Here is a 144,179-nt window from a genome sequence, read left to right as displayed (position 1 = left end):
CATAAACCATACTGCACAATAGTTTAGGCACAATGAGCCACTCTTACCGTATAGGGGTTGGTAGGAAACTTCATGAACTCCAAGTTTCCATATGCCAGCCAAAGGCTAATCTTACAAGGATACCTTTCCAAGAATAGCAGTCTCAGGCCTGTTGTGTCAACTTTTTCTTCACAGGTACATTCGCTGCAACTGGTTAGTATCTCTTAAATCTCTTTTAATCTATGGGATTCTTCTCCATCGCTTTTTTCCTCCTTGTAATTACTTGTTTCTTATAGACTGGATTTTGCTTACGCACTTTTGTAGAGTCATTTAAAATATTCCTCTGTTCTCTATCTTTCCCGTGAACTGGTAGTTGTATCTACTGATATAATCCAATGTGGGTTCTCTGTTTTTCCTTTTTGGGGGGTAATAAGACAACTTCATAAGTGGTGTTGTGTACTTCGAGAGGTCTATTGCGTCAGGCGGCCTCTCTGCTGTGATGCCACTGGCTCAGACCTTTGTCCATTAATTGAAGAGGGTCCAGAGCAGTGATATTCTGTCATTCCTTCTTCATTAGCTGGAATATTTCTATAAAGAGAAACTCACCACATCATACTTGATGACTCAGTGCTATAGTTTGTATAGAAATGCTTGATTCACCCTCTTATTTTCCAGTTTTAAAACTAATGATGTCCTCTAGATCCCTCCAAAGATGACATATTTTTGAATATCATTATAAAATAAAGACTTACACATATTTGATGGGCACCGGACGCAGTGGCTTACGCCTGTAATCCCACCACTTTGAGATGTCCATGCCAGCAGATCTCTTTTTTTTGTTTGTTTCTTTTTTGTTTTTTTGGTTTTGTTTTTGTTTTTTTTTTTTTGAGACGGAGTCTCGCTCTGTCGCCCAGGCTGGAGTGCAGTGGCCGGATCTCAGCTCACTACAAGCTCCGCCTCCCGGGTTCACGCCATTCTCCTGCTTCAGCCTCCCGAGTAGCTGGGACTACAGGCGCCCGCCACCTCGCCCGGCTAGTTTTTTGTATTTTATAGTAGAGACGGGGTTTCACCGTGTTAGCCAGGATGGTCTCGATCTCCTGACCTCGTGATCCACCCGTCTCGGCCTCCCAAAGTGCTGGGATTACAGGCTTGAGCCACCGCGCCCGGCCTAGCCAGCAGATCTCTTGAGCTCAGGAGTTCAAGACCAACCTAGGCAACATGGTGAAACCTCGTCTCTACAAAAAATACAAAAATTAGCCAAGCATGGTAGCGTGCGCCTTTAGTCCCATTTACTCAGGAGGCTGCGGCACGAGTATCGCTTGAACTGAACCCAGGAGGTGGAGGCTGCAGTGAACCAAGATCGCCCCATTGCACTCCAGCCTGGGCGACAGAGTGAGACTCTGTCTCAAAACAAACAAACAAACAAACAAAAGATTAAAAACTAAACATAGTTGATGGTTTTCAATCTGTCAATGTCCATATTATGCCCATGATGAGCCTCTACAGTTTGAAACCTGAAACCTTTACACATGATTCTACTGGTCTTTGAGAACTTTCTTCCTTTCTTAGGAGATAAGTTATTCCCGAATCATCTTGTGTATTTCCCGTCCAAATCTGGAATGAGCAGTTTTTCCAAGAATTCACGGTTCTTTTAAGTGAAAACTGGTATTTAGTGTTTACAATCTGGGTGCTAGGATGCCTAAATATTCTCACATTTAAAAAAAAAGAAAAGGTGCAAAATAGAACATGGTATGTTAATATTTGTGCAAAAAGGTGGAAAAAATTAAAAATGTTTTCATTAGCTGGACTTGTATAAAGAAGTTCTGGGGACCGGGCGTGGTGGCTGATGCCTATAATCCAAGAACTTTGGGAGGCTGAGGCAGGTGGATGACTTAAGGTCACGAGTTCAAGACCAGCTGGGCCAACATGGTGACATCCTGTCTCTACTGAAAATATAAAAATTAGCTGGTTGTGGTGGTGCACACTTGTAATCCCAGCTACTCAAGAGGCTGAAACAGGAGAATCACTGGAACCTGGGAGGTGGAGGTTGCAGTGAGCCAAGACCAAGTCACTGCCCTCCAGCCTGGGCAACAGAGAGTGAGATGCCGTCTCCCGCCCTCTGCCAAAAAAACAAGACTCTAATAAAAGTAGTATCTATATGGAGGCAGGAGGAAGGAGCAATAAATGGATTAAAAAATCACCTTTGAAAAATCCCTCAAATACCACAAAAACAGTATAGAGAAATATAAGCTCTTAATAAGTCAGACATGGTCAGTGTTGGAACAGATCGCTTTTTCCTCGGATGAACACCAGATGAAGTTATCAGCTTAAGTTTGGGGGTCATTTTGAGTGACAAATATGTATCTTTAAACACTAGAATCACACTCGGCACGGTATGAAATCACACTAGGAACAGTGAGTTAGAAACCAAGACCAGCTGCAGAGATTCCCAACTCTAGCTGCATCTCAGAATTACCTGGGAAGCTTTTACAATCCTGGTGCTCAGGCCATACCTCTAACTAATTTATTATATCAGAATTTCTGGCAGTGGGTTCTAGGCATCTGCATTTTTTTTTAAGCCCACCTTGTCATCCCAGTGCAGTCAAGGCTGAATCCCACCACACTAAAGGTAAAATTGATGTTAATTCTTCCTTCTCAGGCTCATCAGGGGCAACCCTGAGTAGAATGTTGAGCAGAATAACCTGTATATTAATAAAGATATAGAAACCTGCATTATTTACATACTTATTTCTTTTTAAAAAATCTATTTTATTTACTTACTTTTTTTTTTTTTGAGAGGGAGTCTTGCTCTGTCACCCAGACTGGAGTGCAGTGGCACAATCTCAGCTCAGTGCAACCTCCGCCTCCCAGGTTCAAATGATTCTCCTGCCTCACCCTCCCAAGTAGCTGGGATCACAAGTGTGTGCCTCCACTCCCAGCTTTTTTTTTTTTTTTTTTTTTTTTTTTTAGTAGAGATGGGGTTTAACCATGTTGGCCAGGCTGGTCTCACACTCCTGATCTCAGGTGATCCACCTACCTCGGCCTCCCAGAGTGCTGGGATTACAGGCATGAGCCACTATGCCTGGCTTATTTACTGACTTTTTGAGACAGAGTCTCACTCTGTCACTCAGGCTGGAGTGCAGTAGTGCAATCTCAGCTCATTGCCACCTCCACTTCCTGGGCCCAAGTGCTCCTCCCACCTCAGCCTCCTGAGCAGCTGGAACTACAGGTACACACCACTATGCCCAGCTAATTTTTTGTATTATTCGTAGAGATGGAGTTTTGCCATTTTGCCCAGGCTGGTCTTGAACTCCTGGACTCAAGTGATCGACCCGCCTAAGCCTCCCAAGGTGCTGGGATTACAGGCATGAGCCACTTGCCCATTAAACGGTTATTTCTCTTAGATCTCATTTCTCCACTCCCACTTTTACTTTTCCCCTCCTCCGCCCCTCCTCTCTGCCAGACATTTCTGGTTGAATTTGTATAAGTTCAGCACTTGTGTGATGCTCTGTCCCCGCTCTATCCATCTGTCTTCTGAAGCAGAGATTCATGCCTTCATAGCCTTCCTGCCTCCTAGTCTCGAGGTCTAGTTCCAGTCCTGATCCCTGCCAACCCTCTTTACATTTCATTTCAGAGAAATAAACCTCTCACCTAAGTAGACCTGCCTGAAGACCTGCCTTGACCTACAGCATTCCTGAGATGACTGTGCCAATCAAGTCCCTTTGGAGCCCTGGTTTTCTCCTATTCATGGTGTTGGGTTTTCAGGGCTTATCAAGGCATGTAAGTTTTTTTTTTTTTTTTTTTTTTGAGACGGAGTCTCGCTGTGTCTCCCAGGCTGGAGCGCAGTGGCCAGATCTCGGCTCACTGCAAGCTCCGCCCCCCGGGTTCACGCCATTCTCCCGCCTCAGCCTCCCGAGTAGCTGGGACTACAGGCGCCCGCTACCGCGCCCGGCTAGTTTTTTGTATTTTTAGTAGAGACGGGGTTTCACCATGTTAGCCAGGGATAGTCTCGATCTCCTGACCTTGTGATCCACCCGCCTCGGCCTCCCAAAGTGCTGGGATTACAGGCTTGAGCCACCGCGCCCGGCCAAGGCATGTAAGTTAACTGAAGAGAAGAAGCTTTCTTTGTGTTCTCTGATAATAGGTCTTACAGGCTTGGTTGTTGATCAAGTTGGGTGTCAAAGTCAGAAAACTTAGAGGAGATGAAAAGATCAAAGCTCCTGCCCGAGGCCCCTTTTGCACCCTTAGGGACCCAATTTTGAAAGACGTAGCCCCTGCCCTAAGGAAATCATAGCCTAAGAAGAAGGCAGGTATTTAAGCAGGTGAATAAAATACCTTATGGTAAGTGCTCTGCTAGTGGTGAGCATGCATTTGACAGAAACTAAGAGAAGAGAACAAAGCTACCATGGAAAGGTGGAGAAAGGGTCAAGGAAGACTTCTTGTAGGAGGTGCCACAGATACTGTGTTTTTATTTTTTTACTTATTTGAGAGGTAGTCTCGCTCTGTCACCCAGGCTGGAGTGCAATAGCGCAATCTCGGCTCACTGCAACCTCCTCCTCCCAGGTACAAGCGATTCTTGTGTCTCAGCCTCCCAAGTAGCTGGGGCTACAGGCATGTGCTGCCACGCCTGGCTAATTTTTGTATTTTTAGTAGAGATGGGGTTTCACCATGTTGGTTAGGCTGGTCTCGAACTCCTGACCTCAAATGATCCTCCCACCTCGACCTCCCAAAATGCTGGGATTACAGGCATGAGCTACCTCGCCCAGCCCATTTTTAACTTCAAAATACACAGGTAATGTATGTTCATTGTAGAAAATTAGAGTGAATTGAAAAGAGACACTGAAAATGAACATAAACACATTTTTTAAATGTTCTAAAGGCCAGGCATGGTGGCTCACATCTGTAATCCCAGCACTTTGGGAAGTGGAGGCAGGTGGATCACTTGAGCCCAGGAGTCTGAGACCAGCCTGGGCAACACGGTAAGACCCATCTCTATTTTTTTTAATGTTCTGACTTGTGCTAAGTTGGAGGGAGTTATGAGACTAAACATGTAATCACTCCCTTGTACACGATCCTCTTCTGGAACATCACGCTTGGTAATGAGTGCCTGAAGATGCTGCCAGAGCAGTGTGCTGTATTAATCATTCCCCAAACTTGGAAGAGACCAAGATGTACTTTAGTAGGTGAATAGATAAACTATGATATATCTGAATAATGGAATATTACCCAGCATTAAGAGGAAGTGAGCCAGGCGCAGTGGATCACTGGGAGGCTGAGGCAGGAACATCGTTTGAGCCCAGGAGTTTGAGACAAGCCTGAGCAACATGGCAAAAACCCATCTCTAATAAAAATACAAAAAATTAGCCAGGAATGGTGGCACGTGCCTGTAGTCCCAGCTACTCAGGAGGCTGAGATGGGAGAATAACCTGAGCCCAGGAAGTCAAGGCTTCACTGGACTATGATTGCACCACCGTGCTCTAGCCTGGGCAGCAGGAGTGAGATCCTGTCTGGAAAAAAAAAAAAGGAAATTAGCTCTCAAGCCATGAAGAGACATGGAGCAAACTTTAACGTATACTATTAAGTGAAATAACCCAGTCTGAAAAGGCAGCATAGTATATTATTCCAACTGTAGAACATGTTGAGAAAGACAAAACCATGGTGATACTAAAAAAATCAGTGGATCCCAGGGATTAGGGGAAAGGGAGGGATGAATAGGAGAGTGAAACTATTCTGTATGATAGATACTATAATGGTGAATACATGTCATTATACATTTGTCCAGACCCACAGAATGTATAACACCAAGAGTGAACTCTTGTAAACTATGGGCTTTGGATAATAATGATGTGTCAGTGTGGGTTCCACAATTGTAACAAATATACCACTCTGGTGTGGGATGTTAATAGTGGAGGTGGCTGGGGAAAAGAAGTATGTGGAAAATCTTTGCACTTTCAACTCGATTTTACCATAAACCTAAAACTGCTCTAAAAATAAATTCTATTTAAAAAATTCTGAAGAGTCATTTAAAACATCAACTTTGGGCCAGGTGCAGCGGCTCTTGCCTGTATTCCCAGCACTTTGGGAGGCCGAGGTGGGAAAATCAGCTTGAGTCCAGGAGTTGGAGACCAGCCTGGACAACATAGCAAGACCTCATCTCTACTAAAGATAAAAAAAATTAGCTGAGCATGGTGGTGCACATCTGTAGTCCCAGCTACTCAAGAGGCCAAGGCGGGAGGATGGCTTGAGCCCAGGAGTTCAGGGCTACAGAGAGCTATGATTGAGCCACTGCACTGCAGCCTAGGAGGAGACTCTGTTACCAAAACAAAACAAAACAAAACAAAAAAACTTTGACAGATATTATTATGATTGTATCAGCTTTCTTTCTTTTCTTGTTTTTTATTTATTTATTTATTTATTTTTGAGACAGGGTCTTGCTCTGTCGCCCAGGCTGGAGTGCAGTGATGCTATCTCGGCTCACTGCAACCTCCGCCTCCCGGATTCAAGCCATTCTCCTGCCTCACCTCCCGAGTAGCTGGGATTACAGGTGTGTGCCACCATGCTCAGGTAATTTTTGTATTTTTGGTAAAGATGGGGTTTTACCATGTTGGCCAGGCTGGTCTTGAACTCCTGACCTCAGGTGATCCAACCACCTCAGCTTCCCAAAATGCTGGGATTACAGGCATGAGCCACCATGTCCGGCTTACTTCAGTTTTCTTTTTGCTATTGTCTACATGTACATCTTTTTGCAAATACACCTTACCATTAAGATATGTCTTGTCTTTCATCCAGTCTGACAAGTTTTGACTTTAAGAGGAGTACTTACTCCATATACGTTTAATGTAATCATTGATATGTTAGGGTTTTAAATCTACATATGGCTGGGTGCGTTGGCTCAGACCTGTAATCCCAAAACTTTGGGAGGTCATGGCAGGTGGATTGCTTGAGCCCAGGAGTTTGAGAACAGCCTGGGCAGCATGGTGAAACCACATCTCTACTAAAAATACAAAAATTAGCTGGACATGTTGATGCATGCCTGTAGTTGCAGCTACTTGGGAGGTGCTGGGGCAGGAGGATCACCTGAGGATTGGGAGGTTGAGGCTACAGTGAACCGTGATCATGCCACTGCACTCCAGCCTGGATAACACAGTGAGACCGTACCTCAAACAACAACAAAAACAACAAAACTACAGTTTACTATTCTTTTTGTCTTATCCCACCTGCTCTTTTGTCTTTTTTTCTCCTTTCTTGCCTGCTTTGGTAACATTACTTTTTTTTTTATTATTATTCCATTTTTCCACTCTACTAGCTTGATGGTTATACAATCTTTATAATTTTTTTCTTTAATTTTATCTATTAAAAATATAGAGACAGGGGTCTCACTGTGTGGTTCAGGCTGGTCTTCAGCTTGGGGACTCAAGTGATCCTTCTGGCTCCACCTCCCAAAGTGCTGGGATTACAGGAGCGAGTCACCGTATCCAGTCCATCTTTACAATTCTTTAAGTGATTACCCTAGGATTATAACGTTCCTATTCCTGACTGGTTACAGTATAATATAAATTAGTACTTTACTTTGCCAGACAACACAAAGATCTTTGCTACTTTACTGCCACCTTTTGTGTTGTAATTTTATATATATATAATTACATATATAATATTTCTTTTTTTTTTTTTTTTTTTGAGACACAGTCTTGCTCTGTCCCCCAGGCTGAAGTGCAATGGCAAGATCTCAGCTCACTGCAACCTCCACTTCCCAAGTTCAAGCAATCCTCTCACCTCAGTCTCCAAAGTAGCTAGGACGACAAGCACATGCCACCATGCCCAGCTAATTTTTGTATTTTTAGTAGAGATGGGGTTTTGCCATGTTGGCCAAACTGGTCTCGATCTCCAGTGATCGAGTGAAACACCCACTCTGGCGTCCCAAAGTGCTGGGATTACAGGCATGTAGTTATATATTTTCATATTATATACATTCAATATTATGCATATTTAAAATTCCCAAAGACATTAGTACAATAAATTTTCCTTATATTTACTCCTAAATTTTTTTAAATTTAACTTTTATTTTAGGTTCAAGGGTACATGTGCAGGTTTGTTCTATAGCTAAACCTGTGTCATGGGGATTTATTGTACAGATTATTTCGTGACTCAAGTATTAAGCCTAATACCCATTCGTTATTTTTCCTGATCCTCTCCCTCCTCCCACCCTCCACCCTCTGATAGGTCCCAGTGTGTGTTGTTCTCCTCTATGTGTTCATGTATTCTCATCATTTAGCTCCCACTTATAAGTAAGAACATGCGGAATTTGATTTTCTGTTCCTGTGTTAGTTCACTAAAAGTGATGGACTCCAGTTCCATCCATGTTCCTGCAAAGGACGTGATCTAGTTTTTTATGGCTGCAAGTATTCCATAATGTATATGTACCACATTTTCTTTATCCAGTCTACCATTGATGGACAGTTAGGTTGATTCCATGTCTTTGCTATTGTGAATAGTAAACATATGTGTACATGTGTCTTAAAATAAAATGATTGATATTTTGGGGGTATATAACCAGTAATTGCTGGTATTTCTGATATTTCTGATTTAGTATTTCTGATTTTAGGTCTTTGAGGAACCACCACACTGTCTTCCACATGGTTGAACTAATTTACACTCCCACCAACAGTATATAAGCATTCCTTTTCTCCCCAACCTTGCCAGCATCTGTTATTTTTTGATTTTTTAATAGTAGCCAAGCTGACCGGTGTGAGATAGTATCTCACTGTGGCTTTGATTTGCATTTATCTAATGATCAGTGATGTTGAGCTTTTTTTCATATGCTTGTTAGCCTCATGTATGTCCTTTCTAAAAAAGTGGCTGTTTATGTCTTTTGCCCACTTTTTAATGGGGTTGTTTGTATTTTTCTTGTACATTTGCTTAAGTCCCTTATAGATGCTGGATGTTAGACCTTTGTCAGATGCACAGTTCGCAAAAGTTTTCTCTCATTCTGTAGGTTGTCTGTTTACTCTGTTGACAGTTTCCTTTGCTGTGCAGAAGCTCTTTAGTTTAATTAGATCCAATTTGTCTGTTTCTGCTTTTGTTGCAATTGCTGTTGGTGTCTTCCTCATGAAATCTTTGCCTGTTCCTACGTACGGAATGGGATTTCTCTTTATTTCTGGGTTCTCTATTCTGTTCCATTTGTCTCTGTTTTTGTACCAGTACCATGCTGTTTTGGTTACTGTAGTATAGTTTGAAGTCACGTATTGTGATGCCTCCAGCTTCGTTCCTTTTGCTTAGGATTGCTTTGATTATGTGGGCTATTTTTTGGTTCAACATGATTTTTTAAATAGTTTTTTCTCGTTCTGTGAAAAATTTCACTGGTAGTTTGATAGGAACAGCATTGAATCTATATACTGTTTTGAGCAGTGTGGCCATTTTAACAATATTGGTTTTTCCTGTTCATGGGCATGGAATGTTTTTCCAATTGTTTGTGTCATCTCTGATTTCTTTGAGCAAGATTTTGTAACTCTCCTTGTAGAGCTCTTTCACCTTCCTGGTTAGCTGTGTTCTTACATATTTTATTTTTTAGGTGGGAATTGTGAATGGGATTGCATTCCTGATTTGACTCTCGGCTTGACTGTTGTTGGTGTACAGAAAGGCTAGTGATTTTCGTACACTGATTTTGTATTCTGAGACGTTGCTAAAGTTGTTCATCAGCTTAAGAAGGTTTTGGGTCTGGCACGGTGGCTCATGCCTGTAATCCCAGCACTTTGGGAGGCTGAGGCGGATGGATCACGAGGTCAGGAGATCGAGACCATCCTTGCTAACATGATGAAACCCCATTTCTACTAAAAATACAAAAAAATTAGCTAGGCGTGTTGGTGGGCACCTGTAGTCCCAGCTACTCGGGAGGCTGGGGCAGGAGAATGGCCTGAACCCAGGAGGCGGAGGTTGCAGCAAGCTGAGATCGCGCCACTGCACTCCAGCCTAGGCGACAGAGCGGGACTCCGTTTAAAAAAAAAAAAAAAAAAAAGAAGAAGAAGAGGGTTTTGAGCTGAGACTATATGGTTTTCTAGATGTAGAATCATGTCTCTGCAAACAGGGATAGGTTGACTTCCTCTTTTCCTATTGGATGCCCTTTATTTCTTTCTCTTGCCTGATTGTCCTGGCCAGAACTTCCAATACTATGTTGAATAGGAGTGGTGGAAGAGGAGAGGGCATCCTTGTCTTGTGCCAGTTTTCAAGGGGAATGCTTCCAGCTTTTGCCCATTCAGTATCATGTCGTCTGTGGGTTTGTCATAGATGGCTCTTATTATTTTGAAGTACGTTCCCTCAATACCTAGTTTACTCAGATTTTTTAGTATGAAGGAGGATTGAATTTTATCAAAAGCCTTTACAGCATCTGTTGAGATAATCATGTGTTTTTTGTCTTTAGTTCTGTTTATGTGATAAATCACATTTACTGATTTGCGCATATTGAACCAACCTTGCATCCCAGGAATAAAGTCTACTTGATCATGGTGGATAAGCTTTTTGATGTGATGCTGGATTCAGTTTGCCAGTATTTTGTTGAGAATTTTTGCATTGATGTTCATCAAGCATATTGACCTGAAGTTTTCTTTTTTTGTTGTGTCTCTGCCAGATTTTGGTATTAGGATGATCTAAGCCTCATAGAATGAGTTAGGGAGGAGTTCCTCCTCCTCCTCAATTTCTTGGAATAGTGTAAGCAGGGATGGTACCAGTTCCTTTTGTACATCTGGTAGAATTCAGCTGTGAATCTATCATGTCCTTGGCTTTTTTTTTTTTTTTTTTTTTTTGGTTGTTAGGCTATTTATTCCTGACTCAATTTCAGAGCTTGTTATTGGTCTGTTCGGGGATTCAATTTCTTCCTGGTTCAGTCTGGGGAGGGTGTGTGTTCAGAGGAATTTATTCTTCTTTGTTTTTCTAGTTTATGTGCATACAGGTGTTCATAATACTCTCTGATGGTTGTTTGTATTTCTGTGGGGTCAGTGGTAATATCCCCCTTGTTGATTCTGATTCTGTTTATTTGAATCTTCTCTCTTTTCTTCTTCATTAGTCTAGCTAGTGGTCTATCTATGCTATAAATCTTTTTAAAAATCCAGCTCCTGGATTCACTGATCTTTCTAATGGTTTTTTGTGTCTCAATTTCCTTTAGTTCAGCTATGGTTTTGGTTATTTCCTGTCTTCTGCTAGCTTTGGAATTTGTTTGTTCTTGGTTCTCTAGTTCTTTTAGTTGTGATGTGAGGTTGTTGACTTGAGAGCTTTCTAACTTTTTGATGTGGACATTTAGTGCTGTAAATTTTCTTTTAACCCTAACTCAGCTGTGTCCCAGAGATTCTGGTATGTTGTATCTTTGTTCTCATTCGTTTCAAAGAACTTCCGATTTTTGCCTTAATTTCATTATTTACCCAAATGTCATTCAGGAGCAGGGTATTCAATTTCCATGTAATTGTATAGTTTTGAGTAAACTTCTTAATCTTGATTTCTAGTTTGATTGCACTGTGGTCTGAGAGATTGTTATGATTTCAGTTATTTTGCATTTGCTGAGGAGTGTTTTACTTCTGATTATGTGATCAATTTTAGAAGATGTGCCATGTGGCAAAGAGAAGATTGTATATTCTGTTGTTTCTCAGAGAAGAGTCCTGCAGATATTTATCAGGTCCATTTGATCCCATGCTTAGTTCACATCCTGAATATCTTTATTAATTTTTTGTCTTGATCTGCCTAATATTATCAGTGGGGTGTTAAAGTCTCACACTACTATTGTATGGGAGTCTAAGTCTCTTTGAAGATCTCTAAGAACTTGCTTTATGAATCTGGGTGCTCCAGTGTTGGGTGCATATATATTTAGGATAGTTAGATCTTCTTGTTGAATTGAACCCTTTACCACTATATAATGCCCTTCTTTGTCTTTTTTAGTCTTTATTGGTTTAAAGTCTGTTTTGTCTGAAACTAGGGTTGCAACCTCTGCTTTTTTCTGTTTTCCATTTGCTTGGTAAATTTTTCTCCATCCCTTTATTTTAAGCCTGTGCGTGTTGTTGCATGTGAGATGGGTCTTTTGAAGACAGCATCTCAAAGGGTCTTGTTTCTTTTTTTTTTTTTTTTTTTTTTTTTTTTTTGATACAGAGTCTCACTCTGTCACTCTGTGGCCCAAGCTGGAGTGCAATGGCATGATCTCAGCTCACTGCAACCTCCACCTCCTGGGTTCAAGCCATTCTCCTGCCTCAGCCTCCCAAGTAGCTGGGACTACAGGTACATGCCACTATGCCCGGCCAACTTTTGTATTTTTAGTAGATGCAGGGTTTCACCATGTTGGCCAGGCTGGTCCCAAACTCGTGACCTCAAGTGATCCTCCTGTCTCAGTCTCCCAAATTGCTGGGATTACAGGTGTGAGCCGCCGCGCCCAGCCAGGTTTGATTCTTTATCCACCTTGCCACTCTGTGTCTTTTTTTATTTTTCTGAGACAGAGTCTTGCTTTGCCACCCAGGCTGGAGTGCAGTGGCGTGATCATGGTTGACTGTGACCTCCGCCTCCTGTCTTCAAGCAATTCTCATGCCTCAGTCTCCCAACTAGCTGGGATTACAGGTGTGCACCACCACACCCAGCTAATTTTTGTAATTTTAGTAGACACGGGATTTCACCATGTTGGCCAGGCTGGTCTCACACTGCTGGCCTTAAGCAATCTGCCTGCCTTGGCTTCCCAAAATTCTGGGATTACAGGGTGAGCCACTGCACCTGACCTCTGTGTCTTTTAATTGGGGCATTTAGCACATTTACTTTGAAGGTTAGTATTGATATGTGTGAATTTGATCCTGTCCTCATGATGTAAGTGGGTTATTTTGCAGACTTGTTTATGTGGTTGCTTTATAGTGTCACTGGTCTGTGTACTTCAGTGTGTTTTTGTAGTGGTCAGTAATCGTCTTTCCTTTCCATAATTAGTACTTTCTTCAGGATCTCTTGTAAGGCAAGTCTCATGGTAACAAATTCTATCAGCATTTGCCTGTCTGAAAAGGATTTTATTTGTCCTTCACTTATGAAGCTTAGTTTGGCCAGATATGAAATTCTGGGCTGGAATTTCTTTTCTTCAAGAATGTAATATTGGCCTCCAATCTCTTCTGGCTTGTAGGGTTTTTGCTGAGAGGATTGCTGTTAGTCTGATAGGATTCCCTTGCAGGTGACCTGACCTTCCTCTCTAGCTACCTTTGAAATTTTTTCTTTCATGTTGACCTTAGATAATCTGATGATCAAGTGCCTTGGGGATGATCTTCTTATGAAGTGTCTTACTGAGGTTCTCTGGATTTTTTGAATTTGAATGCTGGTCTCTCTAGCAAGGTTGGGGAAGTTCTCATGGATGACATTCTGAAATATGTTTTCCAAGTTGGTCCCATTCTTCGCATCTCTTTCAGGTACACCAATGAGTCACAGATTTGGTCTATTTACATAATCCCATATTTTTTGGAGGTTTTGTTCATTTCTTTTTATTCTTCTTTCTCCATTCTTATCTGACTGTCATATTTCAGAAAGCCGGTCATCAGACTCTGAGGTTCTTTCCTCCATTTGGTCTATTCTTGCTATTAATACTTGTGATTGCATTATGAAATTCTCATAGTGTCTTTTTCAGCTCTATTAGGTCGATTACGTTCTTTTCTATACTGGCTCTTTTCTCTGTCAGCTCCTGCATTGTTTTATCATGATTTTCATCTTCCTTGTATTGGGTTTCAATATATTCCTGTAGCTCAATGACCTTCATTCCTACCCATATTCTGAATTCTATTTCTGACGTTTCAGCCATCTCAGTCCGGTTCAGAACCCTTGCTGAAGAGGCAATGTGATTGGAGGAAAGAAAGCACTCTGGCTTTTTGAGTTGTCAGAGTTTTTGCACTGGTTCTTCCTCATCTTTGTAGGCTTATCTACCTTCAATCTTTGAGTTTGCTGACCTTTAAAATTTTTTTCTTTTATCCTATTTGATGACCTTGAGGGTTTGATTGTTGTATAAGGTAGATTCCGCTGACTGGCTTCGTTTTTGTTTTTGTCTTTGTTTTTGAGACAGAGTCTTGCTGTGTTGGCCAGGCTGGAGTGCAGTGGCATGATCTTAGCTAACTGCAATCTTCACCTCCTGAGTTCAAGCAGCTCTCCTGCCTCAGCCTCCCAAGTAGCTGGTATTACAAGCGTGCCCCGCCACCATGCCCAGCTAACTGTTTTTTTGTATTTTTAGTAGAGACAGGGTTTCACCATGTGGGCCAGGCTGGTTTCGAACTCCTGACCTCAAGTGATCTGCCCGCCTCGGCCTCCCAAAGTGCTGGGATTACAGGCGTGAGCCACTGCACCCAGCCTGGCTTCATTTTTGGAAGATTTTAGAGGGTCAACGCTCAGCTCCCAGCTCCTGGACTGTGTGCTCTAACTCTGGGGGACTTGTATTGGGCCCTGGCTTTGTTCTCTGGCTCCTTGGGGTTAAGGATTCACTGTGTTAAGAGGCCATGGTGCCCCCGGACCACTGGTCACTACACTCCAATAGGTGATGTCAGCCGAAGTGTTTCATAGTGGGGTGACAGTGAGATTTGACCTCATAGTGGCAGTTGTGTCAGAGTGCTAGCAGGTGCCAGGTTGCCTGCCCCTCTGTGGGTGTTCACCACATTGGCAGAGGCAATGCAGCTGGGGCAAGAGGGCAGGGTGTGGGGTGGTTGTGCTGGTGACTGTGTGGGCAGTCGCACTGGAGGTGGTGTTTGCTGGGGGCAGGACGCTGGTGGGTGCAGGTCTGGGTGCCTTCTCTATGCTCCACAATTAGGAGTGTTTGCTCAGGGTTGGGGAGAACCCACTGTTCTCTGTGCAATGCTAGCATAAGGGTGGTGCACCGACAGAGGTGGGGCTGGCTGGCTTTGTGCCCACCAAGGCTCCATCTGCAATGATAGTTGGCGACGGGCGGGGGTGGGGGGTGGGAGACTGCACTCCCCCACACTGGTGGGGCAAGGAAAGCAAAATCTGCCTGTGCAGACATGCACCAGCAAAGCTGCGTGGGGAGCTGTGGTGGGCCCAGGGGGAGCTACAGTATGGGAAGGGAGTGTGTGGGCTGGTGTATGGCCATACGGGCCACCCCATTGTAGCTCCCCACCGGTCAAGCATGGTCCACGAGTGCAGAAGGTATGATACTCCCCAGGGCACCCTGGACTGCCCTGCAAGCAGGTGTGAACAGGCTGGGGTCCCGGGAGAGGCCGGCATACCAAGGAGTGCTCAGGTCGGACTGGCTCCATCTGATCGGCAAGACCACCCTGCAGAGTTCAGTTTCTACAGCTCCCCTAGAACTAAAGTCTCCTATAGGAGCAAGGAGAGCCTAGGGGGATTGCCAACCCTAGCTGTGCTCCACTACAAACGCTCCCATATCAAACCCTCCGGGCTCCACATCAGCTGGTGTACTGCCCCTACCGCTTCTCTAAGCAGCTCTCCCTGCCAACTCGAGTGTCATGGCAAGAACAGGTTCCTCCTTGCCAGTTCAACTCACTCATTTTCCCAGAGCCACTGGGGGTCAGGAGCAAGTCCCGCTGTGCAATAGCCCTATGTAGGGTTCCCAGCTTCCTCCCGCTTCAGCCCAGCTTCTGTGTCTTCCCTCGTCCACTCTCAGTGCCTTCCCTCTGAAGCTCTGTTAGGAGCATGCCAGTTGTCTCAATGCCTTGGTGGGAGCTATTTTACCTGGCTGTGTCTAGTGGACCCTCTTCCCTCCCCCACTTTACTCCTAAATTGACCCTTTCCCATAATAATCTTCAGTTCTCCTCCCCCTTTATTTTCAAATTTTCATCTTGGGCCATTTTCCCTCCATTTAAAAAGCTCCCTTTAGTATTTATTTTACTGTAAGCCGATTGGAAACAAGTTCCTTTGGTTTATTTTTTAATGTCTTTTTCTTGCTTTCATTTTTGAAAGATATTTTCACTGAGTGTAGTAGTATAATTTGTCAGTTTATTTTTTTCAGCACTTCACAATGTCACTTCTTTGTCTATTAGAAAGGCATCTGTCAATCCTTCTATTGCTCCTTTGAAGGCAATGTGTATTTTTTCCCCAGAGCTTCTTTTAAGAGTGTCTCTTTGATCTTTGTTTTTCAGCAGTTTCCCTAGATGGATCAACATGTGGTTTTGCTTTGTATTTAAACTGCTTGGGGTTCAAAGAAACTTTTGAATCTGTGGTTTTTTTAAAACTGATTTTTGTACATTGTTAGTATTTCTTTAAATATTTCTTCTGCCATCTCTCTTTCCTGAAGACTCCAATTACACATATGTAAACCGTTTCATAATGTTCCCTGTATCTTTTAGGTTTTTTCCCTACATTTTCCATTATATTTTTTCTTTGTGATTCAATTGGAATATTTTTTTCCAGAGAGGTTTTCCAGTTCGCTAATTCTCTCAGCAGTTGTTAAACTCAAGTACTGAATTATTAATTTTAATTAATTAATTTTTTTCTTTTAATTCAATAATAGCTTTTGGGAACTAAATCCACATACCATAAAATCTTTTACAGTGTATAATTCAGTAGTTTTTCAATATAGTCCTAGAGTCGTACAACCATCACCACAATCTAATTTCAGAACATTTTCATCATCCCAAAAAGAAACTCCAAGTACATTAGCAGTCATCCCCTATTCTCTCCTCTTCCCAGACCCTGGCAACCACTAAACACTACTTTCTGTCTGTATGAGTTGCCTATTCTGGACATTTCATATAAATGGAATCATACAATAGGTAGCCTTTCATGACTGGCTTCTTTCACTTGGCCTTTGTTATCAAGGCTCAATCATGTTGCAGCATGTGTCGGTACTTCATTCCTTTTTATGGCAGAATAGTATTCCCATATATAGATATATCACATTTTGCTTATCCATTTATAAGTTGATGAACATTTTGGTTGTTTGTACTTTTTGGCTATTGTGAATAATATTGCTATAAACATTGCTGTACAAGTATATGTGTAGATATATGTTTTCAATTCTCGTGGGTATGCACCAAGGAGTGGAATTTCTGGGTCGTATAGTAACTATGTTTAACATTTTGATAAACTGCCAAAGTGTTTTTCAATGTTTCCGCATAATTTTGCACCCCTAGCAAGGTACGAGGGTTTAAATTTTTCCACATCCTGGCCAAACTTTGTTACTGCCTTTTTTATTTTAGGCATATTGGTGGGTGTGAAGTGGTGTTTCATTGTGGTTTTGGTTTGCATTTCCCCAATGACTAATGATGTTGAGCATTTTTATGTGCTTATAAACCATTTGTATGTCAATTAATTTGTCTTTAAGTTCTAAAAGTTTCTAACAGATTCCAGGTCTTTGATGAAATTCTCCATTTTGTCATCTTTTTAAAGGATGATTATCATTTTTTAAGGACGATTATAAAATAACCCTAATTATTTTACAACCTGTGTCTGATGACACCAACATCTCAATCTTCTGTAGGTCTAATCTGTTTCTGTTTTTCACTTTTTATTTTCTGTCACTTGGTTCTATTTATTGACATGACCTAGAGATTTTTACTCAGAGGCTAGACATTGTATATGAAAAATTATAGAAGCTGTGTGTGATGTTTTCCTTCTTCAAAGATCATTTAATTTTCTTCTGGTAGACAGATTGGGGCAGATCACCCTAATCCAATAGGTAATGTGATACTTTGAGGCTGGGTTTTAGGTTTTTTGAAGCTAGTTTATTTCTGCTTTGCCGTTACTGCTATCTGCAGTCTGTCAGAAGTCTCAACTGAAAGCCTGCAGGTATTTTTCAAAGCTCCAACTCTTTGCTAAGCCTGACCTCCAATTTTTGACTCCTCAGCACAATGAGACTTTCACTTTTTAGCTTCTTACCTCTCACTATGTAGTTTTTGTTTTTTAATTTCTCTGATTTGAATGACTTAGGAACCAGCAACTGCCTTAATGGCAAAAAACAAACAAAAACGATCAATCTCACTTTTCAGCCATTCTATTTTCTCTGGGATCTTAAACCTTTAAATCCCGGTTGTCTTGCTAGTCCTGAACTCCACATTTTGTTTCTCTAGCCTTATAAGACTCCTACAAGCTCTCTAAGCTGCACCTTCCTACATGGTCCTAGACCCTGTGCTTTTTGCTTATAATTTTTTGCTTATAATTCATTAAATGTCTCAAGAGAGAAAATGATAGGGAGTGTTACCCTGATCTAATTGCTTTTTATTTCTTTCTCATTCTTAGCCCCTCAAGTCTTGGATGCTGTGGTTGCTTTCTGATACCTTCAAAGATTTTTTTTTTTTTTAAATCTAACTTAACAGTCAAGCTCAGTGAGATATGTGGTCTAAAACCAGCGACCATGTCAGTACTGGTAGGTGATGCCCAACAGATGATAATTTAATGAAACCACAGCACTACTCTGAAAACAAATACAATACTGACAGCTAAGACAGGTTGTTTTCAATCTGGTTCATTGACAAAACTACATTCTATGTGAGGTCTAAATTCTCCCACAACTTTTCTTTATTTGAACCACTGTGTAACATTTGCTTTAAGAGGATACCTACCAGTCGTTTGGCATTTATTTGGTAGCAATGAATCATTTATATACAAATATGCATCTTACTTTTTCTCAGTTGCCTGTAACAATTAAGATAGCATTACTGGGTGGTGGTTTGATAGACACAAATGCAAATGTAGGCCCTGAAATGCCAAAGGGGATTAGCCAGATTATCTTATAATTACACTATATTAAAAAATTATCATCCAAATAAAAACATAAGAAATCTGAAATCTTATTCTATATTTGCTGACCATTAAGAATATGCTGGTGTCCACCGTGTGAAATAATTTTATCTATTGTTAGTGATACAAAGTGATACTTCGCATTTGTGCTTACTATTGCCACCTGGTTGTTTAGATCGCTCTGATTATAAAATTGTGTAAACATTCTCTACAGAGAAAAGAGGCAGAACATTATAGAAAATGGAAATGAAGTGACTGATGACAACCCTTGGTGTAAGTGCCCACTGAGAACACAGGAAGAAAGTGACTTCAGTGTCCACCTGGTACAAATGGACACTGAGAGTCCCTGGTGTAAGTAACCAAAGCAGTGCCTGGTCCAAGATGCCACCTAAAACACTGTGAGACTTAGAGAGGAGAAGCAGATTGTTTCAGAGCACACAGCAAGTTACTTGGCAGTTCCAGGGTCAGTGCTATGCTCTACATTGCCTCTATTTCTTCCTGAATTAGAAGAATTACAGACAACTGAAAAAATAAAATTACTCCCTCTCTTCCCCCTAGACAGAAAATGAAAGTAATGAAGACTTTGGGTAAGAATTTTACAACAGCATTCTCAAAGCTTTGCAAGGGGCTTTGTGCATTTAAGAGAATTTGCTATTTAGAGGTTCAGAGATCTGGCTCCTGGAGTTTGGTTATGAAGAAGGCAGAGGCAAGTTTGAAGAAAAGGAACTGATATTTCTCAGTACAACGTGAAGTCCTGATGAAATCATTATGAAATAGAATTCTTTGCAATTTCTAAAGTGGTTAGGGAAATCCTCTTCTTTGTACTTAAGAGTTCACATGTACACATGCTCATGTACATAAGTGTGCACAGGCACGTGTGCTAGCATCTGTTTCTGCATTTATGCATACAGGTTTGCAAATCCCCCTTTTGGATCAGTCACCAAAAGGAACAGAATGGATCATCTATATTGGCCCAGGACTGGACCAGACTATATAAATTCAAGGGTTTATAATGGTCAATTACTGTCCTTGTGAAGCACCAAGCCATTTCTCTAGACTTAGTTACTCAGACAGGAAAGAAGTACTCATGACGGGTATGGCTGACTGAATGTATGGACACAATGCTTCTCTCCCCTGTGGTGGCATACACATCCACCCTCCAGCTGTGACCTCATGGTATGTGAAGTGTGCTCTCCAATCCTTGCACTTTGAACTTGGCCATGTGACATACTTTGGCTACAGGGCTGTTCGTAGACATAGGAAGGCAGAGACTTGAAATATGTATGTGTAGCAGACCTTGCCCTCTTGCATTTCTATTATTGCCATGAGAAGAACATGCTCCAGGTAGACCATTCTTCCAAGGAGGATGAGAGACCAGTGGAGTAGACCTGGGTCCAGCTTAGTTTGGAGCCAAGCCCCAAATGCCATGCAGACTTATGAAGATGAATACATCACTATTGTTAAAACACTAAGTTTTAGGGTAGTTTGTTACAAAGAATTATTGCGACAATAGCTGACAAATACAATGGGGGAGGCAGGGAGTCCTGGACTGAGACCAATTTCTGTGGGTAAGAAGGTGAAAAGAAGTGAAAATAAATGTATCCAAGACAGAAAAATAGACAACAGAAAGCCGGGTTACGAACAGAAGCATGCATATGAGGAGACCCCCGAAGGCAGCATTAATTTTTGGAGTTTCTGCTTTAATTAGCCCATCCTTTCAGCAAAGTTCGATCTGCACATGCAGTCTTGTGTGGTGGATATAGAGAATAAAGCCTGGTTGGAAGTTGTGGGTGAAGAGCAGCCTCCTACTTAGGGACTGTGTCTAGGAGTTCCATGCAGTGACTACAGTGAAGTGGCCATGCCCCACAGTCAAGTTGCAAACATCTGAGATGAGTTTGCTATGGCCAGGAAGAATTTTCTAGTACATCATAAAGGAGAAATTCAAGGTCTCTGAAGTGGCGGGGGATTGCTGGGAGTGATAATGGACTCTCAAGTAGCACTTCAATGTAAAGAATCTCTGACATAAACTATGCACATGTAAATAAATTACAGGCATATAGAAAAATTATGAATTTCACAAAATCCACAATTTATCAAACATATTAAGTCCAAAGTGCCATGTTCCTCCAATTTTAGTGTACATAAGAGTCTCCTAGGGTGTTTATTAAAACTGGAGATTCCTCGACCCCATTCCCTCAACTTTTGATTAAGTCAGTCCAGGGCCAACCTTTAAGAAACATTGATAAGGTACTCCCTTGCTATAGTTACAACAACCCCTTGTCTTTCATGTAGGAATTTGGGTATTTCAGAGCCATTTTACACAAGATCCAATTATAATTGTCCTTTAAAGGGTTGCAATAGCCACCAGAAGACCAGGCTTATTGCTATGTGCTCTGAATTTTTTAAACAGAACCTCCTGAATTCCTCTTTCTATCCTTGTTATTCAAACAACTTCCAGTGCTTAAAATGCACCCCAAAACTCCTTATTGATATGTCATGTGTCACATCAAACCAAACTACATTTAATTTTTTGTGTTTGTCTTGTCACTTCACAGGCTAAAATCTTTGAAATTTCAGTTTTTAAACAAATAAAATCTGTTTTCACATCCTTCTGCCTTTTTCAGGGCAAAGTGGAGGAGAAAAAGTCTGTATTGCTTTTTGTTTGTTTTAAGTTAGGTCTATTAATGTATGATTTATACACAGTAAAATTCACCCTTCTTAGGTACACACTTCTACAAGTTTGACAAACTTATATACTGACATCACCACCATCACCAATAAGACTTGGGATATTTCCATCACCCTAAAAGAGTTTCCTTGTGCCCTTCGTTAGTCAATCTCATCTCCTTTGTCACTATAGTTTTATCTGTTGCAGATGTCATACACATGGAATCATACAGTATATAATCTTCTGTATCTGGCTTCTTTTACTTGGTTCAATGCTTTTGAAATACACCCTTGTCATTCATATCATCAGTAGGTTGTCCCTTTTTACTGCTGAGTAGTATTCTAGCATATGAATGCACCATAATTTGTTTACCCATTAACTAGTGGATAGACATTGTGACATTTCCAGTTTGGGGCAATTATGTAAAAAAGCTTCTATAAACATTTGCATACAGGCCTTTGTATAAATATATGTTTTTACCTCTTAGGTAAAAACTTAGGAGTGGGATTGTGGAGTCATATGGTGTATTAGTCTGTTTTCACACTGCTGTAAAGACAGTACCTGAGGGCAGCGCACAGTGGCTCACGTCTGTAATCCCAGCACTTTGGGAGACCAAGGCGGGTGGATCACTTGGGGTCAGGAGTTCAAGACCAGCCTGGCCCACATGGCGAAACCCCATCTCTACTACAAATACAAAAATTAGCCAGGTGTGGTGACACAAACCTAGAATCCCAGCTACTTGGGAGGCTGAGGCAAGAGAATCACTTCAACCTTGGAGGTGGAGGTTGCAGTTAGACGAGATCATGCCGCTGCACTCCAGCCTGGGAGATAAAGTGAGACTCTGTCTCAAAAAAAAAAAAAAAAAGATACTACCTGAGATAGGTAATTGATAAAGGAAAGAGGTTTAATTGACTCATAGCCCCGCATGGCTGGGGAGGCCTCGGGAGACTTACAGTCATGGTGGAAGTCAAAGGAGAAGCAAGGCGGCAGGAGAGAGAAAGCACAAGGAAGTGCCACACTTTAAAATCATCAGCTCTTCTGAGAACTCACTCACCATCACAAGAACAGGATGGGGGGACCATTCCCATGATTTAATCACCTCCCTACAGGTCCTTCCCTCAATATGTGGGGATTGCAATTTGAGATGAGATTTGGGTGGGGACACAGTCAAACCACGTCATATGGTAAGTATATGTTTAACTGTAATAAAAATTGCCAAGCTGTTTCCAAGATAGTAGTTGTACCATTTTACCTTCAGGCCAGCATTGTATGAGGAATTGCTCATATATCCTTGCCAGCACTTGACATTGCATTTTTAAAAATAGCTATTCTAATACATATGGAGTAGTGTCTCATTGTGTGCAATCAGTTATATCTGTTCCTGAACCTAGCATGAACAATTGTGAAGCAATTGTGGAGCAATTGTTCATGCTAGGTTTAGGAACAGATATAACTGATTACTCCCATAGTACTTGTGGTAGAGTCTCCTACGGTGTTTTTTAAAACTGCAGATTCAGGCCGGGCACGGCGGCTCACGCCTGTAATCCCAGCACTTTGGGAGGCTGAGGTGGGTGGATCATCTGAGGTTGGGAGTTCGAGACTAGCCTGACCAATATGGAGAAACCCTGTCTCTACTAAAAATACAAAATTAGCCAGGTGTGGTAGTGCCTTCCTGTAATCCCAGCTACTCAGGAGGCTGAGACAGGAGAATCACTTGAACCCAGGAGGCAGAAGTTGCAGTGAGCCAAGATTGCACCATTGCACTCCAGCCTGGGCAACAAGAGTGAAACTCCATTTCAAAAAAAAAAAGGAAAAACTGCAGATTCCTGGACCCCATTCCTCGAACTTCTGCTGAAGTCAGTCTAGGGCCACACTATAAGAAACATTGATAAGCTAATTCCTTGCAACAGTTATATTTTAGTTCCATGCCCTTTGTCACATGACTTTGCAGTTTCTTTCACTAGAGGCAGGGCATGTCTTCCTGCCTCTTTGATGGCAGGCCTATCCATATGCCTTGCTTTAGTCCATAGTGCTCCAGTAATAAGTGCTCCAGTTCTGATACTAGTTTTAAGAGGCCATGTAAGTTTCCACCCATCTTAATTGTGTTTCTTCCATTACCATAAGAAAATCATGTTCTGCTAGATCAGGCAACTTCAGGTGAAGGGTGTGAGAGTATACATTTTTGCTGTTTTAAGCCACTTAATTTTGGTGTGGTTGCTTACACAGCATTCTTATACCAATAGCTAACTGATACAACACAACAAATTTCACTGTGTGGCAAACTCTTCAGTGTGCCTACCCAAAAACATTCCTCTCTTTATAAACACCTATAATAGACATTTTATAAAAGATGATATATAATGTCCAACAAGCACATTAAAAGATGTTCAAAATCATTAGTCATCAGGGATATGCAAACCAAAGCTACACTGGAATGCCATCACATACCTACTAGAATAGTTAAAATTAAAAAGACAATTACCAAATGTTGGTGAGGATACAGAAGAACTTGAACTCTCGTGCATCACTGGTGGGGGTATAAAATGGTACATCACTTTGTGAAAATGCTTGGCAGATTCTTATAAAGTTAAACATCCATCTACTATATGAGCTAGTTATTCCACATCTAGGTATTTACCCAAGAGAAATAAAAACCTACATCTACAAAAAGACCTGTACATACATAAATGTTCTCATAGTAGCTTTATGTGTAATGGCCAAAAATTGAAAATATACCAAATGTACACCAACAAGTGAATGGATAAACAAATGTGGAACGTATAAGAATACTACTCAGCAGTAAAAAGGAACTAAGTATTGCTACATTCAACAACGTGAATACATTTAAAAACATTAGAGTGAAAAAAGTGAGACACAAAAGTACATACTGTATGACTGCATTTATTAAAGATGCTAGAATATGCAGACTAATCTATTGTGATGAAAAACAGATCAGTGGTTACCTAGGGGTCTCGGGTAGAAGGAGGGATTGACCACAAAGGGACACAAGGAATCTCTTGGAGTGATGGGAATGTTCTGTATCTTGACTGTGGTATATACCTTTGTCAAAACATATCCAAATGTATATTTCCAATAGGTTCAGTTTATTGTACAAGTATTATACTTCAAGAAAACTGATTACACATTCTTCCTTTCACCCTCGCTAGCAGAATACTCATTTTGTTTAGCGGCAGCAGGCTTTCTTTGTAGCTCTGAGTGGCTATTTGACATGGTCCGGCCTGGGAAATGTCAGTGAAAATTCCTTGGTGGTGCTTCCTGGAGAGCTCTTTGATAGGGGCAAATTCAGGTGGTTACACGCCTTTGGTCATTCCTCTTTGCCCTACCTATAATAAAGAAACGATGCTGGAGTTGCCATCCCAAGACAGTGAGACAACAGGCAAAAGGAACAAAGTCACCCATGAAGCATGGAGAAATAGAAGGAGCGTAAGTTTAAATAAAACATCACTGTAGAGCTGTGGTGTCAGTAAGAAAAATAAACCCACTTCTTGCTTCAGCCACCATAGGGCAGGGTTTTTGTTACTTACAATCAAATATCATTTCAACAGATGCAGTCTGTCTCTGTTAAGGGATTGAACTCACTGTTTCTAAATCTCAGACCTATTTTGCTGATTTTCTGGGCCACACTCAGTTGTAGAATCTTGGTTGTTTTGGGCAACCCTGGCTCAGGGTACCTAAGCACCAGCTTCTTTTCCTGGCCCAGCCTCACTGGCCAGCTCTCATGCCCGGTCCCCACTTTCTTACATTTCCCTGAGACAACCAGGTTGGAGAGTTCCCACAAAGTCACTGTGAAGCTCCATGCTGTCCTAAAGCAGGTAAACTCTCTTTTCTCTCCTTAATTTATTTTCCCAGTCAGCACACTTTGACTCAGGCTTTTTTTTCCAAACTAGAAAATTTGTGTTTTGTTCTCAAGTATAAAGCTTGACTCTCCTTACTGGCATTTTCCACCACTGTGCTCTTCCGCCTGTGTCTTTTTCATCATAGCACTGATCTTAGTTTTAATAATACATGTGTGATTGTTAATGTCTATCTCCCTAACCAGAGAGGTGTTAACCTTCAGAAGGGCAGGAACCACATCTATTTTGTGCTTATCTTTATTCTCATTATTTGCAGGTAGTCACGTGGAATCCCTGAATGTTAAATGAATAAACAAAACTTCCACAGTATTTACAGGTAGTAATCAGACTCCTAATTCATTAGCTCAGATTAACAGCCTTGTTCATGCCATGATCATTTTTTGAAAAAATTACAAAACCATGAAGACCAGGCCCACTAAAATATATACACTAATTTCAAACAGGTAGTTAACAATCATTTTTCATCTTGTGTTAATTTTCTGACACCTTCCTCATACCAACTGGTATAATCTCTTTTTTATCTCCTATTTTGTTGAGTAGATAATGAATTGGTTTGAGTTCGCTCATCTATTTTCTCTACTTTTCAAAATAACTTACTCTCTAGGAGTACCTCCTAAGCTCTACTTTCAACATGGAAGGCAGAGCTGCCCCCTTTTCTCCAGATACTCTGGAATCTTGTTCTCGCAATCAAGCCCCTCTGCAGCAACTGCAGTCTCTTCCTTTCCAGTTCTCTTTCCTTCTGTCCTCAGGTATTCATTCATTCATTCAACAAACATTTATTAAATGCTTGCTAAACACTTCGCACTGTTTTATATCTTTGAATACATCAATGAGCAAATCTTCACAGAATTTACATGCAAATGGAGGGAAAGAGCAGACAATAAACAAAACAAATATGTAAATTACAGTATTTGAGGGCTAAGCAGAAATAAAGCAGGAGAGAAGGAAGGTGGTGGAGGTTTTAATTTTAAATAAGATAGTGAGGAGGGACTTCACTGGGATTAGCAAAGCCTCAAATAAAGTGAGGGAACACATCTTGTGGGTACCTGGGTATTATGTGCTAAATTGTGTCCATCCAAAATTTATATGTTGAAGTCCCAACCCTTAGTGCTTCAGAATATAACTATACTGCATTTGGAGATAAGATCTTTAAAGCAGTGATGAAGTTAAAATGAGGCTGTTAAAGGTAGTCCCATACTCCAATCTGACTGGTGTTAGAAGAATAGGAAGAGACATCAGAGAGAAGAGGCAGTAAGGGGGCTGCCATCAGCAAGGGAAGAGGCAGTAAGAGGGCTTCCATCGGCAAGCCAAGGAGAGAGGCCTCAGAATCTAACCTTGATCTTGGACTTCTAGCCTCCAGAACTTCGAGAAAATAAACTATTTTTGTTCAGGCCACCTGGTCTGTGGTATTTGTTAGGGCAACTCTAGGAAACTAATATATCTGGGAAGAGTTCCCTAGGCAGGCAAAACAACAAAGGAAAACCCCCAAGATGGGACTTGATTGGCCCAATGGAGTGAGCAAAGGCAGTATGAAATGAAATCAGAAAAGCCATAGGAATCAGATGTTGTAGCACCCTATGGTTTATTGTAAGGACTTGGCTTTTCTCCTGAGTGAACTGGGGGACCTTTTGAGGGTTACGACCAGCATTATGGAGAAGCAAGAAGACCGGTGAACAGGAAAGACTTGAGTTGCTGGATCAAATACAGCTGACAAAACAAAGATTATCCTTTGAATACAGCACTGGTGGCCTCAGCGAGAGCAGTCTTGGTGGAGTTGAGGGTGTGAATGCCTGACTGTGGTGTACTTGGGAATGGGAGAAGAGGAATTGAAGATAAGGAATTCTGAACACTCGAGTTTTGCCATACAGAGGAGCCAAGACATGTGGTAGGAGCTGGAAGGGGAAATGGGGTTTCTTATTTGTTTTGGGCTGGGGAGAGATTAGAGCATGTTTTTAGCAGGTGAAGGATAATCTAGTATACCCATATTGCCAACACTTTAACACATCTTCACTGGTTTTGGACCAGGTGCAGTGGGTAATGCCTGTAATCCCAGAACTTTGGGAGGCTGAGGTGGGAGGATGGCTTGAGGCCAACCTGGGCAACACAGAAACCCCATCTTTACAAAACAAAATTAAAAATTGGCCTGGCATGGTGGCACGCATCTATAGTCCCAGCTGCTCCAGAAGCTGAGGCAGGAAGATCGCTTGAATGCAGGAATTCAAGGTTATAGTGAGCTATGATCAAGCCACTGCACTCCAGCCTGGGCAAAAGAGCAAGACCCTCTCTCTAAAAAAATTTTTTTTAAATGTTCACTGGTTTTGATGCGGGTAATAGCCTCCCGGCTAGTTTCCTCATCGTTGATGCTGTCACTGCTGAAGATGCATTTTCTTATCACTTCACTCATCTGCTCAAAAATCTTCAGGAAGTCTTGACTTGCAGTATTAAAAGTTCAAATGCCTTGGCTGAACATTCCAATCTTCTCCACTCTGCCCTTTTGCAGTTTCATCACTGTCTTTGGTGAGGTACAAAGCGTGCCAGGTCAGAGTCAGAAGACATGAATTAAAGTCATGATTCTGTGACCAACCAGCTATGTGATCTTAGGCAAAATACGTCAGTGCACCGGGCTGGGGCTCCTTCCCGTTCCTAAGGAGGCGGGAGGCGTGTCGGGTAGACTGGATTGTCGCAAGTCACTGTCATCTCTAACAAGCGGACTTCTGAGCACAGTTGCGGCCACAACTAGGCCCATCTCCTGCACCCTCCTTACCCTTCCACTTCTAGGGGCCACACGACTTCTATGGCCACTTCTTCCTACTTCGCTTTTGCCTTCCTAAGTAGACTAGGCTTTAGAAGAGCTACAATGCCAGCTCCTTTAAGGTCGACCTCCTGCCGGTCATAAGGGACTTGCCTCCCACTCTTCACTTGGGACCGTCCCTTCACTTGGGACCGTCCTCTTCACAGTCAGAATCCGCCACGTAGTAAGTGCCGCTTCCAACCAATCAAGAGGCAGTTAGCGCAGACCTTTGAGGGATATCCACTTCCACCAATGATCTTGAAGTTTTCTCCAGCGCCTTGCTTTGTGGGGCGAGGCCAACCACCGCGATGGCCAATCTGTTGCAGGAAAGGTATTCCGGGAACTGATGAGCACACCAATCAGGTAAAAAGACATCGGGGAGGGGCATTTCTCATTGGTAATTGCGTCCGGAAGAGGGACGGGCCTCGAACGAAGAAATTACGATTTGATTGGTTGGTGCGATGTTGACAACCAGGGAAAGTCCGCCTTCCCCAACAAGGCCAGCCAGGGAACATAGAGTGGCAGCGGCCGCAGCCAATGAGAGAGCAGAAGCGCCGAAAGTTTGCTCAATGGGTGATGTCCGAGAGAGGCTGTCACTCAGGTGGCAGCGGCAGAGGCCGGGCTGAGACGTGGCCAGGGGAACACGGCTGGCTGTCCAGGCCGTCGGGGAGGCGGGAGGGTCCCTAGCGCGTCTTTGCCTTGGTGAGAGCTCCGAGCGGCGGGAAAGGCAGACGCCAGTGGCTGCGCCTCCATGCCTGCGCGCGGGGCGGGCCGCTGATGGAGCGCGCCACCCGCCCGGGGCTGCTGGTACTGGCGCTGCTGCTGCCGCTGCTGCTGGGGCTCGCGGCATGGACTGTGGCCGCGGGGCGCGCCCGTGGCCTCCCAGCGCCGACTGCGGAGGCGGCGTTCGGCCTCGGGGCGGCCGCTGCTCCCACTTCAGCGACGCGAGTACCGGCGGCGGGCGCCGTGGCTGCGGCCGAGGTGACTGTGGAGGACGCTGAGGCGCTGCCGGCGGCCGCGGGCGAGCAGGAGCCGCGGGGTCCGGAACCAGACGATGAGGCAGAGTTGCGACCGCGCAGCAGGTGAGGGGCTGCCGACCCTGGGGAGGCAACTTGTTTACGCGCGCGAGCTGCAGAGGATGCGGTGTCAGGGGGCGGAGATTCGGTACCCGGGCGGGCGTCTTCCTTCGGCTGCGGAGGGCACCTGGCGACTTGGGGACGAGCGCGGGGCCACGACGCCCTCCCATCCCCCGGCCAGCGACCTGCCTGGGCTCGGTTCCCGAGCGCCTGGTCCTGGCCGACGGGTGAGAGCAGCATCCTCGCAGGTGCGGGAGAATGGAATTCCAGGGTTGCAAAGAAACGCCACTTTCCCTCTTTCATTGTTTTCGAGCATTGATTATCTTCCAAGGAACCTTTCCCTCTTTTTCCTTACTCACATCGCCTCCTGTCTGTGCTGGCGTAACAGCTGTTTTGAGAAAGGACTTTAGCAAAAGACGTCTGCATTTTCCTTCAAACACAACTCTGTAGTGCACCCAGGCAAGGATTGAGATCAGTGTCTCTCTAATTGAGATCTGCGGAACACCTGCATCCGAATCACCTAGGGGTGCTGGTGAAATCTGCAGTTTTCTAGGGCCCACCCCAGTTTTACTGAATCAGACATTCCCTGGGTAAGAGCCTGACATCTGCATGTTTAACAAGCACTCCGGGTAATTCTTACACGCTAAAGTTTAAGAGCTGTAGTCAGATTCTTGAATATTGATTCTTGAACCTAAGAGCCGTAGTTGGGTTCTTGAATAAGGGGTTTACTGTGTAAACATTTAATATAGGGTTTTCTTTGAGTTTCTCAGCATTCAAAAAATATTGCTTCAAGGTGATTGTTTTAAAGCACTTTTCAAAGTCTAGTCACAATGTAAGGCATGTTAACAGTAAATTTCTGGGACAGCCAATCTTATCACACCCGTGGAGAAAGTGATGTCCCATTTTATAAATGGAGTGTTAAAGGGAGCATTAAGTAAATTAAACCAGGGAAGGCTGGGCTCTGGATTGGAACATGTTTTAGACTTATAGTCATTACTAGATCATAAGAAGTTAGATTTAATTTTAAATTAATATTAGAACTTTGATCTATATATCTAGAGACTACTATAAATAGGATAGGTACCAAAATTCTCTAGGCACCATTTGAATATATAAACATTTGTAAAAAAAAAAAAAAAAAAAAGTGTGTGTGTGTATATATATACACACACATATATATATATATATATAAAACAAAGTTTTCTTAGGTTTGCTAGTGACTCAGTTTTCCTGGAAGAGTGTTTTTGTTTATCATAAAGACATTTCTGAAGCTCCTGCTCAAAATGAATTACATGAAGTAGAGTTTTGTTTTTCTTAGAATTCAAATCCACTTCAACAGGTACTTACTGGTTAACAAGAGCCCAAGGATGCCCTGGGTGACGGAGGTCAGGCAGGTAGTTCCTGCCTTCCAGGAGAGTGTGCAGTCTAACAGTAAGGATGAAACGAGAAGATCTATAACAGCATTACAGACCAGAAACAGTGCCAGTGTCAGGGATGTCCCAGGGTTTTTGTGGTATTCTACTAGGTGAGGTGTGGGAGTGGGGGGTAGGTAAGAAGATAAGAGAAGGTTGTGGCAGAATGTGTTGGTTCCTGAAAAATGGGAAAATTGTTATGGACAGTCACTGGACTTGAGGAAACAGCAAGAGGCACAGAGGCTGGAGATTATGTTTGGAAAACATTTTGTCTCTGTATATGTATATTTGTGTGTGTGTGTGTATGTATGTAAGAGATATTGACATGCACATATGTATGCTAGGCAGGGAGAAGTAGATGAGGCTAGAAAAATAGGTTAGAGCTCACTGTGTATATGTATACAGCCTGATGCTAATAGCATCATGGTCACTTGGGAGTATGTTAAAAATCCGGAGTCGGGCACCACCCCACACTCCCTGAATGAGAGTGTCTGCATTTTAACAAGATCACCGTGTGATTCACATGCACGTTAAAGTTTGAGAAATGTTGGGTAGAGTATCCTGAGTGCCAGGCTTGATCAAAATTACCCCTAAGGAATGTTTCTCTAGCAATAGTGTGTACTGAAAACTTAAGAATAACGAAAGGAGAGTGTTATAGCAGTTCAGATGAGAGGTTTAGTGTAAAGTGGTGTAGGACAGAGGCGACAGAGTTGAGATATTTGATGCAAAATCTAGGTTCCTGGCAAGTGAATTCATTCTTCCTTTCTTGGTACCCTTGTCCAGAGATGGAGACTGTGGCCAGAAGCTGAGAAAAGAGGTTTAGGGAGCAGGGCAGAAAAGGTAAGGGGTTTGGTGTTGCACATGTGACTCGGAGGTGCAGGCAGGACATCCAGAGGGAGACATTAGGTAGGCGGGTGGAAATGAGTGACTAGACCCAGTGAGAGGGCAGTGTAAATATGAATAGTTGAAGTTGTGGGAAAGGGAAGGCTCATGAGAAAACCTCAGGAAATGCCTTTTATTTTAGGAAGGAAGATGAGCCAGCAAAGGAGACAGAAATACAGCTGGCTAGGTTGGAGGTACAGGAGGAGGACTGGGAAAAAAGAGATTGGTGATGAGCACACTGAAAGAAGTTAAATGAAGCAGCAGAGACAGTACTCAAATTGCAAGAGGTTAAAGATTCAGGTTTTTCTGCCCCACTTCCTCCTTTCTTCACTGATGAGGTAATTTTTAGAGAAGGAACCTCTGAACTTATTTATGTGCTGAAAAGAGGGAACCTGTGTAGACAGAATGAAAATAAAGGGACTGGACGCATTGGCTCATGCCTCTAATCCCAGCACTTTGGAAGGCCAAGGTGGGTGGATCACCTGAGGTCAGGAGTTTGAGACCAGCCTGGCCAACATGATGAAACCCCATCTCTACTATAAATACAAAAAATTAGCCAGGCGTGGTGGCGGGTGCCTGTAATCCCAGCCACTTGGGAGGCTGAGTCAGGAGAATCGCTTGAACCCGGAAGGCGGAGGTTGCAGTGAGCTGAGATCATGACACTGCATTCCAGCCTGGGCAACAAGAGCGAAACTCCGTCTCAAAAAAGAATAAAAAAAGGAAAATGAAAGGAACAGATGAGGAGGTGAAGGTAGTTGGAGAAGATCCACTTAGCAAGAAGGAGGATCATTTCTTTCTCATAAATTGCGGTGAAAATAGGAATTTTGGCTTGAAGAGCATACATGATCACCAAACAGAATTGGCTAGGAAGAGATAAGACCCAGTTTTGGGTCTGACTTGTAGTGTGGACTTAAGATAATGTGGAATGTTTGAGAAACCTTGAATAAGTTGATGGTCAACAGGAGATAACTACGTAAAGTTTATAAAAGTTTTTTCTAAATGCTCTTAAAAAAAAGATAAAAACCCAGAGAATATTAATTAGTTCAGTAATAATAGACCAGTAATTCTGTTTGTTTCAAGGAGTATTAGGGGAACAGATTTGAATTAACCCAGCCTTTTATTATGAACAGCTGTGAAGAACTGCAGTACTGGCAAAACTTTTAAAAAGAGGGAGGTGCGGAATTATCTTTATTTTTGCATGTTGTCTTTTGATACTCAAGGAGCAATCTGAGATTCACCAGTTCATTAATTTTTTTCCTCTTGATGGAATTTTCAAGTTTCATTCTAAATGTTTACTCTGCATATCAAGCATGTGAATGAGTAAATAAGCTACTTATTTTTTTTAAAAGTTAGCTAAAATTTGTTTTTCTGGTACCAATCTTATTGTCCATGTTTCTTCTGTTAAACATTACATTAGTTGATATTTAAGTGGGATGGTCGTTGCAGAAAGTTGGGAAGAAAGTCTCATCACCTCACTGTTAGATTTTACATATGTTTATGGAATTTTGTGAGCTACCAGTCTTCTGACTTCAACACACGTAGCAAATTGCAAAGTGTTACTTGGGGTTCTTGGGATGGGTTGGGAAGTCATTCTGACAATCTCAGAAGTTCTAAAGAACTAGTTTTATCTTAACTGTCACTAATTTGCAAAGTACATGTTCCTTTTTCCTCTGATTCTAATTCCTCTCTTAAAAAAGTATTTCTAAATTTGACATTAATCTCTGGTGCTTCTTCAATTTGTGCATCTGTAAACTGATTTTTTTTTAATTAAATGAGATAACATGAAAATATTTGTAAATATAAGATGGAATACTTTCTTTTTTTTTCCTGTCCTTTTACAAAGTGATCTGATGTGAAACAAAGATACAGAAATCTGGTCTTCCTCAGACTTTCAGATTTATAATCATTTTTCTGTTTGTTTTTTTTTAACTACTAGGACCCTTGAATAGTAGCATATCACAATACCATGTTGAAAGGAAGCTCAGTCATATAGTCCTTTTCCTATTCAGCCACCCAACTCCAGACTTTTACAGTTAACTGTCACCTTTAAAGAAGAATTTACACAGAACTTTCAAAGCAAGTAATAAGCTAAAATAAATATACTTCAGGCAAGTAATGAACTATCCTTTGTGTCTACAATTGTCTTTAGCTTAATTGATGCCAGGACTGTGCTTAGACTATGTGGACAGGGATGGGAGATTGCTTTTTATCTGATCTCAGGTCCCTGCGTTCATAGGCATCTTCCAGATTGCAGAGAGGACCTGTCTTTATCAGTTGCTGTGAACTGTAGCTTCAGCGTGTCTCTTTACTCCCTAAACACTGCCTGATAACTCCATTTGCTTTTGTCCTTTATTGTAAGAGGGGAACTTCTAATACATTTTTATTACAAATTGTTTTAAAATACAAAGGAGAAAACTTGTAAGTTGCAGAGCTAAATGTGAGGGGAGGAGATAAATGTGTGTGTATGTTTAATTCCATTCTATTTGTAAATGACCATTTTGATTAAAAATGTTTCATAGGGCCGGGCGTGGTGACTCACGCCTGTAATCACAGCACTTTGGGAGGCCGAGGCAGGCGGATCACCTGAGGTCAGGAGTTCAAGACCAGCCTGGCCAACATGGTAAAACCCTGTCTCTACTAAAAATACAAAAATTAGCCAGGCATGGTGGCACGCGCCTGTAGTCCCAGCTACTCAGGAGGCCAAGGCAGGAGAATCAATTGAATCGGGGATGCAGAGTTTGCTGTGAGCCGAGATCATGCCACTGCACTCCAACCTGGGTGACAGAGTGAGACTCTGCCTAAAAAAAAAAAAAAAAAAAAAAATGGAATAAAGTAGAAAAGATACTTTCTTTTTTTCTTTTTTTTTTTTTTTTGAGACGGAGTCTTGCTCTGTCGCCCAGGCTGGAGTGCAGTGGCCGGATCTCAGCTCACTGCAAGCTCCGCCTCCCGGGTTTACGCCATTCTCCTACCGCAGCCTCCCGAGTAGCTGGGACTACAGGCGCCCGCCAACCCGCCCGGCTAGTTTTTTTTGCATTTTTTAGTAGAGACGGGGTTTCACTGTGTTAGCCAGGATGGTCACGATCTCCTGACCTTGTGATCCGCCCGTCTCGGCCTCCCAAAGTGCTGGGATTACAGGCTTGAGCTACCGCGCCCGGCCGAAAAGATACTTTCAAAAATGTTTTAATGTAACAGGAAAAGGATATCTGTTACGCTCATGTTAAACGTGTACCACTGAAAACTTAGATTGTATGTCTTTAAGGTCTAGCTGATATGCCAAAGTTATAAAGTATAGCTGGTAATTTTTTATATATTTGTTATGATTTGGGGCATGGCTAATCTTGTCATATGTTTAAGTAAAGGAAATTTGACTTGAAGATTTACTTCATAGATGAGGACCAGGAAGTATAGTCCAATCAGTGCTAGTTTGTTTATAAACAAGAACATATGCCTCCTTTAGTGAGAGCACAAGTTTGGGTAAAGGATTCTCACCTACACCAAAAAGCAGGTTCAACCAAATCACATTTGTAGTTTTGTGAAGTATGGCCCTCCCCTCAACCCCCAGAAAGGAAATTTGAAATTTTAAAATAAGCAGTTGTTAATGTAGAAACTATTCAATCTATACAATATTCTCCTGTCATCTGCTTCTCTTCTTTCACATTGAAAACTTCCACAGGAAGTAAGGTTCCTTTAAAATGATTTTATGAAGAAATTTAGCATACATTTATCAGAATTTGATAAACTTCAACTGTAAATAGGCAGGTGTTCTGGGTAACTTAAGTCAGCCAGTTTTTCTTTTTTTATTGCATATTCATTGTGACATAAAGTCATTTCTCCTGGATCGAGGACGTAATCAGAGCAATTACAGGATGAACAACGTCTATGAGATTTCTGAGAGGAATAAAAAACTGCACATTGTAGTAATATAGTAGTTGCCACTTATGCAGACTTAAGTTAACACAGTAACAGAGTTAACCTGAATTTCTGCTCCTGTTCAAAATTTCGTATTTGGTGCATAACCTGAGGTAAATCACATCTTTTCCCATCTTCTCAGCCTTTTTGGTGGTGATTGTTTTATGTAGGTAATATGTTTGTCCTACCAAGGTTTATTCATTCAACAAACATTTATTTAGTTTTACTGGGGCCCAGGTACTGTTAGGCCCTGAGAGTAGATGTCTTTTCCTTAGGAAGCTCCAAGCCTGACAGATCATTGTGTTAAAGAATTAACTGTCCTCGAATGGATGATAAGTGACATAAAAGTAGTGTTAGAGTGAAAAGAATGGAAGTGGCAAGTTATTGAGTCCCAGAATGAGAAAAATATCAAGGACAGTGTAGGCAACAGAATAGTGTGAGCAAGGACACAGAGCAGGGAGTTTGTACAAGTGAGCACAGAGCAGTGGTTCCTAAGCTAGGGCTCTAGGACCCCTACGGATCTGCAAAGATAAAAATGGGGATCCATGAGATGCCAGTATTTTAAAATAACCTAATGGAAATTAAATATGTAATAGAAGGTACATTAAAAAGTCAAGTTCCTTTGCTTTGAACTAGAATTATATAAAACCTTATATAGTAATTACGGTTCTTTCAAGAAATGTTGAATATTTTGATTGGTTCTTAAGTATTTCCTCTAAAGATGGGAGAATTTATTATACACAGCGTTCATTTGGCAAATGGAATACTTTAAGACGTGGGGAAAAATATAGATGAGAACTTTTGAAAAGCTCACCCCATGGAAAGTGGGGAGCGTGGAGCTGGGAAGGAGAGGGGAGAGGGTGTTGGGCTGGCAGAAGAGGCAGAAAAATGAGATTAGGAAAGTACACTGAAGCCAGATTGTGAAAAGCTTTATGTGCCACACCAAGCAGTGTGACCTTTCTTCTTCAGTGGGCACAGGGAACCTTGGAAGGTTATCAGATCTCTATTACAGAAACAAAACTGTGGGAAGAAGAGGGGGGAAAGAAACCTGAGGCAGGAAAACGTGTTAGAAAGCATTTTAAGGTGTTCTGATGAGAAGTGAGAATCTTCTAGAGCAAGAACTGTGGTAATAAAGAAGGAAAAGGTTATTTTATTTTATTTTATTTTATTTTATTTTATTTTTTGAGACAGAGTCTTACTCTGTTGTGCAGGCTAGAGTGCAGTGGTGCAATCTCAGCTCACTGCAACCTCTGCCTTCCAGGTTCGAGCAATTCTCCTGTCTCAGCCTCCCAAGTAGCTGGGATTACAGGCGCATGCCACCACACCCGGCTTACTTTTGTATTTTTAGTAGAGATGGGGTTTCACCATGTTGGCCAGGCTCGTCTTGCACTCGTGATCTCAGGTGATCCACCCGCCTTGGCCTCCCCAAGTGCTGGGATTACAGGCATGAGTCACCACACCCGGCCGGAAAAGATTTAAGAGAAGGTTCAGAAATAGAATTAAGAGTACATGGCTGTTGTTTAAATGTAGAGGGTGAGGGAGCACAAAGAGTTGATGTCTGATGTAAATGTTAGGTAATAGGATGGATGGCTACGCTTTTAAGTGGCAGGAATAGATTGTGGGAAAGAAGTTTCCTGAGCCTGTTATGGTGATAACAAGTAGATCCTGCTGAAGATGCAGAACTAGGATAGGGAGAGATGATGAACTATAAATCCTGTACAGGTTTGGGGGCTGTCATACTACAGATGGAGGTGAAGCTGTGGACATTGACCATCTAGGAGAACATGTAGTACAAATGGGAAAGTGCCTGCTCTATAGATAGAAAGCTATAAGAATGACAGGTGAGGCTGGGCATGGTGGCTCACGCCTATAATCCCAGCACTTTGGGAGGCTGAAGCGGGCAGATCACCTGAGGTCAGGAGTTTGAGACTAGCCTGGCCAACATGGTGAAACCCCGCCTCTGCTAAAAATACAAAAATTAGCCGGGTGTGGTGGTGGGTGCCTGGAATCCCAGCTACTTGGGAGGCTGAGGCAGGAGAATTGCTTGAACCAGAGAGGTGGAGGTTGCCGTTGAGCCGAGATCGCGCCATTGCACTCCAGCCTGGGTGACAAAGCAAGACTCCATCTCAAAAAAAAAAAAAAAAAAAAACAAAAAAACAGTGATAGATGAGGACCCAGGAGGGACTTGTCCTGTAGAAACCAGGAAAGGATAATGTCCAGAGTGAGGAGCTGGCCACAACAGTGGCTTTTGTGAGGACAGACCTGATGAGGGGAATGAATCTGGCAGTTAGGAAACCATTGAAAATCTTTCTTGAGAGTGGCTTCCAAGAGTTGGATCATGGGCGAGAGATCAGGGCTTGCTGAGGAATCATCCAAATAAACGCCTTTGTAAGCTGCAGCCAAATGTAAGTGAGAGATAGAAGTCTCCGAAGTGTTTACTGACAGAGATGTTCAATATGCCTTCTTCATCCAGGTCATAAATTTAATTTTTCTCTATGGAAATGGCTAAGGTAAAACAGTGTTTGGACAACTGGTCTTATGAGACTCACCTGGGGTGCTTGTTAGGCTACATTCTCTCAGTCTCCCTGTTAGGATGAGACGTGTGAACCTTTAATGGTTTTTAACAAGCACTCCAGATTATTTTTATGATCAGGTACACTTGGGTTACACTGAGATAGGTGAAATAGCCATATTTTGCCTATGGAAAAATAACTCAAATGAAGCCATGAGGAGAATAAGAGCAGAGCCATTGGGATGTACACCCAGGTCTGACTTAGGCTATGATTCTTTCCACTGGAAAGCTGTCTCTGCAGTTCCTTCAGTTCTTGAATAAGTTAAGAGTTTTTCTTTTCTTTTTTTTTTTTTTTTTGAGACTGAGTCTGGCTCTGTCGCCCAGGCTGGAGTGCGGTGGCCGGATCTCAGCTCACTGCAAGCTCCGCCTCCCGGGTTCACGCCATTCTCCTGCCTCAGCCTCCCGAGTAGCTGGGACCACAGGCGCCCGCCACTTCGCCTGGCTAGTTTTTTGTATTTTTTAGTAGAGACGGGGTTTCACCGTGTTAGCCAGGATGGTCTCGATCTCCTGACCTCGTGATCCGCCCGTCTCGGCCTCCCAAAGTGCTGGGATTACAGGCTTGAGCCACCGCGCCCGGCCAAGAGTTTTTCATCTTGATCATGGAACCCTCAAAATAGGGCAAGTCGGTCTTGGGGAGATAAATAACCTTATATTCTTCCTGTTTTGGGAGGTGTTCATTTTTCACTTTTTATCTCTGTTTATGTTTCTTCTTCTTTCTGAAGATAGCATTTCGCTCTAGCGCTTAGGCTGGACTGCAGTGGTGCAATCACAGTTCACTGCAGCCTCAACCTCCTGGGCACAAGCTATCCTCCCACCTCAGACTCTGAGTAGCCGGGACTACAGGTGTACGCCACCATACCTGGCTAATTTTTAAAGTATTTTTGAGTACATTTGGAGTCTCACTATGTTGCACAGGCTGGTCTCAAACTCCTGGCCCTCCAAGCAGTTCTCCTGCGTCAGTCTCCCTGAGTGTTGGGTTTGCAAAGGAAAGCCACTACACCTGGCTGTGTTTGTTATAAATGCCATATCTTTTTTTAAGTTCAACTTTTGTTTCAGATACAGGAAGTACATGTGCTGTTTGTTACATAGTATATTACATCTAGGTAGTGAGCATAGTACCCAATGGTAGTTTTTCTTTTTCTTTTGAGGTGAAGTGTCGCTGTGTTGCTAGGCTGGAGTGCAGTGGCACGATCTCAGCTCACTGAACCTCTGCCTCCCGGGTTCAAGTGATTCCCCTGCCTTAGCCTCCTGAATAGGTGGGACTACAGGCATGCACCACCTAGCCCAGCTAATTTTTTTTTTTTTAATTTTAGTAGAGATGGGGTTTCACCATGTTGGCCAGGGTGGTCTCAATCTTCTGACCTCGTGATCTGCCTGCCTTGGCCTCCTAAAGTGCTAGGATTATAGGCATGAGCCACCACATCTGGCCCCAATGGTAGTTTTTCAGTTCACCCCCTGCCAGTAGTCTGCAGTGTCTGTTGCTCCCATGTTTATGTCCATATGTGCTCAATATTTAACTTCCACTTATAAGTGAGAACATACAGTATTTGATTTTCTGTTCTTGTGTTAATTTGCTTAGGATTGTGGCTTCTAGCTCTCTCCATGTTGCTGCAAAGGACATGATTTCATCTTTTTATGGCTGCTTAGTATTCTGTGGTATATATGTACCACATTTTCTTTATCCAGTTTACTGCTGATGGGCACTAGGCTGATTTCATGTCTTTGCTCTTGTGAATAGTGCACTAAATGCTGTATCTCGTTGCTATCCTCTGGTCATCTCTGCATTCAGCCTGAGGACTTTGTTTTTCAGCAATATGTATCTACTTGATGTTTTTCTTGATGAGCACCTCTCTCTAATGAGCACCTCTCTCTTAGACTGTGATTAGGTATAGTAGCAAATCTTCATTGCTTCGGTGGTGTTTCTTAATTCCAGCCACAGCAGAAGGGGAGCCTCCATTCCAGAGACGTGCTTGTGGGGAGGAGCCCATAATGAATATTACAGCTGGCTTGTAATGCAAGAGAGGAGGAATACCTTTTTTTTGATACCTGACAGAATTGTTAGGGGATATGCTATTACCCCATTTCAAGGGGTTAAAATAATTAAGGGTACCTGACTCAGATCTAAGAACTAGATTAAGTATCAATAGCCGTTAAGAAGGAAAGGGAGATACTTTTTATTTTGTTTTCGTGACAGGGTCTCACTCTGTCCTCCAGGCTAGAGCACAGTGGCGCAGTCATAGCTCACTGCAGCCTCGAACTCCTGGGCTCAAGTGATCATCCCACCTCAGCTTCCCAAGTCACTGGGACTCCAGCCCTGCGCCACCGTGCCCAGCTAATTTTTTAAAAACTTTTTTTTTTTTTTAATAGAAATGTGGTCTTACTGTGTTACATAGGTTGGTCTTAAACTCCTAGGCTCAAGCAGTCCTCCTGCCTGGGCCTCTCAAAGTTTTGGAATTGCAGGTGTGAGCCACTATACCCAGTCAAAAGTGAGATACTTAATTGTTCCTGCCCGTGTTTGTATTTTTAAATATTGCTGAAATAGTCACATACTGCCTAAACATAATAGTTAATGAAAATATTTTACTTTTAAAAGCAGAACACATGGGCCAAAAAACAGAATGTTTGACTCATTTAAGTATCCCCTCATGACAGGTTTTCAGTGAAAGAATAGTTAAATATTAAATCCCCGATTATATTAAAACATGTTCTCATACACACGACACACATATCCAGATTTTATTGTTGAATTTTTGTTTTGAAGATGAGAGCTAGAATTTTATTCTCTGAATATACCTCTAGCACACAACTAGCAACATATTCAGAAAAAGTATCGCTTTTTCTGGCTGTTGTAAATAGAATGTCTAAGTGGGAAAAAAAGAGTTTGTCCTGAATTTAAAAGAAAAATCGTATTTGAAGTGTTCTGATGGTCTCCTTGATTTTTCATGGGTCAACACTGTTTGCTTACACTAAATTTTGTTTCAATTAGAATTTTTTTCATTCAGCCATTTATTTGTGGTTAATGATTCTTGAATAGAAAAATGAAACATCTCTACAATGGGACTAGGAAAGAGTTAACTTGGCTGTTAACTGTTGACCTCTAAATTAATTAGATTACATTGTTTTATAAAGTGGTATATCCAAGGTGTGAATTTTTATACTCTTTGTTATAAAATAAATTTCTTACTCAAAGTATCCTTTTGCTTTACCAACTCCTAATTTCTTTTTTTTTTTTTTTTTTTTTTTTTTGAGACTGAGTCTGGCTCTGTTGCCCAGGCTGGAGTGCAGTGGCCGGATCTCAGCTCACTGCAAGCTCCGCCTCCCGGGTTTACGCCATTCTCCTGCCTCAGCCTCCCGAGTAGCTGGGACCACAGGCGCCCGCCACTTCGCCCGGCTAGTTTTTTGTATTTTTTAGTAGAGACGGGGTTTCACCGTGTTAGCCAGGATGGTCTCGATCTCCTGACCTCGTGATCCACCCGTCTCGGCCTCCCAAAGTGCTGGGATTACAGGCTTGAGCCACCGCGCCCGGCCCCTAATTTCTTTAGAAAGCAGAAGGATGACATGGAGGGCAAGAAGTTGGATGGTTCTCTTTTGGTTTGTTATCTAAAATTACTTGAGTTTGTAGGATGGCAAGGTCTTTCCTTTCACAACTCAGACTAAGTTACCATTCAAAAAATTCGAAATTAGAATTAGTGTAGAGTTTGGAAACTAAATTAATTGCTCTTTGAAGGGTTTCAAATGGGTTTACTTGAACATGTCTGTCTTGGTCAACTTGCGGCTTTACTTTGAATTTATATACATTGTGCATCAAGTGATATAGAAGAGATAAAGTGGCATCTTGTACTCCCAACCAGGAATATAACTATACATGCTTACAATGTGCATGGTCTTTATAGCTGATAAATACACCTAATGAATTCCTAGAACAACTGTACAAGTCATCCTTTAAACAACTATTTAGGCCAGGCACAGTGGCTCACACCTGTAATCCCAGCACTTTGGGAGGCCGAGGTGGGTGGATCACCTCAGGTCAGGAGTTCGAGACCAGCCTGGCCAACATGGTGAAACCCCATCTCTACTAAAAACATAAAAATTAGCCGGGTGTGGTGGTGGGCACCTGTAATCCCAGCTACTTGGGAGGCTGAAGCTGGAGACTTGCTTAAACCCAGGGGGCAGAGGTTGCAGTGAGCTGAGATTACGCCATTGCACTCCAGCCTGGGCGACAAGAGTGCAACTATGTCTCAAAAAATAAATAAATAAATAAATAATTTATGGAGAGTCTGCTCTGTAGCTGGAGGTGTATGTTCCAGGCAGAAGGAACAGTAGATTCAAAGGCCTTAAGCAAAAATTTTGCATGATGTATTTGAAGAGTTGGGGGAGTCTGTCTGTGGATATGCGAACTCTGAGAAGCCTGTTAGACAATCTAAATCAGGTAGGTGGTTAGATATGTATGTCTGCAGTTCAGGGGAGAGGCCTGAAACCAGATATAAATTTGGGAGTTGCCAGGATATAGATGGTATTTAAAGCTATGAGACTGGATGAGATCACCAAAAAAGTCACATGTAGGTAGAGACTATTTTAAGAGATAGGAAAGATAAGAAGGAACCAGAAAATGAAACTGAGAGAGAATAGCATAGAACTGAGTCCAAAAAAAGAAAAAAAAAAGAAAAATAAGGCGTGGTGTCTTGGAAGCCATATAGAGTGTGTTTCTTGGAGGGCAGGAATGGCTGGTCAGGTGCTGCTGGGTGGTCAAGTGAAGCAAGACCTGACCATGGGATTTATCAGTGTGAAGATCATTGTTGACTCTCACAAAAACCATTTCAGTGAGATGACAGGGGCAAGAACTTGATTAGAAATAGTTCAACATAGAAGGGGAAGAGGAGATTTAGAGACAGTATATAGCAACTCTTTCAAGGAGTTTTGTTGCAGAGGGGCAAGAAATAGATTGGATGCTCGAGGTGGGAGACAGATTCATTTTGTTTGATCTAGTTTGGTTTTTAAGTTGGGGAAAATAGTAGCAGGTTTGAATGCTGCTATAACAAAATACTATAGACTGGGTGGTTTATAGACAACAGACATTTATTTCTTATAGTTCTAGAGACTGGGAAGTTCAAGATCAAGGTACCGGCAGATTCAGTATCTGGTGAAGACTGATTCCTCACTAATTCCCCACATGGTGGAAGGGGTGAGGGAGTCTCTGGGGCTGCTTTTACTTTACTCATAAGAGGACCCCACCTTCATGAACTAATCACCTCCCAAAGCCCCACCTCCTGGTACGATCACCTTGGGGATTAGGTTTCAACTTGTGAATTTTTGGCGGGGACACAAAAGTTCAGTTTATAGCAAATGCTGATGGGAATATTCTAGTAGAGAGGGAATGATTGATGGTATGGGAGGGACAGGAGACATTTGCAGGAGCAAGACCTCACAAATGCCTAAGGGAGAGCTCTGTTGCTTACTTGGAGGTGTTGGCAGTATATGGGAGTGTGGACAGTTCACTTGCACTAACAGGAGGGAAGGTGGAACTCATGGTCCAGGTACTGATGAATAGATAGAGGTGGTGGGGGGAAACAAGCTGATTTCTCCTGTTTTTCTCCATGAAATAGGAAGCACAGTCACCAAGATGTGTGAGCTTGAAAGAGCTGGTATCAGAAGTTTGAGGAGCGGGGAGACATGAAATGGTTAACATCGTTCAGTGGCATAATGGATAGATTAGGGAAGGGTGTTATGATTGCTGAGCATTGTTAGTAGCCTTTTTGAGGTTGGTGGTCATTAATTAAAGTGAGGATAGTCAACGTGGTATGTTTCTCTTGAGATACATTCAACTGCACAGATGTAGGAGTGAGAAAGGGGAGAAGATTGACTTTAACCAGTTCTTCCAGAGTGTGACATGTGAGAGGCAGGGTAGGGAGTTGAGGTGTGTGCAAAGTAGTACTTAAGATGAAGGACTGTAGGATTTTAACTGGTTAAGAAAGAAGTGAGGGCATGGTGGTAGTGAAGGTTGTAGTATCAGGCTTGTAGGTTCTGGTGGGGTCAGAAGTTTGTTGCAGTCAGGGAAGTAGAGGAAGTGAGGTGAAGAGAGGGATTGGTGGTTAGGGGGTTGCGGTGATTTGTAATGACAAGGTCTAGTGTCTGACCACAGGAGCAGCTGAAGCAAGGTAGACAGATAATGAAAACCCAAAGAATTGAGACAGAAGTATGTTAAATATGTTAGGTAGTGACAGCTAACCAGCAGCTGAAATTTTCCAGGATGGGGCTAGTTACCTAAGGGTAAATTAGATGTCTACTGGGAGGGGTAATGGACAAAACAGTCTGATCCTGAGGATTTTCAGAGAGGAGAGGAAAAAAGTGGTCTGGAAATGGCAACAAGATACATGGAATCCACTTACCCCATTCTGAGCAAGGGTTATGCTTCTGTAGGGCAGCGATGTCCTCAGGGAAAGCCCGGTTTCTATGAGAGCAAGAAGGTAAGTGAACGTTCAGGGAAGACAGTGTTTCAGGGGAAGGGCTTTCAGGAGGTAGGCAGGTAGAAGAGGACATACCAGGGGACATTGTGTTCCTTATGGGAATTAGAGTGTGGAATGAAGGATGACCTATGAGTCAGGGGCTTTTCATAAGTGACATAAACAGATAAAGGGCGTATTGAAATTGTCTTGGTCCAAAGACAGTGGTGGCAAGAGTGGTAGAAGGCCCCCTCTTCCTTTCTACTAATAGAGGCCTGGACATGGGCTGGTTTTCTTTTGAGTATGTGGGATAAGTGCCCAATATCTTAGATACCTGTTTAATTTTAAAAATATTTTTAATATTTACAGGTCACTAGTGATTATCAGCACTTTAGATGGGAGAATTGCTGCCTTGGATCCTGAAAATCATGGTAAAAAGCAGTGGGATTTGGACGTGGGATCCGGTTCCTTGGTGTCATCCAGCCTTAGCAAACCAGAGGTAAGAATTTTCTGTTAAGTGTTGACTGGAAAACTTAATTCTAATGAGTAATTGCTGATATTAAGAAATTTGGGGCCCTATTGCCCAGGTTTGAGGCCTATCTGCCTCTTATAGGTTGTGTCCCTTTTAGGGCAATTACTTAACTTTTCTATTCCTCAGTTCCCCTCTTGTGAAATGAGATGGATAATAACATCTTCTTAGGATTACTTGGGGCATTAAATGAGTTAATCCTATAAGTGAGCAGCTGAGGATCCTATCTGCCATATCAGCATAGCACATTATCTGAGCTATAAATGATTGTTTATTATCATCACAAGGTCTCTAGGAATAATAAGATAAATATAAATAAAAACTTTATTGAATTTTACTACTTAGAAATCTGTGCTGCAAAATCCCATAAATTATTATTCCCTAATTATAAACAGAATTCATCTGAAATTTTTTTGTAATGTAATTCCAGGCAAATTTGATTATTTGCAGAAAATCTATACTTAATAATTTGGAACTCTAGAATAGTAGAGGGGAAAGAGCATAGATTCAAAGAGACCTCACTTCCGAAATTACTCTGGCACATGACTTCCAGCCCCTCGGAGTTTTAGTTGCTCTCATCAATAAAGTGAGGACACAGCCTGCCTTCATGGGGTATAGATGGGGGAGATTAAATAAGAGAAGCTGATTTTCCTCACCTTTAGTTTCAATTCTGATGGAGGAAGTCTCTCTCCTTTTCTGGAGCTTTAGTCTGTTGTTTAAATTATTTAAGAATGAGTCCATCTTTTGAGTGGTGACTACTGACATTGAAGCAGTCACCTCTGTTTTCCAGAATGCCCGTGGCCTTCTTTTATATCGAGTTGTTCCTGTAGGACACTCCCTAGGGTAGTCTTTTTTCTGTTTTGTCATCAGTCTTTTTCTTTAAAAAGCTTCCTAGCTGATATTAAGTATGGAAAAGACGAAATCTTACATGAGGGGTTTGAGAATGATCTGAATATTGGTGACCAAACTTTCCAATGGGAAACTGTTATCAGTGACCCATCTATAATAACAGACTTTCCTGTGCTTTCCAGTAAACCTAGCCCAAATCTTTTCTGGTGCACCCAAACTGATACTTAAGGAAACAACACTGCCAAATTTCCACATTTGCTGTGTGCTAAACCCTGAGTAGACTTTATAGGTGGCTACTCTTTCTCAGTATACTGAAAATATATTTTGAGAATAGAGAACTTCTATTGTATTATGAGTTATTAATGCAAATAGCAATTTGATTGTAAATTACATTGTTTATAATTGAGTATGGTATTCAAGTGAATTACTACTTAAAATAAACTTGTTTATTTTTCTTCTGTTGGGATTATGCTTGGGTATGCATGTTTTACTTTATTTTTAAACTAGACATAGACGATCAGCAAAATGAGAAGATTGTAAGCTGCTTACATCTGAGGTAATATCAGTGTGTTGTAGTGGTTCAAAGCATGTGTGTGCTTGCAAACAAATATACATAGGTACAAAAAGATAAGTTGCATGGTATGGCAAAGTAGAGTGCAAATAGTTGTAATAACCTGAGTGCTAGTAAGAGTGTTTGAGTTATAAGCAGCTAGTTGTATTTGAAGATTTTCTTACAGATAGCAGTTATGTTAGCTGTTTTTAAAACTAGAGTTCAACTTTCTTACTGTCCTTAGTTCGCACCATTTTCCATGGTTTATTAGGGCTCCCTTGTTTTTAGTGTCCTCTCTCACACCCACCCACCCCCAATCCTAGATCTTTTGGATAGAATGCTTTGAAATGTTGAATTGTAGGCTGGGCGTGGTGGCTTATGCCTGTAATCTCAGCACTTTGGGAGGCTAAGGAGGACCGATAACGAGGTCAGGGGTTTGAGACCAGCCTGGCCAACATAGTGAAACCCCGCCTCTACTATAAATACAAAAATTTAGCGAGGCGTGGTGGTGGGTGCCTGTAATCCTAGCTACTCGGGAGGCTGAGGCAGGAGAATCTCTTGAACCTGGGAGGCGGAGGTTGCAGCGAGCCAAGATTGTGCCACTGCACACCAGCCCAGGCGACAGTGCAAGACTCCATCTTAAACAACAACAACAACAACAAGAGAAATGTTGAATTGAAAGCCTATTCAGAAAGCTCACGGATTGCTTTTCATGCAAGAAAAGAATCCTGGGCCAGGCAGGTGGCTCATGCCTGTAATCCCAGCACTTTGGGAGGCCGAGGCGGGTGGATCACGAGGTCAGGAGATCGAGACCATCCTGGCTAACACGGTGAAACCCCGTCTCTACTAAAATTACACAAAATTAGCCGGGCGTGGTGGCGGTGCCTGTAGTCCCAGCTACTCGGGAGGCTGAGGCAGGAGAATGGCGGGAACCCGGGAGGAGGAGCCTGCAGTGAGCCGAAATTGCGCCACCACACTCCAGCCTGGGCCACAGAGCGAGACTCCATCTCAAAAAAAAAAAAAAAAAGAAAAGAATCCTGATACCTCTTTGCATTATCTAGGTTTTATTTTTCTACCTCATAGAAAAAAAAAAAATCTGAAGGCATAGAAACAGCTGTGATAACATGATAGATTAACTAGATTTTACTGCTGCCTCAAATTCTTGGACCATTTCTTGAGAGTGGATGTTTAATATGTAGAGATACTGATGATATAATGTTGTTCCCAGCATTGTAACATATACTCGATGCTCCTTACACAGTGTAATCCTCATAGTAACCCTTCTGAGGTTACTACGTTGGTCCCATTTTGTAAAGAGGAAATGGCAGCTCAGATAAATTTGCTTGAGGTTGCTGACTGGCTATATATATGATGAGGTTGGAACTGAGCCCAGGCTTGCCTGACTGTACTCCATTCTGCCTGCTCTGAAGCCCTTTTGCCACCTTGTATATACCTCCCTTTCTTTACAAACTCAGGCTATTCATAGAGTACAGTGGTTCTCAGACTGTTTGGTTTCAGAACCTGTTTATACTCTAAAAAATTATTGAAAGCTCCAAAGAGCTTTTTCTCTGGCTGGAGTACAACGGTGTGGTCATATCTCTTTGCAGCCTTGAATCCTGGGCTGAAGCAATCCTCCTGCCTCAGCCTCCTGAGTAGCTGGGACTATAGACATGCACCACCATGCCCAGCTAATTTTTTTTTTTTTTTTGGTAGAGAGAGAGTCTCAATATTGCTCAGGCTGGTCTCGAACCCCTGGGCTCAAGTGATCTTCCCACCTTGGCCTCTCAAAGTGCTGGGATTACAGGCATAAGCCACCACGACCAGCCTAAAACAAATGTTTGAAAAACATTTATTTTATTAAAGAAATAACAGTAAACCTACTCCACAATAGCATAACATTTTTACGAATAATAACTATATTCTTTAATACAAAAAATTTAATGAGAAAAGTGGCATTTTACATTTTTGCAAGTCTCTTAAATTTCTGGTTTAATAGAAGACAGTTGTATCCGCTTCTGCCTTAAAAATATTGCATTGTTGTTTTGATTTAACTACATAAAGAAGAAAATTCAGTCACATACAAATGTAGTTGGAAAAGGGAGGAATATTCTAGTAGCCTTTTCAAATAGTTGAGGCCATTCTTTTTTAATACTCTGCCAGAACAAGTGGAAGTTTTTTAAAGGTTAGCTGCAGTGTGGAATCAGAAAACATATTAATGAACATTTTATACTCTGAACACTAACATCCATTGGTCTGTCTTGCCTTTTACTCATGCATGATTTTATAACTTGGAAAATATTGACTGAGTTACACAGATCTTTTAAATATTGGCATATTTCCTTATGGAATATTTTTTAAAAATCAAATTTTTGCTGTTAACCACTGATCTCATCTGAAAAGTTGGTGAGTACTGGGAAGCTGTAGAGAAAATTGGCAGATGCAAGTTTTTTTGTTTTGTTTTGTTTTTTGTCTTTTAGAGACAGGGTCTTGCTCTGTTGCCCAGGCTGGAGTGCAGTGGTGTGATCATAGCTCACAGTAGCCTCCAACTCCTGGGCTCAAGCAATCCTTCCACCTCAGCCTCCTAAGTAGCTGAGACTATAGGCGCTTGCCACCAAGCTCAGCTACTTTTTTTTATTTTTTGTAGAGATGGAGTTTTCTTATGTTGCCCAGGCTGATCTTGAACTGCTGGGCTCAAGCTGTCCTCCTGCCTCAGCCTCCCAAAGTGCTGGAATTACAGGCATGAGCCACCACGCCTGGCCCAAGTTTTCCAGTATTCTAGAATTCACCTGAAAACGTAAATTTTATCACAAATACTGTCAGATATGTTCTTTGAAGTCAAAAGTTCACTTTGTTCATTTTTTAGAAAATGTCTACCAGATACCCAAGTCCTATAATCATGATTTTTCTCAGTTGACTTTTGAGTAAAATTGGAGCTCAATGAACAAAGCTGTTAGTTCAGCTCACAACTCAGTTCCAGAAGTGTTTTTCCTCAAGACATGCTTTAGCATGTGAAGAAAGGCTTGTTACATACTTCATAATTAGTCATGCAGAATAATGAAAAGATGTGTACTCAGGGTCAAGATTTAATGAAATCAGTCATTTTTATTGCTTCATCAAGAACATTCTTAAGTGCAACTGTCTCTGTTTTTTTCCTTTTACTTCAGGTGTATGACAGTGAAGAATACCATTGTGTTCTTAGTTTGGTTCCTGAATTGTGCCAAGGCACCTGCAGTTTTAGTCAGCATTGCTTTTATACCTTCAGGGCAAATAACAACCCAGTGAAAAGGCAAATCACACCTTGCTTGAAAACTGTTTGCTATTTTGCACCCCTGAAAGAGTCCACAAACCATACTTTGAAAATTACTTATTTGGTTTATGATAGAAATATAAGAATATTTGTGAAATTATAAACATATTAGCAAGAAGAGAAGAATGTATTGTGAGCATGAGTCATCTGTTATTCAGCAAGGTGTGTGCTGCTTAGCATCTAGAAGTTATGTTCAAAAGTTGAACATTTGTTCAGTTCAGATTTAGAAAAAAAAAAGTTGGACAAAACACCACAAAAGGATCATCAAGGCCGGGCACGGTGGCTCACATCTGTAATCCCAGCACTTTGGGAAGCCAAGGCAGGTGGATTGCTTGAGCTCAGGAGATCAAGACCAGCCTGGGCAACATGGCGAAACCCCATCTCTACAAAACATACAAAATACAAAAAAAAATTACAAAAATTAACTGAGTGTGGTGACATGCACCAGTAGTTCCAGCTACTCGGGAGGCTGAGGTGGGAGGATTGCTTGGGCCTGGGAGGCGGAGGTTGCAGTGGGTCAGATCACACCACTGCCCTCTAGCCTGGGTGACAGAGTGAGACCCTGTCTCAAAAAAAAAAAAAAATCAAAAACTGCCAGTTGAAATGCTGTGAATTGGATGCATAGAGTAATACTACCTTCAAAATGCATCCAGTGCAGTGTTTTCTTAAGGTCCTTAACCTTCATAATAGTTAACTTTGTGAGAAGTAGTTAACTTCTTCTCTCAGAAACCCAGTGTGTTTGGTTGTAAAGGCTGGTGTAGGGAAGAGGGCCAGTTGTAGCAAGCAGAAAGAGCTGGCATGGATATATAGCAGGTGTCACCTCCAGGTAACAATAAATAGGTTCATGGCTTCCTGTGGGGACTCCTGTATTAGAATGTCAGTCCCTCCAAGCTTTCATCAAGAGTGGTATGAAAGTTGGGTGCAGTGGCACGTGCCTCCTGAGTAGTCGTCCCAGCTACTCAGGAGGCTGAGCCCAGTTGAGCCCAGGAGTTTGAGGCCAGCCTGGGCCACATAGCACAACCCTGTCTTATGAAGAGGAAACAGATTCAACTCAGAAGACCAGAGAAGAGGTATTCTCTGCAACTATCAAAGTTACTTATTAATCTGAGAAGCTGAAGGATAAAGGATTTGATAGACTGTATAACAATTTTTAAGTTATTGATAAAGGAATTGATTGTGGATCACATGTACTTTTGCTGGAATAATAAAGCCACACAGGAACTTTTTAGACTGTGTGGTATTGTGGAGGAGGGCCTAGGATTCAGGAGCTTCAGTTTTAGTCATAATTCTTCCATTAACTTACTGTGTGAACTGGCTAAATTATTTAATCAGTAGAGCTTTAATTTCCTTCTCTGTAAAATTATAGGATTGGACTACATTTCTAAAGATAATCTAACTTCATGCATCAGGTACAGTCACATGCATGAAACACCCAAGTAAATTATCTGGAGAAATTTTTGAACTTTCGCTTTTACTGCATTTAAGGATTCTTCTGAAAACAAAGAACAAATTCACTAGGAATTACCATTAGGTACATACTTGCCTCCTGGCTTGCTCTGATGTTGTTCTTAACCTTTTCTGATCCAAAAGGCTTATAAAATAGTGTTTTTTGTTGCTTTAGTGGGGTTTTGATTATGTCAATGAAAAAAATAAGCTCCTGGAAGATAAGGGAAATTGACAGTTCCATTAAGAACAGGATGTTTTACATTATATTTAGAATGAATTGTATGAATTGTGTACCTTGGGACACACATCTCATTTGCCATTATCTCCTGAAAAGTGTGTGGATACATAAGCTAAAACCGTTAGGGTGCATGTTTGTGTGTCTTAGAATAAATGATGCACCTAAAGTTCACTGTATTAGCTTTAACAGATATGCTGAGGTTCTAAGCATAATATTTTTGCCAGTTAATGGTAGCTAAGAACTTTGTTTTTAATTTTCAGAAGGACCACCTGACATGAAATCTGATTTGCTTTCCTCTAGTAATTTGTATTCAGATTCAACCTTGGAACAAAGCACTAAGGAAATTTGTCTGTGGTTCCCCACTGATTGTCTTAAAATTTTGTTTTGTAACACATGAGCATCATTTTTTCTTTAGGATCTCTGGGCTACATTTGGATCACTTCACCAAATCTAAGTAGATTGAACTATCTACTTCTTTATGTCTTGGAACTCCTTTTTAAATATGAAGACCTTCCTTATTGTTATCCAGAAAGCATATTGTTATTGTGTATATATAACTAATTTGTACTTAGATGAATACCTTTATCTTTTCTTTATTTAGAGATACCATATTTGTTTTCTGTTTTGGTTTTCTGTTAAAGATGCCCCTTTTTTCCTCTTAAGAAGAACAAACAACTCTAACGTCTAAACTTAGATAAGGTTTGGGGTTTTGCTTTATTTTGGGCATGTTTCTCCCCAAGGGACACCGCCTTTCTGTTTCAGACAGGTGCAGAAACAGACAGCTCTGATGCTGGTGCTCTCCAGCCTCCTCCCCCTCCCCACATCAGACTGCATGCATTCCACTAATATAAGGGCTTTGAAAAGTGGGACTGCTTTTGAAAAGGGTACAGCTTTACTGGTTACTGATTTGTTCAGAAAGAGTCTACTAGTAGACCCTTTTAAGGGTTTATTAAAAGGGAATCTGTAATCTCTTTTCAAGCTTCTCTTACTTATACTGAAAGCTGTCCAAGTTGTTTTGCAGTTTTTCATTGTACGCAAACTAGCACATTTTGAGTCTGTGTCATCTAAGATGGCAGTTTATTTTGAAGCGTAGCTGTCAGTCATGTAGCAAGCCAATATTTAAATAATTGCCTGGGTTAATTGCTTTTCTTTTAATTATAGAAATGAAACAGTGCTTTAATTTGATTTTGTTGTATTAATCCCTTAGCATGGCTGAAAGTAGTGCTGTGAACTAAGCTAATTTATCCCAGCATTGCACGTCACCAAAGGAGAAACTTATTTGGTCCTGTTTTTTTTTTTTTTTTATTTATTTTTTTAGGAAATTGACTCTTCATGTACATTGTTTATGTCATGAATATACATTAATCTAGGTGAAGGCAGAGATAGTTATTAAGATCAGTGGTCTTTTATCATGACTGTGAGAAGTATGCTTAGTCTGGTAGTTTTCCTTGAGGCAGTTTGTTTTGTAGGTTGACTAAATTAGTGAAAAAAAGAATTAAACAGTTATCTACTTGGTATTTCTCTGCTCTTGAATACTAATTTACAGTTTTTGAAGATAATAAATACTAAATCATTGCAGAGTTTTTCTCAACATTTAAGCATATAGCATGTCACTTGGGATGCATTCTGACTAATACACGAATCTGCTGAACGATCTCATTACCCCTCCCTTTAGGGCATCATCATCTAATGGTGATGCCCCTTCCCTTGTCTTTCAGGTACCATTCCTGGAGACCCTTTACTTTTATCAAACAGTCTTCCTTTTACTTTCCCCAATGTTTCCAGGGAGGTGTAAAAATATATGTTTCTGTAATACAATAATATTGAAGCATCTCTTTTTTTTTAAGTCACAAATAGTCAATTCTGACGTCTAGTAATGTAGTCAGTTGCTCATTTTGGTTAATTAAGATTTACTGTTTATGTTCCATTCAAGTGTATCATTTTTGAAGAATTAAAATATACAAACATATATGTGTTAATTTTTCTTTAGCATTGATTGTCCTTATTGATTAATAAAGTTCTTTCAATGCATTAGAGTTTTTATGTTACAGTCAAAGAATTTTAGGCCTGGTAGAGCTTTCTGATAAATCAAAAACTGCAGCAGTTTGAGATATTTAATTCTACATTGAATTAATCTTTATTTGGTTTTGAGGCCTTGTTTTTAAACAGATGTGAATCCATGTTTGAGAAAGAAATAACTGACTTTGCATAATTAAGCTTTCTGTCTGCTTTCCCCTTTAATTTACTTCTGGAGCAGGTATTCTCTAGAATTCAAAAAGCTTTTGTTATTTTTGAAATTTTGTATTAATGAATAATAGTTCTCTCCTGAAGTTTCCAATAGAGAATAAAATAAAGCTCATGATGAATTATAGGTAGTCACATGAGCTAGATTGAGTTTATATTTTTGCTTTTAACTAAGTATACATGTATATATACACATAAACACACACAAGTTACCTTAGAAGTTCAAAGTAAGCAGCCCTGGATCATAAACTGTTGTTTGAGTAGCACTTTATAGTTTGTAAAGTGGTATCTATGCTTACTTAGTCATTTACATAGCCCTGTGAAGTAAATATTCTTATTAACCCTAATTTTTTGGATGATAAAATTGGAGATCAAAAAGGTTCAGAGATTTGTCTGATGTAGTAAAGCTGAGACTCAACCCTAGATCTTTGTACTTACGTCTTCCCTCTTTCCAAATTTAATGTTTTTTAAAATACCTTAATGCTTACCAATTTATTTGTATTTTCTCTACTGATAATTCTTCATGTGCTTTATGGAGATTAATTACTCAGAGACATCCTGTGTAGAGCACACTTAGCACATAACTCAGCACATTTTGAGCACCTAAACTGCTTCTAGGACAATCCTAGCGGGATAGTCACAGGCACCAAAACTTAACACATCCAAAACTGAATTCAACATTGTTGGATTGCAGGAGGGAGGCATGCAGAATTGTGCACTGCCCAGGACAGATACGATTCCTGCCTTCCTAGAACTTATAAGGTACTGTGTGGAGCCAGCTAGGGAGGCAAATATGAAATAATTGTAGTGTAAATAATGCAGTTGAGTGTGGTAACTGGCGCAAGGCCGGATAGAGCACAAAGAAAGACTCCAACAAGCTTAAGTGCTTACCTAGCCTGATGGTCAAAGAAGGCCTCTCTTGTATGATCAGGAGTTACTGAGGCAAGAGATGGGTAGAGAGGAAGGGGAGGATTGCTCTGGGAGAGGAAATAGCGTATCTCAAGGCCTTGAGGTGAGAGTTACCATGGCATTTTCAGGGAACTAAGAGAAGTTGAGGACGGCAACAGGAATGAGGGTTGGGAGAGAGTAGCCGAAATGAGCCCATTGAGGTAGGCCAGGCCAGGACCAGGTTATACGGGGTCTAGTAAGCTATGTTTGGCATTTCAGATTTTATCCTGAGCCATGAGAAACCATTGAAGGTTTAAGTGGAAGTGATCACTCTGACTGTAGAAAATGGACTGGAACAACAGCAGAAATTGGGAGAATGTTTCTAGTCTCCCACGCTAGTTAAGAGACTGCATGGTAGTCATCCAGATGGGAATGATATAGACTGGATGGTGACAGTGGAAATGAGTGAAGTAAAGTGATGGATTCAAAGGGTGTTTAACAAGGAAGATCTTTATGAAGATACAAGAGCAAAGGAGGATTTAGTAGTAAATTAAGAACAGGTATAGAAAGGAAGAACATGCGTTTTCTAGATATGAGTTTGGAGAGACCATGAGAGCTCTCCAAGCAGAGATGCTAAAGAAGGCATTTGACTTTATGGGTCTTGTGCTGACAGAGGGAAAGTCTGGGCTGAAATTAAAATTAGAAACACTTGTGTCATGGGAACTGAGAAGATCAATCACCTTGAAAGAAAGTAGGGTGAGAAGACCTATGACCAAGTTTTAAAGTCCAACATTTTTAAAATTGAGAGAGACTGATGAGTCAGAGAAAATTGAGAGAAAAAGTGTTTCAATGCTAGATTTGTTTCAGTAGGATTTTAGAGATTATCCTGCTTTCCTTCAGATTTTCCCATCTGCTACTTGGTGTGAAGACTTTATGAATATTTATAAATACTTCCATAATTAGAGATAACTGGCTTATAATGCAAATGCCTCTTCAAACAACTCCTTGATTGGTTAGTCTTATTGAAAGTTTTCAGCAAAACAGAACATCAGAAAACGCTTTCCACTCTCAATTGGGGGAACTTGGAAAGCAGTGGGAAAAAGCAGGAAGCCTGTGGATGCCCAAAGTGTTAAAAGCATTAGTCAATGGTTGGAGACCAAAAAGGAATCCCTTTTAAGTTAGTTGTGGAGAGTGACTTTGAGAATCAAGTGAAATAAGGGAACGTGAGACATTCTGTAAAACAGTGAATTGTTCGTTTTTATCCGACGTCACATAGTGAATGAGTGGTAGAGTCAGGGACCCAGGGGATGGGGTTGGATGAGGTGCAGTCAGCTGCTCTGGTTGGTGTGGATACATCTTGATTTTGTATTTTGGATGTGTGCTGTTGCCCTACCACCCTGGTTTGCAAAACAACTAGTATGGCTAAGAAAGTAATTGTTCTAGATGAAGGAGACTTCCAGATAATAAAAAAGTAAACAATTGTTAGCATAGTTTTACATGTGCCATGGTGGTTTGCTGCACCTATCAACCCATCATCTAGGTTTTACACCCCACATGCATTAGGTGTTTGTCTTAATGCTTTTCCTCCCCTTAACCCCCAACCCCGACAGGCCTCAGTATGTGTTGTGTCCCATGTGATCTCATTGTGTCCATGTGATCTCATTGTTCAACTCCCACTTACAAGTGAGGACATTAATGGTGTATTCATGTATTTCACATCTTCCCAATCTTAATGAGTTGTATCTTTTTATTTATTACTTGGGATCATCGTTGTAAGCATGTTACTGTATTATCCTAGAAATGTTCCTTGGGGTTCTTAGGTGGGATAGTGATGTGTGCCCCTTTAATAAATATTCTAGGACAATTGGTGTTTTACACGCTCTTTCTTCGTGGCCTATGTTCATTCTTCCTTATCTCTACACTCGGTGCATCTGCATCTTGCCACGCTCTTTTTCTTACCCTCTCTTCTCCTTTTTAAACCTTGTTGCTTCTTACCTTCTTACACAGAACTTGGCTTTTGTTAACTATCAGGGCACTAACTATCAGTGTGTTCCTTTTCCCTCTTTCCTGGTTAGCGAACACACCGGTCTCACTAAGTCTCCTGAACCCTTTTCAATTTTCAGTCTTATAGTGGGTGAGTTACTTCTGGATACAATTTTTGGGATTTGAGAGTGTTTAATGCCTGAGTCACTAATCAACAGAATGCTAGTGTGTGCAAATCTGGCTTCCAAAACCGAATGAGGGAAAGTTCTTTATAGAAAAATCCTAACTAGGCCAGGCGTGGTGGCTCACGCCTGTAATCTCAGCACTTTGGGAGGCTGAGGCAGGTGGATCACGAGATCAGGAGATTGAGACCACCCTGGCTAACACGGTGAAACCCTGTTTCTACTAAAAATACAAAAAATTAGCCAGGCATAGTGGTGGGTGCCTGTAGTCCCAGCTACTCGGGAGGCTGAGGCAGGAGAATCGCTTGAACCCAGGAGGCGGAGGTTGCAGTGAGCCGAGATGGCACCACTGCACTCCAGCCTGGGTGACAGAGCAAGACTCCATCTCAAAAAACAAAAAAAACAAGAAAAAAGAAAAATCCTAACTAATAAATGCAGAAAGAATGATAAAATTAGAAATTGCTGTTCTAGTTCTTTTATTGAAATAGGCCATCAAGCAATACTAAAATGGTAAAAAGTTGATGGGACACTTTAAATGGAGGGATCAGACTGACTCCCCCAAACTCAAGTGATTGATAGTAACATCATTAAAAGTGGGGATGCAAACACTATATGCCTCCTAATATGGTATAGCACAGGGGCCAGCAAACTTTTCCTGTAAAGGGCCAGATGGTACTTATCTTAGGCTTTGGGAACCATGTGGCCTTTAGTTGCAGCTAGAAAGCAGTCATAGACAGATACATAAATGAATGAATGTGTGGCTGTGTTCCAATAAAACTTTACTTACAAAACAGGCATTAGGCTGGATTTGGCCCATGGGCTCTAGTTTGTAGACCCCTATTATAATAGGAAGTGCACAGCACCAGATATGAAGTCTTCTTGTCAAAATAATTGAACCTGCATCAGATCAAAGCTCCAAGTCTAATCATACTTTTCAGGAAATAAAGGAGCAAGTTAAATGACATGTACAATCCTGACTGTGGGACATTCTATAGGACAGATAAGCTGGTTTCTCAAGTAAATCAGTGCATAACAAAGGGGGTGAAAGAAGCTCCTTTGTGGAGGGAAAAGAATCAGATGTAATATGTAGACTTGGAATTCCTCATCATAAAGTAGATCTTTGAGATAATAGGGGAAATTTAAAAATTTGATGATTTTACTCCAATAAACAAATATAGAGTAGGTGAGTGGAGATAGATGGAACAGTTGGCAAAATGTTGATAATTGTTGAAACTGGATGGTAGATACATGGGGATTTATTAATCTCTCCACATTCTATATGCTTGAAATTTTTTATAACAAATTGAAATAAAGTTGAATGTACCCCAAAAAGTGTGTGAGTCAGTCGGGGAGAGGGGTTGGCTGCATAGAAAAATAGGGAAGACTCAAATGGCAAACATTTTTTCTTATATTTAGAGGAATTTTTGTTTTTTATTACTGGTAGTGCTCATTTTAGTAGTAGTACTTCCTTTATTTTCTCACATGAAATTCCTTCCTTCCACTTTAAAACTAACGTTCTTATTTTCACATTTTAATTTCAGATGGAAGTCTCTGATTGCAGGTGCCACTGGTATTCATTGTACCACTTAGATTTTGTTAAGAAACAGAAACGGGATTACTTTACTAAACTGCTTTGTGATTACACAGATAGACTCTGGGAGTTTGCTAGCACCTTTTATTTTAAATTATAAACAGGGAAAAAACAAATAAAGAAAATAAGTACAAAAATTTAGACTTTTTAAAATGACTTAAGGGAGAAGCAAGTCACACAATGAGTTTGAGATGCAAAGCAGCGGATCAGAACAAATAGCTGCTTACATGAACAAATCAGTGGGATGTGAAAATGCATCACCGTAACCTACATTTTTTTCTACCGAGAGATTTGCAGCTGACTATCGGGTGACTCATTCCTATGCTTAGGGGGTGAGGTAATGCTATTGTGAAGGGTGATGTCATCTCTGTACCTGAACTGCATGCATATATTGCTTCTGTGGCTCTCAAGGAAAAGCTCCATCTGCTTTCACATATGCAGCCTGAAAGACTTGACAAGATTGGCACAAAGGTCAACAGCCATGTGTATGACTCATAAGCAACCAATTAGTGAAGAGCAGCTATGTAAAAGTGAACTTTTAAAATCATAATCCAGAAATATGACATGATGATTCATTATTGAATCATAATGCCTTGTTTGTGTTTTGCACTTATTGAGTTAATGCTGTTGAGCATTTAACTTTTAAAATAAGGCAGTTTTCTCAGTATGGTCAATCATACCAAGTCTTGGTTCTTTAAACTATATTTTTAATTGAAGATAAGGTTGGTTGGTCAGTCTGTTGGTTGATTGGTTGGTTTTACTTTTGGAGAGGGCAAAAATGGATTTTATTCCATATTGGTTTGGCAATTGATTTTTGCACTTAGGAGACATTGTATTCCCTAAGGACCCGCTACTGCTTTAGAGGAAAAGAGGTTTTTAATGGAAGAGGAAATAAATCAAAAGAAATGCTATCTGTTTACTGCAGATGCACTTACTCCTCTTCCTCTTTTAGTCATGCACACCTGCTTTCTCTGTTTATACTTTAACCTAATACTACTGTTGAGATGACCAATTAAAATATCTATTTTTAACTTTATTATCATTTGAATCTAGTGTTCTGGTAAAGAAATCTAGAATATTTAACATAATATGGAGGTAGATAACAGTAAATACTTGATTTTCTATCTGATAAGTAACTCAAAATAGAAGATCATCTAGGCTAAATACTACATATTGTTATTATAGGGTATGTGCATACTGTGACCTAAATTTGTTATAATGGCAACTTCAAGTTGGACATTCTACAAAAGATAAAAATAAAGGTTTTAATTTTTGAGAATAAAATTTGTTATCTATTATCAGGAAATAGAAGGAAACAAAGAATAAAATAGTTATGCTAAGACTCCAAGGTAATATTAGGTGAGGTATATACCAATGTCACTTGAGAACTTACTAAAAATCAAATGTTTTTTCAGTAAGAGTAACAGTTAGGAATCTTTAAGTATCTAGAATTATGGTAAACCTTCATTTAATGGTATGGTCTTGAGTTTCATTATAGAGCTCCTACAAGACTCTTGAGTACCTTTCTTCTGTTTTTAAACTCTTGTTTGGAAATAATTTCAAACTACAGACAGTTGCACAATAAACGTGGTACCAAAAGAAACCAAAAACCCTTATATGCTCAGATTTTACTTACCCCAACCAGGTTGCCTGCTTTATATGCTTGCCCACGTCCTCTTACCCACTGTCACTCTTCTCCCCCATTCCCTCATACACACTTGTTTTTCTTGAAATATTTGAGGATAAGTTAAATATGCATCATGGCCCTTTACTCTTAAATACATCAGTGTATACTTCCTAATAGAGATATTCTCTTATGTAATTACAAAAGTTATAAGCGTTACCAATTTATGTTAATACAATGCCTTACCATCCATATTCGAGTTTTGTCAATTGACCTAATAATATCCTTTATAGCATCCTCTACCCCAAGTACAGCATCTAGTCTAGGGTCAGATATTGCATTCATTTGTCACGTTAGCCTCTTTTAATCTAGTTGTTTTTTTTTTTCCCCACAACCTTCCTTTGTCAGATATTGACATTTTTGAAGAATATGGTTTCTCTGTTATTTTATTTTTAAAATGGACTTTTCCTTACTTTGTGCTTGCCTGATGTTCAGGCTGTGCATTCTTGGCTGGAATACTACATAGGTGATGAAGTCTCTCTCAGGGCATCTAACTCTCATTGATGATTTTTACTTTGGTTATCCAATCAAGGTGTTATCTCCACTATATAATATATAACTTTTGTTTTTTAATTTCTTGTAATGATAAGTACTCTGTAAGGAGACATTCTAGACCATGTAGATATTCTGTTCTTCATCAAAGTTTCCACCTCAATTTAGCACCATTTCTGACTCTGGTATGACCCAGTCTCTACTGTGATGGTGGCAAAATGCTAATTTTTCCAACTCCAGCCCTTCCTTTTCCCTCATATATTATTTATTTTATCTGCTTGCTATTGGTGTGAACATGTGAATTTCTATTTTTAAAACTTCAGTACTTAACTATTTTGGTGCTTAATTGTCCCATATTTGACCAGTGGCATGCCCTCACCCTTTCCAAGCACATCCTTGTTTTTTGAAAGAATAAGATGGTAAAGGCTCATCTTGCATCTACACTGCCCCAGCCCTGGAATCTGCCATTTCTCTGAGGAGCCCTGGTTCCTTTTGGTGGAGAATGTAATTAGATAACACAATTTGGGCACCGGGTATGAGTGCACTACTTTTACAGCCACTGTGTAAACATAAATATAAACATTAGCTGACCTGGTAAGTATTTCTTGGAGGTTCAGTGAACAATTTTTGAGAATATCACAGTGTCTCGGATTATAGTTACAACAAAAAGGAAAGATAAAGGAATGATAGGATTTTTGTCAGCAAACTTACATTGCTAAAATTTTCTTAGATTTCAAAGCAAAAACATACGTGATGCTAGGTTGAAGGCCAGATAGGATTTCTCTTGACAAAGTTGGTACAGAAGGATGTTCCAGAAAGAAGAAATGACATTGACAATGACATAAATGAACAATATCAGTAACATTAAATGTTTAAATAACCATGCCTGATTTCTACCCATTTGGGGAGAAGTAAAAGACAGGGATGAAAGGTTTATTTAAGATCAGATTTAGAGGACTTTGAATGTCCTCTAAAGGATTTTGGATCTTTAGGATTTGGGGTCTTTATTAAGAAGATAATAGCTGTTGAAGATTTTTGAATAGTGTCATAACAAGCTTAACTCTGACTCAGAGAGATTAATCTGGAAGATACATAGAAGATTAAGGAAATTTGCAGTTAAGAACTGTGAAGAGGCTATTATAGTAGTTCAGGCAGGAGATAATAAGGATTTGAACTGGAAAATGAAAGAAAGAAGTGAATTAGAATAGTGGCTTTTAATCTGTCTTCCAAAACCCCAGGTTTGGGGCAAAGTGGATGTGTGAGTTGAACACCAAATGAGAACTCTCAGTTACTGTATGCGAGTTTTCAAGTAAGTATCCCTTTAAAGAAAGCAGTCTGCTACTTAAAGAACAAAAAACTATGTAGAAAAATTTTGTTAACTCTTACTTCTCTCATATTCCTGTTTCCTAAAGTTTTGAGCCTGGATAATCAGGAAAATAGTTGTGTCATTAGTTGATGTAGATCAAATTATGAATTTTTTAAATGCCAAAGGTCAATGTCACAAAGACGTACTAAAACTCTTACTGAGGATATCTGATCAGATATTCTTGGCCAGAAACCTTGGAATTATCCTGGACTCCTTTCTTTTGCTCATGCCATAAAGAGAATCTACCATGAAATCCTGTTGGCTTTACCTTTCAATTATATCCCAAACCTGACTATCTTAAACAGCTCAACTGCTTATCAACTAATCTCTTACCTTCCGCCTGCTCTCTCTGCCTCCACCCTTGCCTCTCAGCCTGTTCACTTTCCTTATGGTTTTTCAAACGTGATGGGTACACTTCCATCTAAGAACCTTTGCAAAACCTGGCCTGACCTGGTTAATTCTCTCATGTTTAAGACTTTGCCCAAATGTTACTTTCTCAGTGGGGTCTACCCTAAGCTCTTTTTATTGATAATCCCCTCTCCACCCTATGCATATTTACCATTCTCCCTTTATCTTGTTCCATTTTTTTTTAACGGCATTTATCACCTAACATACCCCATATAATTTACTTATTTATTAAGTTGTTTGTCTCATGACACCAGAGTTTAAGCTTCACAAAGGCAGTGATTTGTTTGTTTTGCTCACTGATCTATCCCAGCCATCAGAATGTGCTAGGCCATAGGTAGGCCCTTAATAAGCATTGTTAAAAGAAGGAAGGGCGACTGAGAACACAAAACCAGTAAGCTTACTTACCAGGCTTCTAGCTCATTGCAGATTTGAGAAAGCAAATAAAAGAAAGGATGGGATACTACTTGAATCAATATCTCTAAACTTGTGTTCCTTGGAGCTGAGTCTATGACAGTAATTGGCCTTGATAAAAATAGCCCTAGAAAATACTGCATATATTATCTATAGAAAATCATATTACACATTAACATACTCATGACTGTAAGAGCTCCTATAGTAACCTCTTCTTGAACTCACTTGATCATAAAACTCTCTTTTGGTAACTCAGCCTACCATTATGGGACCCTTTTGGCCCATGGTAAACTGAGTTTGAGAAAAACCTTACTAGAGTACTATGTGTAGGGCCTGGGAGTGATTGGCAGTTCCTTTAAATTACTTCTGGTTGATCGACTGCGCTGCTTCATGTGCTAGTCAGAAGGAGGCTGGAGTACATCAGGATCAAGACTCTAGCTCTTAATTACTATTATTCTTTTAAAGGTAGGACGTTTTTATTTTTCTGGAAGAAATAAGAAAAAAAATAATTAATGTTATTGCTCTTTTAAAAAGTTAGCTTCTGTTTTAGGTATTTGGGAATAAGATGATTATTCCTTCCCTGGATGGAGGCCTCTTCCAGTGGGACCGAGACCGTGAGAGCATGGAAACAGTTCCTTTCACAGTTGAATCACTTCTCGAATCTTCTTATAAATTTGGAGATGATGTTGTTTTGGTTGGAGGAAAATCTCTCACTACATATGGACTCAGTGCATGTAGTGGAAAGGTAAGTGAAAATACTGAATTTACTTTGGGGAAATCAGAATAAATTAGGGTAGAAAAAGTAATTTATTAAACGACACTTATTACTAGTTGAGATTTATTGTAATTATTCCCTGAGGTTGTCATTTGTTTTAATAAGAGAACTGTGAGGTAGGAAGGGGAAACTAGTAACAGAATAAATGGCAGAGCCAGGAATAGAATAGCAGGAGGAAGAGAATTCATAAATATAGTCTACTGTGTCTCAGATGTTTTGTTTTGTTTTTTTTTTTTTTGGAGACAGAGTCTTACTCTGTTGCCCAGGCTGATCTCATCTTATGGCAATCCCCATCCCCCACCCCATTTCACACCCCCTCAGGTTCAAGTGGGTTCAAGTGATTCTTGTGCCTCAGCCTCCTGAGTAGCTGGGATTACAGGCACGTGCCACCATGCCTGGCTAATTTTTGTATTTTTAGTAGAGACAGGGTTTTACCGTGTTGGCCAGGCTGGTCTCCAGCTTCTGGCCTTAAGTGATCTACCCACCTCAGCCTCCCAAAGTGCTGGGATTATAAGCAGGAGCCACCGCGCCCAGCCTCAGGTGCTTTTTTTTTATACATTATTTTGCAATCTTCACAGTCTTCCTAAGTGTAATTTTTTTTTTTTTTTTTTTTACCTTTTGACAGATGAAGAACCTTCTAAAGATTAATAGTAATCCTAATGATAAGAATAATTGACACTACTCATTTATAGGGTTTGATCCTATAATAAGGTGATCCAAGAGGAAAGTTTATACTCATTTTACAGTTGAAGAAACTGAGACTTTAAAAGATTCAGAAACTTCCAGGGTCACATTTAACTTAGATCTATCTGACAACAAAGTCATGCTGTTAATAACCTAGACTTTCTCCAACATTAGCTCTTAGGATATAATCATAATATAATCTACTTCTAAGGTTGGGTCTTATAAATCCATTATCAAGAGTAACTAATTAAAAACATCCTTTCAACCAGGCACAGTGGCTCACGCTTGTAATCCTACCACTTTGGGAGGCCAAGGTGGGTGGATCACTTGAGGCCAGGAGTTTGAGACCAGCCTGGCCAACATGGGAAACCCCATCTCTACTAAAAATAAAAAAAATTAGCTGGGGATGGTGGCACACGCACGCCTATAGCCTGTAGTCCCAGCTACTCAGGAAGCTGAGGTATGAGAATCACTTGAACCTGGGAGGTGGAGGTTGCAGTGAACTGAGATCACACCACTGTACTACAACCTGTGCAACAGAGTGAGACATCATTAAAAATAATAAATAAGTAATTATCCAGGCATGGTGGTGGGTGCCTGTGCTCCCAACTACTTGGGAGGCTGAGGCAGGAGACTGGCGTGAACCCGGGAGGCGGAGCTTGCAGTGAGCCGAGATCGCGCCACTACACTCCAACCTGGGCCACAGAGCAAGACTCCGTCTCAAAAAAAAAAATAAATAAAATAAAAATAAATAAATAAATAAATAAATAAAAACATCCTTTCTAAAAAGGTAAAAAATAAAAATCTTTGTAACCCTTTAACACCTTGACATGTAAACGGTTTATATACAGACTTGGACTAAAATAAGGAAGAATAGAAACGTGGTCTTTTTACTCTTGAGTTTTTCAACTTTAACAATTCCTTATCTAAGTGTTAGGCCCATAGCACTTTCTTGCTCTTGCAGATGCTTTTCTGCCTTCTCCACCCACCTGCATCTGCATTGTATTGAGGAGGCCATGCCATCCTATCTGGCCGTTTTTTGAGCAAAGCACTTCAATCTCTGTTTACTTCGGTAGTCTCATCTGTAAGCAACAGGATTGAACCCGATCACCTGGTTTTCTGATTTGATGTGCTGCTACATAATTCTGGTATTGTAGAAGGTATGCGTCTTTTCATGAGGATTTTAGTTTGGATCATATTAAGTCTTCCTTTTTTCTTTTAGTGAAAACTTGAGGGAGTTACTTTTGAATACAAAAAGCTCTCAGAAAAGTTTCAAATTTTTAAAAACCAAACACTTTTGTTATACGGAAACTCTAAGGTTGATTTTTTTTTTTTAAACTCACCTGAAATTTTATTAATGATATTGTAGAAAAGCTATCACAAGTAGCTATCCATTTCTTCTTGTATATTCCATGGAAATTCTCCAAAGTAAGGCTAAAATTATGTAAATCCTTAAAATCATTCCCTGAAATAAATATTCATTGGTACTGTCGTTGTTCTAAATAACTCATTTTAGGAGTTAGTAACCTAACTGATGCTTCTTATTACTTGAGTACTTCATACACATTTCCTTAGTTTCCTTTCACTTTTTAAAAATTATAGATTCCTTTAATATCTCTGATCTCTTATGAGTTTATCCTTTTACTAATTTTGTGTCTAATTTTGTCTTTTCAGGTGAGGTATATCTGTTCAGCTCTGGGTTGTCGCCAATGGGATAGTGATGAAATGGAACAAGAGGAAGACATCCTGCTTCTACAGCGTACCCAAAAAACTGTTAGAGCTGTCGGACCTCGCAGTGGCAATGAGAAGTGTGTATTCAGATAGTGTTGCTGTTGGTATTGTTTAGAAATACACCTAATAGCAAAATTTATCAGACTTCTGTTTTTGGAAATTTTTGACTAGTTTGTGCCTAAAAAGCATATTATTCTTTTTTTTTGAGATGGAGTCTTGCTCTGTCACCCAGGCTTGAGTGCAGTGGCGCGATATTGGCTCACTGCAGCCGCCACCTGCTGGGTTCAAGCGATTCTCCTGCCTTAGCCTCCCGAGTACCTGGGATTACAGGCACGTGCCACCACACCCAGCTAATTTTTGTATTTTTAGTAGAGACGGGATTTCACCATGTTGGCCAGGCTGGTGTCAAACTCCCAACGTCAGGTGATCCAATGTGGGCCCTAAAATAAAAATGATTTCATGTTTATTAACAAATTCTGAACTGAACTTCTCACCATATGCTTCAGGATGTGGTAACCACAGGGGTTCTCATATGATGACTATTTATTAGTTTAGTCTCAGGTTAATGATTTTTTTTTTTTTTTTGAGACGGAGTTTCACTCTTGTTGCCCAGGCTAGAGTGCAATGGCATGATCTTAGCTCACTACAGTATCTGCCTACCAGGTTCAAGCGATTCTCCTGCCTTAGCCTCCCAAGTAGCTGGGATTATAGGCATGTGCCACCATGCCTGGCTAATTTTGTATTTTTAGTAGAGATGGGGTTTCTCCACATTGGTTAGACTGGTCTCAAACTCCCAGCCTTAGGTGATCCACCCACCTCAGCCTCCCAAAGTGCTGGGATTTCAGGTGTGAGCCACAGCACCCGGCCTAATGATATTTTGTATAGCAATCTCATCCCTCGAAGTTCTTTGAATACAGAAAGATGTTAAGAGAAAATTGATGTGTTTCTTTGAGCTTGAACCTATTTGACTCTCTAATTATGTCTAGTAGGTAGTTTCATAGTTTGTCCGATTATCCCAATTTTGAAATAATAATTTTACTGAATTTTCTTGAACTATTAAAACATTTCTTTAGCCTAATTCCTTTCTGTTCCCTTCTTTAAATAATGAACGCCCTTATGTAATTTTTATATTTAAATATGTGATTAAAAAATGTGATACCTAGATTGGATATGTTGATCCTACATCAAATGCTTGATTTTTTTTAAACCTAATATTTAAGTTTTAAATTGCCTATATAGTAAAAATAACTTTAGATTCCATCTTTATCTTTTGAAAATGAACCAGACTTTAGGGTTTTGTCTGATCCAATGCAATGTAATTCAGTTTCTTTTCCTGAAAACTGTTTTCTCAAACTCAGTTAAGAATGCATTTATTCTTTCAACTTTGGACTATGAATAGGGCTTTGCATTTGCAGACAACTTGACCTTCTTTATCCTGACTAGATTTTGTTTTTTAAGTGTTTGAGTGCTTACGGGAGCTCAGCTACCATAGCAGCAGATGTCCAACTTAACAGAATTTTGAGTTACCAGAATAGGAAGGATCCGGGGGTCTAAGATCCATGATTCTTTAAAATATAATTATTTCCATAAATGTCAGAATTCTTAACTATGCCCTTTTATATCTAAGTGATAAGACACTATACTCTCAGTAGTTGAGTGATTTTTCAATTTACTAATTATAGAGGAAACCTTATTACTGCCACTTTATGGATAAAACTACTGAAACTTACTTAGGAAAGGGTAAATGACTTGCCACATCTTGTTCAGTGGAGATCCAAGATTGGGGCTGAGGAGGTATGACCTTCACAGGTTTGGTATCCTGGATCACATTGCCTTTTTGAGGCCATGTTTTAGTGTGAATTTAAGACTGGTTCATTCATCTTGACTTTTACAGTGGTTTATGAGGGCATAATTTTGCTGTAGTTAAATGAAATGTATCCTGCCTTTAATCAAGAGGTAAGGCAGACCGTGTGCTACCTCATTTTAAGGTGACATTGATGTGTTTTGGGAAAATCACTCTGATGTAGAAGTACAAGTATTTGTAAATTTTTGAGAGAAAATCTGTCCCTTAGCTGTTGTAAAGGACACATCAGTCAGTCCACAACCCTCAAAACCATTGTGTCTAAAGGATCAGAACAAAGTTCTTGTGGGCCCTCTTGTGGCGTGAATCAGCAGAGCACTCTTTTCCAGAAGGTTATGTTGACTTGTTCTTTTTCTCATCACATAATTTTAGTATTTGCTTCTTCAATCTAGAAGAATTCTATATTATTTTGTCCCTTTATTTAAATGTAAATTTCTAAAACACACCTTTATAAATTTAAGGTGGAATTTCAGTGTTGGCCACTTTGAACTTCGGTATATTCCAGACATGGAAACGAGAGCCGGATTTATTGAAAGCACCTTTAAGCCCAGTGAGAACACAGAAGAGTCTAAAATTATTTCAGATGTGGAAGAACAGGAAGCTGCCATAATGGACATAGTGATAAAGGTTTCGGTTGCTGACTGGAAAGTTATGGCATTCAGTAAGAAGGGAGGACATCTGGAATGGGAGTACCAGGTACCTAACATCACTGAGGATTTATAAATATGATTCTTCTTCTCTCAGTCTGACCAAACTTATTGATTGGGTGGAATGAAATTACTACTACTTGGGGCTCTCAGCTTGTTCTCTGTGCTTTTAGAAATTTGTGATTTTAAATGGTATTTTATGGGTTGGAACTACATAACTACTGCTTGAATTATTTAAGACCTTTCTTCCATTTTTGTTTAGTTTTGTACTCCAATTGCATCTGCCTGGTTACTTAAGGATGGGAAAGTCATTCCCATCAGTCTTTTTGATGATACAAGTTATACATCTAATGATGATGTTTTAGAAGATGAAGAAGACATTGTAGAAGCTGCCAGAGGAGCCACAGAAAACAGTGTTTACTTGGGTGAGTAAATGTATCTTATCCAACGATAGTATACATTGACATCTAGATTGTCTTCTTACACTGTTCCTTCCTACTTCAGGAGTGCCTGTGGTAGTTTTAAATCCTAATATCATGTCTGATTTAGGTTGCCCCTAAGATTTATACTTTGATTTCCATTCCTGCTTTTCCATTTGTCCAATTCTGAAATTTGTTTTGTTTTGTTTTGTTTTGTTGGAGATGGAGTTTCACTCTTGTTGTCCAGGCTAGAGTGCGATGGTATGATCTCTGCTCACCACAACTTCTGCCTCCTGGGTTCAAGCGATTCTCCTGCCTCAGCCTCCTGAGTAGCTGGGATTACAGGCATCTGCCACCATGCCCAGCTAATTTTTGTATTTTTAGTAGAGATGAGATTTTACCACGTTGGCCAGAATATAGTGCACCTGACCTCAGGTGATCCGCCCACCTCAGCCTCCCAAAGTGCTGGGATTACAGGCGTGAGCCACCGCACCCAGCCCAATTCTGAAATTTTTAATTACTGTCACATATTCTTTTTCTCTGAGATCTATATTAGAAAGGCTTAGAAATATTCTCATTATATAACATGATTTCAAATTACTCATTAGCCCAAGAATGGTGCCATGCACCTGTAATCCTAGCTACTCCAGAGGCTGAGATGGGAGGATCTCTTGACCCCTGGAGTTAGAGTCTACCCCAAACTATAATCATGTCACTGCACTCCTGCCTGGGTGACAGGACAACACTCTATCTGTTTATATATGAGGATCGCTTGACCCCTGGAGTTAGAGGCTACCCCAAACTATAATCATGTCACTGCACTCCTGCCTGGGTGACAGGACAACACTCTATCTGTTTATATATATATAATTGTTTATATGTAATTACATATATGTATTACATATATAATTATTTGTATGTAATTACATATAAAATATACTTATATAGTTAGTTATATATCCTCAAAGTCTATAATTTCCTATATTTGTATTTGCATCCGTATTAGTTTGTGCCCCTCCCCTCTTTAAGATTAGGTTTATTTCTTTTTTATCAGTGCATCTATACAACTGATCTAAAAAATAAAATTCTGGTGTGCTTCTGGGCAATTGAAAGCCTTTAATATTATAAATTTTGAAAACTCTTGAATCTAATTATTTGAATTAGTCTGTCATCAAATACTTATAAAATTCTTTAAGCTCTGACAATGTGCCACCCACCTGTCGGTTTGAATGCAAAGCAAAGCAAGAATTTGTATGTTATTTGTATTTGTTATTTGTATGTTGAATTTGTATGTTGTTAATTGTCATGTGTGTTTTGATAGTATTTAACTGAATTGTTAGCAATATTTCTAGAATTTAGGTAAACTTTCTTGAGAAAGTTACTTAGTCTAAGCTGTTTGTTTTGTGAGAGTACAGTGACTTCCTGTCTTTGAATTTTTCTACTGGAACAGTTTTCCTGTATTACTGAAAATGTGCTATTATTCAGTGAGAAATATCATATGGACCTTGTGTGTAACTTTCCCTCCCTGTTTTTGTTGAATATCTGTTGAGTTTATCTTTGAGTGCTTCAAGCATGTTTCTTCTTTGACAAGAGTTCTGTAGTATATGTAGAAATAACTGGAATTAATGAATTTTATTTAATTAAAAACCTTTTTAAAAAAATCAATGCATAATTGACAATGTTCTGGTTGATTCAGGAATGTATAGAGGCCAGCTTTATCTGCAGTCATCAGTCAGAATTTCAGAAAAGTTTCCTACAAGTCCCAAGGCTTTGGAATCTGTCAATAATGAAAATGCAATTATTCCTTTGCCAACAATCAAATGGAAACCCTTAATTCGTAAGTGAATTGTAAACTTTTCTAAATACTCTTAGCGTTCAGAGACCTAATCCTGACTGTCTTTGCCCTAGTTTTGAATACTGCAGAGATAAGAACTGTTATATACTTTTATTGGTAAACCATCATGGTATTTCAGATGTTAATAATGAATTTTTATTATCATTTAGGGCATTATTTCTTGGAAGCAGCAGTTGCTTCTATAAAAGTGTTAATAAAATATTTCTCTATACAACTTAGAAAAACTCTTAATCATTCGCTGACCATGCCAAAGTAACATTTAACTCTTAATGTATTTATATTAAGACTATTTAGGAAAAAGTTCTCTGGCTAGCACATCATATTCTTTGAGACATGAATGAATAGAAATCAAATACTGGGCACCTACTTCTTTCATTATCTTTCTATACCTTGTACGTGTTTTTTACTACATATATCATGTCATATTTTAATTGTTTAAATGACTCCGATTCTCTAAGACTGTGTGCTTTTCAAAGGCAAGAGTCCTGGGCCATTTGTTTAACTTATATGTTTGAACTGAATTATGCTTGAATATCAGTTTATTCAATTAATAAGCACATGCCTTTTTATTCAAGTCATAACAGATAAGATTTAAGAAATATTATTATTAATAAAATAATAATTTTATTTTAGAGTCTCCTTCCAGAACTCCTGTCTTGGTAGGATCTGATGAATTTGACAAATGTCTTAGTAATGATAAGTTTTCTCATGAAGAATATAGTAATGGCGCACTTTCAATCTTGCAGTATCCATATGGTAAGTGAAAATACTGAGATTTATTTTATTTTTTAATTTGAAATTAATTAATAGAATTCAAATGAAGAAAAGTCGATTAGAATATAGAAAATAAGGCCGGGCGCGGTGGCTCAAGCCTGTAATCCCAGCACTTTGGGAGGCCGAGACGGGCGGATCACGAGGTCAGGAGATCGAGACCATCCTGGCTAACACAGTGAAACCCCGTCTCTATTAAGAAATACAAAAAACTAGCCGGGCGAGGTGGCGGGCGCCTATAGTCCCAGCTACTCGGGAGGCTGAGGCCGGAGAATGGCGTGAACCCGGGAGGCAGAGCTTGCAGTGAGCTGAGATCCGGCCACTGCACTCCAGCCTGGGCGACAGAGCGAGACTCCGTCTCAAAAAAAAAAAAAAAAAAAAATAGAATATAGAAAATAAAATATCTTGGGAGACAATTTCATGAATTATTACTAAGTATACAAGCTTCATAGTTAGGTTGCCGGGGTTCAGATCCCATGTTTGCCACATACTAGATTGGGCACATCTAACTCCCTGTGTCTCACTTTCTTTATCTGTAAAGTTAGAATAATAATCCTAATATCTATGTATTAAGTTGTTGTGAGGCCTAAATGAGATAATGCATGCAAAGTCTCAGTTAACATCATGCGTGTCACATAGTGTCAATAAACATTGGTTCTCGTTATTAGCTCTTCTTTTTTTTTTTTTTTTTTTTTTTTTTGAGGCGGAGTCTCGCTCTGTCGCCCAGGCTGGAGTGCAGTGGCGCGATCTCGGCTCACTGCAAGCTCCGCCTCCGGGGTTTACGTCATTCTCCTGCCTCAGCCTCCCGAGTAGCTGGGACTACAGGCGCCGCCACCACGCCCGGCTAATTTTTTGTATTTTTAGTAGAGACAGGGTTTCACTGTGTTAGCCAGGATGGTCTCGATCTCCTGACCTCGTGATCCGCCCGTCTCGGCCTCCCAAAGTGCTGGGATTACAGGCTTGAGCCACCACGCCCGGCCTATTAGCTCTTCTTTATCAGCCTATATTATGTAGGCTGTATAGTAGCCTGTATAATGAAGAAAATGTGTTTTTCATAAAACCACATGAAAATGATGCACAAGTAGGTTATTTTAATTTCTTACTCAGACAAGAGAAATTAGTGCAAAAGTCAAGAATAGGTGAAATTTGGCATGAAATACATTTCTATTTAGTAAGCAATTTTTTGAAGTTAGGATAAATTCAGGTATGAAAGCCTTTTAAAAAGTTGTGTAATTAAGAAGTCCTCAAATTTGTATCAGGTAAACACACAGACTCCTCATCAGTTACCCTAGATGTTAGCACTGGAAAGTTATTATATAAGTTAAATTGATTAAAAAACAAATAAAAAAACAGCTCTGAACTAGAAACAGCAGTCTTTATCTTTTTCTTTTTTTTTTTTTTTTTTTTTGAGACGGAGTCTCGCTCTGTCACCCAGGCTGGAGTGCGGTGGCACGATCTCGGCTCACTACAACCTCCGCCTCCTGGGTTCAAGCGATTCTTTTACCTCAGCCTCCCGAGTAGCTGGGACTACAGGCGCCCGCCACCATGCCCAGCTGATTTTTGTATTTTTAGTAGAGACGGGGTTTCACCATATTGGCTAGGCTGGTCTCAAATTCCTGACCTCGTGATCCACCCGCCTCGGCCTCTCAAAGTGCCTGGATTACAGGTGTGAGCCACCACGCCCGGCCCCTTTATCTTGATATTGATCAAAAGACAAGGTAGGCTAGGCGCAGTGGCTCATGCCTGTAATCCCAGCCCTTTGGGAGGCAGAGGCTGGCGGATCACTTGAGGTCAGGAGTTCAAGACCAGCCTGGCCAACATGGTGAAACCCCGTCTCTACTAAAAATACAAAAATTAGCCAGGCATTGTGGTACACGTCTGTAGTCCCAGCTACTCAGGAGGCTGAGGCAGGAGGATCACCTGAGTCCAGGAGATGGAGGTTGCAGTGAGGCAAGATCACTGCACTCCAGCCTGGGCAACAGAGCAAAACCCTGTCTCAAAAAAAAACATTTAAAAAGACAAGGTAAAAGAGAATTGTGTAATCTGAGCACATAGTACAAAATGGAAGACAAAAAAAGACAGGCTATTTTTCTGGGGCAGACTCATTTTGGCAGCCTAAACTGAACCAAACAGCATGGATGTTTTCCTTTCATTTTGTGAAGAATGATTGGTGGTAAAATTTGGTATTTTATTGATAACCAAGCAAAAGGAAAGCTAAAAATAGCCTGAAGGATGATTGAGTATTAATTCTTGTATTTAAAGAATTGAATTATTAATGAGGTTATGGATGGAGTAGCCCTTAAGATTGTTTCTGATATTATTACTTAATATAAAGAAAATTTAGTATGCTTATAGGATAAAGGAAAATGTCTATATTTACTGGAGAAAAATGAGACAAATTATGATGTTTAAAATATGTTAAAGAAGACAGACAAAACTTAAAAGGAATTAGTGTGATCAGTCATAGGAAAATAGATAAATTGTAATAGTTAAAGATGAGCCTATTTTCGATTGCCTTTATAAAAAAAACCATTTTAATGTTTCTATTTGAAGATAATGGTTATTATCTACCGTACTACAAGAGGGAAAGAAACAAACGAAGCACACAGATTACAGTCAGATTCCTCGACAACCCAAATTACAACAAGAATATCCGCAAAAAGGATCCTGTTCTCCTCTTACACTGGTGGAAAGAAATAGTTGCAACGATTTTGTTTTGTATCATAGCAACAACGTTTATTGTGCGCAGGCTTTTCCACCCTCATCCTCACAGGGTAAGAATCATGGTTGCTTACTCTCTGGTTTCCACTTCCCCACCTCCCATTTGCTTCTCAACCATTGCAGTCTGGCTTCCATCCCTACTGCCCCACCAAAGCTACTCTTGCAAAGGTCTCAGTGATCTTCCTTGTGTTAAATGTAATGGGCATTTTTCAGTCCTTATCTAACTGAACCTCTTTGTATTTGACACTGTTGAGCATCTCCCTTTGACCTTTCTTGCCTGACTTCCTTGACACCATGCTCTCCTGGTCTCCTTGGGTGTGATGTGGATGCTTCAGGACCTGATCTTTCTCATCCTCTCAGTATTGTTGGTATTCCTCAGGGTTCCCTCTTTTCACTGTTCATCCCACAAACTCTCCTTGGATGGTCTTCCCTACTTTCCCAGCTCCAATCTTCTTATATACTAATGGTTCCCAAATCTGTTTCTCTGGAACAGCTATCTAGTAAGTGCTACACAGGCACTTCAAATGAGCCATATCTCAGACTGTCTTGATTTCCACTCCCATTCCCCTCCCCAGCCTGTTCTAGCATTTTTCTCTCTCAAAGAAATGTACTGCCATATGCAGTCACCAAAGCCGTGAATCATTTTTCTCTCCCTTGTCAGTCACCAAGTTCTGTCAAATCCTTCCTCCTAGATATCTTCATATTTTTCTTTTTCTATGTGTCAGTTTTCATTTCCCCAGCACAAATACCATCATCACACCTCTCCTGAATCACTGAAATAGCCTCTAACTGGCCTCTGTGCCCCTAGTCCTGAGGCTTTCTCCAGTCCATTCTCTACACCCTAACTCTAGCTGCATTTCTGGGCTTAAAAACCTCTAATACCTGACCTTTCTCCCCATTGTTGTTAGGCTCAAGTCCAACCTCCTTAGAACATGCAAGATTCTGAATGATTCATACCCTGGCTGCTCATGTCCCGTCCTTCACTGGTAACCTAATCCCTTCCTCCCCTCCGCCATGCTCAGCCACTAGACTGAGCTTCTTTCAGTCTTCCCTGTAGACCATGCTCTCGCTGAGCCTGGTAGTGCACATCTGTCTAACCTTGCCTTGGAACCTTGTTCCCTACCTCCTCTCCCTTCCCTCTCAAATAATTAACTCCCGGGTAATATCTTTTAGTTTGAAATTAGTTGACACGCCCCCCTGGGAAGTCATCTTTAACCTCCTATTTCTGAGTTAGATTTCCTGCCTGTGTTTACACTCTGTACTCCCCTTACTAGAGTATTTACTAAAACATTTAATAGGTAATTCCTAATTTCTCTCTCTACCTCTAGACTGTACATTCTTTTTTTTTTTTTTTTTTTTTTTTCAGAGACAGGGTCTCACTCTTCTCACTCTGTCACTGAAGCTGGAGTGCAGTGGCACAATTTTGGCTCACTGCAACCTCCGCCTCCCAGGTTCAAGCAATTCTTGTGCTTCAGCCTCCCAAGTAGCTGAAACTATTGGCATGGGCCACCACACCTCGCTAATTTTTGTATTTTTTGTAGAGATGGGGGTTTTGTCATGTTGGTCAGGCTGGTCTCAAACTCCTGGCCTCAAGTAATCTGCTCGCCTCCGCTTCCCAAAGTGTTGGGATTACAGGCATGGGCCGCCACACCTGGCCTAGACTGAACATTCTTAAGGACAAGGACTAGTCTACACTGTTTACCACCATCTCCTTAGCCCCTTACACAGTGCCTGGCACATAATTGGAGCTCAGTAAAGATATGTTGAAAGAATCAGTGACTAAACAGGTGGCCCACAGTGCCCCCATTTGACCATAATAATTATTAATATCCTCTAAAAAATATTTTAGGAGATGTTGGTAAAGAAACATTGCCTAATTTAATTTCCTGTTATTAAAAGCATTTTTAATGCAATTTGTGAAATTGGTTGGGAAAGAAATCACTCTAGTTTTTTTGTTGTTGTTATTGTTATTGGGTTTTTTGTTTGTTTGCTTTTTTTTCTACCTCATTTTGTCAAAAGGAATCACTCTAGTCTTGCCCAGGAGTTTGCGTTTATGCTTACATGTGTGCACTGTCTTTCTCTTTATATCTAGTTATATATCACGCTGTACATATGACATACCCACATTATAAAGAAACAAAATCCCCTCAAATACTGGAGGGATAGCAATGGGAAGATAAAGTTTTTTTTCTTTTGTAATAAAGCAAAATGCTGCATTTTGTTTTCATAATGCTTTTATTTTTCTTGATGCTACTTGTGTATTTTTCAGTGTTGTTTATTTTATAACCAAAATCGTTAGCTAACTTCAGTTCAGCTTTGTACTGGTAGTGATTTTGTTTTTCACCTTATCAGCAAAGGAAGGAGTCTGAAACTCAGTGTCAAACTGAAAATAAATATGATTCTGTAAGTGGTGAAGCCAATGACAGTAGCTGGAATGACATAAAAAACTCTGGATATGTATCACGGTAAGAGTCTTATAAAATACAGCCATTTGAATCAAAGAAGAAATGACCTAAGATCTTGTTTAAGTTTTTTAATGTGTAGATACCTAGAAAAATAAAACGTAGACTTAACCCTCAATAAATAAATAAATTCAAGTAACTTAAATATATTAAAAGTGATATATACCCTAAGAAAGATAAAAATAGAGTGTTATAGGAGTTTAGAATTTCAGCTACCAAATTAAGTTCTTATTCAAGTAACTTAGTTATTTAGGGCCTACTATGTACTAGGATTAGCATTTATAGTACCAGATAATAATTACTATGTTTATAAGATGTGATATAAGTCTCCACATGTTTCTGAATCCTCATTTATTTTCATTGTTTTATCTGTAATAGGAAGTAGAAATATAGGGAAAAACACTAATAGAACAGATAGTTTTTAAAAGCAGAAGGGGGAGATGGATTAGCTAAAAGTAGGCAGTTTAAATAAAAGTAAAATAAAAGTAGAGAAGCTATTACAATCTCTCAAGTATAAAATGTAACCTTTGATGCATTGTGGTAACTATAAATGGTGTCATGGTCTATTTTTCGTATTACATGGATTATACCTACTTTTCTCTTTGTCTTGATAGCATACTTCTTATCACTTTAGTGATATGGGGACAAGGAAAAGACGTGGAACTATACTGCTTAATATCTAGGGTAATGATTTTATGGCAGAAAAGATTGAAAATAATAGATAAATATGTATATTAGGGCCCTCCAAGGAAACAGAAACGACAAGATGTGCATATATACCTTATACATAGGCATATATCTATATATATCTACTTCTATATAGATAGAGATGCACAAGCATATTCACAACAAATTAAGGAAATACTTGTGATAATTACAGTCCTCATTTTTGTCACCTGTCATGTGGTCACAGCTGGTATTTATAAGTACCTTCTTCCCCTGTCTATCCCATATTCCCTTTCCCATCAGAGAACACCTCAGCTGGTTGTAATTCTTTATTTGGTGACCCAAATCCACAGTCCTGAAGGGTCTTGGGAGTCTGGTAGTTCTGCCTGGATTGAATTGTTACAGTTTTCCATTGATTTTAATCACAAGGCATGATGATACAAAGAGATCCCTAAGGGATTTCGTGTGTTTCAGACCTACTCTTTCTTACACCTCCACTGTGAAGCAATACTCCAGTTTCCCCTTGGTAGTCAGGATCAGTCACCCAGCCAGCACAGTAGCTGTCTTCTTTGTTGATTCAAAGGCATGAGGAGTTCAAAGTTGCTGTTGTATCTCCTGGTGGAAGTGTTCCTCTCTCTTAGACAAAGACCTCTAGGCCAGCCAAACATAAGTTCACAGGAACAGGAAGCAAAAATGTTGCTAATAGATCACTAGGGGGTAATGGTGGGTGATGCCACTCCCATTTCCATTCCTTGATCCCTGGACCTGTACATACTGGCTATGGGAGAAACCATGCTACAATATATTAGACACTGATTCAGAGCATATACAGCTTTCTGGAGAACCTTCCCCTAGCCCTGCAAGGCACCTACCTGGCAGTGTAATGGAGTCTTCAAAAGGCCATTCTACCTTTCTATCAAACCAGCTGCTTCAGGATGATGGGGAGCAGGTAAAACCAGTCAATTTCATAAACAAAGCAAAATTTACTAGGTGATTAACAAATGCTAAAGGCTACTTTAATACCCTTGCTAATAAAAATACTAATATATCAGTGACTGTCAACACCAGCAGGCAGTGAGAGAAAGAATAAAGAATCCAACAACTCCCACGAGGTAGTCTACTACTGAAGTCATTCATTGTTCATTAAACATTTATTCTGAACAGCTGTGTGCAGGACAATAATTCAGGCTTTGGGAGAATTAAAAGACCACTCCTATCCTGGAGAAACTTAAAGTCTATGGGAAAGATACTACTGGGTAAAACAAACATATAAGAAGAAAGTCATGAACCAAATCACTAAATCTGTGATGATCTAGGAGGGCGTCATAAGTGAAGTCATATTTGAACTGAATTTTAAATTGTGAGAGTTCGGCAAGTAGAGATGAGGTTTGGGGAGTAGAATAAATGCGGTATCATGAATAAAGATGTATTTGTCAGGCTGTTGTCAAGAAAATTAGAATAATATACTCAAAACTGAATTAGACTTAAGTCAGTTTTTCTTTAACTTTATTCAATATGAAGAATGCAGCTCTTGAGTCTTTTTTTTTTTGTATGGGAGTTCTATAGAATACCTAATGTTTTTTGGTGGCAACGATGTTCTAAGCACTGTTAAGAATATAATCTCTGCATTCAGTCATGAATTCAAATCCCACCTCTGTCATTTATCAGCTGACAACTTAGGCAAGATGATACTTACATTTCTAGGGTCTGTAATAACATAAGGGTGTTACTCTTTTTAGAAGATAATCCATTTTTATATAGGTGTTTTCCTTAATATAGGAAGATAATTCAGTTGGCCCTCCAGGAGTAGGATATGAACTTTGTGGGCTTTTGCATTTGGGGAGATTGATTTGTACTGAGGTACCTTGACTGGCTATTTTTAGGAATACAGATTATTACTCTTCATTTTCTATGAAAGGAATTGGCCCATGGAACGTTGAAATCTATTGCTTCTCCTTAATTCCATGCTTTAACCAGCTGAGGCAACTACTAAATTAATAAGTATGTAAGTCATAAAGTAATTAACTTACCCTTATAAGGGATATCAGACATAATCTAATTTATTCATTTATTAATTCATGCATTTATTCAACAGACATTTGTTAGACTTTCGGTTCGTCAGGTAGTGCCCACCCTTTGGAAATACAAAGAGAAACAAGAATGGTTTTCTGCATTCATGGCCCCCACAATACAGTGGCGGTGGGAGAAGGAGGCTGCTTACAAATAATTGCAAAAAATTCAGGTTAAGTTTAAATACTTCAAAGTATTGTGTGAAGAGTGTTATGGGAATGTTGAGACAGGAGTCTAAGAAAGCCTTACAGAGGTGGTGAGACGAGCAGAATGAAAGAAAAATAGGGTTCATTAAGCGCACAGAGGAAGGCCATCCCAGTGGAGCAGACAGCAGAAGCAAAACCTTGAATTGTGAGAGAGCATGGTGCAAATTGACTGGATTGTACAGTGCAGGTCAGTGAAGTCAGCACTAAAGGGAGAAAAAGCCTGCTTAGTGGAGGCCCCTGTGAGTGACAGATGGTGAGTTGGCTTCTGTCTGACTTGGTATCTCCAGTGGTAAGTACACTGACTCATGAGGCAACCCAACCCATGTCAGCTTTGGTTCCTAGGAAGGTTTATGGCTAAAATAGTACCTGGGTAAAATAGGATTGATTAAATTTTTCCCATAAAATTTACAGGTAATTAGCTAAGATAAAACCACATTTTCTGTAATTGAGTACAAAATGTCACAGAATGTAAAAGATACGAGAATTAGGAATATGATATTTTGGTAGATGATAGGAAGTATTGGACAGCACACATCAGTGGTGCAATAGCTGTAAGAAAAAGTGATTCCCAATTAAACACATCTTTTTTATTTTTAATTTTTTTCTAGGAAACGTAAGAATGTGTTTGCTTCATTTATACAAACAGAAGAACTAAAAATGCATTAATCAAATTATACTATTTATTAAGATGAGTTCTATGAGTTTATACATTTTTATGTGTCATAAGATTGAACTGATTTTCACCTTACCACAAAATTTAGAACTATTGTAAACCTTTATAAATTTTACCTCTTTTTAAAGATATCTAACTGATTTTGAGCCAATTCAGTGCCTGGGACGTGGTGGCTTTGGAGTTGTTTTTGAAGCTAAAAACAAAGTAGATGACTGCAATTATGCTATCAAGAGGATCCGTCTGCCCAATAGGTAATGGGTGGTACCTTTAGTAAATTGAAATCAGCACAGTGTGATCTAATCTCATGGGTAAAATATCCTTCTTACTGTACTCTGTAAACACCATAGAAAACACAGTTTCAGACCTTTCAAATCTTAGGTTCTAAGTGCTGCCAATTAACCAGCTGTCTAAAAGTTGTTATCTATATAGGTTGCTTTCTATCTACTTTTAAAATATGCCCTTGTTTTTTATTATTAACTCAGGACTTTCGTTTAGTGGCTTATAATAACTAGACTTCAATAAATTGCAGCATTTTAAAATATTCTATATTTTTGTGTAAATAAGGAAAAGTACTAGAACAAAAACATTTGAATTATATTGTCTCTATCCGGTAATAACTATTATTAGCACTTTAGAGTATATCCTTTTGATTTTGTTTTCTGGTCATAAATTTACCTAACTGATAGCCAGTTGCCAGTACTGTACAGTTTTGTCTGTTGCTTTCTTCTTCATATCCTCTATGTTTTTCATGTTATTAAGAGTATTTTGGCTGGGCACGGTGGCTCATGCCTGTAATCCCAGCACTTTGGGAGGCCAAGGCGGGCGGATCACAAGGTCAGGAGATCCAGACCATCCTGGCAAACGCAGTGAAACCCCGTCTCTACTAAAAATACAAAAAAATTAGCCAGGCGTGGTGGCGGGCACCGGTAGTCCCAGCTACTCGGGAGGCTGAGGCAGGAGAATGGCGTGAATCTGGGAGGTGGAGCTTGCAGTGAGCTGAGATCGCGCCACTGCACTCCAGCCTGGGTGACAGAGCGAGACTCCATCTCAAAAAAAAAACAAAAAAATTTTTTATTAGAATCCTAAAGTATATTAAAAGTATTTTATGGCGCCGGGCGCGGTGGCTCAAGCCTGTAATCCCAGCACTTTGGGAGGCCGAGGCGGGTGGATCACGAGGTCAGGAGATCGAGACTATCCTGGCTAACATGGTGAAACCCCGTCTCTACTAAAAATACAAAAAACTAGCCGGGCGTGGTGGCGGGCGCCTGTAGTCTCAGCTACTTGGGAGGCTGAGGCGGGAGAATGGCGTGAACCCGGGAGGCGGAGCTTGCAGTGAGCCAAGATCACGCCACTGCACTCCAGCCTGGGAGCACAGCGAGACTCCGTCTCAAAAAAAAAAAAAAAAAAAAAAAGTATTTTATGGCTTGGTAATAGTCCATTTAATACACGTGCTATATTTTGTTTAACCATTTCTTATTGTTAAACAATGTGGTTTCTAATTTGTAACAATTAGAAATAACTTTACCATTAAAAAAAAAACTTTGCAATATTCATCTTTTTATGTACATTTTGACAATTTCTGTTTCCTTAGGATAGATTCCTAGAAGTGTGATTTCTGGCTCAGAACAGTGTGATGCTTAAGATGATAGGCTTCCAGCAATACGTTTTATTCTAACTATGTAGAAGGCTCTTGTTGCTTTTTTTTTTTCTTCTCTTTTTTTTTTTTTTTTTTTTTTTTGAGACAGGGTCTCACTCTGTCACCCAGGCTGGAGTGCAGATTGCACAGTCTCGGCTCTCTGCAACCTCTGCCTCCCTGGTTCAAGTGATTCTCATGCTTCAGCCTCCCGAGTAGCTGGGATTACAGACATGCACCACCATACCCAGCTAATTTTGTATTTTTGGTAGAGATGGTGTTTCACTATGTTGGCCAGGCTGGTCTCAAACTCCTGACCTCAGGTGATCCACCTGCCTTGGCCTCCCAAACTGCTGGGATTACAAGCATGCACCACCATGCCCAGCTAATTTTTGTATTTTTAGTAGAGACAGTATTTCACCATGTTGGCCAGGCTGGTCTCGAACTCCTGACCTCAAATGATCCACTTGCCTTGCCCTCCCAAAGTGCTGGGATTGCAGGTGTGAGCCACTGTGCCTGGCCTCTTGTTGATTCTAGATTAAATGCACGCTAATTGTTGTGCTGTCGTCATATCTGGTAGTCGCAGTTTTTTCAAATTCCTGTCTGGTAAGGACAGGAATTGGGTGGTTTGGGTACTAGGGAACTAATTTTTTCCTTTTGGTAAATAACTTTTGAGTAGTTTAAATATTCATATGTGCCAGGCACTACATAAGCTATAAAAACTAAGGTTTCTGCCCTTAAGAAGCCTGTACCTTTTTGGTGCTTTTGTATGTACACTCAAGTAAATACAATGCAAGAAAGATTTTGACCTTTGCCTTATCTTAGTAAATATTAATAGCTTCTCATGAAGAAGAGCAGATGTGGCCAAAAGGCAGTCAAGCTTCATAAAAATGGTGACATTTGCTCTGGGTGTCAAGAGTAGCCTTTTCCTCAGTAGAAGACAGGTGGGGAGGGATGGCCAAGTGCATGAAATGGCCCGAGCAAAGGCTTTCACAAGCACTTGGAGGTGGTATGGAGAATGGTAAGAGTTCTGGAATAGATGGAACAAAGGGTGAGAATAGGGGAGGATGGAAGAGAGGAAGAAAAGGATAGGTTGGCCAGGCACAGTGGCTCATGCTTGTAATCCCAGCACTTTAGGAGTCCTAGGCGAGTGGATCACTTGAGGCCAGGAGTTCGAGACCAGCCTGACCAACATGACAAAATCTCATCTTTACTAAAAGGCAGGTGGAGGTTACAGTGAGCAGGTGGAGGTACAGAGATCGTATCACTGTTCTCCAGCCTGGGTGACAGAGTGAGACTCTGTCTCAGGCAAAGAGAAAAAAAAAAAAAAAGAGATAGCTTATAGCACCTTAAATGCCAAGCAAAGAAGTTGGGATTTTAAAACTTTATTTTTATGTGCAGTAGATGCACTTGTAGCATTTATTTCCAGAAAAAAAAAAAAACTGAAATACTTGTATTTTTTAAAATACAGGACTTGTGTGGCCTTTTAGAAGTATACCCCCTAGGCTGGCCAGGCACAGTGGCTCACGCCTGTAATCCCAGCACTTGGGGAGGCCGAGGCAGATGGATCACCTGAGGTTAAGAGTTTGAGACCACCTGACCAACATGGTGAAACCCCGTCTCTACTAAAAACACAACATTGGCTGGGTGTGGTGGTGCGCATCTGTAACCCAGCTACTCGGGAGGCTGAGGCATGAGAATCACTTGAACCAGGGAGGTGGAGGTACAGAGAGCCAAGATTGTGCCACTGCACTCCAGCCTGGGTGACAGAGCAAGACCCTGTCTCAAAAAAAAAAAAAAAAAAAGAAGTATAACCTCGGCTAACTCATCTGTTTCTAATTTTAGTTTTCAAGAAAAGATCCTATTTTATTATTTTTCTGTTTTCACTATTAGATATGAATATTTCTTCAGATATGAACAGCCTTCAGTGTTGTCTTACTCTCTTTTTCAGGCTAATGTTATTTCTTTAATTTTCGTTTTTTATTGATATATAATACATCTACATATTTTAGGGGTATAAGTCGTATAATTTGTAAAGATCAAATCAGTGCAACTGGAATATCCGTCACCTTAAATATTTTCTCTTTCAGGGAATTGGCTCGGGAAAAGGTAATGCGAGAAGTTAAAGCCTTAGCCAAGCTTGAACACCCAGGCATTGTTAGATATTTCAATGCCTGGCTCGAAGCACCACCAGAGAAGTGGCAAGAAAAGATGGATGAAATTTGGCTGAAAGATGCAAGGTAACTAACTTTGTTACACATACACTTAAGCTAGTTTTTAGTTTGTGTGATTACAATATCAATTTTATAACTTTAGGGTTTTTTTTTTTTTTTTAAAAGAAAAGGAACAGCAGAGTTCTGTTTCATGTTTTGAAAAGTTCTCTAACCACTTGTGAAATTTTGATTTAGATTTTGAGAACATGCAGGGGTGACTCATGCCTATAATCCTAGCACTTTGGGAGGCCGAGGTGGGAAGATTCCTTGAGCCCAGGAGTTCAAGACCAACCGGAGCAACATAGTGAGACCCTGTCTCTTAGAAAAAATAAGAGAGAACTTACATTCTAAAAAATTATTAGTTAATAGGGCTCTGTACATTGTGACTGATTGAGGGATTTATGGTGTCTTTTCTCAATATAAGGTATCTGCTTCTGTCTCCAATTTTAAAAATGTTTATTTAATTCTTAGCACTTAACAATTTACAACTTCTTTTTAAGTAGTTTTGAACTATTTGCAGTTAAAAATACATAAACTTAGCCTGAATATATTGCCCATATTAACTATGATATGCTATAGGAAGGAAGGCCCTTTAAAAACTATTAAAGGAGAAGAAAAAGGAAGCATGTGTAGATAGACTGCCACCAAACAACTGGAGTGAAACTCCTACCTACAGGTGTCTAAGCAACATTAGACCCACATGAGGTACCTTGTTAAAGTGGTGCTTATTATAGACTCAACCAATAAGTAAGCCGTGGAAGGTCCAAGTGAAGTGGCCGCGTATCTCAAGGTCTTGTGAGGCGCTGCCCTACTTTGGATTAGGGCTTCAGAATCACAGCCACCAAGGAATCCTTTCTTCACTTTGCATAAAAGGCTTAGGCTGCTCTGGCAGCCCCAGACAGTCCCAGGTACTGTTTCATGTATAAAAATAAGCTTTAAAATTAAGTTTTTTAGAAGGAATGAATGGAATGTGATGTTCTCTATCTCACATTACATGTTTTTATTTAGTTTGTATGTTGTTTTGTTGTTTGCCATTTGGTAAGTGGCCTTATTATAGTTGAAGCTTTTTAAACAGAGGGTGCAGTTCAGGTACTTTAATCAATATATATTCACTCTTACCCCTTTGTATTTCTCCCACTTTTAGCACAGACTGGCCACTCAGCTCTCCTAGCCCAATGGATGCACCATCAGTTAAAATACGCAGAATGGATCCTTTCTCTACAAAAGAACATGTTGAAATCATAGCTCCTTCACCAGAAAGAAGCAGGTCTTTTTCAGTAGGGATTTCCTGTGACCAGACAAGTTCATCTGAGAGCCAGTTCTCACCACTGGAATTCTCAGGAATGGACCATGAGGACATCAGTGAGTCAGTGGATGCAGCATACAACCTCCAGGACAGCTGCCTTACAGACTGTGATGTGGAAGATGGTACTATGGATGGCAATGATGAGGGGCACTCCTTTGAACTTTGTCCTTCTGAAGCTTCTCCTTATGTAAGGTCAAGGGAGAGAACCTCCTCTTCGATAGTATTTGAAGATTCTGGCTGTGATAATGCTTCCAGTAAAGAAGAGCCCAAAACTAATCGATTGCATATTGGCAACCATTGTGCAAATAAACTAACTGCTTTCAAGCCCACCAGTAGCAAATCTTCTTCTGAAGCTACATTATCTATTTCTCCTCCAAGACCAACCACTTTAAGTTTAGATCTCACTAAAAACACCACAGAAAAACTCCAGCCCAGTTCCCCAAAGGTGTATCTTTACATTCAAATGCAGCTGTGCAGAAAAGAAAACCTCAAAGACTGGATGAATGGACGATGTACCATAGAGGAGAGAGAGAGGAGCATGTGTCTGCACATCTTCCTGCAGATCGCAGAGGCAGTGGAGTTTCTTCACAGTAAAGGACTGATGCACAGGGACCTCAAGGTCTGTATTTGTGGCGCATCACCCTTGGGTTTCAATCTGACGTTTTGTGATTCAGAGAAGTACTTGCAGTACTCTGACGCATCCTTAAGAGTTGGGGAGAGTAAAAGCATCTGAGAACAGAGGTCTGAGAAAGTAGCCTTGGAGGGGCCTGCTGCAAGAATAAGAAGTCTTATGTCTGAAACCTTTAGGCAAACCATGCATTCATTCTCTTCGTTAATGTGTTTGTGTTCATTTTACTGTAAAAGGTATTCTCAGTAGTCCAGGTGAGGGAAAAAAAGAAAAAGGAATCTTTAGGTAAAATCCACCATGAGCAGATATAGCCTGTTTTTTTGTTTTTGTTTTTGTTTTTTTGTTTTTTTTCCTCTATGATTTTGAGTAACCCTGACACGAATACCTGCAGGGCTCTGAAGCAGCATGGTGAAAGGTATCCAAATGGAAGGAGAGACATGGGTTCCTTCATTAGCCAGCTTGAATTGGGGCAGATCTCCACACTTTTCCTTCTATTTCTGAACTCTTTAGACTTTGAGGGAAGGGGTAAGAAGCTGAATGGGGAAAGGTAGCAAATAGTTAACCAGATGACTGTTTATAGCTCTAAAACCTTGGATTCTATTTTCAATATATTCAATAGTGAATGTTGTAGTAATATAATGTGCAAAATTACTTAAAGATTCTTACTAAAACATGACATTTCCTTAGTAGTGTTTCTAAAAATAAGTATATGGAACTTTTATTTAACTAATTTCCCACATTCCATGTACTCTTAGCCATCACCAGTAGATGTGGAGTGAATGTATAAATACTTTTCTGATGAAAGTAGCTTAAAGTCTTGATAGATGTGATTCCATTTTAAGTCTTTCCAGTTTTATGTAACCACAGACTTGTTTCAGGCACAAAAGTAGCTATTTGGACACAAGTTATTTTCTTCTAAAATCAGCGGTAGGGTTTCAAATTCTTTGGTATATTTTAAGAGTTTTAGGGTAACAAGTGTAGGAATTAGAAATAATCCTTATTTTTCAATATAATTGTTATTTAGTCATACATAATCATTATGCTTCAGTGATTTTGATGTGGGCCCAAACTGATTACCAAGAATTGTTCTGCACTGAATGAAAAGTTCAGAGATGAATTATTTGGTTGGATTGGAGAAGACAGTTTACAAGAGACCACACACCGCTAATTTGAGAGAATACTAGCATTTAGGTTTCAATATAGTAAATGGTTATCACTAGGTGGAAAACAACTAGATGAAATACACATTCTTCCTGTACTTAACACTTGCTGTACGCACAAATGCCAACTTGAAAGACAATGAATCATGTTTTCACTAATAATGAATATTCTTCTGCTAATGTTATAATGTAAATGAGATATTGGTAAATATCCATTTAATGCTACAATGTTGTCTAAAGATTTTTCTGTAATTGTCTATGCACCAGAAAAACTGCAAGAAGAAAGTTAATATTCCTGTTAGTTTTTCTAGAAGTCAGAAAGGTTTTTTCCTTTCTAAATAGAAGGCAATTCCTTCTAAAGATTTCTAGTGTGGTCCCCAACCAAAAAAAAAACGCCAAGATTTTTATTCCTGGGTGAAAAAGCTGTACATTTTGCTACTTTCTGACCTAAATCTTTGGCTCAATGTTAAACCTCCTAGGCCCTCTCCCCCTGTTATATTTTGGTCACATTTTTGTCTTCAGGACTTTGACTCCTGCCTCTTTAGACTGACTTCTGGTCTTCTCTTTTCTCCACTCTGAGCTTTTCTCAGTTTCTCTTGATATACAGTATTCTGACAGAAACCTGGCCTTTCTTCATTATTCTCATCATACCACACCTTCTGGGCCTCACTTTTTATGTCTGTAAAATGGGGGTAGTTCTCATCTAATGGGGTTGTAGTACACGAGTTAGTAGTAAACTGCTTTGAACTGGTTATTTATTTGAACTGGTTATTTATTCTCTGGTTTCTATGGGGCATGAACCATGTCTGTTTTTTCACCTGTTATAGTCTCAGTACAATGCCTGAATGTTCTAGATGGTCATACCATTTATTTTGAATTTTATTTTTTTTGCACTTAAAAGCGTTTATACTGACTTAACCAGAAAAGAAAATCTGTTGGCCCATGTGGCTAAACTGTTGAGAATTCAGGTAAAGCTTTAGCTGAGATCAAGAGAGTTAGCCAGAACCTGGTTTCTCTCCTCCCCATTTCTTATTTCTATTTAAGTCGTTTGGAGGTGGTGGGGTAGAGGGTGGAGAGAAAAGTATTGCTTTTTCCCACTATTTATCAGAAGTTTTATTCTACTTAAACCAAGGACACCTACCCATCCCCCAACAAGCCCACTCCCTGGCCAGGCAATGGGATTATGTGGATTGGCTTAAGCAACTTGTAGAACATGAATGCCTTCCACACTAACCATGGGGTTTTGCTGCACAGTCAGCAAGAAGGAAGTTCCCAAAGTAAAGTCAAGATACTTCTGGTGGAAGCACAGGGAGATAGACACTGGAGAGCCAAAAAGCTTATCTATTATAGGGTTCAGTAAATAACAACTGCCATCAGATGATGGGAGTTGAGAAGAAAGATGACATTTAATGCAGGATAGTCTATTATTGCCTCTGGTACAAAGTTATTTATTGGAGAGCTGCAGATTATTACCATAGATCTTATACACAATAACTTGATGCTTCCAAGTCAAAATCGTTTAATGGTATTTTAGAGTTTGGGAATGCAATGCTATTTTCTGTCATTATTTGAAACATGATGAAATTCAATTTCATGAGCTACATGGCTTCCTTTTTCCTCATTTCAGTGGCTATGAATGGTGGTCATATTACCCGCAGAGTAGAGTAGACTCTGAGGGAAAGATGATGTATTTCATGTAGGGCACTTTGGGTTTGAGGAGCCCATGAGATCTCTGGTTAGATGTATTCAATAAACAGTGTCATATGAGTTTAGAACTCAGGGCAGATATATGGGAGTAGATGTAGTCTTGAGAACACAGAGGTTTTACAAGAGGCAGCACACAGTAGTAGTGAAGAGCTCTTATCCCTTCTGATAATCTATATCCCCCTCTCAGACGCAAACCAAAAGATCAGTCTGTTTCATTCATTCACCAAATAGTAATTAGCTACCATAGAGCAAGAACTGGACTGAAATCTGGGCATGTGGCAGTGGATCACAAGGTCCTTTCCTCATAGACCCAAACTGCTCAGGTTTGAATCCGTGCTCCACTACTTGCTAGCTGGGTAACCTTGGGCAATTTGTTTAACTTCTGGGCCTCACTTTTTATGTCTGTAAAATGGGGGTAGTTCTCATCTAATGGGGTTTTAGTACACGAGTTAGTTAGTAGTAAACTGCTTTGAACTGTGCCTAGCACATTGCAAGTTGTATTTACAAACTCGTTATTATTAGTTATAATTATTAAGGCTTTAAGTCATAAGTGTAGAGATGCTTGCCTGGGAAGAATATATAGAATAATAAGATTGAGGATTAAGTACCATGATCCCTAGGGAATGTGCATCTCAAAGGGTTTAAGTAGATGTTCAATAAATACTAGCACTCTTTGCTACCCTTCCCTTTTCTTTACTAGCAGTACTTGTCTGGCACAGAAAAATTGTCACTATTTTCATATTAGCCCATTTTAAAAAGAAATATACTTGAAAATATCTAGTTTATTGTATTTTTTCTTTGTAGTCATTTAAATAATTCTCTTTACTTTTTCTCCTTCATGCACACCCACTGTACTTTTGTCTGTTGTATTCTTTCCAGCCATCCAACATATTCTTTACAATGGATGATGTGGTCAAGGTTGGAGACTTTGGGTTAGTGACTGCAATGGACCAGGATGAGGAAGAGCAGACGGTTCTGACCCCAATGCCAGCTTATGCCAGACACACAGGACAAGTAGGGACCAAACTGTATATGAGCCCAGAGCAGGTGAGTTTTTCAGACTTTTACTTATTAGCACAGCAGCAGATGTACCTGATCAATCTCTTCCCATGTTTTCATTAAAATGCCCAGTAATCTAAAACCCAGTAAGTCTGAAAATTATGAAAACTGGCAGTAGTGTTCCAGTAGTAGAATAGTGACACAGCTAAGATGTAGTTTCTACAACCTGAATTGGGGCTGTATTAAGAAGAACACAGCACATAAAATGCACTCACCCCCTGAACAAGCACCTGACAGTAACCAGGAATTTGGAAAGAGACTTTGAATGCCACCGTCCCAAACTTAACTTCGGTTTGCCTTGTGTAGACTGTGTTGGAACTGTTTTCATAGCCAGCTAGACCCAGAGGTACTATACTGAGCTTCCCTCTGTAGTCATTCATAGGCAACTTCCAGCATGTACCCTAATAGGAAATAGAGGCACACAGGCTGACAGGTGTTGCCTTGTGGGCTGCTTGGCCTTCACAGGAAAAGTACTGTAATCAGGGCTGGAAAAGTACTGGAAGAGCAGGGGGAGCAGGGTATCCTGAAAACGTCAGACGAGCATGCTCAGCCACCACCAGGCAAATGACCTTCACAAGCTTCTCTATGCTTAGGGCAGCGGGTCTCAGATGTTTTGGGCTCAGTACCTATTTACACTTGTAGAAATAATTGAGAACCCAAAGGTTTTCTTAACAAAATTTTATCTATCAATATTTGTCATATTAGAAGTTAAAAGAGAAATTTATAAAACTTTATTAAATCAATTAAAGTAACAGAATTAAACCTATCACATCTTAAGATATTTTTATGAAAAATAAGTATTTTCTAAAACAAAAAAAATTCCCCTGAAAAAAAAAAATTAGAGTGACATTTGTTTACATTTTTGCCAGTCTCTTTAAAGCTGACTTATAAAAGTGCTACATTCTTCTGTCTGCTTTTGTGTTCAATCTGTTGCAATATGTTATTTTGGCTGAAGCACATGAAGAAATCTGGCCTCACACAGATATGTAGTTGGAAAAAAGAGCAATATTTCATTTCAAGTAATTATAGGTATTTTTCTTTGATAGTATATCAAAACTATTAGTATATCAAAACTTAGTAAGTAATAGTTTCTTAAAATTCATTTACACTGTGAAATCTAAAACCATTCATGAATATTTTGTACTCTGGTACTTTTAACATCCCTTGGTCCATTTTGTACTTTGAATGGAACTTTTTACCCATGCTTGACTTTATATTGTGCATTAGTCATTTGGAAACTATTGGTTCCCTAAGTTTAGCAACTATTCCAAAAGTTGTCACAGTTCATCATGTAATATAAAAAGTCACTTTGGTTAATACGACCACCAATGTCATCAGAAAAGGCTTTACGTATTAGGAGGCTATCAAATTCCCACTGGTAGATTCAAATCTTCCAAAATTTTAATTTTCACTTAAAAGCTCAACTTTTTATGATTGGCAACAAATACTGTTAGTTTTCCTTGAAGTGCCATTCTCACATTGTTCATCTTTTTTTCTCTTTAAAAAAAAAAAAAAGTATTTTTTTTTTCATCTCAAGACCCCGGAGATGGGGTCATGCTGTGTTACCCAGACTAGTTTTGAACTTCTGGCCACAAGCAATCCTTGAACCTCAGCCTCCCAAAGTGTTAGGATCACAGGCATGAGCCACCATTCCCAGTCTCATTGTTCATCTTTAAGAAACTGTCCCTCGGCCGGTTGCAGTGGCTCATACCTGTAATCCCAGCACTTTGGAAGGCCGAGGCAGGCAGATTACCTGAGGCCAGGAGTTCGAGACCAGCATTACCAACATGGTGAAACCCCATCTCTAGTAAAAATACAAAAATTAGCTGGGCATGGTAACGCACGCCTGTAGTCCCAGCTACTCAGGAGTCTGAGGCATGAGAATTGCTTGAACTCGGCAGGTGGAGGTTGCAGTGAGCCAAGATTGCACCACTGTACTTCAGCCTGGGTGACAGAGCAAGACTCCGTCTCAAAAAGAAACTATCTGTCAAGTATCCAAGTCTCAATAACTGTAGTTTGTCAACCAATTATTCTTTCAAGTCAAAATGGTGTTCTATGAAAAGAGCAGCTAGCACATATTGTAACTCAAATAATTGCACAAATGCTAATGATACTCAAAAGCTAATCTATGCTTACATCAGCAGGTCTGAACTTCTTAATATTAGTTTGTTTTTTAAATTGACTCATAATTGTACTTATTTATGGGGTACATAGTGTCGTTTTAATACATACACTATTGGATCAGGGTAATTAGCATATCCAAGGTGTCAAACTTGGAGACAACTATTGTACTTTGGTATGGAGCATAAATGTTTTTATGAATATTTTCCATTTTGTCAGATCATGAAAAAGGTGTATATTTAAAGGTTGAGATTTAATAAATTAATAATTTTTACTGCTAAGGACATTTTAGGTGAAGTGGTTTTTGGTTTTGCCTGTGAGCACGTGGTGCTGAATGTAATTGCTACTGGTACAGCTTGGCACTGCTCGCTTGATTCATGCTTAGGTTCTGTCAATGCAAATGTCAACACAGTGAAAAATTATGTCTTAGTATTATTATGAAAATAGTCTTGGCCTTGCAGACCTCTTGAAAGGGTGTTAGGGTCCCCAGGAATCCATGGACCATACTTCAAGAACCACCGGATTTGATTATCTTTGAAAGATTGTATCAGAGACCAGTAATAGGAACTGCCTTTGAGGAAGGCAACTTTGTTTAACTGTCATAGAGCATCCTTTTGAAGTGTTTGCATTGTTTACGTTAGTCAAGTGTTTCTTTTTTACAGTTTGAAATTTCATTTTGTATTTCATCTTTGAAGGAGGTTGCAGTGAGCCAAGATCCTGCCACTGCACTCCAGCCTGGGCAACAAAGCGAGACTCTGTCTCAAAAAAACAGAAAGAAGAAATCAAGCATTTTTACGTAGAGTCAAAAAAGTATCTTAAATGAAAAAAAAATATGCAGAAATGTGTACACCTTTTGTGTAAAGGAGGAAAAGATAGATACACATTTGCTTATGTTTACATAAAAAAAAACTCTGGAATGATGTGTAAGAAACAAATGGCTATGGGGGCAGTGGCAGAGGGGAAGTGACTGGTGGGGCTAGGCCAGTGAGGGACAGAGTGAGAGGGAACTTTTACTGTTGGTTCTTTTTGAGCCATGGGAATGTATTACCTATTAAAAGTTAATTTGAGATGAAAAACATATAAAAATTGGCAATAGACATCAAACCCAATGAACGATAGGTGCCAGTGGTTCTTGTGAATATTGATACCAAAATGAGAATAAAATGCAAAATGTATTCCTAGTAAAAGACAAATAATTTTAAGTATGCTTATCATTATAAGCTGAGTTGGTGATTCCTATATTAAATTAACAAAGATCAGAAAATGGACGACGGTAAGAACATGGAAAATAAAGGTGGGAATAGGGATTTGTACTTGATGTAGCTAAATTTGGCAAATAGAATAATAAAACAATATTTCTACCTCTGTATCACTACAGACGACAAACACAAACTGCAGCAAAGGGAAAGGATGTGGAAATACAAGTGGTGCTAAAGCCAAATATTAGTTATGACAACAAATAAATAGATGTGTTTAAATAGCCCCACGAAAGGGAAACTTCAGATTGGATTATAACTAAAAAAAAAAAAAAAACAAAAAATGTTACAAAGGGAAGCTAGGTAAAAAATATACTAGGCTTTATATATAGTTGCTATTTGAACATTTATTGATGAGTAAATTATAATTATATATACTATCATTTTGAACTTCTAGGCCACAAAGAAATATCACAGATATTGTAAATGCCTTTTTATGATCACAATACATTAAAAGAAAGGTATAGTGGTTTATAAATTGATGTTTACAATTTTGTTTGTTTTTATTTTTGCTTTTGCTTCTGTTTTGGCTGGCTGGAAATTTTATTATTTTATTTTTTTGAGACAGGGTCTTACTTTGTCACCCAGGCTGGAGTATAGTTGTGTGATCTTGGCTCACTGTAGCCTCCACCTCCTGGGCTCAAGTGATCCTCCCCCCTCAGCCTTCCAAGTAGCTGAGATTATAGGTCCACACTGCCATGCTCAGCTAATTTTTTAATTTTTTGTGGAGATGAGGTCTCACTATGTTGCCTAGGCTGGTCTTGAACTTTTGGGATCAAGCAATCCTCCCGCCTTGGCCTCCCAAAGTGCTAGGATTACAGGCGTGAGCCACTGTGCCTGGCCAACTGGAAATTTTAAAACCCTCCTAAATAACTATCAGGTCAGCAGATGGTGGGTTGATAAGTGCAGCAAACCACCATGGCACACGTTTACCTGTGTAACAAACCTGCACATCCTACCCATGTACCCCGGAACTTAAAAAAACAAAAAAAAAATTATTAAAAAATAACCATCAGATCAATAATGAAGTAAAAATACTCATACGAAGTATGAAGAAAATGTTGAAAGAAGCTGGGCACCGTGGCTTGAGCCTATAATCTCAGCTACTTAGGAGGGTGAGGTGAGAGGATCACTTGAGCCCAGGAGTTCCAGGCCAGCCTGGGCGAAATAGTGAGACCCCATCTTTAAAAGAAAATGTAAAAAACTTTTTTCAAAAATGAAAGAAATGAAAAATGGTGAAATCTATAGAAGTTTTCAAAGTTCCATTTTGAGATAAATTTATTTTATAGGCCTTCATTACATAGCACATTACTGTATAAGTGATTAGAATTCTGCTCAGTAGAAGGCAGGGAGGAGCCAAGAAGATGGAAAACAAACATAAGAATTGATACGGGTGAAACAGTAAAATGACATCACCATGGTTGTTTCTAATAGTTTAAAATAAAGATAATCCTTTCTAGCATAGATACCTACTTAAGGGGGGAAAATCACAAATAAATTTAGAAATTAGAAAGGATACAGAAGAGATTTTTATTTGTAAGGGACTTTCATATATAGTCAATTGGTTGCAACCGAAAGTATCCAAACTGGCTTATGTAGAAAAATAAATAAAATAAATCTATTGGCCCTGGTAATTGAATCATCCTGCTCAAATGATCTGGCCAAGGCCTGGTGAAAGGAAAACTTAAAACTGTATGAAATACCAAAATACTATAAATACATATTTCTATCTATAGGAAAATAGAAGAGCCATAAAATATCAAGTCATTGCTTCTGAGTAGTGGGACTTCTAATGAATTTTAACCTATTTTGGACTTTTCTGTATGTTCCAATTTTTCTACACAGTCATATAACAGAATTGATATTAAAAACAGTTTTGGTTGGGCATGGTGGCTCATACCTGTAATCCCAGCACTTTGGGACAGGTGGATTGCTTGAGCTTCAGAGTTCAAAACCAGCCTAGGCAACATGGTGAAACACCATCTCTGCAAAAAATACAAAAATTAGCTGGGCATGGTGGTGTATGTCTGTGGTCCCAGCTACTTGAGAGACTGAAGTAGAAAGGATCACTTGAGGCTGGGAGGCGGAGGTTGCAGTGAGCCAAGATCATGCCACTGTGCTCCAGCCTGGGTGACAGAGTAAGACCCCTTTTAAAAAATAAAAAATAAAAAAAAAATAAAGGTTTTTTTGGCCGGGCGTGGTGGCTCACGCCTGTAATCCCAACACTTTGGGAGGCCAAAGCGGACAGATCACCTAAGGTCAGGAGTTCGAGACCGTCCTGGCCAACATGGTGAAACCCCCATCTCTACTGAAAATATAAAAATTAGCTGGGCGTGCCGGGCGCGGTGGCTCAAGCCTGTAATCCCAGCACTTTGGGAGGCCGAGACGGGCGGATCACGAGGTCAGGAGATCAAGACCATCCTGGCTAACACGGTGAAAGCCCGTCTCTACTAAAAAGTACAAAAAACTAGCCGGGCGAGGTGGCGGGCGCCTGTAGTCCCAGCTACTCGAGAGGCTGAGGCAGGAGAATGGCGTAAACCTGGGAGGCGGAGCTTGCAGTGAGCTGAGATCCGGCCACTGCACTCCAGCCTGGGCGACAGAGCGAGACTCCGTCTCAAAAAAAAAAAAAAAATTAGCTGGGCGTGATGGCGGGCACCTGTAATCCCACCTACTCGGGAGGCTGAGGCAGGAGAATTGCTGGAACCCAGAAGGCGGAAGTTGCAGTAAGCCGAGATCTTGCCATTGCACTCCAGCCTGGGCAACAAGAGCAAAACTCCATCTCCAACAACAACAAAAAAAGTTTTGAATCATGTTTTTAAAAATGTATGATTATTTAAGAGGCTGGAAACAATACTTTTACATTTTAAATATGGTGAAAACAAATAAAAGGAATTCTATCTGGATGCTTATTAATGAAGGCTCATGACTTGGGAAGCCCCTCCCACCCAGCCCTATTTAAAAGAGATGCTTCTCCCTTCACTCCCTGCCAGAGTCCACCCCATTACACTGGTTTCTTTTTACAGCATTTTTAACTCTTTGAGATTCTTTTTTCTTTCCCTGTAAAATATAAACTATCCGTATAGGGACTTAGCTTGTCTCTCTTTCTACTCTAACACCTGAAACAACACCTAGAATGTGGCATAGTTTCATAAGTGTTTGGTGGATGAGTGAAGGTGAATGCTAGTGAAAAGATGAACACCAGGTAGTCCTGGTCACCCCATACACACTTCTGTGGTGACTGTAGTGTGGCTTGTGGCTGCTGTGTGTGTGTGTCTTGGAAATGGGTTGCCATTTGAGAAAGGAAGAGGTTGATGACAACTGAAGCTATATTTGGTAGTGTTGAAAGTACTAGAAAATTAGGATAGCTGTAGAAATTGTATGGCAATGTATAGTGGTTAAAATTTGGTAGTTAAAAATGCACAGTCTTAATTATCTTCTTAATCCTCTTCAAATGTAGAAACTGTCACTTTATAAAGTGCTCCTTAAAACGTCGCTCAAAATAGTTTGGCTGTATGAATTGTACAATCTTACCCAAACCTTAGAAGCCATATTAAAACATTGTTTTAAAATTATTTATTATTAGAACTCTCTTAATTTTCTCATCCTTGAAATAAATGAGCAGGACCCATGGTTACTTTGTTCTTGGTTGTAATTACAAAGCAACACAGCTTAAGTTCTAGATTTGCACAGTGATTAAACAATCAATTCAAACTCAAAGGATATATTCTACCTCCTAATTCCTTATTTTTTAGATATTTTGTAAATATAACTTTTCATGCATTCATGAGGCTACATTTCTTTTTTAAATATATTTAATAATATTAGAAATAATAAATAAACTTAGTAACGCATTTTATATCAGTCTGTCCTCTAGGGAATACGGAAAGTATAGGGATATATAACAAAAAAGTAAAAATCACTTACCAAAAATATCTCTAAGACATTAACAGCAGTTACTTCCTTCTCTCTCTCTCTCTCTCTCTCTCTCTGTGTGTGTGTGTGTGTGTGTGTGTATATACACATATATTTATACCTTACTTTAGAAAATAAAATTGGAATTCTACACTAAGATTTTGGATACAATATTAAAATGTAAGCATTTCCCATATTATTAAATATTCTTAGAAAATATTTCCAGCTGCATAGTGTTCAACATTCATTTGGGACATTTTAATTCCTTGTAAATTTTGCTATTCGGAATATCACTTGGGTCACTGTCCCGGCACCCAAATGTCTGTACACATTTCCATCTGCCCTAGGGTGGGTAAAATTAGATGGGATCATTAAGCAGGAGTAAACATTTTTTGCCAAGTTGCTTCTTATAAATTTGTGTTAATTTATATTCTCCAAATAGTGTGTGAGGGTGTCCTTTTCAGTTCCCCTATACGATTTGTTTTTGCACATTTTTTTTTGACACTTTCAAAACCCCAGGGATAAGAAGTGAGACAGGGTTCAGATTGCTACAGTCTCTTGGAAGGGAAGAGGGTGATGCCACTGATGTGGTCGCTGAAGCTTTCCATCTGCTCTTCTGTAAGCACAGAGGCAGGCAGCCTGCGCAGAAGGCCAGGGAGACAGATGCCAAGTACAGTTTAGAGGGGAAGTTGTGGAGGGACCATAAACGCTGGCAAGTGCCCCGTGACCAGCTCTACTCCCGAATTAAGAAGTACTGGTATGGAGCATTTCCAAAGTTCCCTTCTTTGGCTGTTTCTCAAATGTCAAGTTATATCCCTAAAGAAATTTTCACAAATAAAGGGGTTCTTCTGAGTCACCAAAAGGTCAATTTTAATTTAAATAAAGCTTTATTTAATCGAGTAGTTCTGTTGTAATTCATTTGTTCATCTTAACAACTAAGTATTTACTGAGGGCCTTCTCTATACTTAGCCCCAGTGCTGGACGATAGCAACACAAAAGAAGCATTTCCCTTCCTCCAGGACTTGATAATCTAGTTGTGAAGAATAAGAAATATACACATGAAAAATACAACCAAGAATGCAAAGTATCCATAATTAAGTGCCCTAATGAAGGCTAACTACAGTTGATTAGTGGTTTGGAGTAATGAAGATTTTCTCATAAAAATGGGTTAGCACTAAGATGATTAGAAATGAGAGATTTGCTTTAGATAGCGTTCCCTTTGAAAAACCTCACCTCAGGGGTAGTCAGGCAGATTTTGCTGGCTCCCACAAACTTTTTTAGCATGGCAAGTCTCCAGGTTTCCAAGAGGCCTGTTTTACTGATGCATATCTCAGAGCTGTACCTGGGCTTTCCTTCTGTAATGCTGAGTAGTTTAATTACCCTTGGTGTAGTAGTGAAGAAAAGAGACTTGGGAGATTAACTCTTTGCTAACATTTTTACACGTGTACTTGCATTTAAACCAAGAAGTGACTAAGTAAACTTTGGGACTCAATAATGCTGTAATATCAACTGTACTGTCTCTATGTTAATTTTTAAACTTTCTTTATATGGGATTTCAGATTCATGGAAACAGCTATTCTCATAAAGTGGACATCTTTTCTTTAGGCCTGATTCTATTTGAATTGCTGTACCCATTCAGCACTCAGATGGAGAGAGTCAGGGTAAGTACCCTCCCTACTCAACAAAAAAGGTTCAAACAGAAAATAATCTAACATTTACAAAAGAGTTTTTTAAAGACTTAGTTGTTCTTAATACCAGCAGACCAGTTAACTAAAAGGAAAAGAGGTGATGTGAGTAACACGGGGAGGAGTTCTAGACTATTTGCTTCCATTTAAAGTTCAGTCTTCAAAAATTTGGTCGGATTGTTTGTTCTTAGTTTTTGCTTAAATTCATCATAATTTAACAATGTTTTGCACTCAGCAAGTTTGTAATAAGTAAATATTTAGGAGAACCACAAGGTAATGGGGGCCATACATTCATATATTTAAAAGCTCTCAGATTATGCACAATTAGGTTTTTTTTTCCTCTCAAAATAAACCATGACCACAGCCTTTAAAGCAGGTAGTACTGAAAGTCTTTTTTTTTTTTTAAGACAAGGTCTTGCTCTGTTGCTCAGGCTGGAGTGCAGTGGTACAATCACAGCTCACTGCAGCCTCAACCTCCTGGGCCCAAGCCATCCTCCCATCTCAGTTTCCCCAGTAGCTGGGACCACAGGCATGTGCCACCATGGCTGGCTAATTTTATTTTATTCATTAGTGTGTAGAGATGGGCTCTGCCTATGTTGCCCAGGCTGGTCTCAAACTCCTGGGCTCAAGTGATCCTCCTGCCTTGGCCTCCCAAAGTGCTGGGATTATAGGGATGACTGAAAGTCGTTTTAAAGTAGCCCTCTGGGCCAGGCGCGGTGGCTCACGCCTGTAATCCCAGCACTTTGGGAGGCTGAGGCGGGCGGATCCCAAGGTCAGGAGATCGAGACCATCCTGGCTAACACGGTGAAACCCCGTTTCTACTAAAAATGCAAAAAATTAGCCGGGCGTGGTGACAGGTGCCTGTAGTCCCAGCTACTCGGGAGGCTGAGGCAGGAGAATGGTGTGAACCCCGGAGGCGGAGCTTGCAGTGAGCCGAGATCATGCCACTGCACTCCAGCAGCCTGGGCGACAAAGAGCGAGACTCCATCTCAAAAAAATAAAATAAAATAAAATTTTTAAAAAGTAGCCCCCTGGGCCAGGCATGGTGGCTCACACCTCTAATCCCAACACTTTGGGAGGCTCGAGCAGGAAGATCACTTGAGGCCAGGAGTTCAAGACCAACCTGGGCAACATAGTAAGACCTCATCTCTACAAAAAATAAAAATAAAAAAATTAGCAAGGCATGGTAACACATGCCTTGGGAGGCTAAGGCAGGAAGACCACTTGAGCCCAGGAGTTCAAGGTGGTTACAGTAAGCTATGATTGTGCCACTGCACTCCAGACTGGGCGACACAGCAAGACCCTGTCTCTGAAAATAAATAAAGTGGGCCTCTGTCACATTCTTCCCTATTTTTCATAAGTAGCTACCCTTACCTCTTCTAGTTGTTGTCCCTGGTACTTACGTCCGTATTTTCAAAGTTTAGGCTCTTGTCACTGTTTCTTATTTTATCACATTATTTGTCACTGTTTTCTTTATTTTATTTATTATTTATCTAAAATAGGTTTTAGATCTTACTTATTGATCTCTGACCATGGTAGAAGAGGAAGTAGTTCTCACATAGAGCGAAATGACTCATACCTTCTGACCGAAAGGACCTACCAAATGTTCTGTATAATAAATGGGAAAAAAAAGAAAAAAACAGTCAAAATAACTAAATTTCAGAACACCAGAAATAAAGACCCTAAAAGCTTCCAGAAAGAAAAATAAAACAGGTCTAACCTAAGTACAGGATCAAGAATCAGAGGGCATCAAAATTTATATAGTTATAAATGCCTCAGAGAACACTATCAAGAAAGTAAAAAGACAAGGTGGACGCAGTAGCACGTGCCTGTAGTCCCAGCTATGTGGGAAGCTTGAGGCAAGAGGAATTCCTTGAGACCAGGAGATCACGAGTACAGTAAGCTATGATTATGCCTGCAAATAGCCTGGGCAACGTGAGACCCTATCTCTAAATAAATTAATTAAATAAAATAGAAAGTGAAAAGGCAGCTCACAGAATGGGAGAAAATATTTGTAAATCCTATATCCGAAAAGTATCTAGAATTCAGAATATATAAAGAACTATTCCAACTCAACAAAAAGACAACTCATTTTTAAAAGGGGCAAAGCAATAGACCTTTCTCCAAAGAGGATAAACAAATGGCCAATAAGCATGTGAAAAGATGCTTAACATCATTAGGCACTAGGGAAATGCAAATCAAAACCACAAAGAGATACCACTTCAGCACAATCTAGGGTATCTGTAATTTAAAAAAAAAAAAAAAAAAAGCAAAGAAAATAGCAAGTGTTGGCTAGGATGTGGAGAAATTGGAACCCTCATGCCTTGCTGGTGGAATGTAAAATGGTGCAGCTGCTTTGAAAAACAGTCTCGCAGTTCCTTAAACAGTTAAACATAGAATTACCATAGGATCCAATAATTCTGCTCCTAGGTATATACTCAAGGGAAATGAAAACATAGATAAAAACTTGTATACAGCTGTTCATATGAGCATTATTTCTAATATCCAAAAGTAGAAACCACCCAAATGCTCATCAACTGATGAATGGAAAAACAAAGTGTGGTATTTTATACAATGGAAAGTATTCAGCCTTTGTAAGGAAGGAAATACTAATATGTGCCGCAACGTAGATGAATCTTGAAACCATGCTGAGTGAAAAAGCCAGACACACAAGTCCACTTCTGTATGATTTAATTTTTATGAAATATTCATAATAGGCCACTCCATAGAAACAAAGATTTCCAACATTTTCTTTGTGCTTTAATATGGCCCTCTCTCTCTCTCTCTCTCCCCCTCCCTCCCTCCCTCTCCCTCCCTCTCCTTCTCCTTCTCTCTCTCTCTCTCTCTCCCCCTTATCCTTCCCTCCACACATATATACATACATACACACACACACACGCGGGCGCACACACAGTCATCTTGGTATCCACAGGGGATTGGTTCCAGGACTCCCTATGGATACCAAATCTGTAGATGCTCAAGTCCCTTATATAAAATGGTGTAATATTTGCATAGAACCTACATATATTCTGTGTATTTTAAACCTTCTATAAATTATAGTACCTAACATAATGTAAATTCTATGTAAATAAGTATTATACTATATTACTGAGGTAATAATGACAAAAAAAAAAAAAAATCTGTATCTGTCCAGTACAGATGCAAGCATCTATTTTTAAATTTTTAAAATATTTTCATTCCATGGTTGGTTGAATCCTTGGATGTGGAATCTGTAGATGTGAAAGACCCACTGTATATACATATATATTTCTCCTATATTTTGAGGATATTTGATGGAATGTACATCTGTGCTCAGGAAACATATAGTTATTAAATTAGGAAAAGCTATTGATAAATTTTCCACTTGAGAAATATATAGCCTCTTAGTCATTTTGTTAGAGTATCAAAAAATATTTTCATGTTTTTTGTCAAAGTAAACTTAATGATACTTTTTTCTTTTTAGACCTTAACTGATGTAAGAAATCTCAAATTTCCACCATTATTTACTCAGAAATATCCTTGTGAGGTATGTGTAGTTCTCATCTTTTATCTTCTTTAGAATCATCTTTAGAACTTAAGGGGTCCTTAGCAGTCGCTCAGTTTCCCCATATTACAGATGAGGAAGCCAAAAGTCTAGAGAGGAAAGAGACCTGCTCCCAAGAGCACAAAAAATTTTAAACACTGGAACTGGAGCCTGGCTCCTTCAGCCTAATGTCCAGTGTTCCACACTGTAGCACCTGTAAAATTTATATATTGATAAATCTTGCATTTCCTTAAATAATTAAGTTGGAGTTAGTATGTGTTCATTTTCAAATTGGAAAAAGTCAAAATTTATCTTTCAGTATTATAAGTATAATGAAGGGTTGCATTAAAAAATGGACTTTGTATGGCCGGGCGCGGTGGCTCAAGCCTGTAATCCCAGCACTTTGGGAGGCCGAGACGGGCGGATCACAAGGTCGGGAGATCGAGACCATCCTGGCTAACACGGTGAAACCCCGTCTCTACTAAAAAAAATACAAAAAAACCTAGCCGGGCGAGGTGGCGGGCGTCTGTAGTCCCAGCTACTCGGGAGGCTGAGGCAGGAGAATGGCGTGAACCCGGGAGGCGGAGCTTGCAGTGAGCTGAGATCTGGCCACTGCACTCCAGTCTGGGCGACAAAGCGAGACTCTGTCTCAACAAAAAAAATTAAAAAAAAATAAAAAAATAAAATAAATAAATAAATAATAAAAAATAATAAAAGAAAAAAATTATTTTAAAAAAAAATGGACTTTGTAACTATATATTAATACCTATATATACTTACATATGTTTTACTAAAAATTGTCATCATGTATTTTGCAAACTTGATGGATCTATTCCCAGGGTGGCTCATAAGGGTACATGTTATATTCAAAGAGATTTTTAGAAACCAAGAAAAGGTGTTGGTTGCTGATCTCTGCCGTAATTTTTTCTAATTAAAATTTTTATTGAGATAATTGTAGATTTACATGCAATTGTAAGATTTTTAAAACTCAGATTATATCTGTGTTTCAAGGATGTGATTAAATAATCCTTTATAATATGTTAGAAAATCAAATTACCCAAAAATTGTCCATGCTTTTTTGGAATGAGGGTTGGCAAACTAGTGCCCACAGGCCAAATCCAGCCTACCACCTATTTTTATAATAAAGTTTTATTGGAACACAGCCATGTCCATTAATTTACAACTTGTCTCTGGCTGCTTTTGTTCATCGATAGCAGAGCTGAGTAGTTGTTATCAGAGACTTGAAAACTCGAATATGGCTCAAAAACTTAAAATATATACAGAAAAATTTTGCCAACACTGATTTTAAAAACTGTACAGTGATCAAACCTGGCCATTTTATCACAAAACAATTTTTATATTTCAGTATATGATGGTTCAAGACATGCTCTCTCCATCCCCCATGGAACGACCTGAAGCTACAAACATCATTGAAAATGCTGTGTTTGAGGACTTGGACTTTCCAGGAAAAACAGTGCTCAGACAGAGGTCTCGCTCCTTGAGTTCATCGGGAACAAAACATTCAAGACAGTCCAACAACTCCCATAGCTCTTTGCCAAGCAATTAGCCTTAAGTTGTGCTAGCAACCCTAATAGGTGACACAGATAGTAGCCTACTTCTTAGAACATGCCTGTCCAAAATTGCAGACTTGAAAAGTTTGTTATTTGCTCAATTTTCTTGTGGACTACTTTTTTTTATATCAAATTTAAGCTGGATTTGGGGGTATAACCTAATTTGAGCCAACTCTTGAGTTTTGCTATCTGTAAAGAAAGGGCTGTCTTTGTTCTTTGTTCGTCTCTTGAAACTGGCTGCTGGCCAAGCTTTATAGCCCTCATCGTTTGCCTAAGGAGGTAGCAGCAATCCCTAAAATATATATAGTGAAAACTAAAATGGAAATATTTTTATAATACAGAAGAAGGAAAGTCCCCCTCTGTGGTAACTGTATTGTTCTAGAAATATGCTTTCTAGAGATACGATGATTTTGAAACTGATTTCCAGAAAAAGCTGACTCCACTTTTGTCCCTGGTGGGTAAATTAGGAATCTGCACTATTTTGGAGGACAAGTAGCACAAACTGAATAACGGTGTATGTCCATAGTTTTGTAGTCCTATTTGTAGCATTCAATAGCTTTATTCTTTAGATGGTTCTAGGGTGAGGTTAGAGCTTTTTGTACTTTTACCTCCAATAAAGGGAAAATGAAGCTTTTTATGTAAATTGGTTGAAAAGTCTAGTTTTGGGAGGAAAAAAGCTGTAGTAAGAAATGGATCATATATATTACAACTAACTTCTTCAACTATGGACTTTTTAAGCCTAATGAAATCTTAAGTGTCTTATATGTAATACTGTAGGTTGGTACTTCCCCAAAACTGATTATAGGTAACAGTTTAATCATTAACTTGCTAACATGTTTTTATTTTTCACTGTAAATATGTTTATGTTTTATTTATAAAAATTCTGAAATCAATCCATTTGGGTTGGTGGTGTACAGAACACACTTAAGTGTGTTAACTATTGTGACTTCTTTCAAGTCTAAATGATTTAATAAAACTTTTTTTAAATTACGTATGGTTGACTCTTATTTTGAGGAGTTAGTCCCAAAATGGTAGATTTTCAGATTTATAAAATGGGATCATAGATCTAGAAAGAGTCATAAACCTATCCTCAAGAAAACTTCTTCCTAACCCATTTCAGACAGGCATCTTTTTCATCATTTCCCCAAAGACTTGGCAGGCCCTTTCAAAATTCACAAGATCCATAATTGACAGACATTTTTGCTCAGTGCCTACCCTGTGCCAAGGACTGGGAATATAGAGGAGACTCTCCCCTAAAGGGAGAGCTCTCAGAGAAAAGGGCTGTGGTGATGCTAGTTGTATTGATACCGAGATGCATCTGACATGTGCCACATGGAGGCATGTGGCATGCTGGGCTGACGGGGCATGAACCAGCTAGACACAACCTAGAAAGGTCAAAATGCATAGCATCTCCATCTTGCAAACAAATAATGTCTGCCACACAAGGTGATGAGCAACCTGTCAGCTGGAAAAACACTTCCCAGATCTTTGTGGCTGACTGTCTATCCGGACTCACTTGCAGCAGCGCTGCTCTAATGACTTCCCCAGCTTCTGCCTGGTTCCTGGCCAGCTCACCCCCGTCGTCTTCATCTCTTGGTCCGCCTGCCTTAGTTGCTATTCCTTTTCTGCCTTCCTCTTTACCCCAGCCAGGGGTGTGCTTTTGGCAGCATACCCCACTCAGTCCCCCAAAGATCCTTTGACCCCCAGGACTCCCCTAGGAGCTAGCCATGGCAGACACTACTATTACCACTCTACTTACGGTCAAACCCAGGTCCAGAAAGGTGCTGTGATTTGTCCAAGGCCACAAAGACAGCAAGAGCAGAACCGGGATCAAAACCTAGGTACTGAGATTCCTAGTCAGTGTTTTGTCTACTCCCTTGCACCAAGCTGTCTAGGGATTTGTAAATTCTTACATGATGTAATCAGGTTTTCTTTCATTTTTACCCTGAGTCTGCTTTTGCTGACCACCAGCAGGAAAGCGGGCACGGGGGTGGAGAAGTTAAGAGACTGGGCTAGCAACACTTAAGTCCATAACAGTAGTTAGAATGGAGACCCCTGTGTTCTCACCCGCAGCCCTTTCTACTGACTCCAAACCCCACTGCACTCTTTAAGTTCTGTTGTTTTTCTGGCATCTTCCCATTCCCCGCCCTTGCCTCTGCTTTTAGCACATTGTATTTGATAATACTTATTCTCAGGCTGCAGAGGAGCCAGCAACTCTGAAGAAGATTAGCTCCCCCTTGTTCGTTTCTAAGATCTCAGAAAGTAAGGGGACACCTTCTTGTAGTCCAGTAACATCCAGCATAAAGCCTGGTACTTGATTACATATTTGCAGAATTGAGTTTGAGGAACCTAGATATAACCCCCACTACAATAAAAATTTGGCAAAAGTGAAGGAGGAAAGATGGCTTAAAAATCCTGATACTGGTTGGGTGCAGTGGCTCACACCTGTAATCCCAGCATTTTGGGAAGTCAAGGCAGGTGAATTGCTTGAGCTCTGGAGTTTGATACCAGCCTGGGCAACATAGCAGGACCCCATCTCTACAAAAGATACAAAAGTTAGCCAGGTGTTGTGGTGCATGCCTGGAGTCCCAGCTACTCCTCCGGGGGCTGAGGCGGGAGAATCGCATGAGCCCAACAGGCAGAGGTTGCAGTGAGCTGTGGTTGCACCACTGCACTCCAGTCTGGGCGGGAGAGTGAGACCCTGTCTCAAAAAAGAATCCTGATGCTAAAAACAGATTAAAGCATCAAATCCCAGAAGTGTTTTGTTTTGTTTTGTTTTGTTTTGTTTGAGACGGAGTCTCCCTTTGTTGCCCAGGCTGGAGTGCAGTGGCACCATCTCGGCTCACTGCAACCTCCACCTCCTGGGTTCAAGCGATTCTCCTGCCAGGAAAGAGCACAGGGCTCTCCTGATTCACCCTTCAGGGAGGCAGTAGGACTAGCCTGAGAGCTGGTCTGGGGATAGGAAGCCCATAAGAAAATTTAAAAACTAGTTACCTAGTCTGCTGTTTGCCTCCCAGGATTAGACAGAAAAGCAGACTTTTATGATGTTAGGATGGTGTGGGGGGTTTTCTTACTGATATCTTTCTCTGGATGCATTTACAACAAAAGCTATTTTATTTCTGTGCCATTTTTCTCTGAGAGAGTGGAGATAGAATAAGCTCCCAGTCTAACCACTAGCTATAGTGGAGAAGTCAAGGGCTAAGCAGGGACTCTGGATGTTCTTTGGCTCACTGCTGGGAACATCTATGATCCCCCATAACTAGATTGTCAAGGAACTGCCTCGCGAGACTTCCCCCTGGAGAGCCTATCCCTGCAACTACAGTAGCTGTCACCAGATGGCTCATTTTCACCGTTTTCCCCAAGTACAGTCATGCGTTGCTTAAAGATCTGAGAAATGCGTTGTTAGGTGATTTCGTCCTGCAAACATCACAAAGTGTACTTACACAAACCTAGACGGCACAGCCTACTGCACACCTGGGCTGTATGGTGCAGGCTATTGCTACACACCTGGACAGCATGATGTCTACCGAAAACTGTAGGCCATGGTAACAAAATGGTAAGTATTTGTGTGTCTAAACATAGAAAAGGGACAGTAAAAATACAGTATTAAAAACTTTTTTTTTTTTTGAGACGGAGTCTCACTGTGTCACCCAGGCTGGAGTGCAGTGGTGCGACCTCAGCTCACTGTAACCTCTTCTTCCTCGTTCAAGCAATTCTCATGCCTCAGCCTCTGGAATAGCGGGGATTACAGGTGCCTGCCACCAGGCTCAGCTAAGTTTTGTATTTTTAGTAGAGACAGGGTTTCATCATGTTGGTCAGGCTGGCCTCGAACTCCTGACCTCAGGTGATACACCCGCCTCGGCCTCCCAAAGTGCTGGGATTAGAGGTGTAAGCCACCGTGCCCAGCCCCAGTATTATAATCTTATGGGACCACTATTGTATATGTGTTCCCTCACTGACTAAAACATTGTTCTGTGGCACGTGACTGTAGTAGACAGTTGAGGACTGAGATAAAGAACATTCTTCCACCTGTAAAGGTATTCCTCCCTCCCCTCATACGTTCAACACATCATGAGAACAAGCATGTCAACATAATCTAAATATGGCAGATATTGCAAAATTCAACCATACAAAGTCCCACATGCCATGAACTGCTTTTAAATTTCTCACGTGGACAATGACTTAAAACAACAAATAGGCTAGGTGCGGTGGCTCACGTCTATAATCCCAGCACTTTGGGAGGCCAAGGTGGGAGGATCACTTAAGCTGAGGAGTTTGAGACCAGTCTGGGCAACATGGTGAAATCCCGTCTCTACGAAAAAAAAAAAAAAAAATAGAAAATAGAATAGAAAATAGCCAGGCATGGTGGCACATACTTAGAGTCCCAGCTGCCTGGGAGGCTGAAGTGGAAGGATCACCGGAGCCTGGGAGGTTGAGGCTACAGTGAGCCATGATTGTGCCACTGCACTCCAGCCTGGACTACAGAGTGAGACTTTGTCTCAAAATAAACAAACAAAAAACAAATACGGGAACAGTATGTACCTGGCTACTTCCAACAACTCTACTCCTAACAACTCTTAGTATCCCTAATCCCTAATCCCTTACTCGGTGCCTCCCTCTTTGGAGCAGCTGAGTAGCTTTCTTTTCTGATTCTTCTTCGTGTTCTAGGGGACTAAGAAAAGGTTGGGGAAGGGAGAGGGAACAGAGAGAACACCCCATGCAAAGGAATGGAGGGAGGGCAGGAGTAAAAAAGAAAGTTCTCAAAGGTGGGGTGGGGAGTAGACCAACTTAAAAATTATTTTTGAGTCGGAAAGGCCAGGACACTGGAATTCACTAAATACAGATGAAGGAGAAGATGGCTCCTGAGTTTCTGGTGTGGACGATTTTATAGAATCCAGAGGAGGGTGCAGTTTGGGGACAGAAGAAATGACAGATATCCCTTTTTGAAGATGATGGATGAGTATTCCAGGACTTTGTTGGTAAACAGTTAAGGTATTATTAGAAAATCAGAAGCTGTAGAAAGTTACTGAACTGAGGAAGGACATGATGAGAGATTCTAAGATCACTATAGGCTGGACACAGAGGCTTACTCCTATAATCCCAACACATTGGGAGGTCAAGGCAGGAGGACTGCTTAAGCCCAGGAGTTCAAGACTAGACTGGGCACTATAGTGAGATCCCTATCTCTAAATTTTTTTTTTTTTTTTTTTTTTTAAATCACAAGATCACCATGGTGGCTGAGGAAGAGGGTTGACAAGAGGGAGAAAGAGTTGGAGATGAAACCAGACAGGGGCCGTTAGCCTCTATCCAGCAAGAGGTTAGAGGGCCTAAGCCAGGGCAGTGGAAGCTGAAAGCCATCCCTTCTTTGTCCAGCAGCTGACCACGTGCTAGCTCCCAACAACCAGAGGAGAGTCTTCTATCAATGCTCTGTAATGTTGAGTTTTAAAAGACTTCAGGGGGTGCTATAGTGACTGGCTCTTTGGGAAGAACCTGCTGCTTTCTCAAATGTTAGCTTTTAGAGTACCCAGAGAACACTGTCATAAATGATGGCAGCCACTTGGGGACCAGCTCCTCTCTTGCTAGCAGCAAGAATGTGAGTAGGAAGAGGAGAGGAAACAGTATAGAATTTGCGGGCGTAGAGCTCTACTGCCTCCCAGGAAGAGCCTGGGAGAATTTTCACCACCCAGAAAGGTCACAAACTTGCCCGGAGGGAGTCAGAGGGTTTTATACTGAGAAGTAATAAAGGAGAAAGGGTGCTGTTTCTCCAAAAGGATCTTTTCATGACTTACTCAAGAAAACGGCTGTCAGGCCGGGCGCGGTGGCTCAAGCCTGATAATGCCCAGCACTTTGGGAGGCCGAGGCTTGCGGTGGATCACGAGGTCAGTGAGATCGCAGACCATCCTGGCTGACACATGCGTGAAACCCCGTCTCAAAAAAAAAAAAAAAAAAAAAAAAAAAGAAAACGGCTGTCCAGCCTGGCCAACATGGTGAAACCTCGTCTCTACAAAAAAAAAAGCAAAAATTAGCCAGGCACACTGGTGCACGCTTATAGTTCCAGCTACTGGGGAGGCTGAGGCCAGAGAACCGCTTGAACCCTGGAGGTGGTAGCAGGAATTGTCGGTACAAAGACCTGGCCCAGGAAGAAGAAGAGCTCAGGCTGGCCAAGCCAAGATCGTGCCACTGCGCTCCAGCCTGGGCCACAGAGCGAGACTCCGTCTCAAAACAAAACAAACAAAAAAAGCCCAAATGAATAAGTGATGATATATTCATACTATAGACACACAATAAGTCAGTAGCACAAGTAGAATTACTAAATGGTTTATTAAGCAGATACATGACAAATGCAAGTTGCAGAGAAGTGCGAATAGTACAATTGCAACCAAGTAAAAGAGTTTCTATGTCTGTTTAAATGGAATTTTTCATGGGCGTAGAGGAAGTTTTGGAAAGATTCTCACCAAATGCTACACTAGTTACCTTACAAAGGTAGAGCTGGGGAGGGTGGAGAAGATTATTAATTTCAATATGCATCTCAGCATTGTTTGAGTTCTTTCCAATGCAAGATAATACTTTAATCCAATGTGATTAATAAATTAGATTTTAAAATTAAGAAAAAGGACACCAATAAACAACATTTACTCTATATATATATACTTTTTTTTTTTTCCGAGATGGTGTTTCACTCTTGTCACACAGGCTGGGCTGGAGTGCAATAGTGTGATCTCAGCTCACTGCAACCTCTGCCTCCCGGGTTCAAGGATTCTCCTGCCTCAGCCTCCCAAGTAGCTGGGATTACAGGCATGCACCACCATGCCTGGCTAATTTTTTGTGTTTTCAGTAGAGACGGGGTTTCACCATGTGGTCCAGGCTGGTCTCAAACTCCTGGCCTCAAGTGATCCACCTGCCTCAGCCTCCCGAAGTGCCAGGATTACAGGTGTGAGCCACCGCCCCTGGCCAGCATTTACAATATCTTAGTTGATCTCATATTTGTATTCTGCTTGATAGCTTATTTGACATAGTCTCATTTAATTCTGATAGGATCTCTGCAAAGCAGATATTTTCATTACTGTTTTATGTGTAAAAAACAAACAAAAAAAACCCAATAATTAAAATAACTACAGCAGCCTAACAGGAAGCTTGTAATAATACAGTTATCATTGCATTGCCCTTGTTAGTATAACAATCCCCACTTTTCTGAATAACCCCCAATTCAGAGAGCATTTTAGAGGAGTAACAGGTGACAAGACAGTGCTGGGCTTTGGAATTAGGACTGGCTGCATTACTTCTTCCTTGTTTACAATTTTCCTTCAGCTTTCCAATCTGTTTCCTCACTACAAACAGTACATTTTGAAAATTAAGCAATATAATATATAATATTTAGTGTAGAGGCCGGGCGCGGTGGCTCACGCCTCTAATCCCTTTGGGAGGCCGAGACCGGTGGATCACGAGGTCAGGAGATCGAGACCATCCTAACACGGTGAAATCCCGTCTCTACTAAAAATACAAAAAATTAGCTGAGCGTTGTGGCGGGTGCCTGTAGTCCCAGCTACTGGGGAGGCTGAGGCAGGGGAATGGCCTGAACCCGGGAGGCAGAGCTTGCAGTGAGCTGAGATCATGCCACTACACTCCAGGTTGGGCAACAGAGAGACTCCGTTTCAAAAAAAAAAAATTTAGTGTAGAACCTGGTAAATAGAATTCAATAAACGGAAGCAAAATGAAATCACAACTTCAGTTCTCTCAATTCTAAAATGGGCACAGTCCTGTGGTAGGCTTATTCTGAGGACTGAGAGACAACAAAGAGTTAAAGGGTCATACAAATATGTGTGATTTATATTTCTTATGATTATATGATGGGGGAGAAAGGTACAGAAAAAAACCTTTAGTAAAACACGCAGCATATAAAAACTTCATAATGTTTATGTTTTATGTTTAAATTGACTATGCCTATGACAAGGACTTAGAGGCTGGCATTTGATCCGGTGAGGACAACGTGTTTTGCAAATATAAAAGTATGGTTATTATTCAAGTAGTCAAGAAATGCCTTTGTTGTATAGGGGTTTCGGGCTGCCCAGGGGTTGGAAGAGAGCTGGGAATGCCTCCTTTCTCCCAGGCCTTTGACCCTAGCTGCCGGTCTACAGGAATCAGCAGGGATCCGGGGCGCAGCGTGGCCGGAGGGTTTGGAGATGAAAGATAGGAGGATGCCGTCTGTATTCTGGGACTGGGGCAGGGACTCTGGCTCGGGCGCAGCTGGGAGCGGCGGCAGGAACTGTCGGTACAAAGACCTGGCCCAGGAGGAAGAAGAGTTCCCGGGTGGCCAAGTGGTGACAACAGACGCCGAGGCAAAGAGGGGGCTCCGCGGGCCCGCGGGGCTCTGCGTTCCCCAGCAAGGGCCTTGGGATGGAGGGTGGGGGACTGAGTGTCACCGAGTCAGTCCAGTGCGGTGACTGATCCTCTTGTGACAGATGCGGGAGGGTGGGCTGGGCATGAGAACCACCGGCGATGGGGGTGTGGCTTGCGGGAGATGCTGGTGAAGGAGGAGGAGGGGCGGGAGGAGTCCGTCGCTCTCCTAGGTTAATTACCACTCACTCCGCCCTCGGGGCTAATGGATTCGTCCAGGGCGCAGACTTGCTGGGCAGCCAGAGGGTGGCTCCTGGGTAAGTTTCAAAACCAGAGTTTCTGGAAGACTTGCTGCATACCATGTCCTATCCTAGGCAGTTTATATTCGTGGTATCTCATAGAATACCTTCAATAACCTTGGGAGATATTATGGCCCCCATTTTATGGAGGAGGAAACTGAGGCTTACTGAATCAAAGGATTTCCATGCAATGGGTATAATCAGGCAAATCACAGGTGAATTTTAAGTAGTTTTTTTTAAAAAAAGAAAATAACCCAATTTAGCTACTCATCAGAAATACAGGCCGGGCGCGGTGGCTCACACCTGTAATCCCAGCACTTTAGGAGGCCAAGGCGGGCGGATCATGAAGTCAAGAGATCGAGACCATCCTGGCCAACATGGTGAAACTCCGTCTCTACCAAAAATACAAAAATTAGCTGGGCGTGGTGGCGCGCACCTGTAGTCCCAGCTATTCGGGAGGCTGAGGCAGGAGAATCGCTTGAACTCAGGAGGAAGAGGTTGCAGTGAGCCGAGATCATTTGCCACTGCACTCCAGCCTGGCCTATAGAGCAAGACTCCATTAAAAAAAAAAAAAAAGTAAAGAAAGAAATACAAACGAAACTAACAGCGGATCCCATTTTTCTGCTGTCACATGGAAAACATTTAAAAGATTTATGTGTGTAAGCAAAAGTGTGATGAAAGAATTCTCTCATAGGCTGTTGTTAGAAATGCATCTTTATGATTTTTTGTCAGTATCTGTCTAAATTCGAAAGATAATTTGTCTTGAAAATTCCACTTTGGGAATCTATTCTTTAAAAATAATCACACGGGTAAATGTTAATCTTAGTGGGAAAGGCAAGTAAAAGAGTTAAGGGTTTTTTAAATGTGATTGACCCACTATTACAGGGTTGCTGGAAAATACTAGCCTGGAGGTCCAATCAGCTCTATCCAATTCCAGTAATCATGACCCTCAGGCAGCTTCGCCATAATCACTGTACTCTGGCTTCACCAGGACCCACAGGCCCCTTTTCCAAGTGTAAGGGCTGTTTACCTGCAGTAGAGTCTCCAAGAGTGCTTGCTATAGTGCACATTTCTTGCAAGGCCTCTTTCAAGTTGTTTTTCTTCCTTTATTTGTTATTATTATTATTATTATTTTTGAGATGCTCAGGCTGGAGTGTAGTGTCACAATCTCAGCTCACTGCAACCTCTGCCTCCTGCATTTAAGCAATTCTCCTGCCTCAGCCTCCTGAGTAGCTGAGATTGCAGGCATGTGCCACAATGCCCAGCTGATTTTTGGTTTTTTTGTTTGTTTGTTTGTTTTTTCTGTTTTTGCTTTGAGATGGAGTTTCACTCTTGTCACCCAGGCTGGAATCCAATAGTGCGATCTCAGCTCACTGCAACCTCCACCTCCTGGGTTCAAGTGATTCTCCTGATTCAGCCTACTGAGTAGCTGGGACTACAGGCGTGCACCACCACACCTGGCTAATGTTTGTATTTTTAATAGAGACGGGGTTTTGCCACATTGGCCAGGCTGGTCTCAAACTCCTGGCCTCAAGTGATCCTCCCGCCTCAGCCTCCCAAAGTGCTGGAATTACAGGCGTGAGCCACTGCACCTGGCCTCTTTCTTTTCTTCGGAGAAGAAGTCATATTATGTTGCCCAGGCTGGAGTGCAGTGACTATTCACAAGTGTGATCACAGTGCACTGCAACCTCCAACTCCTGGCCTCAAGAGATCTTCCTATCTCAGCTTCCCCAGTAACTGGGACTATAGGTGTGCACCACCCATCCACTACTTCCAAGATTTAAAGAATCCAAAGTTTTAAGAACCTATATTTTGAACACTCATAGGTGAGTCTAAGACATTGCTTCTCGATCTTGACAGCACAATAGAATAATAATGTGCCCTTAAAAAAAAAGAAAAGCAGCCAATACACAGGCAGCATTCCAGCCCTGCAAATCACAACCTGTGGGTGTGGAGCCCAAGCCTCAGGACTTTTTTAAGCCTCCCGATGATTCCAAAGTGCAGTCAAAGCTGAGAACCACATGCCTCCCCTTTCATAGTGGCTACAGGACCAGAAGCATCAGCAGAAATGCAGTGTCTCGGGTTCTACTCCAGACCTGCTGGACCAGAATTCATGCTTTAACAGGAAGCCAAAGTAATTCACACAAACATTAATATTTGAGATAGACTGTGGTGAGGTTTTAGATTTATTTCAACCCTTCTGCTGTACTGGCCCCACCCTGACTGCTTCAGGGACAGGCGGGCACTAAGATAAAGTGCACCTGGGCCATGGTTCATTCTACTGACATCTCCCAAGCAACTCCTAAGAGGAAGGGACTATTCTAGAAGGGACCTGCAACCATTCCCCCAGATCCCTAAGCTCTGGATGGACAAATGCAGGCTGAGTAGGAACTAGCTTCGAAGCTAGACAAATGTTGACAGTCAGAACTCTAGGTTTGTTGGAGACTTAAAGTAAACCAACAATGTGAGACATTTAGCAAAAATTCAGACACAAGCAGGTTGCATTCATTGGTCCCTATCACCTCTCACAGGACCTCAGAACTGGTCTGCCCACCTCCGGTCTCGAACCAACTCATGCTGTCATGACAGAATATTTTACAACATAAATCTGGCCGTGCTATTTCTTCCCTGCTTTACATCCTCTGAAAGTCCCTGGACATCCTCAGTTTCAAAGTCAAACTCATGAGCTTGGCCTACAAGGCCCTCCACCAACTGACCCAGTTGATCCTTAATTCTTGAGAACCCACATGTGCCGGTTCTGCTTTTCAGGAGTCACAAATGAACTCCTGGCCTTTTCTCAAGCTGCCATGCTCCCTAGCTTGTCTGTCTGTTCCCCCCTTACTTCCTCTACCCACCTGGAAACCGTTCCTATCAAGTTTCTCCTCCAGGATCACAATCTTGGTGAATATCCTCCTGATCGGCCCTCATCCCAGTGAAGGGATGAACGAGACATAATTAGGAAGAGGCCTGTCACCTGAGTTTGGGGGTGTTTTTGTTTGTTTTTTTGAGACACGGTCTCCCTCTTTTGCCCAGGATGGAGTGCAGTGACATGATCATGACTCACTGCAGCCTCAACCTCCTGGTCTCAAGTAATCCTCCCACCTCAGCCTCCCAAGCAGCTGAGACTACAGGCATGCATCACCACACCCAGCTAATTTGTTGTTGTTGTTGTTATTTTATAGAGATGAGGTCTCACTCTGCTGTCCAGGCTGGAGTGCAGTGGCACAATCATGACTTACTGTAGCTGTGACCTCCTGGTCTCAAACAATCCACCTCAGCCCTCAAGTAGCTGGGACTGCAGGCATGCACCACCACACCTGGATAATTTTTGTATTTTGTTGTAGAGACATGGTTTCACCATGTTGTCCAGGCTGGTCTCGAATTCCTGGGCTCAAGCTGTCCTCCCACCTTGGCCTCCCAAAGGTGAGATTACAGTCATGAGCCACTGTGCCCGGCCCTGACTTTTGATTTGAAGGCCCGTCCAGTGAGAGCAGTTTGACTCTGTTCTCAAGGCACAGCTTTTAAGAGCCAAGACCCACCTGAGCTTGGACACACCAGGATACAGTTTTAAGTGTTTAACAGAAACCCAAATTACCAGTGACATAAACCAAGAGTTCTCAACCATGGCTGGGGAGCATTTAAAATATCCAATGCCGGCCAGGAGCCACCAGTGGCTCATGCCTGTAATCCCAGCACTTTGGGAGGCCGAGGTGGGTGGATCACCTGAGGTCAGCAATTCAAGACTAGCCTGGCCAACTTGATGAAACCCCATCTCTACTAAAAATACAAAATATTAGCCAGGCATGGTGGCAGGTGCCTGTAATGCCAGCTATTGGGAAGCTGAGGCAGGAAAATTGCTTGAACCCAGGAGGCAGAGGTTGCAGCGAGCTGAGATTGTGCCACTGCACACTAGCCTGGGCAACAGAGCGAGATTCTGTCTCAAAAAATTATCCAATGCCAGGCTATACCTCAGGCCAATAAAATCAGAAATTTAGGAGAAGTGGCAAGCATCAGTTTTTGTTTTTGTTTTTGTTTTTTTGAGATAGAGTCTCGCTCTGTTGCCCAGGCTGGAGTGCAGTGGCGTGATCTCGGCTACTGCAAGCTCCGCCTCCCGGGTTCACGCCATTCTCCTGCCTCAGTCTCCCTAGTAGCTGGGACTACAGGCACCTGCCACCACACCTGGCTAATTTTTTTTTTTTTTTTTTTGTATTTTTAGTAGAGACGGGGTTTCACCGTGTTAAACAGGATGGTCTCGATCTCCTGACCTCGTGATCTGCCCGCCTCGGCCTCCCAAAGTGCTGGGATTACAGGCATGAGCCACTGCACCCGGCAGTATATATATATTTTTAAAGCTCCACAGTGATCCTAATGTTCAGGTAAGCTTGAGAAACATTGGCTCAAACAATTGGAGGTTTATTTTATTCCATGGGACACTCCAGACCTGACGAGACTACTGTGTACCACCCAAAAAGCCAGCCTTCTTCTCACTGCCATTTCACCATCCCTAGGGCAGGGCCCTTATCCACGAGGTCCAACTAGGCTCATAACTTGTCCAAGCACCAGGATGCAGGAGGGGAAGGGCATGGCCTGGGAAGAGCCATATACCATTTTTGCTTATGGCCCATTGGCGGGGATCTAGTCACACGGCTGTGTTTTATGCAAGGGAAGCTGGGAAATGTAGTCTTTATTCCAAGTGGCCATTGCTCAGCTAAAATCTTAGGGGTCTGTTAATACAGAAGAGAAGATGGCTATTGGAGAGAATCTAGCAAATTCAACCTAAGGAAGAATATTCTCAAGAACAGAATGGCCATGTACGCTCCCTGCCACCTGGAGAAGTCATCATGCCAGGAGAGAACCACAGCTCGAAGGCAGTCAGATATTCACTCAGCCCACAACTCAATTCTTCTTTCTCAGTCACCACAGCCAATATACCGGCCTTCTTCCTGTTCCATGAGCACACCCAGCACTCTTCATCAGATGGCCTTGTGCTTGCCACCAAAGAGCTTCTGCCCAGAGTTTCTCCTGTCATTTGGATCTCAGAGAGGTATCCATTTTTTTTTCTTTTTCTTTTTCTTTTTTTCCTGAGGTGGAATCTTGCTGTGTGGCCCAAGCTGGAGTATAGTGCTTGGCTCACTGCAACCTCTGCCTCCTGGGTTCAAGCGATTCTCCTGCCTCAGCCTCCCTAGTAGTTGAGATTACAGGTGCCAACCACCACACCTGGCTAATTTTTGTATTTTTAGTAGAGATGTGGTTTCACCATGTTGGACAGGCTGCTCTCGAACTCCTGACCTCAAGTGATCTGTCCGCCTCAGTCTCCCAAAGTGCTGGGGTTACAGGCGTGAGCTGCTGCACCCGGCTTGCATTTTTTTTTTTTCATAGTGCTTATAATCTCTCTCTCTCTCTTCAGAGACAGGGTCTTGCTTTATTTCTCAGGCAAGAATGCAGTAGTACAATCTTGGCTCACTGAAGCCTCAGCCTCCAGGGCTCAAGGGATCCTCCTGCCTCAGCCTCCCAAGTAGCTGGGATTACAGGCACACGCCACTAAATATGGCTTTTTATTTTCCGTAGAGATGGAGGTCTCACTATGTTGCCAAGGCTGGTCTTGGACTCCTGGGCTCAAGCAATCCTCCCGCCTTGGCCTCCCAAAGCACTGAGATTACAGATGTGAGCCACTGCACGCAGCAGTCCTTGTAATCTTGAGATAGACTACTAGGGTTCAAGTCCTGGCTCCACCATTCACTAGCCGTCTGACCTTTCTGTGTCTCAGTTTTCTCATCTATAAAATGGGGATGATAATAGTGCCTGTCTCTACCTGTAAAGTTAAAGCTAAAACGGTAAATGTTACGCGTGTGTTTTATGGAGCATTTTCAAACTTTACTGCGCGTTTTAAGAACACTTGGTTGTCTCTTTCAGGTTTTCACCCCCAGGCTCCTTGCGGGTCACCAATAATAACCTTGTTGCTATTAATACATCCAGTGCTAAGTCCTCAGTCCTGGCCCAGCAACAGCATCTGACGCTGCTCATCCGCCGATTGCTCCCTCCTCCCTGTCACCTTTCTTCACGTCATCTCCAGAACACCAGACCCCTGTGGTTTTTGTCCCACCTCAAAGCTCCCGCCATCTGCCTGACCTTTCAACTTTGACCTGCCCTAGACCTCAGTCCTCGGACCACTTCCACTCCTTGGCAAGGGACCGAGTCTCCTGATTTTCAGTGTCATCCATATGCTGTTAATTCCTGAGGATCTATCTCCAGGCCCTGACCTCTCTCCTGGACTCCGCCCTGTGTAGCCAGCTGCCTCCTCAAATCGTAGAGGCATTTCAAACTTAATATTTCCAAAACCAAACTGATCTTCCCCAAATCCATTTGGACTATCGTCTTCTCCATCTCGATGAAAAGCAGGTCACCTTTCCAGTTTGCACAAGCCAAAAAACGGAGTCATCATCAATGTCTCTTTCTCTCACGTACTCCACAGCCAATCTGTCAAGAAATCTCAGGCTCTGCCTTCACATACAATCAAAATCCAACCGTTTCTCCACCTTCTCCACCTCCACAGTGATTGCTGTGGTCCACGCCACCCCTACCTCTCACCTGGATTATCCCGCTTCTCCCTTTGTCCCCTCTGTCTTTTCTCAAGCCAGTGGTCAAAGTGATTCTTCTAAAACAGAAACCAGGCCAGACGTGGTGGCTCACACCTGTAATCTCAGCACTTTGGGAGGCCAAGGCAGGTGGATCACTTGAGGTCAGGAGTTCAAGACCAGCCTTGCCAATATGGTGAAACCCCATCTCTACTAAAATTACAAAAATGAGCTGGGCGTGGTGGCATGCACCTGTAATCCCAGCTACTCGGGAGGCTGAGACAGGAGAACTGCTTGATCCCAGGTGGCGGAAGTTGCAGTGAGCCGAGATCCCACCACTGCACTCCAGCCTGGGTAAAAGAGCAAGACTCTGTCTCAAAAATAAATAAATAAATAATAAAACAGAAACCAGGTTATGTGACCCTTTGCTCATTACTTTACAGTGGCTCCTGTCTCACTTGAAATAAGAGTCACAGCCTTTATCAAGGCTTACCTGCACCTCAACAGTCCTGAGAAACCTTGTAACCACCCTGATACTGCCTCCCAGGCGCCTTCCCAGGGTCTGCTCTTCCTGTTCCTTGAGTCCCAGTCCTCCCTGTGCGAAGGGCTCCCCTTCTCCAAGGTGTTGCTCAAATGCCACCTTCTCTGAGGAACCTGTTGAGCCTCTGCCTGGTGTCATAACTCTGACATCCTCCTTGCCTGCTTTGTCTTTTTCCACTCCACTTTCAACCTCCAACATGCCACGTTTCCCTCATTTTATTTATTGTCATTTTCCCCAACTAGAATGGAATCTCCTTGTCTTATTATTATTTTTCATTTTTGCTATATTCCCGGTACTTAGAGTTGTGCCTGGTACACAGGTGTTAAATACGTATGTGCTAAATGAGAGGAAAATGATTGAACTAAAAATCATTTTTGTCCAGCATTGTGGGTCTGTTTCTTCATAGTATAAAGAACTCAGATGCATCATTTATGTTGCAAACATTGTCCTACTTTGTTCTTTGTCTTTTAAAATTTTTTTTTTTTTTTTGGTAGGGTCTTACTCTTTTTTTTTTTTTTGAGACGGAGTCTCGCTCTGTAGCCCAGGCTGGAGTGCAGTGGCCGGATCTCAGCTCACTGCAAGCTCCGCCTCCCGGGTTCACGCCATTCTCCGGCCTCAGCCTCCCAAGTAGCTGGGACTACAGGCGCCCGCCACCTCGCCCGGCTATTTTTTGTATTTCTTAGTAGAGACGGGGTTTCACCATGTTGGTCAGGATGGTCTCGATCTCCTGACCTCATGATCCGCCCATCTCGGCCTCCCAAAGTGCTGGGATTACAGGCTTGAGCCACCGCGCCCGGCGGTAGGGTCTTACTCTGTCACTTAGGCTGGAGTGCTGTGGCCTGATCTCGGCTCACTGCAGCCTCCTCCTCCCGGGGTCAAGTGATTCTCCCACCTCAGTCTCTCAAGTAGCTAGGAGCACACCACCATGCCTGGCTAACTTTTGCATTTTTGGTAGAGATGGGGTTTCACCAGGTTGCCCAGGCTGGTATTGAACTCCTGGACTCAAGGGATGTGTCGGCCTCAGCCTCCCAAAGTGTTAGGATTACAAGCATGAGCACTGCACCCGGCCTGCCTTTTTATTTTATGGGTTTTTTTCCATGCAGGAAGTTTGATTATTATGTAGGCAATGTATTATTTTAATTTTTTAATTTGTAGTTTCCAGATTTTATGTCATATTGAGAGAAACTTTCTTTATATGTGTGCTTGTGTCTCTCTCTGTGTGTATATATACATATTTGTTGTGGTAAAGTACACACATAAAATTTACCATTTTAACTATTGTTTAAGTGTAGAGATCGATGACATTAAGTACATTCACACTATAGTGCAATCATCATCACCATTTATCTCCAGAACTTTTCAACCTCCCAAACTGAAACTCTGTACCACTGAATAATAACTCTCCATTTCTTTCTTCCCCAACCCCTCACAACCACCATTCTTCCTCCTGTGTCTATGAGTCTGACTAGGCATCTTATACAAATAGAATATACATTCTTTAATGTTTGGAAATTAACGGACATGTTCTGGAATGTTGCAAAGCCAAAACATTCTTTTAAATTTATTTAAAATAGAGACAGGGTCTTGCTTTGTTGTCCAGGCTGCTCTTGAACTCCTCAGCTCAAGTGATTGTCACACATCAGCCTCCCAAAGTGCTGGGATTACAGGCATGAGACACCACTCCGGGCCCCAAAACATTCGTGAGCTACACTATGGTTCGGATATGGTTTATCCGCACCCAATCTCATGTTGAAATGTGATCCCCAGTGTGGCAGCGTTAAGGGGTGGGGCCTACTGGGAAGTGTTTGGGTCATGGGGGCAGGTCCCTCATGAATGGCTTGGCGCAGTTCTTGAGGAAGTGAGTGAGTTCTTGCTCTCAAGGGACTGGGAATGAATCAGTTCCCAGGAGAGTAGGTTGTTACAAAGCCAGGACACTCTTCATGTTTTCTTTTCTTTGCTTGAGTCCACTTACCCTTTGACTTTCTCTGCCATATTATGACACAGCATGAAAGTCTTCTTCAGAAGCCATGCCCTTGAACTTCCCAGCCTGCAGAACCATGAGCTAAATACACCTCTTTCTTATATAAATTACCCAGTCTCAGGTGTTCTTTAAAAGCAACACAAAATGGACCAGTAAAAGATTTTTTTTTTTTTTTTTGAGATGCAGTTTCACTCTTGTTGCCCAAGCTAGAGTGCAATGGCTTGATCTCAGCTCATTGCAACCTCTGCCTCCTAGATTCAAGCAATTCTCCTGTCTCAGCCTCCCAAGTAGCTGGGACTACAGGCGCCCACCACCACGCCCAGCTAATTTTTTTGTATTTTTAGTAGAGACGGGGTTTCACCATGTTGGCCAGGCTGGTCTCGAACTCCCAACCTCAGATGATCCTCCCACCTCAGGCTCCCAATGTGCTAAGATTACAGGTGTGAGCCACCATGCCCCAGCTATAAAAGATATTTCAATCTGTGCATGCTCTGATCCACCTTACCCTAGCTCCCGAGCTATAGTTTATCTCCAGTAAAGACTTGCCACTGTCTGTCCAAGAGTTCCAGGGGCTGTGCATCCTATTCTGCTATTTCTCAGCGTGTGATTCACATGGCACCAGTGACTCAGTCACCAGTGAACCATATAAAACAACAGCTTACTGGAGTTCACACCAGATCTAATGACTCTCCAACCAGACCTGGGAGAACTGAGGAATCAGCATTTGACTCAGGCACTCCACCGCCATCCCCTGCTAGGAACTCTCAGAGTCAAAGATCAACTGTGAGTGGCCACTTGATCTGGAAGAGGGCACACTGTCATAGAAGCCTGGGGCCTAAACCCTCACGCCTTGGTTGCTGGTGCTTTCTGTGAAATGAATGTAAGAATTCCTGTGTCATAGAGAAATGAAGTTGGAAGACAATACCCTCTGTGGCCATGTTTTGCAAGCTCTGAAATACATACAACATAAAAAAGCTGTTAGCATTACCTTCAAGCCCCCAGTCGTGTCTCTGCAGCCTCTGCCACGAGGTCCAGGCCAAAAAAAGACAAAAGCATCCATAGAGTTGACATCATGGTGGGGGAGGGGCACACAGAATCTACAAGCAAGGGTGGGAAAATAGGTGTCAATCAATTCTCTTTTATATTAATAATTGAAAGAAACACTGTATTAGCCCTTTAAAAATGTTAAGTGCATTCATGTGCTTTCCTTTTTGTATCTTGTGAGATGGGTGTAATTATCCTCCTTCTATATATGAGAAAACGAAAGGTCAAAATGAGATTTTTATGGGAGGAGGAAGCCAAACCCAGCTCAGCCAATGGCAGCTCAGCTACCACCCGTGTGACATTTGGCCAAGTCACCTGAGGCCTTGGTTTTCTCTGCTATGACGTAGGCCTGATGGCTGTATTCACTCAATGGTGAAGGTAGGTATTGGGTAAGATAAGGTATGTGCTCAGCCCAACGTTGGGGCTGGCACATTGCATGACTTTGTGAGTCTAGTTCCAGGATATCTGCTCCTGATTCTCTGCTCTCAACCTCATATTGAGGGACGTCAGGGGACCCTAAAAAAATACGGGAGGAATGAAGACAGATGGGGATGGCTGCTGGAATCTGGCCATGTTCTGCCCAGAAACAAACTAGGTAAAGAGTAAAGAGTTTTATTCTGAGACTATTAAAATGTCTGTTGACCACAGCAGGCTCCCCCTGGATCTAGTCACTAAACACAGCTAGCTATTGGACCAGGGCAGAGCTGGGACTAGGAAGACACAGGGCTTGACTGAGACACCACCCAAACCCAATTTGGAGTTCCTATCATCCTGCTTTTCTCCAAAGGCAACTTCAGTTGGAGAGAGTAGAATTCAATGGGCAAAGTTGTAAGTCAGCCTCAGGAATGTCTGTCCGCATCACTTTACCTGATATTGCCAGGTACTGAGAGCTTCTTTGCTCCCTGCCTGGAGCCTGAAGCTGCTGGGGGCAGTTGCAGAAGAAGCCTAGAGCCCTTCTCCCTCTTTCCTGTGCAGGCCCTTGGAAAACCGTTTCTCTCTCTCACCCTCGTTCCTTCCTTCAGTATTTGTTGGGCACCTGCTATATGCCAGGTTTCAAGAGCAAGAAAGAAAATAAAATGCTCCAAAAGACGTTTAAAAAAGAAATTATTCTAAACATAATACACATTAAAATTAAGCATGGCTGGGCATGGTGGCTAACACTTGTAATCCAGCACTTTGGGAGGCCGAGGTGGGCGAATCACTTGAGGTCAGGAGTTTGAGACCAGCCTGGTCAACATGGCAGAACCCATCTCTACTAAAAATACAAAAATTAACTGGGCGTGGTGGCACATGCCTGTGTTAGAAACAAGTGCTCGGTCCTGCAAGGAAGAACCAGCACTCAGGCAAATAGTTTTCTCAGCAAGGCAATTACTTCTACAGAAGGGTGCTGCCTGTGTCAGCCACGATGGCAAGAGCAGCCCAACAAAGGAGAGAAGGGGTTTTTATCCCTAACACAGTTCTTGTTTCTGTGTCCTTTCCCCATTGGCTGGAGTTGGACCTCACAATCTAAGCTGACCCGACTGGCTAAGACTTAAAATTCTGCAAATAGGGTAAACAGGCCATTTGCTAAAAGAGGAGTGGGGAGGAGAGACTGTTACTAACTAGGCAGGAGGGAAGGCATGCCTAGGCATCCCTGAACACATATGGGCACAGCAAGAGGGTTGGTTACAGAACAGAAGGAAGTTTGAAACTCTTTCCAAATAAGGTAGTGAGATGAGGACTTTGAAGGCCAAAGTGGAGAAAGGGGAAAGCAAGGAGAAGGGCTGGCTTATAACCTTACAACTTACAAACAGGGACTTAAGTTTTGAAGAGGAACTTAGTTGTGCTAACACCTGTAATCCTAGCTACTCTGGAGGCTGAGGCACGAGAATCGCTTGGACCTGGGAGGTGGAGGTTGCAGTGAGCTGAGATCACGCCTGGCGACGGAGCGAGACTCTGTCTCAAAAAAATTTTGTTTAATAAAATAAAATATAGCTCACAATGATTGAGCAGTCACTGTTTGCCAGGGTAGGCACTAGGTGTTCGCTCACAGACTCCTCACAGCCCCCTCTGAAAGATGTAGGAACAAAGGGACTTAAGAACACGCAGAGAGAGCAAACTGTTAGGGACAAGGGGTTGTCGAGACAGGATTCTTCAGAGGAGGCTGTGTCAGCTGTCAGCTAGGGGAAACCAGGAGAAAGGATTGTTTACAAAAAGTAACAGCAAGTGGAAGGCAGGAGGTGGGAGAGGGATGAGTATACGTGTAGGGCAGGCGGAGATGGGGTTGGAGGGAGGGGTCGCTGCCTCCTAGGAAGGGCCTTAGCTGTGGGACCGCCCACGTGGTGGTTATACAGAGAGACGACGAATATGTAATCGGACCTGTGTTTTATGATTCCTCTAGAGTTAAAATGGGGAGCACTGCAGGGGGCGTTCCCGGGTGCCATAGAGGAGGCCTGCTGCAGTGGGATCTAAATGGAGGGCTAAATTCGAAGGAGATTTCTGAGGCAGAATCTTAGGACTTTAGTAGTTATTTCTCAGAGCCGTTTCCTCAGCCTCCTGTGGGAAGGTGCGGCAAGCGCCTCAAAAGTACCATGTTAGGGTCTCAACTCATGCTTCTCTCCTGTGCCTGATCCCTTCCTGGGCTCCCCTACCGCTGTCCTCTCCTGCTCCAGGGGACCCAGGTCACGGCTCACCTTCTTGCTCTGTCCACCTAGGGGAGAGACAGTGATGGTCTCTCCAGAAATAGACATTTCCAAGGAGATTTCTGAACATCTCAGATTAAGAACTACTGAAGGATATCTCTGAATCCAGCTGACCTTGGTCCAGGTTGTTCACACCGATGGCTATTAATCAACGAAACGTGGACATTAGGGAGCAAGACAACAGTTTTATTAAAGTTTTAGAATAGGTTGGCCGGGCGTGGTGGCTCAAGCCTGTAATCCCAGCACTTTGGGAGGCCGAGACGGGCGGATCACGAGGTCAGGAGATCGAGACCATCCTGGCTAACACGCTGAAACCCCATCTCTACTAAAAAATACAAAAAACTAGCCGGGCCAGGTGGCGGGCGCCTGTAGTCCCAGCTACTCGGGAGGCTGAGGCAGGAGAATGGCGTGAACCCGGGAGGCGGAGCTTGCAGTGAGCCGAGATCCGGCCACTGCACTCCAGCCTGGGCGACAGAGCGAGACTCCGTCTCAAAAAAAAAAAAAAAAAGAATAGGTCAGGCACGGTGGCTCACGCCTGTAATCCCATCACTTTGGGAGGCCGAGGTGGGTGGATCATCTGAGGTCAGGAGTTCAACACCAGCCTGGCCAATATGGCGAAACCCCGTCTCTACTAAAAATACAAAAAATTAGCATACACCTGTAATCCCTACTTGGGAGGCTGAGGCAGGAGAATCGCTCGAGCCTGGAAGGCGGAGGTTGCAGTGAGCTGAGATCATGCCATTGCACTCCAGCCTGGGTGACAGAGGAAAACTCTGTTTCAAAAAATAAATAAATACAGTTTTAGAATAAAACTTTTATTTAGAATAAAGTGACATGCAAGTTTTCAAAAATGACTAAAACTTTAGGGTTGGAATCAAATCTGGGATTTAAATTCTGGCTTTGTTACATGTGGACTTGAACCAGGTACTTAACCTCCCTCAACCTCTGTTTCTTCATCTGAATATGAGGATGAAATAATATGTGTGGTGTGTGCAGCAAATATATATTGTTACTAATGTTTTCACCTCAGCTAAAGCATTTTGTAGAAATTCCATGTGTTAAAACCATCAGCTGATCCACATGACCTGTCACTGAAAAAAATTATTTATTAACAAGCATTGAGAGGTAGTAAGCTTTCTTTTGTAGATACTTTCTTTTCTAGACATCTTAGAAGGCATGTTATGGATAAAAGAGATTCACTAAAGATTGTAACAAGATAGGGAGAAAGGAACATACTGACCAGGAAGCATTTTACAACTGATGAAGAGATAAAGGGCCTTTGAAAAGTTATTCCACCTCACCAGGGATCAAAGAGACTGTACTCTTATCAAACTAATAGTCAGTCTTCTTCCTTTCTTTTCTTTCTCTTTCATTCTTTCTTTCTTGAAAATAACAGGGATGATAAGGACACTGTGAATTAAGTACTCTCATAAATGGCTAGTAGTATTCTAAAGAGATACATCTTTCTTTTCCCTTCCCTCCCCTTCCCTCCCCTCCCCTCCCCTCCCCTCCCCTGCCCTCCCCTCCCCTCCCCTCCATTTTATTGTGGATAATTTCAAACATACCCAAAAGCAGAGAGAGTAGAATCATGAACTTCCAAGTACCTGTCACCCAACAACAATTTTTATTTTTATTTTTATTTTTATTTATTTTTATTTTTTTTTTTTTTGAGACGGAGTCTCGCGCTGTCGCCCAGGCTGGAGTGCAGTGGCGCGATCTCGGCTCACTGCAAGCTCCGCCTCTCGGGTTCACGCCATTCTCCTGCCTCAGCCTCCTGAGTAGCTGGGACTACAGGCGCCCACCACCGCGCCCGGCTAATTTTTTGTATTTTTAGTAGAGACGGGGTTTCACTGTGGTCTCGATCTCCTGACCTTGTGATCCGCCCGCCTCGGCCTCCCAAAGTGCTGGGATTACAGGCGTGAGCCACCGCGCCCGGCCCAACAATTTTTATTTTGTCACTGATATTGTTTGACGTATTTCCTACCCCCATCAACGTTGTTTGTTTTGCTAGAGCTTTTTAAAAATAAATTTCAGACATCAACTCTTCAGATAATTAATATTTCAAAAGAAAATGATCTCTAATAGACAATAAATGCTTAAACATAACCAAAATGCCCTCATCACACCTAACAAAATTAGTGACCATTTCTTAATATTAAAAATACATCTGATTAGAAAGTAGTAATTGGTAATACGCATCAAGAATGTGTTCGTGCATTTCAACCCAGTAACTTTGCTCCTCCTTTTCTTTTTTACTTTTCTTTGTTCCTTTTTTTTTTTTTTTTGAGATGGAGTCTCTCTCTGTCGCCCAGGCTGGAATGCAATGGTGCGATCTCGGCTCACTGCAACCTCCACCTCCTGGGTTCAAGCGATTTTCCCTGCCTCAGACCCCGACTAGGTGGGATTACAGACACCCGCCACCATGCCTGGCTAATTTTTGTATTTTTAGTAGAGACATGGTTTCCCCATGTTGGCCAGGTTAATCTTGAACTCCTGATCTCAGATGATGCAGCCACCTATGCCTCCCAAAGTGCTAGGATTACAGGCATGAGCCACTGCACCTGGCCTGCTACTCCTTTTCAAACTAATTACAGAACAAAGGTTTATATTGTAAAAAATGTCCCCTTATCCCTTATTTGTTTTTTTTGTTTTTTTTTTTTTTTTTTTTTGAGACGGAGTCTCGCGCTGTGTCACCCAGGCTGGAGTGCAGTGGCGCGATCTCGGCTCACTGCAAGCTCCGCCTCCCAGGTTCAGGCCATTCTCCTGCCTCAGCCTCCGAGTAGCTGGGACTACAGGCGCCCGCCACCACGCCCGGCTAGTTTTTTGTATTTTTTTAGTAGAGACGGGGTTTCACCATGTTAGCCAGGATGGTCTCGATCTCCTGACCTCGTGATCCGCCCGCCTCGGCCTCCCAAAGTGCTGGGATTACAGGCTTGAGCCACCGCGCCCGGCCCCCTTATCCCTTATTTGTAAGAGAAAATGCATAATGGAAAAAATCTTGAATAGCTAACAACAGTAAATTATGGTATGTTCATGCAATGATGTTTATAAAGTTTTAAGGTTGAGTGGTAATGTTGATAGTTAATGCAATTAAAATCAAGCAGGATTTAAAATTACAGTACTCAGTATGATCCAGCAATCCTACTACTGGGTATTTATTCAAAGTAAAGGAAATCAGTATATCAAAGAGGCATCTGCACTCCCACATTTATTGCAGCACCATTCACAATAGCCAAAATATCAATCAACCTAAGCATCCATCAACAGACGAATGGTTAAAAAAATGTGGTATATATTTGAGTGGAAAACTATTCAGCCACAAAAAGGAATAAAATCCTGACATGGATGAACCTGGAGGACATTATGGTAAGCAAAATGAGCCAGGCACAGAAAGACAAATATTACATGTTCTCACTCATATATGAAATCTTTTTATGTTTTATTTTTTATTTTATTTTTTTGAGACGGAGGCTTGCTGTGTCGTGTAGGCTGGAGTGCAATGGATCAATCTCAGCTCACCACAACCTCCACCTCCCAGGTTCAAGCAATTCTCCTGCCTCAACCTCCCCAGTAGCTAGGATTACAGGCATGCACCACCACGTCTGGTTAATTTTTTTGTATTTTTAGTAGAGACGGGGTTTCTCCATGTTGGTCAGGCTGGTCTTGAACTCCCAACCTCAGGGGATCCACCGCCTCAGCATCCCAAAGTGCTGGGACTACAGGTGTGAGCCACCACCACGCCTGGCCATATATGAAGTCTTTTAAAAAGTTACTCTCACAGAAATAGAAAGTAGAATAGTGGTTACTAGAGGCTGGGAAGGGTAGGAGGGGAAGGAACATAGGGAGAGGTTGATTAAAGGATACAAAATTATAGCTAGATAAGAGAAATAAGCTTTACTATTCTACAGCACGATAGAGCGACTAGAGCCAACAACAATTTATCATATACATTCAAATTGCTAGAAGAGAAGATTTTGAATGTTCCAAAGATAAAGAAATGATAAATGTTTGAGGTTATGAATATACTGGTTACTCTGTATATTAGTCAGGGTTCTCTAGAGGGACAGAACTGATAAGAATAGATATCCTATATCCATATATATATCTTATATATATAATATATATATGGGAGCTTATTATTAACTCACACAATCACAAGTTCCCACAACAGGCCATCTGAGGAGCAAGGAAGCCAGTCCAAGTCCGAAAACTGAAGAACTTGGAGTCCACGTTCGAGGCCAGGAAGCATCCAGCACGGGAGAAGGATATAGGCTGGGAGGCTAGGCCAGTCTAGTCTTTCCACGGTTTTCTACCTGCTTTATATTCTAGCCAAGCTGGCAGCTGATTAGATGGTGCTCACCCAGATTAAGGATGGGTCTGCCTTTTCCAGCCCACTGATTCAAATGTCAGTCTCCTTTTGGCAATACCCTCACAGACACACCCAGGATCAATACTTTGTATCCTTCAATCCAATCAAGTTGACACTCAGTATTGATCATCACACTCTGATTAGACCACTACACATTGCATACATCAAAACATCACCAAGTACCCTACAAATATGTACAATTATTATGTGGTAATTTTTTAAATAATTTTTTAAAAAGAAAGAAATCAACCAGGGGATGATACAAGAGATAGAAAGTAGGCATGAAAAAATACCTTAATAAAATGTATTATTGCCCAAAAACAGACAAACAAAAAGTCAGTGTGAATTTTGTAAATATGTGCACAAAAGGTCTCACTGACTATCTCAGGCACTGCTCAGGGTTCATTCATAAGATAGGAGCATTATTAATTCCTCTTACAGATGAGACAGTTGACGTTCAGAGAGATTTTCTAGAACATCCTCAGCTAGTAAATAGTCAATTAAGGCATGGGTGAAGCCTCAGTTTTGTCTGACTCCAAAATCAAGATTTTGGCCAAGTGTGCTGGCTCACACCTGTAATCCCAGCATTTTGGGAGGCCAAGGCGGATGGATCACCTGAGGTCAGGAGTTTGAGACCAGCCTGGCTAACATGGTGAAATCCCATCTCTATTAAAAATACAAAAATTAGCTGGGCTTGGTGGCATGCACCTGTAATCCCAGCTACTTGGGAGACTGAGGCAGGAGAATCACTTGAACCCGGGAGGTGGAGGTTGCAGTGAGCTGAGATGGTGCCATCACACTCCAGCCTGGACAATAAGAGTGAAATCCTGTCTCAAAAAAACAAAAACCAAAATAAAACAAAAAGTCAAGATTTTAACCTTTATCCTGCCACCCTGGCATCAAAATGTTAACAGTAGTTATCACTGAGTAGTGGGATTTTATAGGTGGTCTCCTTTTCTTCTTTCAAACTTTTCTTCACTTTGCAATATTTTCTACTGAAGGCATTATTTTATGCTAGAAAAAATATTATCACATTACATATCTAAAATTTCATAATTTTAGAGCTTATTTAAGATGGTGCCCACCATCTAAATAACTTGTAGGATTCTGTCTTACAGAAATAAAAACATCAATAGGTGAGGATATATGTTCATGAATAGTTATCACAGCACTATGTGTACAGGAAAAACTGGAAAAGCATGACTATCCACTAATAATGAAATTGTAATACATCAACATGCATCAATTCAATGGAATATTAGGTAGTCATTAAAAATAATTAGATCTATAAGTGGGTGGGAAATCAGCCTGCAGAGTATTGTGTCCAGCCTGGCTACTCCAGAGTGCCCTACGGTCCTGCAGCATTGGCATCGTGCATGTTCTCACTCATCTGTGGAGTTTTTTAAAAAGTTGATCTCATAGAGGTAGGAAATAGAATAGTGGGAGCTTGTTGGAAATGCAGAATGTACACCCCAGAACTACAGAACCAAAATTGCATTTTAATAAGATTCCCTAGGGGAAACAATGGTGTACAGTATGATCCCAAAGCAAAAGATTTCTCGTGCATTGTGCAAAGCTGGATAGTCACAACCAAAATCTATCTTCTCCTTCTAAACTAATAAACCCCTCATTTTTAGCTGGGAACATGGCCATCCAAAATAAAGATTATACTTCCCGGCCTTCCTCAGGGTTTGGTATGGCTGTATAATTAAGCGCTGACCGAGGGGATAAGACAGTAAGTGAAGAATATCATTTCTGCATTGTGCTGCTAAAAGAAAAGTATCTGTATCCCCCTGGTTATTCTTCTTTCTGCTAACTGAAAAATGTCAACAACTGAATCAGCCACTGTATCAGTCAGCCTGGGCTGCCATAACAAAACACCACAGACTGGGCAACTAAAACAACAGAAATTTATTTTCTCACAGTTCTGGAGGCTGGGAAGTCCAAGTTCAAGGTCCAGCAGGGTTTGGTCTCTGGTGGGGGCTCTCTTCCTGACTTGGACACAGCTGCCTTCAGAGCGTCCTCCCATGACCATTCCTCAGTGCATGTACATGGATAGAAAGATCTCTTTCTCTTCCTCTTCTAATAAGGACGCCTATTAGAAGAGGTGTCCTGCTGGATTAAGGCCCTACTTTTATGCCCTCGATTAACCTTAATTGCCTCCTAAAAGCTTTATTTCCAAATACAATCACATTGTGGGTTAGAGTTTCAACATATGCATTTGTGGGATACATAATTCAGGTCATAGCATCCACCTTGGACCTAGAGATGAAGCCACAACAAACATGTTCTACCCTCCTAACTGTCTACCTCTGAACTATTAGGCAAGAGAGAAATAAACTAGCATGTTGGTCAAGTTACTATGTTTTGGTTCTCTTTGTTATAGCTGCTTAACCTATTTCCTCACTGACTCATACGTATGTATGTTTACGTGCATTCCACTGAGCAAGAAGAAAAGTATGAAACAATGCCCTTTAAACTGTTGCTGTTGATTGCTACAAGGCAGGAGTGATGGATAAACTAAAATAAGAATATTGAGGGGAAAAGTTATCCAACAGCACCTCACGTTTTGCAGTCACAGCCAATATCTAGATGACTGTGGGAAACACACTTTTCCCAACTTTATTAATAAATGCTTAAAACAGTAAGAATCTTTACAATAGGACTCTTCCCCCCTCCCTCCACCCGCCTGAGACCAAGTCTCACTCTGTTGCCCAGGCTGGAGTGCAGTGGCGTGATCTCAGCTCACTGCAACCTCTGCCTTCTGGGTTCAAGTGATTCTTGTGCCTTAGCCTCCCGAGTAGCTGGGACTACAGGTGTAAGCCACCACACCTGGCTAATTTTTGTATTACCATGTTGGCCTGGCTGGTCTTGAACTCCTGACCTTAGGTGATCCACCTGCCTTGGCTTCCCAAAGTCTGGGATTATAGGCATGAGCCACAGCACCCGGCCAGGATTCTTAATTATAATGAAACATGACACAAATTTCAGTTCTAAATACACACTGATTTCCCCTCCCTCCCTCTCTTCCTCTCTCTGCAATGGGCATGCTGTAGCCCAGGGCAGCCCAGGGAGAGAGGTAGAATGAACATGATCCCAGGGTCCCATTGCAGTTGGAACATCTTTCCAGTTTTATTTTCAGTTCTCCTCTCTGCACTCCAAGGTCGTAGGATTTCCACATGCCCTTGGAAGAGCCTTTGGAAGGTATTTTCATCCTTCCTACTGGTAAAATGGCATCAAGGGTCCCCACCGGTTCAAGATAGGGACCTTGACTATATGGTGATGAAGACAGGGACACCCTGGCAATAGCAGGTAGCCTTTGGCTATCTCTGCAGCAGGCTGGTGCTTGGGACCCAGGAGGCATGGAAAGTCAGCACTCCGGAGGAGCTGGTTGGGGTCACCCTGGGCCAGGTGCAGATCGTGGGAAGCTGGATATGTGAAATGGCAGGTACTGGTGAACTTGTGCTTGTCCTCCCATGTGGTCTCATGTTCCTGTGATGGGAAGAAGCCAGGAAGTCCCAGGTCTTTGGCAGTCATGTGGGGTCTTTTGAAAGCAGGGTACCCATCCGTTAGCTTGGGATTGGGGTTAGGGATGGGCCTATAAAACTCTTTGTCCCGGAGTTGAGCATTGAGCTTTGCCTGCTGTGGAAACAAATCACACATGAATGGAGGGGTGAGAGACGAGAGATGACGTAGCTTTTCTTGGAAGCATCCAAGACAGAGCACACCCTTCTTTGCTTTATTTTTTTAAAACTTTAAATTTGTCCTTGAATGTAACCTATACAGCAGAGGGAATACTGAAATTACACAAAAGAGCTTATAGTGAAAAGTAAGTCTCTTTTCCATTCTCCTCCTCCCTCGGTTCCCATCTCCAGAGACAACCACTGCTATCAGTGCTTTTTGTATCTCTCTAGAAATATTTGATGTGCATATAAACATGTATGTGTATATCTTCTTCCCTTGGTTTGTACAGAAATGATGAATATTATATTCCATTCCACCCTTTGCTTCCATTAAATAACATCTCAGAGATTGATCCATCTTTGTTTGTTTAGATCTTCTTTTCTCAGTGGGGAAACCTCAGGACAAGAAAAGATTTTTAAGTAATCTTGAAAAGAGAAAATGATAAAGGAAAAAACTGATAAATCTAACTATATTAAAAATCACAATTCACACTCCCTGAAATATTTGGTGCAAAGTCAAACCACAAACTGGAGAAGAGTTTATCCACATATATAACTGACAAATGAAAAATGCTTAGGGCCAGATGTGGTGGCTCACGCCTGTAATCCCAGCAATTTGGGAGGCCGAGGTGAGTGGATCACTTGAGGACAGGAGTTCGAGACCAGCCTGGCCAACATGGTGAAACCTCATCTCCACTAAAAATACAAAAGTTAGCTGGGTGTGGTGGTGCACGCCTGTAATTCCAGCTACTCAGGAGGATGAGGCAGGAGAATCACTTGAACCCAGGAGGCAGAGGTTGCAGTGAGCCGAGATTGCACCACTGCACTCCAGCCTGGGCAACAGAGTCAGACTCCTCAAAAAAAAAAAAAGGGAAAAATGCTTAGAATATTTTTTAGAAGTCCTACAAATGAATAAGAAAAAGACAAGCAACCCAGTAGAAAAATGAGCAAAAGACATGACAGACATTTTATCAAATAACAAATCTCCATCAACAATTAAAAAGGTGGCCAACCTCATTAATAGTCAGTGAAATGAAAATTATGACCACAGGAAAATATGATTTTGCACCCACCAAACTGGCAAAAATTAAAATGTCTGCCAATACCAAGCAATGGCAACATTGCAGAGCAACAGAAGTAACCGTCTCCTGCTGGCTATAATGTAAATTGGTGCAACCACTCTGGAAAACAGTGATTTTACCTAATACTCCATGACAAATAATTCCACTCCTGGAATGGATAAACACTTGAACATTAGGATGTGTCTTATCTCATCTTCGATGCAGCATTTGGGAGTGGGAAGAGTAGGAACAAAGCGCCCAAATGTCCACCAATAAGAAGGGACAGATACAGAAGAGACAAATACAGTACACTGTGGCATATTCACGCAATGTGATACTATGCAGCAGAAAATGAATAATACACCATAATGTTTAGCAAAAAGTGACAATTGCGGAAGGGTACAAATCCAATATGTAATAAAGTTCAAAAAGGTAAAACCAAACAATTTGTTTGAAGGGATATATACATGTAAGGTAAAATGAGTTTTTAGAAAAACACACAAGGGAACGATTTTTTGGGGGTGGGATAGAGTTTTGCTATGCTTTCCGGGTTCAAGTGATTCTCTTGTCTCAGTCTTCCATACAGCTGAGAATACAAGCGTGCACCAACACGTCAGGCAAATTTTTGTAATTTTTGTAGAGACGGGATTTCGCCACATCGGCCAGGCTGGTCTCAAACTGCTGGCCTCAAACTCCTGGTCTCAAACCCCTGGCCTCAACTCTTGCCTGCCTTGGCCTCCCAAAATGCTGGGGTTACAGGTGTGAGCCACTGCAATTGGCCTACAAGGGAATGATTAACCACTTTTGGAGATGGGAGGAGGGGTAAATCTGTGGGCTACCCAAGAGGCTACAAGGTACTGCTACTGTTAATGTGCCATGTTTTAAGCTGTCTGTAATGGTTATATCGGTGTTTATCAGTGTAATTTAAATTGTAAATGTGTATTAGTTATAATATTTTGTATGCAAGACATATTTGATGTACATTTGAAAACATACACACATGGCCGACCACGGTGGCTCACGCCTGTAATCCCAGCACTTTGGGAGGCCGAGGCAGGTGGATCACGAGGTCAGGAGTTCAAGATCAGCCTGGCCAAAATGGTGAAATCCCATCTCTACTAAAAATACAAAAGTTAGCCGACGTGGTGGCAGGCACCTGTAATCCCAGCGACTAGGGAGGTTGAGGCAGGAGAATTGCTTGAACCAGGACAGGCGGCAGAACTTGTAGTGAGCTGAGATTGTGCCACTACACTCCAGCCTGGGTGATAGAGTGAGACTCCGTCTCAAAAAAAAAAAAAAAAAAAAATACATACGCATACATGCACATGCACATAAAAGATCTCTAAGTCACATCTCCTGGCATTGGATATTGTTCTAACAAGTGCCCAAATGTCCACATTTGTAATACAAATGAAGCAATAGAGGGGATTTCAGTGGACAGTTGATTGAATGACAGGACTTGCATGCCTTCCTACCTCTTGCGGCGTGACCCTGGAGTATTTGTGCTTCCCGTAGGGTTGATAGTCGACCATGTGGGAGCTTTGGTATATGTCTAAATCCACAGGGTCCTAAAGCACAAGGAGAATATAAAACAAGAGATTCCCCCTCGTCACTCCTCCGCTTAAAGCCATTCAATGGCTTCTTGCTGTTTGTAGGACAAAGGCTGACTTTGGGCCTGACATTCAGAGCCCAGATGATCTGGCTGTGACCCACTTTTACCATCCCACCACCTTCCTGCCCTCTCTACTCCAGCCTCACTTCCTCCCACTCGCATGGGCCTGGCGTGTGCTTTTTCCTATCTCCTGATGGAAATGCAAGTTGCCCTCCTCACAGACTAGCAAACTCCTATCTATCCTCCAAGACCCAGACTAAATGTCACTTCCCCAAAACATCTCTCCCACCCTTTTATTCTCTACCTCCCAAGAGTTAAACCCTTTCCTTGTTCCTCACAACCCTCCACAACAGCACTTACAGGGTGTACTGTGATGGATTTAATAAAGTACACTAGATCAGGTTTAGTGTACTTAGACATCTCTGCAGTCCCAAAGCCCAGCACAGGGCCTGGCACACTGTGGGTGCCTAATAAGCGCATGTTGAGTAAATAACTGAACCCTCAGAAAATTACAAAGAAGAGAACTCAGTTCTCTTCTTGTACAAAAAACCAAAAACAAAAAACAAAAAAACCCCAAAACTATCATTCCAGAAAGATGAGAAGGAGGAGTCTCAAGGAGCCTGGCCCTTCCAGGGGCTTGCTGAGGCTACCCAACTCTGAGACCATCACAGGGGATAGTAACCCACATCACTCACCTGTCCCGGGTATTTCACACCTGCCATGGCGAAAGACCTAGACATAGACAAGTTGTTTAGCCCTGCTCTGCCACAGACAAGGAAAGCAGCCACTATCTTCAAGCTATGCCAACCCAGCATGGCTGCCCCAGCTTTCTTAGCCCACTCCTCCCCATCTTCCCTGGGCTCCCACCTGTCACTCCATCATCAAGGGGTTGGTGGTGATACCAGGGTCCCTGGGGCAAAAGGGCTGGAGCAGGACTCAGGAAGAATGAGGGTTGTGTAGAAGATCACATTTACTGATCAGGTTTACTGTTTGAGAGGTATATCTGATCCTAGGGCAAGTGAAGTGCTGGTAAATGTTTAACAACCATGTTTTCAGGGAAAATAGGCCCTGGGTTTATAGCATCTGCCAATTTCTGTGGTGTAAATGCTCCTATCGTGGCTCATTTCAGGCTATCAACATAATATCATTGGCACTGAGTTGCACAGATATGCACAGGATGGGCTCTTGTGAGCCAGTATGAACTGGCTCCTGCTCACATGTTCCTCTGAACCAGGCCTCAGCACTCCCCCTGGATGGAGGAAGGCCCAGGCCTAGGACTCAGAGCCACCTTTATTCAGAGGGGAGTATCCAAAGTGAAGAAAGTTGCAAGACTCTGCATTCCCAGTTGAACGACAGTAGTTTGTAGGCCTAACTCCGATCCCTCCCTTCCAGCCCTAAAGTCCTAGCAGGGCCCTCGCTGCACAGACTGCTTGTGTGCATGGCCCCCTAGATCCTTGAGGGGTACTCTACTGCATTCCCAGGGAACCCTCCCCTAAGCCCCACTCCCTTCAGCAGACAGTGGCCCAGCAGGGTGGTGCTCAGACCTCAACAAACCCCTGCGTTCCCTTTCTTTTGCTCACAGACAGCTTCTCTCCTAGGGCTGGGGACCAGCTGCCATGCAGACAGAGCCGACCCTTTCTTCTGCCAGGGCAAGACGACGCTCCTGCCCTCCCACCTCGAGGTGCCCTTGCCACATGGAGAGTCCTGTTGCTGTGTCCCACTGCCACGCCTGTCTTTGAGTTGAGCCCCGACCTATGATGAGGGTCCCTGTCATTGTGAGGTGGGTGGGTGGGTGGCTGCTCGGGCTGCCTGCAGGTTAGTTCCCCTGTCCCTGGCTCACTAGAGCCAACACGAATCCTGGCAGCACTGGAAGGTCTTGGGGACCAGTGCTTTCTGACACTACAGAATCTCTCTGTTCCTAGGAGAGAAAGGTAAATAGAGCCCACGTGGTTTATAACATCAGACTGTGTGTGACTAAATCCACTTCGCACCATAGACTGCCACCCAGGCCTCGGTTGCCTGACAGGCTGGCTGAAAATTGTCAAAATGTCATACTTTTTGACATTCATAGTGTGTGGCTACAATAAAAAAAAATATACAGAAACAAGCTTTGGTGAGGATGTGGAGAAATTAAAACCATTTGATTTAGCAAGACCACTTCTAGTTATAAACAAAAAAGAATTGAAAGCAAGGGCTCAAATGGATACCTGTACCCCAATGTTCACAACAGCATGATTCACAATAGTCAAAAGGTGGAAACAACTTAAATGTCCTTCAGAGATGAATGGATTTGGGATATATGTACAATGGAATATTATTCAGCCTTAAAAGGGAGGCCGGGCGCAGTGGCTCATGCCTGTAATCCCAGCAACTTGGGAGGCCGAGGCAGGCGGGTTGCCTGAGGTCAGGAGTTCCAGACCAGCCTGACTAACATAGAGAAACCCTGTCTCTACTGAAAATAGAAAAATTAGTCAGGCGTGGTGGTGCATGCCTGTAGTCCCAGCTACTCAGGAGGCTGAGCCGAGATCACACCACTGCACGCCAGCCCGGGTGACAGAGTGAGACTCTGTCTCGAAACAAAATTTAAGAAAATAAAAAAAGGGAAGGCAATTCTGACACATGCTACAGCATGGATAAATCTTGAGGATATTATGCTAAGGGAAATAAAGCAAAATAAGTCAGTCACAAAAAGACAAATGCTACCTGATTCCACTTCTGTGAGGTACCTAGAGAAGTACAATTCATAGAGATAGAAAATAGAATGATAGTTGCCAGAGACTGAGGGGAGGAACGGGGAGTTATTGTTTAATGGATATGAAGTTTTTGTTTCAGAATATTTTAAAAAGTTCTAGGAAGCCGGGCGCGGTGGCTCAAGCCTGTCATCCCAGCACTTTGGGAGGCCGAGACGGGCGGATCACGAGGTCAGGAGATCGAGACCATCCTGGCTAACACGGTGAAACCCCGTCTCTACTAAAAAATACAAAAAACTAGCCGGGCCAGGTGGCGGGCGCCTGTAGTCCCAGCTACTTGGGAGGCTGAGGCAGGAGAATGGCGTAAACCCGGGAGGCGGAGCTTATGGTGAGCTGAGATCCGGCCACTGCACTCCAGCCTGGGCAACAGAGCGAGACTCCGTCTCAAAAAAAAAAAAAAAAAGTTCTGGGAATGGATGGTGGTGATGGTTGCCCATTGTGAATGTATTTAATGCCACTGAATTATGCACATAAAAGTGATTAAAATGGTAAACTTTGTTATATATGTTAAATTGTATATATATTTATGTATATTTTATATATTTTATGTAATTATATATAAATATGTATATTTAATTATATATTATAGTAAACATATATATGTTACATATTATATTATATATATAATTTTTTTTAATATTCACGTATTTATTCTCAGAACATACAAACTTATCTTCTCAGAGAATAGAAAACAGAGATTTCACTCAGTGACAAAGATGGACACAGCCAGTTCACCCTGTCCCCCCATCTAATTAGAAAATCCCCTGCAGGAGGGGATGCCTAGAGCACACAGCACCCCTTGGTGCGGGGCTGTGCACAGGTCTAAAGGCGCTCGACTTTACCATCCAAACAGGAAAACAGCTGTCCAGATGACAGGAAGATTCCACTGTCCGTAATCTTCATGGTGCCAGGTCCCCTGGGGCATCTAGGGCAACGATGCTGCTGCAGTTTATACAGTTACACAGTCAAGTCTGTGCCAAAGGAGGTCCCATCAGGGAGCCAGGTTTCTGTTCAGTCTGGGCAGCAATGCCAAATGGCTGCCCCCATAGCCTGGCATGAGCTGATGGCCCAGCGCAATCCCAAAGCAAAAAAGGGCAGAGCTGGGCCAAAAAGCTGCGGTAATTTCCTCTCCCTGCCTCCAACAGCGTTGTCCACTCCTTTTGCAGCCCCACACCCAGGCCTCCCGACCTGAGGGTCTGGGCTAGCGAGTCTGATTGTTTTCCTAAGCCCCCATAACCCAAAAATGAGGACCTGGAAAGAGGGATGTGAGGTTTCTGAAGAACAGGCATCAGGCAGCTTCGGAGATGCCCTCAGCCCACAGGAAGACTGCTGTGTCAGGCAAAGATGGTCTCTTTCCGGCACTTCTTGGTGAGGATGCTGCCTGGCTTATGCTGGGCATCTGGGTTGTTGGCTAGTGGAAGACACTGGGCTTTCCAGGATGGCTTGCTTCAGCTCGTAGAACACAGCAGAGTCCTCTTTTGTGAGGAAGGTGATGGCCACCCTACTCTTGCCTGCTCGTCCCGTGCAGCCAATGCGGTGGATGTAATCTTCAATATTTTTGGCCATATCATAGTTGACAACCATAGACACATCTTGGATGTCAATACCACGACCAGCCACATCTGTAGCCACTAAAATATCCTTGGCCCCAGCCCTGAGGTTGGGATTTGAATAATCCACCTTCTTTAAGGGACACCTCCTCCATAAAGCTTTCCTTTATCTCACTAGGTGCCACCATAGACTCATTTATCCAACCAATATTTACTGAGCACTTATTTTGTGTTTGGGCATTGTTCTGAACTTTATAGACACAAGAATGACTAAAATAGATGGAACTCTCTGCTTACATTCCGGTGAGATGAAAACACAGAGCAAACACAATAATAAGTAGGTCACCCTCCATAGATAGAGAAAATAAGCCAGGTGATGCACAAGAGAATGACTAGTGGCACTTCAGATGCGAGGTCCAAGAAGGTCTCTCCTAGAGGGTGATGTTATAGTAGAGATCTGAAGCATGGGAAAGAACCAGCCATGCAAAGATCTGGAGGCTGATTCCAGAAACAGCAATCAGCTAGTGCAAAGCCTAAAGGCAGGAACCACTGAGAACAAGAAGAATGAGCCACGTGCCTAGAAAGAAGTGAATGATGGGCAAGGTCAAGAGATTGAGTCAGCTGGAAATCTCTGGCATTCTTCTTCTTTCTTTAATGGAATGCCAACTTCCCCTCAGAGAACTGCTTCTTGCCTTTCTTTGGTTTGAGTGTGTCCACAGAATTCATGTGTTAGATATTTAGTCTCCAGCATGGCAGTGTTGGGAGGTGAGGCCTTTTAAGATTCGAGTAGGTGGTTAAGAGGGATTAATGCCGCTTTCTTGGGACTGCGTTAATTCTCGCCATAGTGAATGAGTTATTGCTGTCTCAGGACTGGATTAGTTACCCCAAGAGCCAGTTGTTATAAAGTGAGGCCGCCCCTTATGTTTCACCACTTTTGCACACACTCACTTGCCCTCCCACTTTTGTACCACGTTATGATACAGTATGAAAGGCCTTGCCAGAAGCCGCTGCCATGCCCTTGAATTTCCCGACCTCAAAAACCATGAGCCAAATAAACTTCTGGGTTTTGTTGTTGTTTTTGTTTTTTATTGAGATGGAGCCTTGCTCTGTTGCCCAGGCTGGAGTGTGCAATGGTGCAATCTTGGTTCACTGCAATCTCTGCCTCTTGGGTTCAAGCAATCCTCCCACCTCAGCCTCCTGAGTAACTAGGATTATTGGCATGCACCACCATGCCTAACTAACTTTTTTCATATTTTTAATGGAGACAAGGTTCCACCATGTTGGCCAGGCTGCTCTCAAACTTCTGAACTCAATTCATCTGCCCGCCTCGGCCTCCCAAAGTGCTAGGATTACAGGCGTCAGCCACCAGGCCCAGCCTTAAACTTCTGTTTTTTATAAATTACCTAGTCGTTGTATTCTGTTATAGCAACAAAAAATGGACTAGGACACTCCCGTTTGGGGATCACATGGTGTGGGTGGTGCTGATCCTACTCCAACTCTAAATGGGCACATTGCCACCAGAATATTCCACTCTCTAGGCCAGAGTGATTGATTCAGGGAGAGGCTCATGATCCAAGCTGGACTGATGAGTGCCATCCCTAGCTCTTGGGAAGGAAGAGCTGAAACAGCAGGCACTAAGAACCATGTGAGCCTCAAGCTGCCTGAAGCCACTGTGTAGAGAAAGTTAGGCCAATAATAAAATCAGCACAAAGAAAAAAATACCCAAGAGATAGAAACAGCAATAGCATTTTGACTAACACTGAGCCCCTGGATATAACCGTGCCTGAAGTTTGACCTACATCTACACTTCGCAGTTTATGTGAGCCAGTACATTCCCTTTCTTACTAATGCCAATTTCAGATGAGTTTCTGTAACTGTCAGCTGAAACAATACCTACAAATTCAAGGTTGGAGAGCTCACATAGTTATTTCTCCTAACTGTGGAATTCTTGAGGGAAAGAGCTGGATCTTACTTTTTATTACTCAGTGCATGGACACTTAAGTGTGGGGATTTAAGAAGTGCTTGTGAATTAAATAAAACTGAAAGAGATGGCAAAGGCTAAGGCAAAGAACAGAGTGGCCACAGGGATAAGAGTAGAGGGGACAGCTGGGGCATAACAAGTGATTTTTGTGACCCAAGTATGTCTTTTTCAGAAAAATATTACCAAGCACACTTTTGGAGTCCTGAATTCAAATTCTGATACTTGCTATCCTCATGTCTTTGAGTAAATCATCTAAGATTAATAAAAGGCAGTTTGATCATCTGTAAAACAGAGGTAACATCTACCTGAAAAGAGCGTACGAAGTCAACAGATATGTCTGTGAAGGTGCTTAGTGTTCTTCATACCAGTATTTGCCCCCATATTTTTTGAGTTCCTGCTGTATCTCAGGCATTGTGCAAGGGCCTGGAATTATGGTAATGAAATAAAATAGAAATGGTCTCTGTCCTTATGAAGTTACAGTACGGTGGCAGATAAATATTCAAATCATCACACAAGTGAGTCTTTCATTACAATTTTGACAAGTGCCATGAAGGAGAAATGTGGAGTAGCGGAGGTTGATCCAGTCTTGGGATCTGGTCAGAGAAGACTTGCCTCAAGCAATGACATTTTATCTTGGTTCTAAAGGGGAAGGAGAGTTCTGTTCACTGCCCTAGGGCAGGAAATGGACTTCCCAAGTGTAGGAGAGAAGCTGCTCTGCTGGAGCAGAGCCAGGAGGGACAAGGGCAGCTCCAGATGAGGCTGGAGAGGGGATGCTACCTCATCAAGCAAGGTATGGGAAGAACTTTTGACTTTATCCATTGTAGGCCACTGGATGATGATGATGATGATGATGATGATGATGATGATGGCTGGGACAGTTGGATGAGACGGCAGTAGATATGGAGAGAAGTGAGTAGGTTCAAGAGACGTTAGGAAAGTAGACCACATAGGATTTAATCATTATCAGGAAGAGGCAGTGGCAAGACAGAGTAGGTTCAAAAAGATTCCCAGATTTCTCAAATAAGCCATTGGAACCTGATGGTCCTTTGCTGAGGTGGGAAGGGCAGAAGGAGGCATCAGTTTGGGAAGTGCTATGGTTTGAATATTTGTCCCCTCCAAAACTCATGTGGAAATTTAATCTTCTATGTAGCAGGACTGAGAGGTGGGGACTTTACAAGGTGACTGAGTCATGTGGGCTCTTCATGAATTAATGAATTAATGGGTTAGTGGAGTAATGGGTTATCATGGGAGGGCAACTGGTGTCTTTAGAAGAAGAGGAAAAGAGACCTGAGCTAGCACGTTAGCATGCCCAGCCCCTCACCAGGTGATGCTCTGCCCTGCTTTGGGACTCTGAAGAGTTCCCACCAGCAGGAAGGCTGTCACCAGATACGGCCCCTTGGCCTTGGACATCTCAGCCTTTGTAACTGTGAGAAATAAATGACTTTTCTTTATTAATTACCCAGTTTCAGATATTCTGTTATAAGCAACAGAAAATGAACTAATGCCAGGAATAAATCTGTGAGTGCAGCTGGGATCATATTCCAGTTGTGGAGCCTGTGTGGTTTCCAAGAAGAGGCGCGTAAACACCATGAGCAGAAGGGTTTATAGTTCAGAGAAGAAAGTTCTGAACATGTTATACACTCTGGAATTGCTGGATATAGGCGGTACTTGAAGCCAACAGGGAGGATGGACAATATGCCTAATTTAGGTACCATAGCCTCCCAAGGAGCCCTGCAGAGCAACACTGCCCTGACACTAAAAGGTTTTCTGTGCCTCCCAAATGGAGCATTCAAGGGCAGCAGAAGGGAAATCAGGCCAGAAGGATGATAAGGTCACTGGCACTTGTGCTCAGGCCTTGCTGGTCCATGTACTCGAGCCTCTTTTTAACCCCCTTTGTGTGCTACCTTCACTGCAGTCAGGTTTTTTTTTTTTTTGTCTTTT

The 144,179-nt window shown here is 41.4% G+C and overlaps 2 protein-coding genes across 5 annotated transcripts; one reads left to right on the top strand and one right to left on the bottom strand.

Annotated features, from left to right (window-relative positions):
• Positions 1 to 28,478: 28,478 nt before the first annotated feature.
• EIF2AK3 (eukaryotic translation initiation factor 2 alpha kinase 3) lies at positions 28,479 to 104,767 on the top strand. Of its 3 annotated transcripts, XM_003908949.4 has the most exons (17): positions 28,479 to 29,085; positions 44,664 to 44,793; positions 63,013 to 63,207; positions 65,596 to 65,729; positions 67,975 to 68,209; positions 68,423 to 68,585; positions 70,276 to 70,416; positions 71,068 to 71,190; positions 73,759 to 73,979; positions 76,279 to 76,391; positions 80,132 to 80,254; positions 83,727 to 83,876; positions 84,994 to 85,774; positions 89,530 to 89,697; positions 98,558 to 98,659; positions 102,147 to 102,209; positions 103,573 to 104,767. In XM_003908949.4, exons 1-17 carry the CDS (start codon positions 28,781 to 28,783, stop codon positions 103,771 to 103,773), a joined length of 3,348 nt encoding a protein of 1,115 aa, XP_003908998.2. In that variant the 5' UTR covers positions 28,479 to 28,780; the 3' UTR covers positions 103,774 to 104,767. The 3 variants fall into 3 exon arrangements, with proteins under 3 accessions (XP_003908998.2, XP_021780735.2, XP_031511199.1); XM_021925043.2 differs by lacking the exon at positions 70,276 to 70,416 and having other exon boundaries at positions 28,569 to 29,085; XM_031655339.1 differs by lacking the exon at positions 102,147 to 102,209 and having other exon boundaries at positions 28,569 to 29,085.
• A 27,941-nt stretch (positions 104,768 to 132,708) lies between these two features.
• On the bottom strand, positions 132,709 to 137,667 carry TEX37 (testis expressed 37). 2 transcript variants are annotated; one of them, XM_003908948.4, is made up of 4 exons: positions 137,538 to 137,667; positions 136,653 to 136,689; positions 135,821 to 135,913; positions 132,709 to 133,243 (listed from the first exon to the last, which is right to left on the bottom strand). In XM_003908948.4, exons 2-4 carry the CDS (start codon positions 136,677 to 136,679, stop codon positions 132,821 to 132,823), a joined length of 543 nt encoding a protein of 180 aa, XP_003908997.2. In that variant the 5' UTR covers positions 136,680 to 136,689; positions 137,538 to 137,667; the 3' UTR covers positions 132,709 to 132,820. The 2 variants fall into 2 exon arrangements, with proteins under 2 accessions (XP_003908997.2, XP_009182881.2); XM_009184617.3 differs by having other exon boundaries at positions 137,502 to 137,666.
• Positions 137,668 to 144,179: the final 6,512 nt, after the last annotated feature.

Source organism: Papio anubis, chromosome 14 (assembly GCF_008728515.1).
Source record: "Papio anubis isolate 15944 chromosome 14, Panubis1.0, whole genome shotgun sequence".
Taxonomy (NCBI): Eukaryota; Metazoa; Chordata; class Mammalia; order Primates; family Cercopithecidae; genus Papio; species Papio anubis.
This window is presented reverse-complemented; position numbering and strand designations above follow the sequence as displayed.

What these genes read in the sequence shown, in the direction of transcription:
- TEX37 (XM_003908948.4), bottom strand. Translation starts at nt 136,679, where the DNA reads ATGGCAGGTGTGAAATACCCGGGACAG. An exon ending in GTGTGAAATACCCGGGACAG is followed by an intron (nt 135,914 to 136,652) that starts GTGAGTGATGTG and finishes CTTGTGCTTTAG; the next exon opens with GACCCTGTGGATTTAGACAT. An exon ending in CCAGGGTCACGCCGCAAGAG is followed by an intron (nt 133,244 to 135,820) that starts GTAGGAAGGCAT and finishes TTGTTTCCACAG; the next exon opens with CAGGCAAAGCTCAATGCTCA.
- EIF2AK3 (XM_003908949.4), top strand. Translation starts at nt 28,781, where the DNA reads ATGGAGCGCGCCACCCGCCCGGGGCTGCTGGTACTGGCGCTGCTGCTG. An exon ending in TCCACCCTCATCCTCACAGG is followed by an intron (nt 73,980 to 76,278) that starts GTAAGAATCATG and finishes TCACCTTATCAG; the next exon opens with CAAAGGAAGGAGTCTGAAAC. An exon ending in TGATGCACAGGGACCTCAAG is followed by an intron (nt 85,775 to 89,529) that starts GTCTGTATTTGT and finishes TATTCTTTCCAG; the next exon opens with CCATCCAACATATTCTTTAC.